General features: G+C 42.6%; 1 protein-coding gene across 3 annotated transcripts; it reads left to right on the forward strand.

Moving 5' to 3' along the window:
- Positions 1-11,179: 11,179 nt before the first annotated feature.
- On the forward strand, positions 11,180-100,813 carry ints13 (integrator complex subunit 13). 3 transcript variants are annotated; one of them, XM_073066044.1, is made up of 19 exons: positions 11,180-11,559; positions 13,583-13,669; positions 22,257-22,331; positions 27,894-28,096; positions 29,980-30,060; positions 30,761-30,851; positions 39,154-39,282; positions 42,297-42,381; positions 48,569-48,595; positions 49,308-49,331; positions 50,774-50,863; positions 58,184-58,273; positions 68,001-68,179; positions 68,925-69,095; positions 71,012-71,166; positions 91,856-92,086; positions 96,184-96,323; positions 99,631-99,766; positions 100,512-100,813. In XM_073066044.1, the coding sequence occupies exons 1-19, from the start codon at positions 11,335-11,337 to the stop codon at positions 100,549-100,551; spliced, it is 2,259 nt and encodes a 752-aa protein (XP_072922145.1). In that variant the 5' UTR covers positions 11,180-11,334; the 3' UTR covers positions 100,552-100,813. The 3 variants fall into 3 exon arrangements, with proteins under 3 accessions (XP_072922145.1, XP_072922147.1, XP_072922148.1); XM_073066046.1 differs by lacking the exon at positions 49,308-49,331; XM_073066047.1 differs by lacking the exon at positions 13,583-13,669.
- The last annotated feature ends 43,366 nt before the right edge of the window (positions 100,814-144,179 follow it).

Raw genomic sequence — 144,179 nt, forward strand, 5'->3', positions numbered from 1 at the left:
TGCTGCCCTTTCCTTAGCCCACCCCCAATCCCACATTTACCCTAAATCTTCAAATGTTTCTCAATTCAATTAAATCAAGGCTTGTCAGTATCACAACATTGCCTTGATATCCTTCTCTAACTAAGATTTAATGAGAGCAGCCTTGAACATTTCAATTGCTGTTTGCGGAAGACAGATGGGATTCTATTTGGCTTTCATGATGAACTGCTTCCTTATTTTACTCCCAAACAACTTAGCTTCTCTTCTCTAGCCGATCTTCCCCATTGAAACTTTTTTAAAAATCTATAAAACCTCCATAGATGTCAATCTTCTAAATGTTATTAAAAATGAACTTGTTTGGGAGTTGATATTCCAAATCAGTGCTACTTTTTCATCACATTAAGATTTACATTTATTATTGATTTCTTAACTTTTCAGTGAAAATCAATTAACACAGTGCTTTTTGCGACTTTGGGGGGCTTTATTTTTACTTAGATCATAACAGTTATAGGAGCAGAATTAGGCCATTTGGCCCATCATGTCTGCTCTGCCATTTCATCATGGCTGATCCAATTTTCCTCTCAGCCCCAATCTCCTGCCTTCTCCCTGTATTGCTTCATGCCTGACCAATCAAGAATCTATCAACCTCTGCCTTAAGTATACACAATGAATTGGCCTCCACAGCTGCCTGTGGCAATGAATTCCACAGATTCACCACTCTCTGGCTAAAGAAATTCCTCCTCCTTTCTGTTCTAAAAGGACACCCCTCTATTCTGAGGCTGTGTCCTCTGGTCTTAGATCTTCCCACCAAAGGGGTCACCTTCTCCACATTCACTCTATCAAGGCCTTTCACCATCTGATAGGTTTCAAGGACGTCATCCCTCATTCTTCTGCATTCTAGTGAATACGGGCACAGAGCCAGCAAATGCTCTTCGTATGACAAGCCATTCAATCCTGGAATCATTTTCGTGAACCTCCTTTGAACCGTCTCCAGTTTCAGCACATCTTTCTAAGATATGGGGCCCTAAACTGCTGACAATACTCCAAGTGAGACCTCACCAGTGCTTCTATTTCATCGAAATGGTTCAAGGATAACTACTCCAATCATCACCAAATAATACATTTGAAATATTTTCTTTAGTTTCATATCCAATTAAAGTTGAGTTTCTTAAGATTTCTGCATGTACTACATGGCAGTTTTAACCAAAAACTATAAACGACTATTTACAATGTTGTTTTAAGCAGAAGATTCAGGGCAAATTTGAGGCCCTCATTGGTGGGTGTCAACCATGGATATGGTACGGTACGTAGAGCAAGCTGTTCCCATGCAACAGGCTCCCCCTCTCCACGTAGCTGATGAATCCAAAGGAACGGCAGAGACAGATACAGGCATCACAGGAGCTGCCAGTCAGTGTTGAACTCAAAGTCGTACTGCCCAAAGGATTCCAGCTCTGGATTTCTCTTCCACAGCCTTTCCCATCAGTGGGTATAGCTGCAAGGCAGCGGAGGTTTGAGATCAGAGTTTTCCTTCTCCTAGATGAGCTGCCAACCATGATTGATGAGCCCCATCTGCCTTGTTCAGAATGAATAGAGCCCTGGGAAATATGAATCAAGAGTTAGAGATATGCATGTTGCCAAGTGTGCACTTATTGCCCATCCCTGTTTGCTTTTGAGGAGGTGTTGATGAGTCACCTGTTTGAATCACTGCAGTGTTTTGAAGCTTTTTATAGTTGGGTAGGAGTTAGGACATTGCCTGAGGCAGTGTTCCCACTCACCTTCAGCATGGATAAAGCAGCGGCTGATTGGCAGGAGGCAAAGAGTGGGAAGAAGGGGAGCCTTTTCTGATTGGTTGCTGGTGACCAGTTGTGTTCCACAGGGGTCTGTGTTGGGGCAGATTCTTTTAACCTTATATATCGATGATTTGAATGATGGAATTGATGGCTGTTGTAAAGTTTGCAGATGATATGAAGATAGCTGGAGGAGCAGGTAGTTTTGAGGAAGCAGAGAGGCTACAGAAGAATTTAGGCAGATTAGGAGAACGGGCAAAGAATTGGCAGATGGAATACAGTGACGGGAAGTGTATGGTCATGCACTTTGGTAGAAGAACTGTAAGGGTTGACTGTTTTCTAAATGAGAGAAACTGAGGCACAAAGGGACTTGGAAATTCCCTAAAGATTAATTTGCAGGTTGAATCTGAGTTGAGGAAGCCAAGTGCAATGTTATCGTTCATTTCAAGAGGACTAGAATATAAAAGCGAGGATGGAATGTTGAGACTTAATAAAGTCTTGGTGAGACCTCACTTGGAGTATTGTGAGCAGGTTTGGGCCCCTTATCTTAAACAAGGTGTGTTGAAACTGGAGAGAGTTCAAAGGAGGTTCACGAAAATGATTCCAGGATTGAATGGCTTGTCATATGAAGAACGTTTGATGGCTCTGGGCCTGTATTCACTAGTATTTGGAAGAATGAGGGGTGACCTAATTGAAACCCATTGGATGGTGAAAGGCTTCGATAGAGTGAATGCGGAGAGGATGTTTCCTATCACAAATAAGAGAAAATCTGCAGATGCTGGAAATTCAAGCAACACACACAAAATGCTGGAGGAACTCAGCAGGCCAGGCAGCATCTATGGAAAAGAGTAAAGAGTCGACATTCCAGGCCGAGACCCTTCAGTAGGACTGGAGAAAAACAGATGAAAAGTAAAGTTAAATGGTGCCGGGAGGGGAGGAAGAAACACAAGGTGATAGGTGAAACTGGTGGGGGTTGTGGTGAAGTAAAGAGTTGGGAAGTTGATTGGTGAAAGAGATACAGGGCTGGAGAAGGGGGAGTCTAATAGGAGAGGACAGAAGCCATGAAAGAAAGAAAATGGGGGAGGAGCACCAGAGGGAGGCAATGGGCAGGCAAGGAGATGTGAGACAGGGAAAAGGGGATGGGGAATGGTGAAGGAGAGTAGGAGGGAGGGGCATTACCGGAAGTTCAGAAGTCAATGTTCATACCATTAGGTTAGAAGCTACCCAGGCGGAATATAAGGTGTTGTTTCTCCAACCTGAGTGTGGCTTCATCACGACAGTGGAGGAGGCCATGGACAGACATAGCAGAATAGGAATGGGAAGTGGAATTAAAATGGATGGCCACTGGGAGATCCCATTTTTTCTGGTGGTTGGCGAAGTGGTCTCCCAATCTACATTGGGTCTCACCGACATAAAGGAGTCCACGCCACGAGCACTGGACACAGTATACCAGACTCAACCAGTTCCCCTCCACCACCACTCTTCTCCACCTAGTGGAACTTGTCCTCACTCTTAATAATTTCTCCTTTGCTTCCTCCCACTTCCTTCAAGCAGAAGGTATAGCCATAGACACTCGCATGGGTCCAGGCTATGCCTGCTTGTTTGTCGGCTATGTGGAACAGTCTACGTTCCAAGCCTACAATGGTGGCCATCCCGCACTTTTCCTACGCTACATCGACAACTGCATTGGTGCTGCTTCCTGCATCCATGCGGAACTCATTGACTTCATCCACTTCGCCACCAACTTCCACCCTGCCCTCAAATTTACCTGATCCATTTCTGACACCTCCCTCCCCTTTCTCGATCTCTCTGTCTCTGTCTCCAGAGACAGCTTATCCACTGATGTCTATTATAAACCCACAGACTCTCACAGTTACCCCGACTATACCTCTTCCCACCCTGTTATTTGTAAAAACGTCGCCTTCCCTTAATTGCCCTGTCTCCACCACATTTGATCTCAATATGAGGCTTTTAGGAATATTTAGGAATTCATAAATCAAGACAAAAATGGGAATCTGATCTGAATGTTAAAATTGATGGAAAAAATTGGTCAAGATTATGTTCTGATAGTATGAGAAATACAATAAATGTTCGACAGATTAATACAATATAATTTTTTACATCAATTATATATAACACCACAGAAAATAAATAGATTAAATTCAAATATGTCTGACCAATGTTTTCGACGTAAACAAGAAATTGGTACTTTTTTACATTCTACTTGGTCTTGTTCTAAAATTCAACCATTTTGGATTAATTTGAGATTTTTATTGGAACAAATTATTGGAGTACAACTTCCACATAGTCCATTGCTATTTTTATTAGGAGACATTGAAGGGACAATAACGAAATTTAAATTGAATAAGTATCAGAAAAAAATTTATAAAAATTGCTTTGGCAGTAGCCAAAAAAGTTATTGCAGTTACTTGGAAATCTGATTTAAATTTAACTATGGATCATTGGAATAATGAAATACATAGTTGTATTCCATTTGAAAAAATTACATATAATTTAAGAAATGAATATGAGATATTTTTGAAAATTTGGTCACCATACTTACGAAAGATAGGATTAGATACATAGGTCCTTTGAAGATAAAATTATAGTAATTGGGGAAAGTGAAAATAAATATCAAAATTATTTTGAACTCCATGGAACATGTGGGGATCCTCCGATATCCAGGCAATCTTTCTTCTCTTTTCTTTCTTTCTTTCTTTTTTTTTCTTTAGATAAGGATTAAGGGGGGAGGGTTAATATCACTTTTCTTACCATTTCATTATTACATTTATTCTTGTAATTTCTAAAATTCAATAAATAAATAATATTTTTTAAAAAATGAGGCTTTTCATTCCAGAACTTAAGGGAGGTTATGCTGCAACTGTACAGGGTACTGGTGAGGCCACACCTGGAGTACTGTGTGCAGTTCTGGTCTCCTTACTTGAAGAAGGATATACGGGCTTTGGAGGTGTTGCAGAGGAGGTTCACCGGGTTGATTCCAGAGATCAGGGTATTAGTCTATGAGAGAGATTGAGTTGCCTGGGACTGTACTCACTGGAATTCAGAAGAATGAGAGGAGATCTTACAGAAACATATAAAATTATGAAAGGGATAGATAAGATAGAGGCAGGAAAGTTGTTTCTACTGGTAGATGAGACTAGAACAAGGGGACATAGCCTCATGATTCAGTGGAGCAGATTTCGGACGGAGACGAGGAGGAACTGCTTTTCCCAGAGAGTGGTGAATCCGTGGAATTCTCTGCCCAATGAAGCAGTGGAGCCTACCTCGGTAAATATATTTAAGACAAGGTTAGACAGATCTTTGCTTAGTAGGGGAATTAAGGGTTATGGGGAAAAGGGAGGTAGGTGGAGGTGAGTCCATAGTCAGATCAGCCATGATCTTGTTGAATGGCGGAGCAGGCTCGACGGGCCAGATGGTCTACTCCTGCTCCTATTTCTCATGTTCTTATAACAGAGATATCCTTCTTCAAAGAAAGGAGCTCCTCTCCCTCCACCATTAATGCTGCCCTCATCTGCATCTCTTCCATTTCATGCACATCTGCTGTCACCTCATCCTCCCGCCACCCTACCAGGGATAGGGTCCATCTTGTTCTGTCATACCACCTCACCAGCCTCCGTGTCCAGCACATAATTCTCCATGGTTTCTGCCATCTCCAGCGGAATGTGACCCCAGCAGACTCACAGATGAAGTGTTGCCTCACCTGGAAGGACTGCTGGGACTCTGAATGGTAGTGAGGGAAGAGGTGTAGGGGCAGGTAGGGGCCTCCATGTCCAGCACATAATTCTCCATGGTTTCTGCCATCTCCAGCAGGATCCCATCACCAAGCACATCTTTCCCTAATCCCACCCCCCATTTTCTGCTTTTCACAGGGATCGCTCCCTACTTGACTCCCTTGTCCATTCATCCCTCCCCACTCCCTCCTGGCACTTATCCTTGCAAGCAGAACAAGTGCTTCACCTGCCCCTACACCTCTTCCCTCACTACCATTCAGGGTCCCAGCAGTCCTTCCAGGTGAGGCGACACTTCATCTGTGAGTCTGTTGGGGTCACATACCATGTCCAGTGCCCTTGGTGTGGCTTTCTGGATCAGTGAGACTTTGTCCACCAGAAAAAGCAGGATCACCCAGTGGCCACCCATTTTAATTCCAGACTAGCTGGAGGGTCTCAGCTCAAAACGTCGACTTTTCCACAGATGCTGCCTGGCCTGCTGAGTTCCTCCAGCATTTTGAGGATGTTTCCTATGGTGGGAGAGTTTAAGATCAGAGCACACAGCCTCTGAATAGAGGTGTGTCCTTTTCGAACAGAGAGGAGGAGAAATTTCTTTAGCTAGAGAGTGGTGAATCTGTGAAATTCTCTGCCACAGACAGCTGTGGAGGCCAAATCTTTATGTATATTTAAGGCAGAGATTGATAGATTCTTGACTGGTCAGGGAATGAAGGGACATGGGGAGAAGGCAGGAGATTGGGGTTGAGAGGAAAATTGGATCAGCCATGATGCAGACTCGATGGGCCAAATGGCCTAATTCTGCTCCTATGTTTTATGGTCTAGTGGTCTACATCCGACTGGATGACAAAGGTAATAGGCCTTGGAGCTGCAGTTGGAAAAGATTTGTTGGCTTCTGCAGTGCGTAATGTAGGTTGTAAACACTGCAGCCACCTGCACCAGTTGTGGGGCAAATTAATGTTTTGGATAATAAATAGGGCACCAGTCATCAGCTATTTTGTCATGGGTGGCAGGGGGCAGGAAGTTGGCAGTCTGCAGAAAGATTTGGACAGATTCAGAGAATGGTCAAAAAGTGGCAGATAGAATACAGTTCTTATATAGCTGGAACATTACCTCATGGGAAGTTGATTGGTGAAAGATACAGGGCTGGAGAAGGGGGAGTCTGAAAGAAGAGACAGAAGGCCATGGAAATAAGAAAAGGGGGAGGAGCACCAGAGGAAGGCGATGGGCAGGTAAGGAGATAAGGTGGGAGAGGGAAATGGAGATGGGGATTGGTGAAGGGGGAGAGCATTACCGGAAGTTTGAGAAATTGATGTTCATGCCATCAGGGCAGGTTGGAGGCTACCCAGGTGGAATATAAGGTGTTGCTCCTCCAACCTGAGTGCGGCCTCATCGTGACGGTAGAGGAGGCCGTGGATGGACATATCGGAATGGGAAGTGGAATTAAAATGGGAGGCCACTGGGAGATCCCGCTTGTGCTGGCGGATGGAGCGTAGCTGCTCGGTAAAGTGGCCTCCCAATCTAGGTCAGGTCTCACCGATACACAGGAGGCCACACCAGGAGCGCTGGACACAATGAGACTGTTTCACGGATGAACTGGAAGAAGTCGCCCAGGTCCAAACAAAACCTCTGGTGCCATCTTTAGATCTTATGATGAAAGAAAAGCCATTGGTGAAGCAGCAAAAAATGATTGCCTTTGTCATTGGCCACTGAATTACCTATATATCTAAACTAATTTTTGAGTTTAGAGCTGAGATTTCTGAACTGTGAATGAACCCGTGAACACCTCACTATTTTTGCTCTCCTTTTCCACTGCTTATTTATTTTTTATACTGTATGTTTATGTCTTCTTGCAATTTATGTATTGCACTGAATGCTGATGCAAAACAAGAAATTTCACAACATACTCTACGTCAGGGATAATACACCTCATGCTTATCTTGAGTAATAGGACTACGAACACAGTGGAAATACTTCAAACAAATTCCAATGAAATGGCACAAGTATTATAGTGATGGGCTCAGAGGACTAGAGATCCATAGTCGATCCTGACATAGAAACATAGAAATCTACAGCACATTACAGGCCATTCAGCTCACAATGTTGTGCCAACCATGTAACCTACTCCAGAAACTACCTAGAATTTCCCTACTGCATAGCTTTCTATCTTTCTAAGCTCCTTATACCTATCGAGGTCTCTTAATAGACCCTATTGTATCTGTCTTTACCACCATTGCTGGCAGTGTATGCCACACCCCCACCACTCTCTGTGTGAAAAACTTACTTCCGACATCCCCCATACCTACTTCCTAGCACTTTAAAAGTATGCCCCTCGTGTTAGGCATTTCAGCCCTGGGAAAAAGCCTCTGTCTTTCCACACAATCAATGCCTCTCATCATCTTATACACCTCTATCAGGTCACCTCTCATCCTCTGTGAAAAGGCCGAGTTCACTCAATCTATTCTCATAAGGTACACCCTCCAATCCAGGCAACGTCCTTGTAAATCTCCTCTGCACTCTCTCTATAGTATCCACATCCTTCCTGTAGTGACATGACCAGAACTGAGCACAGTACTCCAAGTGGGGTCCAACCAAGGTCTTGAATAGCTGCAACATTATCTCACGGTTCTTAAATTCAGTCCCACGGTTGATGAAGGCCAGCACACCATACGCCTTCTTAACAACACTGTCAACCTGCGCAGCAGCTTCAAGTGTCCTATGGAGGTGGACCCCAAGATTGAGCGCTGTCTTTGTGGAGTTTCCGTTTTCCCCTCTGATTCCTGGGTTTTCTCCAGGTGTTCCAGTTTCCTCTCACATACTAGAGAAGTGCACAGTAAAAAACCAAAGTACGTTGCCTATTGTGTGTAGACAACCAGAAAATTTGGGTGCAGTTGAGGAGAATGCAGGAAGGATAAAACAAATGGGATTAAGGCAGGGACAACATGAATGAGTGGTTGAAGTTCAGAGTGGGTCTGGTGGGCTAAAGGACCTGTTTCCATGTTTCCTCTCTTGACTAAATTCCTAGCTGATGACACAGTATACATGCCGATTTCTGGAAAATGAGATGCTAATTGTTAAAAATAACCCCCCTCCAGTCTTCCTATTTTTAAATAAGACAGTTCAATGGCTGAGTTAGAAAGATGAATATGGTGAAAGTGAGGTTTGTGATATTCCTGAGGAAATGAGTTGTTGTATGGGGATTTAGCTGCAAATGTTTTATCATGTATAAACTTTCAGTCCAGTAACAACCAGAGAAGCAGATCTGTATTGTTAGCTGCCATCTCAATTCTATACCAGTTATACATCAGAAATTTAAAAAAACCTGCTGATGCTGAAAATCTGAAAGTAAAACTAGAAAATGCTGAACATTCTCAAAAATCAAATAACTGCAAATCTAAAATAAAAAATAGAAAATTCTGGAATTACTCAGCAGGCCAGGCTGCGTCTATAGGAAGAGAAATAGAGTTGGACTGGACTATTAATGTCATAGTTCTAGTAAGAAGCTTTTGCCTGCCATTGAATATTTCCTTCCACAGACTCTCTGCTTGCTGCATGTAACACTGGACAACAAATTTTTTCAAAAGTGTTGCTTCCTCAGAATTTTTGTTTTGTTTATGATAGACTGCTTGAAGATGAACACAAATATAATTTCAGAATACTTGTATCGGTAGGAATTTGGAGAAACAACAAATGAACTTTTATTGAATATAATGTGTTTAATTGCATAATGGTGCTGAGGGCTTCTCGCTAAAGTGTCCAACAATAATTCACCAGCATTGATGGATTCCAGTTGAGATGGTATCTTTTCTCCATGACCGCAATGTCCTGGTGAGACCTTTCACCATGCTCGTCACTAACAGCACCAAGATTTGCAGGGAATGCAGAAAATGAATCTTTAGTGACATGTTGCATTTCATGGTTTTATATGCTTGAAGCATGCTTTCAACCAGCTGCATGTAGTTTGGTGCTCTGTAGATGCCGAGAAACATTTCAATAACTTCCTTGAATGCCTTCCATGTGATTTTCTCCGGTCCCACTAGAAATTCTTCAAATTGCCTGTCATTGATGACCTGTTTGATTTGTGGACCAACAAAAATGCTTTCCTTAATCTTGGCATCAGTTATTCTGGGAAGCATCTGTCTCAAATATCAAAATTCTTCATAGAAATTTTTGTTCCTGGTGATAGCAAATTCCATTCTTACAGTTGTAATGCCCAGGGCTGTCGGCTTGTGTTTGTCTAGGGGAAAATCCGTCCACCCGCCAAACCGTGTCTCCCGTTTGCATGGATGCTGTGAAATGCACACTGGTACAAACTCGCACACACAATATCAGACAGCACACAATGTACGTTTACAGAGTACACTTTATAAATCTTACTGGAACTAGGCAATTAATAGTGATACAATATAAAAAGAAAAGAAAAAGGCGCCAAAACTGATCAGAGTTCAATCAATTTGTGCACAACCGTTGGAGCTCAATTATCGAAGCCTTTGGTCCACCATTCGATCTCCTCTGACCTCCTCGACCCGCCGCCTGGGACCAACCTCAGTGGTCGACCAGAGCGCGTCCGGCTCATCCTTCCTCTTCGGTTCTCCTCCCGGAAATCCGCACACTCACTCCAGGTTCCCACACATACAGATAGAACAACATTGTTTCCATTGGTTAGTTCCTCCATTATCAAATAATTACAACCCAAACATTCCAACTAAATAGAGCCTTTCCTCATCAGTTACCCACAAAGAAGCCATTTCATTATAACGCTACAGAGAAGCCATTTTATATAAGCAGTTAACAGTTAACATTACAGTTAATAATCTGAGAACCCTACACAGACCCGAAGCCAATAATTATTACTAAAACCTGTCCTGCCATGCAGCAGCCACACCGCCTAAGCATATCCAAGCATGCCTGGACAAGATAGGAAACTTTTCAGCTTACAGTGTAGGCAACATTTTAATGGACTTGAATAATAAATTGAAATAATTAACATACGTTTATTAAAAATGGTGCAGGATAGGGAAATTTCATGCTGATTTTCGTGATCAGTAGCCCAAAATTCATAAGATATACCTAAAGGTATTCAGGAAGCAAAATCTTTGTTGTCCAGTGTAATTTGTGCAGAATATAGTGTTGCAGTTAGAGAGAAACTTGGGGTGTACGTAGACAAATGAAGTGCAGGTTCTCCACGAGGTAGATTGCGTTATCAAGGATTAATGTTTCAATGGGAAGCTCCTTTATCAGGACAGTACTAAGCAGACTGGGCAGCTTGTGTGAAAAAGGTAAATGGGTCATTGATCTGAACAGCAACTTGTCCTCCTAGAGATGCTGGCCACAATATTCATTATCAGTTAAATATTGCCACCTAGAGATACATTTCTGCACTGCCCTTACTGGAAAATAAAACTGTCAGATGTGCAGTTCAAACCATTTTCACGGTGCAGAAAGCAGAGGCGGAAAGTTATCGAGAAGTCTGGAGCACCGAAGGCATAGAGCCCGGACCCCTCGGTCCCCTCTCTGCACCGGGCGCGCCACCGGACCGGCCCGACGGACATGCGCCACACCGGTCCGGCGCCAGCGACGCTCATCCCCGGGCACGTGCGCGCGGCCGACCCCAAACTCGATTATGCTCGCTCCCGGCGCGCCATCTTGGAGTTCCCACCGGAAGTTCTCAACACTTCCGTCATGGCCGAGGATGACGGTTGCCCGGCGACCGCTGCGGTTGGGCCTAAGCGCCGACGCCTCGTCCGCTGAGGCGGCGGAGCAGGGCCTCCGCTGCGTTCTTTTGTACGCTTGCCGACCCGATTCGGGCCCCACGGGAAACCAGGATGAAGCTGTTCTCTGAGGCGCACAAGACGGTGTTCGTGGTAGATCACTGCCCGTACATGGCCGAGTCCTGTCGGCAGACGGTGGAGTTCGACATGTTCACCAAGAACCGGGCCCCGGGCATCATCCCGCTCGCACCTATCGCCAAGTCGCTGTGGACCTGTGCCGTGGAGTCGGCCATGGAGTACTGCCGCATCATGTACGACATCTTCCCGACCAGGAAACTGGTGAGAGACGCCACCCGCAACAGTACCGGACTAGAGCACAGCTAGGTAGGGGGTGAGGGAGCGCCATGGGGTGCAGTCAGGTTGAGGGAGTGCACAAAGAGGGGTCAAGGTGAGGGGACGCACAGAGAGGGAAACAGGGCAAGGGAACACGGGTCTGTCTAGGACGAGACAGGAGGGCGTGTTGGGGATGTAGGATGAGGCGGGAGGGCGTGTTGGGGATGTAGGATGAGGCTGGAGAGTGTTGGGGATGTAGGATGAGGCGGGAGGGTGGGCATGTTGGGGATGTAAGATGAGGTGGCAGGGTGTGTTGGGAGCGTGTGTAGAGTGAGTGGGGTCTAAGATGAGTGAGTACATCTTAGGAGTGTACTCTTAAGGTGAGGTGGAAGTGTGGGTTTTTTTAGGACAAGGTTAGAGTATATGTGTGTGTATATGTGGGGTCTAGGATGAGGTGGGATCATGGACTATTTGAAAGAGTGGGAGGGGAAATTAATCTCTGTCAAGTGTGAGGGATTGGTTGATGTTGTCTTGGAGTGTAGGCTTGGATGTTGGGAATGGGTGAGCAGTGCATCATTACAATTCGGGTGGTGAATGGAGGTCAGGAATGCAGCTGATGATCTGTGGAAATGGAGGATGTGCCGGGATCAGGGACGCAGTTGTGGCTGGCTGGAGGCCAGGGGAATTGTTGGGGAGCTGACTTGGGGTTAGTGAGTCAGTGGTCTGCATTGCAGGTGAATGGGACAGTGGTTTTGTTAGTAGTTAGAGAACAGTCATTGTAGCACACTTTTCAGACAGGGCAGGGGTGTTGTTTTACAGATACTGGAAAATAGCATTTTGGCAGAGTGTGGAAGAAAGGTCAAGATTTGGGTTATGGGATGGTGGAAAGAGTTCCAGGAATACTGATGAGGAATTATTTCAAAAGCATGAGCTCTGCGTTGTCAACTCATAAGTTGCTCATTTTTGACAGCAGTCATGTGCCCTGCTGAAGGACATGCAATGTTAGTAGTTAAATGGATAAGGAAAACTCTTCTGTGGCTGATAATGTGCTGAAGTATCATTTTACTGTAACATCTCAGTCAGTAGCTTGGCATTTGAAAGATAGCACAGGCTGGCTTTATTCTTCAGTTCTAAGTATATGTGTTGGGATGGTTTAAAAATTGTGGGAGATGAACTGAGCAATCAACTGCAAAAGTAGTTAACAGTGTTTGATATAAAATCATTGCTGATGGCTGAAATGTGAGGCATAATTTTGTACATTTTATTTCTTTTTCAGCAGCGTGTAGATCAGTTAAAGAACTACCAACAAATGGGTTCTCTGTTTTAATCAATAAAACTCTTGTAATTCTTGCAAATAGAGGTTAAAATATTTTCCTGCTCTTCCTGTGGCAATGCTCATGACTTAAAGATTTTCAATACTGGATTATTAATAAGGTGTGAGTTAATTTTGGTGTTTACAAGGTGAAATTGCTCTGCGTCATTGATATTGAAAGCTGTGCTCACTTACAAGTCTCCCTGGAGGCTCACAACACTACTTATAGGATACTTAAATTGTGCAGTAAATTTTTATTGTTTTAAATTTAACTAAATGGGTAGAGGGATAGGCTGGGATTGACTTTGGATCAAAAAAGATTTAATGAAAAAGAGTTAATTGCAAGGATGTTAACAACGTGCGGGCTGGGGGGGAGGTAGGAGGGGGTAACAGTTCGTTCACTTGAATGTTTGAGAAAAATAGCAAAGAATTGAGGGTTATTTAAAAATCAAATTTTGGTCTGTATGGTTGAATCAGTTTTTATCATTCAAAATGGGAATTGAATACAACAATTAAAGGAAAATTTACTGGTCTATGGGGAAGAAGGTGAGTGGGATGAGTTGATTGGGTAAAGGTACAATAGAACAATGGTAGTCTTTACACTACCGAAATATGCATTGGACTGTGGTGTGCTTCCTGGAGTGCTGACATTCCATTTTGAAGATATTACAATTCGTGCATAAAATATGTTCTATTTAATTTCCCTGTGTATCTCAGCCAGCAACATTAAGCAGCATGATGTCAGCATCTGGTGACCAAAGGCTGCTAACAGTTGCTCCAAAGCAATTAATGGGTGCAACCAGGGTAAGTAAAAATAAATGTCCATTAAGACTCTTTGATATGTACTGAATTGAAATGGAATAATTAACAATGGAAACATGAGAATTTAGAGCCTGGACAAAGGCTCAATATTTAGTTTCTAACTTGTAAACAGACAATTTCATAAAGGAAGGGTTATCGGAGTAAAGTTAGATTTGGGTGGGGATGTAAACCAGATTGAGATGTTTCAGTTACTTAATACACATGTCTAATTAATACAAAAATTGTAATTGCTGAATAAGGAAACATTGTTGCCTGTTGCAGTCCCTGACAAATCCAATTTTGGATCAAAATGTTAACCAACAGTAATTACAAAACAAATAGCCCATAATTTGAGGGTAATTTTGAGTATTGGTTATGTTATTGGATTAGTAATCCTGAGTCCTGGAATAATGATCTAAAATGAAAATTCAGATCCTATCATTTTAAATTTAGGTTTAGTTAATTCACTCAGCAATGAAAAAAATCATAGCAATATTCATGATTTTGAAATTAAACTATGGCAAAAATGTTTCACTATTGTATCTGCTGGGTAAGTGAACCCTTTTATTACATTCCCAATTATTTCATTAATAACTCTGGATACGTACAGACAAACCAGATCACCAGAGGATGCAACAGAAATAGCTTATGTGCTGTGAGTATGTTCTTTCGTGTTATCAAATATGCACCTGGGATCCATTGAAGTATCAGGTGAAAGTAGGATAAGGCAACTTTTTGCTACTTTCCTTTCCATCTGATTGGTCAGTACCGTTTCATGCTGAACAATCTTTTAGAAGATACAACAATGGTACTCTGAGTGGGGGCAGTTCACACCCTACCATCAAGAAAGACTTAATACCATCACTCTTAGTCAAAGGGTTGAGCTTTGAAATTCGTTGCTGCTATACTGATTTTGCAGCACCAGGTGAGAGACTCACCATGAGGTTCAAAACCTGTTTGATCTCATCTACTTTAATCTAGCTTTTGTAGCTGCTATTGACCTTGAAACACTGGGAGTGACCATGCAAAGCAGTTGACTTGTATCAAAGTTGGGAGAGCTGTTCCACAGAGCAGACAAGAAACTGGCTAATATGTTGTACTTATTAATCAATACTTTTTGGTCAATGGTTCAAGCTCTTCCATCATCACCTGTGTATATGGCCTGTACCACCGGCAGGTAGCATACAGCAAAGGTTGACTCAGTTGTGTAGAAATGGCCATGAGAATCTTAAAATCACATTGAGATTGCCCTTCATGTGCAATCCAGCTATGTTAACAGGAATACAAAACAGTCATGAGATACCGTGAGGCATCAGCAGCAGTAGCATTGCATTCCACCACATTTACCTTTGGCTGCAAGTTCTCTAACCTGGTATATGCCTTGCTCAAACATTGACAGCTAGAAATATAACCAGCAGTAGATCAGTGTCTAAGGTGTCAGTACATGCTAGAGGCTGCATTATGCAAACAGAAAGCCAAACTGTAATGTGCATTCTTTATGTGCTAAGTAGCAGAAGCAATGTTATTGGAATAGAGAAGCAAACCTACTCTCAAACAAACAGGTTAAAGCTGTAAAGGCCCATCCCTAAATTGGTGGTATATAGAACATGAAGGAGAAAAGGATGCCATGGATGTCCCCAGCCATAGAAGGTGACAGTAATCCCAGAAATGGGATTGGAAATATTTCCTCAACGGCTTCTAGCATTAAGGAAACCAGTCTACTTGACTCACTGTGCTCTGTAACAAAAAATTGTGTTGCAGTTAGTGAAGCTTTGGCAGGTTGCTCAGGTATAACCCTGGCACTGTCATACAAGTGATATGGTGGAACATCATAAAAGGCAGGATCTGTTCAGTCTGACAAGCTACCAGCCCTTCAGTCTATTTTTATTTACAGGCTCAGATTGTTTTACATTAGCTACTTGATTCAAGTGTTTTACCACCTTTGACCAAAAAAGAGAAAACAGCCAGCTGGGATGAGAGTACTGCTCATGGTGTCATGTGCAAATGCGGTGTTTTAAAAGTAGAATCAATGGGGAAAAACTCAACTAGATGGAGTCAGATTTGGTGCAAAACGAAGATGGAGGCTAGTCAGGTTAGCTGCAGGACATTGCTTTTTAAGTTCCTCAGTGCTGTCTTACACCCAACCAGCTGCATCTTTTGAGACCTGGGTTTAGGGGTATTTGATGATATTGTACTTTGTTGAATTCAGTGCAGCTCCTGATATGATAAAGCCGCTTGTGCCGGCACGTGGGATGGCATTCAAATTTATGCTGATAAATGACAATAATAGCATTCACATGAGTACCAGCCAGTAATCATTACTAATGAAAGAATCTAGCTCCTCACAGTGACATTTAGTGAGGTGTTAACAATCTGCTATCAATAACCTTGCGTAATCAGTAACAATTATCTAGTGCATTATGGCAAAACAAATGAACAAGTGACTCTTAGCAATCCTTTTCCAGGACATATGCGAAAGTACGATGATGTATGTTGTATGTACCTGAATGGAGTTTCAGCAACATTAATCAAGTTTGTTGCCATCCAAAACAAGTCCATTTGATTGGCACTGCATTCATTCTCTCCCCCCCCCCCCCCCCCAGTCCATAATTATCCACTCCCCATTAACAGCATACTTTGGCTGCAGTTCTGTCTTCGTGATGCACTTCAGCAACTTACTGAGGCTTTAACTCTCAAGCCTGTATCACCTATCATCCACATTGCTATGGGAAGCAGGTATATGGAAACATTAGTATTCTTAAGTTTTACACAATCCTGACTCAGAAGTATAATGTTGTTCCATCTTCAGTCACTGGGTGAAAATTCCCTATCTACTGCCTTTGGGGCCTACATTTGCTGCAGTTCAAGAACCTGACTCTTCACCAAAATAGAATTTAAAATGGTAATAACTGCTGGCCTTGCTGGTGTCACCTACATCTTGTAAGATGCTCTACAAAAAGAGTGTGCAAATGACAAGTTTTCATTATATAGTAACCTTTTTTTGGAAATGTTTATTCTTTTGGTCCTAAGATACACTTTTGGCTGTAGGACCAAGCACCAAAGTACTGGAGGAACTCACTGGGTCAGGTATCATCTGTGGAAGCAAAAGAGTAGTCCAATGTTTTGTGTCAAGATCCTGTGTTAGGACTCGACCCACAGCATATCCTCTGCTTGCCTCCAGGCCAGATCCCCAGATGAAAATAGTTGGTTGTATTGTGCAGTCTTCTTTAAAAATGGAACTTTGATATTGGTACACATAATTCATTCATTTTTAGAAGCCTTCATCCAATTCTTAACCTTAAGCTACGAGGACATATGGTTGGGGTTAGTAAGTGTGGGAATCCTATGTTTGTACCGGAAATGTGTGAGACTTGTTGGCTGCCCCCAGCACAGTCCTCACTGATTTGATTTAATGTATTTCACTGTATGTTTTGATATACATGTGACAAATAAAAATGATCTTTAAATCTTCACCGTATCTTTTTTACTTGAGATCAATTTTTTTTGTGTGGAGTATCTTGTACAACAGCAATTTAATGGTGATGACTGCAGTAAACAATTGTTGTATTATTACTTGATTATAGATCCAGTGTAAGTGTTCTGCAAAATTCAGACTTACCACCTCTGTTAATTCTTTGGCAGGATTTGCTAAAATGGCCATATCTTTACCTCTGGCCCCCCTCTCTGCTTTCCTTCTGTGATTCCCTTGTCCATTCATCCCTTCCCAGTTGAGCAGTGAATGGTATGCCGTGTTAAGCCAGTTCTGAGGATTATCAGTCCAGTAACATAACCACTACGTTGCATTTGTTAGAGATATTAAATATAGATGACAAATATTTGTTTGAATTTTGGGACAAATTACATTTTTGAAATTAAGCAGCCAAAAATAAAAGTGAACAAACTTCTCTAACAAGTATTTTACATATATTAATAACTAATGTGGAGGAGCTCATGAATGTTTCTACCAGTGTGCTCTATATACTTGCCAAAATGATATTTTAATGGTTTCTTCTGTAATTTGTTATGTAATATAAAATGCTTTGGATTGTTTCTGATGTTCCTATGGTTAAACATATTCACTTGTGTTTCAAAAATGCTATGCAATATATAAGATGAGTAAATGAGCAGAAGTAGTCATTCTTTGTTGCATAGATGATTTTGTAGATTTTTAGGCTGCAGTGTTGACATGTTTCAGTATTTTCCTCATTTCTTCAAAACTGTCATTACCCCACAGTTATTGCCAGAGTTCAGTGTACTCTCTATAACATTTCTGTTCCTATCTGAGATCTTTGAATTGTATAGCCTGGCAACTTATAAAACTCTTTTGGTTTTCCTGCTCGATTGTTTATTTTAGTTGTTTCCTTTAATTGGGTGTTAAATTATTAGTTGTGTATCATGTCAGCCTTTCACTGTAATAGATATTTTCAGTCTAACAGTTGATTTTCTACTTTTCCACTAAACTAGCATGCGCTGCAGTTATCCATAAGACAAAGGAGCAGAAGTCGGCCATTCGACCCATCGAGTCTGCTCCGCCATTTCATCATGAGCTGATCCAGTCTCCCCTTTAGTCCCAATCCCCTGCCTTCTCACCATAACCTTTGATGCCCTAACTACTCAGATACCTATTAATCTCTGCCTTAAATACACCCACTGACCCGGCCTCCACTGCCGCCTGTGGCAACAAATTCCACAGATTCACCACCCTCTAGCTAAAAAAATTTTTTCGCATCTCCGTTCTGAATGGGCGCCCCGCAATTCTCACGTCATGTCCTCTCGTACTAGACTCCCCCACCATGAGAAACAATTTTGCCACATCTACTCTGTCCGTGCCTTTCAACATTCGAAATGTTTCTATGAGGTTCCCCCTCATTCTTCTAAACTCCAAGGAGTACAGTCCAAGAGTGGTCAAACGTTCCTCATATGTTAACCCTTTCATTCCCGGAATCATTCTAGTGAATCTTCTCTGAACCCTCTCCAACGTCAGCACATCCTTTCTTAAATAAGGAGCCCAAAACTGAACACAGTATTCCAAGTAGGTCTTAACAATGCCTTATAGAGCCTCAACATCACATCACTGCTCCTATACTCTATTCCTCTAGAAATTAATGCCAACATTGCATTCGCCTTCTTCACCACCGACTCAACCTGGAGGTTAACTTTAAGGGTATCCTGCACGAGAACTCCCAAGTCCTGTTGCATCTCAGAACTTTGAATTCTCTCCCCATTTAAATAATAGTTTGCTCGTTTATTTCTTCTACCAAAGTGCGTGACCGTACACTTTCCGACATTGTAATTCATTTGCCACTTCTTTGCCCATTCCCCCAATCTATCCAAGTCTCTCTGCAGACTCTCTGTTTCCTCAGCACTACCGGCCCCTCCACCTATCTTTGTATCATCAGCAAATTTAGCCACAAAGCCATCTATTCCATAATCCAAATCGTTGATATACAACGTAAAAAGAAGGGGCCCCAACACGGACCCTTGCAGAACACCACTGGTAACCGGCAGCCAACCGGAGTGGGATCCCTTTATTCCCACTCTCGTGTTTCCTGCCAATCAACCAACACTCTATCCACGTATGTAACTTTCCTGTAATTCCATGGGCTCTTATCTTGTTTAGCAGCCTCATGTGCGGCACCTTGTCAAAGGCCTTCTGAAAATCCAAATACACAACATCCACTACATCTCCCTTGTCTAGCCTGCTTGTAATTTCCTCAAAAAATTGCACTAGGTTTGTCGGGCAGGATTTTCCTTGAAGGAAACCATGCTGAGTTCTGCCTATCTTGTCATATGCCTCCAGGTACTCCGTAACCTCATCCTTGACAATCGACTCCAACAACTTCCCAACCACCGATGTCAAGCTAACAGGTCTATAATTTCCTTTTTGCTTCCTTGCCCCCTTCTTAAATAGCAGAGCGACATTTGCAATCTTCCAGTCCTCCAGAACCAGGCCAGAATCTATCAACTTTTGAAAGATCATTGCTAATGCCTCCCGCAATCTCCACTGCTACTTCCTTCAGAACACGAGGGTGCATTCCATCTGGTTCAGGAGATTTATCTACCCTTAGACTATTCAGCTTCCTGAGTACTTACTCTGTTGTAATTGTGACTGCGCATATTTCTCTTCCCTGACACCTTGAATGTCCGGTATATTGCTGAAGTCTTCCTCAGTGAAGACTGATGCAAAATACTCGTTCAGTTCCTCCGCCATCTCCTTATCTCCCATTACAATTTCTCCAGCATCATTTTCTATCGGTCCTATATGTACCCTCACCTGTCTTTTACTCTTTATATACTTGAAAAAGCTTTTAGTATCCTCTTTGATATTATTTGCTAGCTTCCTTTCATAGTTCATCTTTTCTCTCTTAATGACCTTCTTAGTTTCCTTTTGTAAGCTTTTAAAAACTTCCCAATCCTCTGTCTTCCCACTAAGTTTTGCTTCCTTGTATGCCCTCTGCTTTGCTTTTACTTTGGCTTTGACTTAATCTTGTCCTTTTTCCATTCGAAAATTTCTTTTTCTTTGGAATATATCTGACTTGCACCTTCCTCACTTCTCACATAAACTCCAGCCACTGCTGCTCTGCCATCCTTCCCGCTAGTGTCCCTTTCCAGTCAACCTTGGCCAGTTCCTCTCTCATGCCACTGTAATTTCCTTTACTCCACTGAAATACCGACACATCAGATTTCGGCTTCTCTTTCTCAAATTTCACAGTGAACTCAATCATGTTGTGATCACTACCTCCTAAGGGTTCCTTCACTTCCATCTCTCTAATCACCTCTGGTTCATTACACAACACTCAATCCAGTACAGATGATCCCCTAGTGGGCTCAACAACAAGCTGTTCTAAAAAGCCATCTCGTAGACATTCTACAAATTCTCTCTCTTGAGTTCCAGTGCCGACCTGATTTTCCCAATCCACTCACATGTTAAAATCCCCTACAATTATCATAACACTGCCCTTCTGGCAAGCCTTTTCTATTTCCTGTTGTAATTTGTAGTCCACATCACTGCAGCTATTTGGAGGCCTGTAGATAACTGCCATCAGGGTCATTTTACCCCTGCGATTTCTTAGCTCAACCCATAAAGATTCTGTACCTTCCGATCCTATGTCAACTCTTTCTAACGATTTAATATCATTTCTTACCATTAAAGTCACACCACCCCCTCTACCTAACTGTCTGTCCTTCCTGACATCCTTACTGCTCACTACCTTAGATCTATTTCTGTTTTCCCTCTCCTCCGCTCCATCATTCCGGTTACCACCCCTCTGCCAAATTACAAATGTTTGTAGTTTAAACCCTCCCTAACAGCTCTATTAAACCTTCCCGCCAGGATATTGGTCCCTTTAGGATTCAAGTGTAACCTGTCCTTTTTGTACAGGTCACACCTGCCCCAAAAGAGGTCCCAATGATCCAGAAACTTGAATCCCTGCTCCTGCTCCAATCCCTCAGCCATGCATTTATCCTCCACCTCATTTCATTCCTACTCTCACTGTCGCGTGGCACAGGCAGTAATCCCGAGATTACTACCTTTGCAGTCCTTCTTAACTGCCTTCCTAACTCCCTATATTCTCCTTTCAGGACCTCTTCCCTTTTCCTACCTATGTCATTGGTACCTATATGTACCACGACCTCTGGCTCATCACCTTCCCACTTCAGGATATCTTGGACACGAGCAGAAACATCCCAGACCCTGGCACCAGGGAGGCAAATTACCATCCGGGCCTCCTGATCGCATCCACAGAAATGCCTATCTGACTCCCTAACTATCTACTGCCTTCCTCTTCTTTTCCTTACCCTTCTGAGTTACAGGGCCGGACTCTGTGCCGGAGGCATGGCCACATGTTGCTTCATCAGCTTACCTGCACATTTTAGGTGTTTTGTTCAAATTCCAATGTTAATGATTATTTCCATTTCATCTTCTTAGCAGATGTTTGGCCTTAATCTGACTATTTATGTCCCTGAATTTGAAACTTTTTATGTAATAAGCAAAAGCTGTTTTTTTTTGCCAGTACTTCATGGAACCCAGGTAAGTTACAGACCCCGAGGTAGCTTCTGGCCTATCATTATGATGACTCTTTGTTAAACGATCCAAAACTGACTGCACAGTAATGCACCTCTATGTAACACAACTTTTTCTTGACTTCAAATTTTGATGAATTGATAGCCAAGTCTGTTTTGGGGGAAGTTGTAATATCCTAATGAAGAGAACCATATTGAAATCCACAAGCTACAGTGTATAGTTGTGTAATCATAACGTCACTGCAGGAGTCAATTGTGAGCAACAGTAGGAACAACTTAGCAAAGAATGAATTTAGCAATGTACTTAATGCTTTCCACACAGTATTGTTTTCTGTGCCCAAGAGCATGGATCACTACTTGTTGGAAATAAGACAAGTTTGTTTAATCAGTACATGTAATTTGAATGAAACAAGTTGTATCATGTAGGCATATTTTACATTCCCAAAAATGTTGAAGTTGTACACATGCAACAACCATGTTCTGATGAAAGTTTACAGTATTAATTTATTTTGAAATTAATTCCAGATATTTGTACTTTGTTTAATTTTGGTTTTGATTTTTTTCTCAGGTGAATTTCATTGTAAGTGACTCAAGGGCACATACCCTGAACTCCTGGGGACAAGAAGATCAGAACTTGCAAGAGGTAAAGCAGAACTTTTAAATTTTGGAGTAAGGAGTAAATCCTCTCTGAAAATTGGCTTCAACCTTCTTAATTTTGTATTGTTAATCAATAACAGATTTTAAAGCACTAATCAAGCGAAGTTAACTTTTACCAATTTTCAACAGTAACTATTCTGGCTGCAGATTTAATCAGTTTTTCATTCTAAATTTTTATGTTAAGTATTTGAAATTAAGTTATACAGCTGCTACAGTTTAATTGCCTAGGCTTCTGGCTGTTTATCCAGTAACTCAGCCACTTTGGTGCTGTACGTTCCATGTACAGAACGCAAACATGGAAAGGTGGTGAACCTCTGGAATTCTTTACTCTGGAAAGTTGTGGAAATGAGATCATTGGGGATAGACAAAGAGGAATTGGATGGAACTTTGTGTCATCAGAGAACTGAGTGACATGGGGAACATTTCTTCTTTGGTGGCTCTCCATAGTATTAGTGACGAAACAAGTGGTTTGGAACTCTTACGTTTGTATTAGTAAAGGAGGACCAGGACATGTGAAGTTTTCTGTTTGATAGTAGGGTTTTGGAATCACAGAAAAGCAATTAAGTATTTCAATCTAGGGAAATTAAAGATGATTTCCTAGAAGGATAAACTCAAATGGGCTGATGGCATATAACCATATAACAATTACAGCACGGAAACAGGCCATCTCGGCCCTTCTAGTCCGTGCCGAACGCTTACACTCACCTAGTCCCACTGGCCCGCACTCAGCCTATAACCCTCTATTCCTTTCCTGTCCATATACCTATCCAATTTTACTTTAAATGACAATACCAAACCTGCTTCTGCCACTTCTACTGGAAGCCCATTCCACACAGCTACCACTCTCTGAGTAAAGGAATTCCCCCTCGTGTTACCCTTAAACTTTTGCCCCCTAACTCTCAAATCATGTCCTCTTGTTTGAATCTCCCCTACTCTCAATGGAAAAAGCCTATCCACGTCAACTCGATCTATCCCCCTCATTATTTTAAATACCTCAATCAAGTCCCCCCTCAACCTTCTACGCTCCAAAGAATAAAGACCTAACTTGTTCAGCCTTCCCCTGTAACTTAGGTGCTGAAACCCAGGTAACATTGTAGTAAATCTTCTCTGTACTCTCTCTACAGATATCTATTGATATCTTTCCTATAATTCAGTGACCAGAACTGTACACAATACTCCAAATTCGGCCTTATCAATGCCTTGTACAATTTTAACATTACATCCCAACTCCTATACTCAATGCTCTGATTTATAAAGGCCAGCATACCAAAAGCTTTCTTCACCACCCTATCCACATGAGATTCCACCTTCAGGGAACTATGCACCATTATTCCTAGATCACTCTGTTCTGGATGGCATGGAAGGGAGCAAGATGGGTTTAAGATTTCTTCTCATTTTTCATACAAAGCACTGTTAAAACCATTGTTACTTGTGTGGATTAAGGTAATAATTTTTTTAATGAGTTATATCTCACTATTGGTAACTGATATTTTCAAGAACTCTCAATGTTTGAATGTTGTGACCAAATAAAGAATAAAATTGCCTACCTGCTCCAAAATACGCCATTGTCTTTTATTACACCATGTTTTATTTTCTGACGCTACAGTTCAACCTTTCACACTAAATTTGTATTCTCAGTGAAAATGCGATTTCCATAAACTGAATGAGTGTTCTATTATTGTGAACTACACTCCTGATTGAGGCCATAGGCTCCCCAGTCAACTCTTGCTTCTTGGAAATGCCTGAACATATAATGTCAATATGTGTTGGCTAAAGCAAATAACAGACCGAAGCAGTACATTATAGCAAGATAGTGATGGAACTGGCTGTCAGGAAATAACATAGAATCATGGAATTAATTTCAGCATGGTGGGCCAATTGGCTCATCTAATCAATGCTGGTTGTTTATAGAGTAACCCCATCAGTTTCATTCCCTTGTTGTTTCCCCACAGCCCTACAAATTATGGTCCAAAAGCTGCCTCTCTAATTGCCTTTCAGAGACTGAGATTTAGCTTCAGCTCTGCCTACAAGCACAATTTAGATCCCAAGTGTTGAATTTTAAAAAAATCCGTCCTCCTGACATGATGTGAAATGTTTCCTCAGTCCTTAAATTGCCTGCCATTAGGAAGAGCTTCCCTTTGTTGCCTTATCTTATTGTATTATAATCTTGTATGCATTCACCAAATTATGTTTCAACCTGCTTTGTTCCAAGGAGGACAACCCTTATTAATCCCTAAATGTGGCAACCAGAAATAGATCCATTTGTCTATTTATGGCATATATTTATCAACGTTACTTCTGTGCAATAGTGTGTTGGGGCAAAGGCATCAACACGGTGATGCCAACCGGCTCAATAAACTGATTTGAAAGGCTGGCTCTGTTACAGGAGTTAAACTGGACATACTGGTAGAAAAAAGGACCCTCCAGAAAATCCTGGCTATTCTGCACAATGTTTCTCATCCTCTACATGCCTGTTGGGCTGAACGGAGGAGCACTTTCAGTAAGAGACTTACGGAAACTGCACTGTTCCCTCAGTCATTAGGCTCTATAATGAGCCAACCTATAGCCAGGGAAGTGATGACCCCCCCCCCCCCCCCATTAAGATTGTTATTAACCTCTGTTTAAGTTTTGTTTAGCTCTGTTTACCGTACTCTGTTATCACAGATACCCTGCGCAATACTACTGTCACTGCTTATCTGGACAGTGTGAATGTACAGTCATTACTGTATCATGTTAATGGTAATTCTTGCACTATCATCTTATTAAGTGTGAACCTGTAAAGCTTGTAATTTTTGACTTGTAAATCTTATACATTTTATTTTTAAGGTAACTTTTTTTATTTCTTAATATTTGTATACTTGTAATGCTACACTGTAATTTCCTTTGGGATCAATGAAGTATCTATCTATGTATCCGCTTTAGTACTCTGTACCTTCATTTATGATTCTGAGAATTTGACATACTTTACTGAATATTGTCTCAATGAAAAGAATTATGTACATGCACGTAGATCAGGGGTGTCAAACTCATTTTAGATCACGGGCCGGATTGAGCAAAATGCAGCTTCATGCAGGCCGGATCAGACGGACACGTGCGAACGCAGCTTTCGTTGCCTCCGTTTTTTCAGCCTGCTGTCATGTGTCTCAGTCTCTGCTATAACTACAAAGTGTTTCACTTTACAAATTCCGTTTCTTATGAAGAAGACTGCCGAATAAACACTAAAAACCCTGAAAACCTGGTACCTGAATAAACTCAGCATTAGCCATATCATACGCCATAGGCGCTTCGATTACTGGGGCCAGCTTTAATAGTAATTAGATATTATCTCGCAGGTCAAAGATAATTCCACCGCGGGCCGGATTTGGCCCGCGGGCCTTGAGTTTGACATATATGACGTAGATCATTTGCTTCTGCACACCTTTTTGAAATGTGCTATCTAGGCAATATTATTCTTTATGCCAAAATATATCCCCTCAAACTTCTCTGCATTAAATTTCATCTGCACTTGGCAATCCATTCAGCCAGATTATGTGTGCCCTCTTGCTGTCTGTTGGCCCCTCCTGTTTGGAAACTTAACCCTGCATATCCACATGAAAAGTTTTAATAAGATTAATAAACACCTTGGTCATGAAATTGATCCTGAGGTACTCGGTGTCTCCCATTTACTGTTAAGACCCTTTAATTCTGTGGTCCTTGATTTTGCTAAACTACATTTTGTGTGGGACTTTATCAAGTGCCTTTTGAATATCCATGCAGACAACATCCTCTGCACTTTCTTCATTTAAAAAACAATACAGTTAGTTAAGCCAGCATGATTTGCCAAACTGTGCTGACTCTCCTTTACCAACTCAAAATTCTCCTTGATTATTGTTACTAAAGCTTTGATGCACCAAGATTAAACTGACATGCCTGTAGTTACCTAGCATGTTCTTTTTTTGATCAAGGGTGTTTTATTTATCATTTCCCAATCTTCTTATGCCTTCCCATGTTTCAAGAGTTTTGAAGATTATGTATGGCAAGGCCTTTTGCAACTTCCGTCCATCTCTATAAGTATCTCATCTGGACCTGTATCATAAGTCTTTGTTTTGTGATCTTTCATCCTATCCATCTCTGCTGGTAGTCCTTCTGTTGACATCTTAGGAGCACTTTGTTACTGATTTAAATCAAATAATTGCATGTTTTGTATCCAGAGCTTTTCGTGCCTATGCATAGAGCTCTTTATTTATCCTTGGCTCCAGCCCTTCTCTCTCCCGGTTCCTAATGAAATATAAATAGAAGATTTTTATATTACTTTATGTCTGCTGCCATTTTCCGTCACGAACACCCTCCTTTCATCTTGCTTTGTTCTTTGTTTCTCCTTGTAGATTACTGTATTAAGCTTGGTTCTTGCAGAAGTATTCTGTTACCTAACATGAGTCATACATCCTTTGTCTTTTTTTGTCACTCATGGAGCTCTGGTTTTCCCATTGTGGGAATATTACCAAGCCTAAATCTGAAGCATCTGCTCTTTAATGATTGCCCGTTGTTCCTTCAGTGCTTCATTTACTAATTGTCTTCTGTAATTAAAAGCGCCAGTCTACTCATTTTTATCTTTCCCTTTTTTTGGAATCCTTGTATCCTGAGAGATAAAGTGCTCTGATTTTTTTTTCCCTTTTGGAGTTTTGTTGTTTTTATTGCATCATAATTCTACAAGGTTATATGTTTCTGCAGTGGCGAGGGAAGCAAAGTTAATGTGTAACTTAAAAAAGCTTAAGAACCTTAGTTTTCCTAATGGAGGAGTAAGAATGCAAGACCATGGAAGTTAAGTCTTCATTCTCCATTGACTAGAATTTTACAATTGTTTTGTGTCCACTTCAAACATAGAAATCCAAAAGGAGCTTGTCAGTGTGGATCATGAGCTGTTTTCACTGACAGAAGGGTCACCAACAAGGGACATAGTTATAAATTAAAGGGCCAATCGTCAGAAATAGGGGCACAAAGAACTGTCTTCAGAGAGAGTAGTGAATCTTCGAAATTCTTTATCCCAGTGATTATTGGAAACCAAATCACTTGAGGTAGAGATAGATAAGTTTTTGAAAAATTGAGGGCCATAGGAACTTCCACAGAAGAGGAGTCAAAGCCAGCATAGATCACCTATGTTCATATAGAAACATTGACTCAGCTTGAGAGGCCCTGCAGCCTATTCCTGCTCCTCTTGTGTTTATTTCTGAGCAGTGCATATTAAGGGAGTGTGTAAAAAGCAAATTGTTTTCACTGTTCAAAGCACATGGGAAATAGAAATGAAGGTGCTGAGGAAGTCCAATGGAGAACAAAAAAATACAGAAATTGAGAAAGTGTGAGGGAATGAGGTTAATTGTTTGCTTTGCAAAGTAGCTGACAGATGCTGTGTTTGAGTGTTCTCCTTCCACACTTCAGAATTCATTCCACATTTTTCTGAAATAACTATTCTTTGCTTGGTCAGCTCTGTATAAAATATGGAAACTCTAATCTAACAGTGTTTTGTCATTTATCAAAAATCAGACAATGATAGATTTCTTCTCCTTAACAGCTAATGGCAGCCCTTGCAGCTGTTGGGCCTCCCAATCCTCGCATGGACCCAGAATGCTGCAGTGTACTGCATGGCTTAGTTGAAGCAGTCGAGGTCCTATGTAAATGTACAGATTATCAGCATGAAGCTCGAACTACTTTAATGGAGAATGCAGACCGTGTCAGCAATCGTGGACGTATCATCTGCATAACTAATGCCAAAAGGTGTGTTGGTTAGCATCCAGTGATATGAGTTTCATCTCTGCACTATTTACACATTTGTTAGTCATTTAAAATGTTATTACAAAAACATGCAAAATATCTCCAACAAATGGATAACATGATAGAAATCCATTTGTGAGGTACTTCTGAGGGAAGGAAGTGTGTAATCAGTTATGTGGTCTTTATCTATAAAGTTACTTCCAACATTTGTTATTCAGCAATAGTTATTACAGTGTGCTGTGGTTAAGTTCTGATGGTAATCACCTTTATGTGAACATTTAGTTATTGAAAGCGATACAGATGTCAATTTGGGTATTATGACAAAAGTTGTATGGAAAGTGATGTGATCTGGTTATGAAACTCCTGCTATTCCACCCCAGTTTTTCTACTACGCTAGTAAAATTTTGCCAACAGGAATACCTAGCACCTAACATTGGATGACCTTACTCTGAATGTCTTGGCTCTGGCAGTGTTTCCACACCCTCAGCACCCTGCATCTGAACCTTTAAAAATGTGGATCTCTTTGCACCAAGAGCAAATCGTATAAACTCAGCATTGTCTCCCAGGTGCCAGCAGAGCCTTTGAGAGTGAGTGTATTCAAAAGCCAAAGTCTCAAACCCAGCAACAAACTCTCCATCTTGCAACCAGCAGTGGTTCTTGTATTCTTCAGAAATATGGGAGAATGGCAGAAGATAACTTGATGTCCTGGAGAGGTAGCATCAACTTTTTCTCCATAAAGTTCTCCATAAAACCATAAGTTATAAGAGCAGAATTAGGTCATTTGGCCATTGAGTCTGCTCAATGATTGGTTGGTTTATTATCCCTGTCAACCCCATTCTCCTGCCTTCTTGTGATTAGTTCTCCACATTGATTAATTTGCCTATCTGTCAATGTCAGTGATCTTTCCTAGCCAGCATCCCTTCTGATTGTGCCAGAGCTCCATTGGGTGAGCCTTATCATCCCAATATCAGAGTCCCAAAAAAGACAATATTGTAAGCTCTGTCAAAGTAAGATGGTCCCCATAGCAACCATGAAACTCAACATTTCAGCACAGTACAGGCTCTTGGCCCATGATACTGTGCCAACCATTGAACTTGCTCTTAAATCAATCTAACCCTTCCCGCCTAAATAGCCCTCCATTTTTCTAGCACTGTGTGCCATCTTAAGAGTTTCTTAAATGCCTGTAAAGTATCTGCCTCTAAAGTAACACACACAAAATGCTGGTGGAATGTAGCAGGCCAGGCAGCATCTATAGGGAGAGGCACTGTTGACATTTCGGGCCGAGACCCTTCGTCAGGTCTTTCCTTTCAGTTAGTCCTGAGGAAGGGTCTCATCCCGAAACGTCAACAGCGCTTCTCCCTATAGATGCTGCCTGGTCTGCTGCGTTCCACCAGTACTTTGTGTGTGTTGCTTTAATTTCCAGCATCTGCAGATTTCCTTGTGTTTGCCTGTAGAGTCATCATTTCAATGACTTTGTCAGTGTCTTCTTTATTTACCGAAATGGCCAGTATCTGACACAGCGAAATAGAGAAGGTCAATATAGGGAGGCACTGAACACTTGTCTCAATGACAAGAGCTCGAGGGGCCATACACAAACACCAGAGAAGGATTACAATATCCTATCTATCTACCCACTTACCTTGTCTAGTTCAATCTATTCAATCCACGGCTGGATTTTTGCATCCCACGTAGAACTCTTCAGCCACTTCCTAGTGCACAGATCTGGAGTGAATGTGCAGAGCTGTGATTTAATCAAGGCGTACCCAGGATGAAGATTTATCAAAACACAACTAATTATTTAGTTGGTTTATGTTTCCTCTTTTTACTATGTACTCCCTTAACAAGTTTGTCCTGACTCATTTATTTCCCTTAAATTTGTCTTATAGTGACAGCCACGTGCGAATGTTAGAAGACTGTGTTCAAGAGACGATCCATGAGCATAACAAATTAGCAGCTAGTTCTGATAAGTAAGCTTGTCTCATATTCAATACAAAGAAAAACTTTATTGTGATCTATCGGTTACATTAAAAATATAAATTTACAGTATTGTGTTTATTTTTAAGTATTAAATTCTGTGTGCAGCTTGTGAATTAGTGGTTGACTGTTGCCAGCTGAAGATGTATGCAACATTTAAGGTATATTATCAATGAGCTATGAAGTTTCATTGTATCAGTTTGCAGGAAAAGCTAGAAAATACTTTTATTTAAAGTAGCACTTTGAAAGTAATGTTGTTAATTTTAAATTTGAACAATAGTAATATCCAGTTGCAATCCATGATGTTTTTTCCCTGTTTTGAAACATTTGAATTTGATACTTGCTTAGTCAATTGGCCTACAAGAAAGGAGCTCTCTTCTGATCATTTTTCTAGGTATTCCCAGTCACACCAGAAGGTGGAGTACTGGCCTGTGTCACAGGTTTGTTGAAAGATTTCACTCTTGCACTCTGCAAGGAGGAAACAGCCCACTTATTTCAACGTTTTAAAATACTTTTCACTTGCTCATTTCTTGAAATGAAAAGTTGTTGATTTAAAAAAAATGTAACTTTTGCCAGTTTTTTTTATTTTGGTGAGAAGTGCAATGATCAATCCAGTTGACACCATCTAACCTTGAAGATATATCACACTTTAGACAGAAGTTGGTTTGCTCAATATCTTTTGTTTCCTTTCAGCTTGATGCAAATTCAGCATTGTGAACTGGTCTTAATTCATACCTACACAGTTGGTGAAGACAGCCTTGTTTCAGATCATCCAAAGAAAGATGTGAGTTAAGTTTTCTGTGCACATTAACACAGCTATGTATGTGTTTTAGTGCTATGAGACTAATGGGATGAGTTGTGTACATGGTCACTTCTGCATCTCTTAAGTATGGTGATGTGTTATCAAGTGTTTCACGCCTTTAGCTTTGTGTTTTAATGGAAACAATCCTGCCACATTCTCCAGACACATTAAAATAGAATTCTGTTAGAAAATGGGATTATCAGAATCAGGTACTTGAGTTCAGCACAGATATAGTGGGTGGAAGAGATACTTTCCATACTGTATGAGTCCACTTCAACATTCAGTAATTAGGGATGTATATTTGAATCAGTTGATAGAAGGGTGTAACAGGGAAATGAGAAAAAGATTTTCACTCAGTGATTAGTTTGGGCATCTAGAAGATTTGTCTGAAACACTGGGGTAGACAGTGACTCTTAAAATATACTTGAAAGAACCACAACTTACACTATTACAATCCAAATTAAGTTCACATTTCAAAATAAATTTGTTATCATAGCACATACAGTATATGTCAACATATACAACCCTGAAATTAATTTTTTGCAGGCATTATATCAAAGAACCATAATAAAATCAATGAATCTCCGCAGCCAGCAGGGCAGACAAACAATCAATGTGAAGAAGACACAAATCTCAAATACAAAAGAGAGAGAAAAAAATGAATAAACAAGTAATAAATATTGAGAACATGAGATGAAGAGTCCTAGAAAGTGAGTCAGTAGATTGTGGGAACAGTTCAGTGATGGGGCAAGTGAAGTTGAGTGAAGTTATCTCCACTGGTTCAGGATGGTTGAGGGATAATAACTCTTCCTGAACCTGGTAGTGAGAGTCCTGAGGCACCTGTACCTTCTAACTGATGTCAGCAGAGAGAAGAGAGCATGACCTAGATAGTGGGAGTCTCTAATGATGGAAGCTGCATTCCTGTGACAGTGCTCCATGTAGATGTACTCACTGGCTTTACCCATGATGGACTGGGCCATATCCACTACTTTTTGTATAATTTTCCATTCAAGGGCATTGGTGTTTCAATATACTCTCCACACATCTATAGAAGTTTGTCAAAGTATTAGATGTCATGGAGAATCTTCGCAAACTTCTAAGGAAGTAGAGGCACTGTTGTGCTTACTTTGTAATTGCACTTGTGTGTTGAGTCCAAGACAGGTCCTCTGAAATGATAACACCGAGAAATTTAAAGTTGCTAACTCTCTTCACTTTTGATCCCCTGATGGGGACCAGCTCATGGACATCCAGTTTCCATCTCCTGAAGTCAATAATAGCTCCTTGGTCCTGCTGATATTGAGTGATAAGTTCTTGTTGTGGCACCACTCAACCAGATTTCCAATCTCCCTTTTATATACTGATATACTGATTCATCACCATCTTTGATTTGGACAGTGGCAGTCATCAAACTTAAATGTGGCATTGGAGCTGTGCTTAGCTAGGTGTCATAAGTGTAAAGTGAGAAGAGCAGGGGGCTAAGCACACAGCCTTGTGGTGCACCTGTGCTGATGGAGATTGTGGAGGAGATTTTGCCAATCTGAACTGATTTGGTTCTGCTAGTGAAGAAATTGAGGATCCAATTGCACAGGGTGTATTGAGACCAAGGTTTTGAAGCTCAAAGCTTATTAGTTTTAAAGGGGATGATAGTGTTGTTTTGAGTGGAGTATAAATTGAGTATAAATTAGCTAATTTTTTGGCTCTATGGATGTTCTAGTCTCTGAATGCAGGTGGTTCTTTATTCAGTGATGCTAGATAGGTGGAACTTAATGCAGGTGGACAGGAATGTTTGCACAAACCACTCTTTGTGGTGTTACGTAACCCCGTAACCAGGTAACTTACCAGCAAAGATAGATGGATCAGCTGAGTCGGATGCTACTATTTTCAAACGTTTTATTCGAAAAGGGCACAAACGTATGGTTAATACAAAACATTCAGATCATATACATTGTCAAACTCAATCTAAAACACCGGTGTAACCATAATCAATCAGAAATAAGCTCTACAGTTGTCTAGGGGTTAATACAGAGTCCAATTGAAATATAAAGAGTCACTCAGAAGTTTGCAGGCTTTTCCCTTTTGGGAACCGCTGGGGTTTTCATGTTGTAGAGAGAAAGAGATGATTTGGAAAAGATAAACACTTGCCCGTCGTCTTGGCAGAGCAAATCCTTGGAATCAGGGGAGCAGACTTCCCCGTTGTTAGCTAAAAGCAGTCTTTCGTTGGTTCTAGCCACAGATTCAAAAGTTGGAATCTAACGCACGTGGCTTCCTTCAGAATGGCTTCCCGCTCCCACGGGAATCGATATCGTGCTTCCTTCGTCTCCTGGGTGCGTCTGAGGGTTCCCCCCCCCCCCCCCCAGACCCTCCTTTATACTTCTTCACGGGATCGCAGGTGTCAATCAGGTTGCAGGTGATGCGATCTCTCTCTCAACCAGCCCACTTTGCCCGAGGGCTTTTCACGTGGTCTCCATGAGACAATAGTCAAGGTCACCTTTATTCTGCTTCTTGGGAGAACGTGGTCTCTCTCTCTCTCTCCCATTTCCCTGGGTCTATTCAGCACGTCCCTTCCTCTTTTGGGGTCAGCTGACCCCCCTCTTGACTCGGGTTCTTGAGATTCTCACAAAGGAGGGGGCCGATGGCATAACACCTCCCCCCATAACGGGTTTTTAACCAGCGGTTAAAAACAGGTTGGTACCGGGTTTTGTTTTTGAATCTACATACTACACAAGCTTTTCTCTTCACAGAGTGCTATTGTCATACATTCAAGTCAGGATCTAAACAGGTAACAAGTACAGTGCCCCTTTTCTTTAATACCTTAACCTCACGTGCCATACTAACGCCTGGTAGCATCAAACTTCAGCTCAATAACCACCTTATTTATTTGCTTTCTTCAGCAACATAACTAAGGAGGTGTGATCTTAGCTTACATACATCTACAAAGGTTCATGCAAAATACTAATTTTTATGTTACTTTCAAACTTAACAGTCAAGCTTCCATGGGTGTTGTCTTTATTATTCACATACTTTGTCAAAATCCCTTAAAACCGGCTTCTGCTATTTAAAAATCGCGTCCCCATTAACCCTCGCCTCTTTTCCGGTTAATTCCCTCGTGGTGATCTTGGGCACCCTGGCGAAATAGGCTTTCGCCCGCTCCTTTCATAGAAGTTATTTTATCAGCGTGTTCCAAACTTAGACCACCTTCCGGATTTCCACCCAATTCCTTAATTTTAGGCAATTTGTCATTTTTCTCTTCAGGACCCGTCATGCTATTAGTTTCCAAGTTAAGATCTGCAAGCGATCCCGCTTTGTTCAGACAGCATTTCAAACTCTGCCTTTTCACACCACACTCTGGAATAACAATAGCGTGTGGGGCCCCTTTACCTTCCAACTCAACCTGTAATTGATTCACAGGCTTTGTGGTACCAAGCCATTGTCTCTGTAGCCTGGTTGCTGCTTCTGATATCAGTCCAGCCTTTAAATTTTCTTCATTCAATTTGGGAACTACACATTCCCCTTTTCCTTGAGCTCCGTGACTAGGTTCAACACCACGTGCATCCCCATCTTGGACACACTCAAACGGGACATTGGCCTCTTCCAGGCTTTCAACACCCGTACCTTTTTCAAATTCTAACGTCCCCCGATCCTTCCAGTTACTCTCTAGGCAGCCCCCCGTTGGGGAAGGCGCAACCCTGCGAGCTGAAACAACCTCCTCGGCCATTTCAGCTGACTTCTCCACAGCAAGGATACCCTTCTCCTCTAAGACTGCCCTCATTTCACTCTCGGGACCATCGAGAACACCTTTAGAACTCTCAACTTCTCCAAACAATTCTGCCAAACCAGACAGATCAACCACGTCCAACTCTGGACGTTTTAACAGCTTCATCCGTTTCTCATCTTTATTTCCTACCTCTAGGACCTTTCTCTTCACTAAGGGGAGGGCTATCTCCTCGCCCTTACCCCCTTTTACTTTACTACCTTCTGTTTTACCACCCTCTGAACCCTCGTGGTATAGGGTCGGTAAAAACATCTTGGCCAAGTCACTACTGGCGCGATTTAAACTGCTCTGGTTCTCAGCTGCTTTTCTCGACAGGCCACGAGTGACCGCGCATGCGCGATAGCTCGGGGACTCCATGGGCGGGGCCTCAACTATCAGGGCGGTTCCCATCTTCCCACCCGCGAGGTCATTACCCAAAAGGAGGTCCACGCCCTCCCCCGGTAACTCTGGCAGGACTCCTAGTTCCACAGGTCCCGACACCAACTCGCAATCGAGAAGGACCCTATGCAAAGGCACGACCTCGGTCCGGTTCCCGATACCTCTCAGGGCTACCTCCCCCGTGCGAGGGCCGAATTTTAACACATTACGGCTAATTAACGATAGTTCCGCCCCCGTGTCTCTCCAAATTCGTACGGGGATGGGGGGGGTCCCCTTCCCTCAAAGACACGGTTCCTTCGGAACTAAATGTCTCCCACCCCTCCGGTACTCCATCTACCTGGGGCTCTCTTGTCCATTTCCTGATTACCACTGCACGCCCGATAGGGATCGCTGCTCTCTCCCTCTCTGGCTCCTTTCTCGGAGCAAAGCAGTTTGATGCAATATAACCCACCTTCCCACAATTAAAGCAGGTTAAACCAGAGGGTCTCCAGGTTTCCTGTCTGTTATCCTCACTTTTGCTGCTAGCTCCCAGCGGGATCTCCGCCTCAGCCGGCGGGCTTTCCCTACCATTCCGACGGTCTCTCGGGTAACTTTTTGGCGAGGAAAACTTTGTCTTGTGGGTTAGGGCATATTCATCTGCGACCCTAGCCATCTCTGAGATGGACTGATTCGTCCTCTCATTTAAATACATTCGGATCTCTTCCGGAATGCAACCTTTAAATTCCACAATCAAAATTAACTCCCTGAGACGCCCATAGTTCTCGGCCACCTTGTCAGCGGTGCACCAACGGTCCAAGAGCACACCCTTCTCATGGGCTAGCTTGGTATATGTTTGATTCCACCCTTTCCTTAAATTTCGGAACCTCTGTCTATACGCCTCAGGTACTAACTCGTAACCTCGGAGAATGGCCTCCTTTACTTGATCATAATTCCCGTCCCTTTCTGGGGGCAGCGCGGCATATACCCGCTGTGCTTTCCCTCGTAACACACTTTGTAACAACGCCACCCACTGCTCTCTGGGCCACTTTTGATTCCTTGCCACCTTCTCAAAAATCAAGAAATAACTATCAACATCCGTCTCCTCGAACGGGGGGACCAACCTCAACGCCCGACTAACATCAAACCCTTCCTCTCTCTCTTCCCCTTGAGCTCTTCGCTCCTGCTTTTGCCTGTTCAGCTCCAATTCATGGCTCCTTTGTTTCTCTTTCTCTTCTGCTTCTAGCTGCTTTAGCTGGAGCTCACGATCCCGTTCTATCTCTAATTCCTTTAGTTTGAACACATGCTCTCTTTCCGCAGCCTTTTCCCTTTCAGCTCTCTCTGCATCCTTTTCCCTCGCAGCTCTCTCTGCAGCCTTTTCCCTCGCAGCTCTCTCTGCAGCCTTTTCCCTCGCAGCTCTCTCTGCAGCCTTCTCAGCTGCTTCTACTTCAAGCTGCTTTACTTTAAGCTCATGGTCCAGCCTTGCTTTCTCCAACTCTGCCTGATCTGTCCCACTCGCTAATCTCTTTTCGGGGATATTTTCCAAATCCTCAGCTGCAAACACCTTCTTCCCAACGTAATGCTGTTGTATGACCCTTTGCACTTCCTGCTTTTTCATTGCTGGCTTCACCGCTGTGAGGTCTAACGCCTGCGCCAAATTTACCAAGTCTGATTTTGTAGTCTTCCCTAGCGCCTCTACCGTCGGGTTTCTCATAAATTCACCCACATCCATCTTTGCTGGTTTTCCGTCTGGCTACCTGCGTAACCAGATTTAAGTTTGGACTTACAGCCCGATTCACTGACCCTCCCGTTTGGTTTCAAATCCCGGGACGAGAACCCCACTTGTTACGTAACCCCGTAACCAGGTAACTTACCAGCAAAGATAGATGGATCAGCTGAGTCGGATGCTACTATTTTCAAACGTTTTATTCGAAAAGGGCACAAACGTATGGTTAATACAAAACATTCAGATCATATACATCGTCAAACTCAATCTAAAACACCGGTGTAACCATAATCAATCAGAAATAAGCTCTACAGTTGTCTAGGGGTTAATACAGAGTCCAATTGAAATATAAAGAGTCACTCAGAAGTTTGCAGGCTTTTCCCTTTTGGGAACCGCTGGGGTTTTCACGTTGTAGAGAGAAAGAGATGATTTGGAAAAGATAAACACTTGCCCGTCGTCTTGGCAGAGCAAATCCTTGGAATCAGGGGAGCAGACTTCCCCGTTGTTAGCTAAAAGCAGTCTTTCGTTGGTTCTAGCCACAGATTCAAAAGTTGGAATCTAACGCACGTGGCTTCCTTCAGAATGGCTTCCCGCTCCCACGGGAATCGATATCGTGCTTCCTTCGTCTCCTGGGTGCGTCTGAGGGTTCCCCCCCCCCCCTCAGACCCTCCTTTATACTTCTTCATGGGATCGCAGGTGTCAATCAGGTTGCAGGTGATGCGATCTCTCTCTCAACCAGCCCACTTTGCCCGAGGGCTTTTCACGTGGTCTCCATGAGACAATAGTCAAGGTCACCTTTATTCTGCTTCTTGGGAGAACGTGGTCTCTCTCTCTCTCTCCCATTTCCCTGGGTCTATTCAGCACGTCCCTTCCTCTTTTGGGGTCAGCTGACCCCCCTCTTGACTCGGGTTCTTGAGATTCTCACAAAGGAGGGGGCCGATGGCATAACAGTGGCAAGACTTTTCTGGCTGTGACTGCCCATTTCAGGCCTACAGCATAGTGCAAACAAGCAACGTAGAAAAATAGAGGTAGGAGTAGATCTTTGCCCCTATTCCTACTTGTCCACCAATTTTCTGTCCATATCAGTAATATTACCCCTAATCTCCTGTATTTAAATTCACTAATCTCTTTTATCAAATAATTTCTGAAAATTCAGATATATTACACCACTGGCTCTCCCTTTCTATTAATAGAAGGTGACAGCAATGTATTAACAGAAAAGAGCAATGGTTAAAATGTAAGTTAACTTTAATTGCAAAGTCCTAAAGTCACAGTTTATCTCTGTAGATAAGCTAGGAGCATGCCGCTGGATAATAGGAAAAGGGTCTGTGCACTACAGATTTGTTATGCAGTGGTTGAGATCTAGAACTCACTGCTAGAGGAGTCATATAATCCAATACAATCACGATGCTTAAGAGATACTTATGCAGGCACTTGAATAGGCAAAGCATAGAACAGTACTGACTAAATGGGATTATAGTAAGTGGGCAAAAAGATCAGCATGATTGTAATGGAATGAAGTGACTTTTACTGTGTTGTATAAGCCTATGGCACTCTTGGCTGTGCAAATGCCAAATGGCAATGAAATGGGATTTATATAGCTTTTTTGTCTTATATTATGCAACATTCTTATTGCAAGTAGATGTGTTAAAGAAATCTATTAACATTTCTTGTATTTAATCAACAAGTACCAGCTTAAGTGTATATTCAAGATGGAAGCTGCTCTGATTGAGTTTACCTGGTTCTACATGAATGATTTCTGAAATATGTTTTGATCAGGAGCCCACCTTCAACTCATATGCCCTTTAGTCCTTACAAAAATGCATATATTTAGTCCTTACCATTAAGCAGTTCTGAAACTCTAATTCTAATTCTAAATTGGAGGCAATGCAAAATGACCCCTATCAGACTAACTATTAAGTATCTGGTTTTTCCCCTTCCTTTGACTTCATTGTGAGCTAAATGGATAACTAATCTGATATTTTAAAATCTTAGTCCGAATGGTGGAATTTTCTCCTTCTTTAACTCTTAAAACCCATCATTGTGACAGCCTATTATATTACCTCGTATGAGGTTATTTTTTGCCTGATTATGTCCCAGAATGTACATTGGGAATTAATTAAAGGTAATAAGTTCTCTACCCCAAGTGTTGTGTGAATTCAATGGAAATGTTTTGGATGTATCAAATCTGTAATTTGTAGCTACCTTAGTTGAATACAAGCAGCTTACAAAAACTAAGCATATGAAGAATTTTGACCTGAAACTCGACTGTCCATTTCCTTTTATTAATGCTAGCTGACCCACTAAGTTCCACTAGCTTCTTGTGTGTTGCTCCAGATTCCAGCATCTCTTTTATGAACATTATTAGAATATTACATGATTTTTGCCTTCCAAATGTCGTGATTGGTTAGTGTCCGATTTGATTGCTACAGGTCTCCTTGGTACTAACGAGTGAAGTGCACAGTGTTCGTGCCGGAAGACAATTACCTGCAAAGCTCATGACACTTGTCCAACAGCATTTTGACCTTGCCTCCACCACTATTACTAACATCCCTATGAAGGTGGGTCTAATACTTTAAATATGTTTTATTTTAAGTAGATCACAGCATCTAACTGTTTTTATTTATTTTCGGTTTGTGAAAATTTAACATTTTTCAAAGTAATTTTCGAATTATTTTCTCTCCACATCATATTTCTGTTTGCTAGCCCACATTCAATGTCAGTGAACAGGTTAGTAAATTTGATTCAAAATAGAACATTAGATCATGACACTGATCAAAAGGTTATATTGCATGCAACAAGTAATGGTGTGCAATATAATCATCTTTTTGTTGTTCTTGTAGAAACATTACTGTAAGACCCTGTGTATGAAACTGTCACTAAAACTGTTCCCTTACATCTGTATTGTTCTTTCCATTTTGTGTTTTTATGTATCTGCCCTGTATAGTATTTGTGTGGCATGCAATGATAATGCACCTTCTGCAATTTGTTTATTGTTGGTTGCCTTCCATATGCTGTTTAAAAGGAATTGCTTAAAAGCCATGTTTCAAAATAATTAAAACATACTAGACGAGAGATTTCACACTGGATTAACTTCTGCATAGTTTTGTGCAAACAATAAGATGGTCAGTGTGTTAGCATAGTTCTGAGTTAATGTGGAGGGGTCTTACTAGGTCAAGTAGTCTAAATTCTCCTACATATTTTTATGTAGTGTCAATTTTCCTGATTGAAGTAACTGGTTTTTAAGGTGTTAATGGGAAACTGAAAACAAAATTTTGTCACTATTGTTTTGTCATTAAAATATAGCGTTACTGAAAATATAAGACAATACTTAACATTAAAGTATTAAGATAAATAGTTATTGTAAATTGATAGTTTTTGAGTACATAATCAAAGTGTCAAATTTGCAAATAATATTAAATGATAAGGGAGCCGAAGAGCTGCAGAAGGATGATGGCATAATTTGCAAGTGTACAAAGTTATGGTAGAGGAAATGCAGACCAGATAAGTATAAAGAATCTTCACACTTACATGATTGATACTGAAGTAATTGTGAGAGAAGTACATGAGACCCAAGGCTGACAGCAGATAGTAGAATGGGCTGTGCCTTTGATTTATACAGTGTATAAAATTACTAATAAAGCTCTGCTATCCTGCCAGATCAGCAGTTTTGTTGGAACATTATATATCATGCTGATAAGAATACATAATGAGCACTGTGTACAATTTTAGTCACTGATAGTGCAAGTCTTTATGTATGGTGCAGAGAAATTCTAAGGCAAATTCCGAGTGCCAGGTAAGTTGGTTGGTTCTTGACTATTAAAGGAATTTGACTTCAGAACTTACAATACAATTTAAAAAATAAGTTTGTTTTGAATGCCTAGACACCTAGATATTAATTATTAGTTAACATTCAAACAAGAAGCTATTAAATTGTATAAAATCTCTGCAACTGGATCCTTTAAGGATGGAAATTGCTCTCTTTGCCTGGCCTGTATGTAACACTAGTCTCATTTATATATGTATAACTCTCAGATCACTCAGTTATATCGAACCTTTTGCTGCCAGGGAATGCAGCAGTTCAGTAATGTGTCTTCTTAGCATTTTTGTTCAAGGAAGCTGGAAAAGACATCAGCTTTACCAGGCAGCTTGGTGGGTTAATTAGGACCACTATTGAAATTGGCCATGATCTAAACATGAATACATGTAGGTAAAACTTCAACTCAGAACTGATGTCGGGGATTATGTATGGAAAGTGACAATATGCAGAACATCCTTTTGACTAAAGCAAAGGAGACATGATTTCTGGATGCATTTAAAAGAGATTTCCTTAATGAGCGATTTCTAGATTGCTAGAGAATATTGAGCTAGATGGGTTAAAATGGGCTTCTCCAATATCTCTTAGATGCCTGCGCCAATATAAAACTATAGTAAAAGAGATTGAGATCCATTTTAAGAGGAACAAAATTAGATGATTAATCTTTTTTCTGTAAGTAGAAATGTCAAATGCTAGAGGATATGCACTTATGGTGAGAGGAGAAAAAAAAATTAAAATTGATATAAAACATGGAAACCACAAAGCTATGCCAAAGATGTCCTTACTATAGAAATTACCTAGGGTCAGTCATAGCCCTCTGATTTTTCTGAGCTCCATGTACCTGTCCCAGGAGTCTCTTAAAAGACCCTATTGTATCCGCCTCCACCACCATCACTGGCAGCCCATTCCATGCACTCACCACTCTGCATAAAAAACAAATACCCCTGATATCTCCTCTGTACCTACTTCCAAGCACCTTAAAACTGTGCTCTCTTGTGTTAGCCATATTATGCAGGGCAATTTTTTTTTACCTAGTGGTAGATGCCTGGAATGGGCTGTGGTGGAAGCAGATAAATTGTGGTGTTTAAGAAGAGTTTAGAATATGCAGGAAATGGAGGGATATGGATCATGTGTGGGCAGTAGAGAGTTAGTTGAGTCTGACATCATGTTTGGCACAAACATCATGAACAAAAGGCCTGTTACTGGTCTATGAAAATTAGTTTTATACCCTAATTAGCTATATTGCCACTTACACAAAAGCTAGATCAGACCTATTGATGTGTTGCAGGGCTGGTAGACTGGGGAAATTAGAATTTCATTGTTTTTGATGATCTATTATATTCAAATATTAGATGGTTAGTGATCTTGGTGTTATAGGTGAGGAATGTATGATCTATACCAACTTATGTTCAGAAAAGAACAAAAAATGTAACCACTTGGACCTAATGGAATTAGATTGTTCTAAATGTATTCACCACAATGAACTGCAATTCACCAGGCAGTGGCAATTCCTCTGAACTCAGTTCTATAATAGTTACATTTTAAGATGAGCACAGAACACGTTTTTAAAACTTTTTTGATCTTAAAAGCAAAATTTTTAACAAGGTCAAAAGTGGACCATATCAATTGCCTAGAGGATGTTAAATAGTAATTCTACTACCCTGCTGAGCACATGGGTGTATACATATGGTAATACTTGTTCACTGACTGCAAACAAATCCATATTGAATTTACATGTTACATGTCTTTTATTTAAAGGAAGAACAACATGCAAATACTTCTGCAAATTATGATGTAGAACTTCTCCATCAAAAAGACGCTCATACTGAACTGCTAAGAAGTGGTAAGTCATGGTATTCACAGTTTAGCTAGAATCTGGCATAAAGTTTGTGTCCATTCTTCAGATTCTAAAAGCAACTTCCAGACAGTTTTCTACTAATGCTAGACTGAGTTCCTGCTCTCTTCTGTTTGTCTTTTTATTTCCAACCTTCATAAACTTGAATTCATCCACAATTGTTGTCACTATTCTAAATTTGGTTTTAAAATGTTTCTCCTTGCTCCGTGGGAGTATCTGGTTGCAGGTGAACACTACCATTTTGAAGCACTTTTCTTTTAGTTTGACAGTTCAGCCTTATAACAAGCTGCTCAAGGTAGAGTAAGCCAATTCTCATGTCCAGGGCAAAAGCAAAATACTGCAGACGGAGGAAATCTGAATAAAAAAGGGGAAAACACTAGGAAATCTGCAGATGTTGGAAATTCAAATAACACACACAAAATGCTGGTGGAACACAGCAGGCCAGGCAGCATCTATAGGGAGAAGTACTGTCGACGTTTCGGGCTGAGCAGGCCAGGCAGCATCTATAGGGAGAAGCACTGTCGACGTTTTGGGCTGAGTCCTGACGAAGGGTCTCGGCCCGAAACGTCGACAGTACTTCTCCCTATAGATGCTGCCTGGCCTGCTGTGTTCCACCAGCATTTTGTGTGTGTTGTTTAAAAAAGGAGAATCTTGGAATTAGTTGTCGAATCAGGCAGCCCCTATGGAATGAAAAATATACTCAGCATTTTCTCTTGATGAATTGACCCAATAAAAACAGTGTTGGTCAGACTGAACTTAGAGTATTGTGAGCAGATTTAGGCTCCTTATTCAAGAAAGGATGTGCTGGCCAGAGGAGGTTCACAAGAGTGATCCCGGGAATGAGAGCGTTAGCTTGTGAGGAGCTTTTGGTGACTATGGGCCTGGAGTTTGGAATAATAAGAGGGGGTCTCATTGAAACCTACCAAGTGTTGAAGAGCCCAGATAGAGTGGACATGGAGAGGATGTGGAGTCTAGTGTGGGAGTCTAGGAGCATATAAACACATCCCTTTAGAACAGAGATGAGGAAGAATTTCTCGAGCTAGAGGGTGGTGAACCTGGGGAATTCATTGCCACAGACAACTAAGAGGAGACTACTCATCTGCTCTATCACCTCCCAGCTTCTCACTTCACCCACCTTCCCCCTCACCTGGTTCCCTATCACCTACCAGGCTGGTACTAACTAATTAGGACTGGTAGGTACTAACTGGTACCTACTAATTAGGAGGTCAAGTCATTGCGTATATTTAAAACAGAGGTTGATAGGTTCTTGATTAGTAAGGGTTTCAAAAGTTATGGGGAGAAGGCAGGAGAAAGGAGTTGAGGGAGATATTAAATCAGCCATGATGGAATGGCAGAATGGGCTGAATGGCCTAATTCTGCTCCTACAGTATGTCTTATGGTCTTAGTTTGTAACTGTTCCCATCCATCTAACTTTCTCCAAGGCTGGAAAATATAATGCCCTGTGGTATGTGAATAAATTTAACACTTAGAATGACCACCTCCCAAGAATGAACTAATAACACTCAAAATGTTGGAGGAATTCAGCAGGTCAGGCAGCACCTATGGAGGAAAATAAAGCAGTTGATGTTTTGGGCCAAGAACCTTCTTCAGGACTGAAAGGGAAGAGGGTAGAAGCCTAAATAGGAAGTGGGAGGAGGGAAAGGTAAACAGCCTGGTAGGTGATAGGGAAACCAGGTGAGGGTGAAGTGAGAAGCTGGGAGGTGATAGAGGAGATTAGTAGGCCAGGCAGCATCTTTTGAGGGGAATATATAATCAATGTTATACATAATAAACATCTGATACAATGGGGTCAGGTTCAGATAGGAAGAAGAAAAAGATCAGGCTCAAAAAAGTCCTTACAAGTCTTGAATCATGTCCTTCAGCTTTCTTGCTTATTAGAGAATTGTGTACACTTTGCTGAATTATTAATACATCGAGGTTTTTCTGTTTGTATCAGGAATATCGTTTATCTGGGTGCAACAAATCGAGAGAAATGGAATGAAAGACAGTGCAAACATACTCATTTGTAAATACAGTATCAAGTGCAAAATAAAACGTGTAAAAATTGAAAAATTTGATCTTTGTTACTAAAGATGCTATGATCTTGGCCAACGGTCATACTATTACAATATATTAACTAGTATTACTGATTTTAAAGTGATTCAAATTCATTTGAATTCTTGGAGACACAAGAGACAGCAAGTGCTAGATTCTGGAGCAATACACAAGACACTGCAGCAACTAAGCTGGTCAGTCCGCATCAATGGAGGGCAAGTTGACAGTCAATGTTCCAGTCACCTGGACTCACCTGAATGAAGGCGGTCAACCTGAAATGTGGACTATCTCATTTCACTCCATAGGTGCTGCCTGACCCACTGAGTTCTTCCAAAATCTTCTGTGTTGCTCTGTTGAATCCACCATTTGTTCCAAATATCCTTCTCCTTTCACCACTTCATACAAGAACGTACTTAAAGCAGGAGTTGGCCTTTGGAACCCTCGTGTCTCCTCCACTGTATAATAAGATCGCAGCTGATTATTTCTTCTTGTCCTGCCTTAATTACACATTTGTGACTGGGTAGCCACTGTAAGTTGTAAAAAAACATTAATGAAAAATAGATGAAGTAGTGGGCCTTATCCCCTCACTCCTACTCTTCCAATCATTATGATCATGAATGATCCTTCGTGTAACCATCAGAATTCTGCACTCAGTCAATAGACTTTCGTTCTGTTTATATCAATAAATCTCACCAATTAAAGCCAGTCATTCAATTTATCTTTCAGTGATTTGTGTACAAGGCCACTATCAGCATTCAGTCTCTCACCATTTCTAAAATACTCTTGTATTCTTTTTACACTTTCCTGTATATTTCATCCTCATTGAGCCATTTAGCCTTCTATATATCCCTAAAGGCAATCTCCACCCTTCATGAAAGACTGACTATTACACCTGTATATTACTCTCTAGTCCCTTGTGCTTTAATTTTATTTTTATACCTTTTTGAATGATACCTTCTCAAAACCATTTCAGAAATCTGTGTATACATGTTCCAGTTGTTCACACTTTTCCCTCCCCTTCCCCCTGTTGAAAAGGATGCAAACAGTAAAGTTTGAGCTGTAATTGGATGGGGAATAAATAATGGCTGTAAGTGATAGAGGGTCTTCTCATTTGAGCGTAAGATATTCTCATGAAGCTTGGTGGGGTAGATGTTGATATTTTCACTAGAGGGAGAATCACAAACAAGGGAACATAACTACAAAATAAAGTATGACTATTTAAAATTGAGGTGTATGAAATTTCTTTTCTTAGAGGGTATTGAGTCTCTGGAGTTCTCAACCCTGAGAGTGGTGAAGACTGGATGATTAGATACAGTGCCTATAAAAAGTATTCAACCCCCTTGGAAGTTTCCATGTTTTATTGCTTTACAGCATAGAATCACAGTGGATTTAATTTGGCTGTTTTGACACTGATCAACAGAAAAAGACACTCTGTGTCAAAGTGAAAACAGATCTTTACAAAATGATTTAAGTTAATTACGAGTATACAACACCAAATAATTGATTACATAAGTATTCACCCCTTCAAGTCAGTATTTAGTAGATGTACCTTTAGCAGCAATTACAGCCTTGAGTCTGTGTGGATAGGTCTCTATCAGCTTTGCACATCTGGATGCTACAGTTTTTCCCTATTCTTTAGAAAACTGCTCAAGCTCTGTCCGATTACTTGGGGACTGTGAGTGAACAGCCCTTTTCAAGTCCAGCTACAAATTCTCAATTGAATTGAGGTCTGGACTCTCACTTGGCCACTCCAGGATATTAATGTTGTTTTTAAGTCATTCCTGTGTAGTCTTGGCTTTATGCTTGGGGGTCATTTTCTTTTAGGAAAGCAGATCTTCTCCCATGTTGCAGTTCTCTTGCAGACTGCATCAGGTTTTCCTCCAGGATTTCCCTGTATTTTGCTGCATTTATTTTACCCTCAACAGCATGATGCAGTCGCCACCATGCTTCATGGTAGGGATGGTGTGTCTTTGATAATGTACAGTGTTCAGCTTACGTCAAACATAGCATTTAGTCTGATAGCCAAAAAACTCAACTTTGTTGTTTCAGCAGACCATAGAACCTTCTTCCTGCTTACTTCAGAGTCTCCCATGTGCCTTCTGCCAAACTCTAGCTGAGATTTCACGTGAATTATTTTTTTCAACATTGGCTTTCTCTTTGCACTCTCCCATAAAGCTGTGACCGGTGAAGCACCCGGGCAACAGTTCCTGCATGAGCAGTCTCTCCCTTCTCAGCCACTGAAGCTTGTAACTTCTCCAGAGTTGTAATAGGTCTCTCAGTGGCCTCCCTCACTAGTCCCCTTCTTGCACGGTCACTCATTTTTTGGGGATGGCCTGCTCTAGGCAGATTTACAACTGTGCCATATTCTTTCCATTTCTTGATGATTGACTTAACTGTACTCCAAGGGATATTTAGTGACTTGGAAATGTTCTTGTATCCATCTCCTGACTTGTGCTTTTCAATAATCTTTTCACAGAGATGCTTGGAAAGTTCTTTTGTCTTCATGGTGTAGTTTTGCTAGGACATTGACTCACCAGCAGTTGGACCTTCCAGATACTCTTTTTTTTTAAAACTACAATCTATTGAATCACCTTGACTGCACACAGGTCTCTAAGAAAAGATCTCAATTTAACTAATTATGTGACTTCTAAAACCAATTGGCAGCACCAGTGATGACTTAGTGTGTCATATTGGGGGGGGGGAGGGGAAGAGGGTGGAATACTTATGCAATCAATTTTTGTGTTTTATATTTCAGTTAATTTAGATCATTTTGTAGAGATCTATTTTCACTTTAACACAAAAGAGGCTTTTTATGTTGATCCGTGTCAAAAAAGCCAAATGAAATCCACTGTAATTCAATGTTGTAAAACAATAAAACATGAAGCATTCCAAGGGAGTAATACTTTTTATAGACATTGTATATCTAAGGTGGAAATATTTGAAAGATTGAGGAACCCAGAGTTATGGAGAGCTGTTATAGAAGAGAAGTTGGGGTTAGTGTAGATCTGTTACAATCATATTGAATGGCCGAACAGGCTTGAAAGGCCTGTTAGTCTGATTCCACTCCTGTTGTGTTCTTGTTGGGACAAAGCAAGATTGGCAAATGGTGCTTGATGCTAAACGGGAGTACAGATGTGGAATCTTATGTGAGCCAAAAGCTTAGAGCCATTATTAACTATGTTTGTTGGTTCGCAGGAGGATATTGGAGATCCTTGAGTGATGTCCAGATGATTATTTTGTAGTTCCCTGACTGATTGATTCCTCGACGAATGATCTGATTTCCTTTTGCATTTCTTTATGTGGGATATTCTTTCCACATCTTTTTCTGATCAGAGGTCACATGCCCCTGACCAGAAACTAGAAGAACCCAACATTCAGCATCTGAAAACTGTACTGAGCACACCGTTCTGCTAATTAAATCTAAGATAAGGGTCTTTGAGGTCACTGGCTAGTCGTCTGATGAATACAGGCAGTGACTCAAGAACCGATTTATATCAGATATTTTGTGGTAGCAAAATTAAGGTAAAGAAAGAGCAGCCAAAGAATGTCATGGACAACAGAGCCAAAACACAGCTTTGAGATCTATGTATGCTATCTACAAAGAACATCAAAACTCTCACCTTGTTTGATAGAGAGAAATCTTTGTGGTAAAACAGTCAGTAGTAGTTGATCATTGGAGTGTAAAATTGCTTTGATCCCTGTAATGGTTTCATAACAATTTGTCTTTAATGCTGCCAGTATTTTTTTGCTGGGTTGATGGGACATGTATATCATCCTTCTTGCGCATGCCTATTCCTTTTTCAATTGTAGAAAGCCGGAGTGATGCTCATCTTGCAATCCCCTGGTATTAAGTCTGGCTTGCCTGAGTGCTGAAAAATTAGCATTGATCTTTTGATGAAAGCTGGGCCTTGCATTATGAAAATTAGCACCTTTTACGTCCTATGGTTATGTAATTAGAAGATTTTATACAGAAATAAGTTCAATGGAATTTGTACAGTGGATTCTGAAAATCATAATTTTTTTTGAAAGGAAAAGGACCAGTAACCAGTCCTGTCATTAACAACTTAAAGTGCTTAAGTTTATATTTCTATTAATACTAATATTTTGTTTTTATTTGCAGAAGGGAAGAACATGACACCAATATCGTGTACGTCAAATTTTATTATCTTTGAATTATGACTTACTGTATGATTTTAAATTCTGGTTGCATAAGCATTGGATACCCACCTTTTATGGCAGCACTCTCATCTAGACAAGCTGGATAGGGCTGCTAGAAAATGTTAAAACTGAGAAAAAGATTCTGTGACATGGTGTGAAAAGAGAAGGGGGTTGTCATAGAGATCAATTTTTTTTCATTATTCCCAGAGCCAAAGCAGGTTACCTGATTTTTTTATTTTACCGGCTTCTATTGAATTTGGTGTGAAGTACTTTTGTTTTAATTTCTCTTAAGTTGGGGCATGGTGTTGAACAGTGTTCATGTGTTAAGAAATGGTACCTAGTAAGTTTATCCATTTAAAAAATATAACTTATATTCAAATTTAATTGAATATGCACTTGTATAGTTAAATTTTAAAAACCAGTTAGGCAAAATATTTGACTGATATTGTGGAAAGTTATTTCAGGGATTGTCATCTTATAAAATTGAAATATCTGACTTTGACATGACAAACTCCTTTCATAACTTGGCACATGAATAACAGAAATTCTTTGTTCGTGTGAAAATATTATTATCACATGTTTAAGTTGAATTTGGTGTTCCAGTGTCTGACTGAAACAATTGGAGCATAAGTTTGGATTTCTGTTGCTTGAATTCCTCTTCATGTTAGAAAAAATCTTAATATCACTTCTTACATTTATAGGTGACCACATCAAAGGAAAGAAAGGTAACTGGTAGTGTAACATAGTGTTTCATTTAACACACTTAGATTTTTATTTAACAGGATTAGAATTTCTTCCAAAGAGGATATTGAAGTCTAGTTTGACATCAGATTTATATGAATGCTATTTATCAGTGCTGGTGCATCAATGAAATTGCACGTGAATCAAAATCTATGTTAAAATAAGCCTTAAATAATCGTTATTGTTTTAATTTTTCTTGGTTACCTTGTTTTACAAGAGATAACAAAGGCATGGAGGAAGTGCAGCAGAATTTTGAGTGACGATATCAAGAATGAGGGCCTCCTCATCAAGAGATGATGATCTTTTAAACAATTGGCTTTAAGGCCCAAGAAGGAATTTAATAGATGTCTGCAAAACAAGATGATATTGAAATAAACAAAATCAGGAGTAAATAACTGGAAGGAATATTAATAAATTAAATCAGGAATAAATCTATTTAATTTGGTTAGTTCAGTATTAACTAGAAGACATTAAAAGAAACGGAGAGTAGAAATGGTTTCTTTATGCAGCAGGTTGTTAAGATGTTGAGTTGCATTTCTAGTACCACATTCATCACATTGTGTAGTGTAAGTGGGGTAGGGAAAAAAAGAAAATGAAAAGAGTTTGTGGAAAGGGTAGCAGAATGGGTTTAAATAGGTAACCCTTTCAGAAAAGAAACATCTACATGACGATGCTTGACTGTTAAATGAATCTGCCACCACTGGAATGGTCATTTAATTTTGGTTGTCTACAGGATGAATTCAAGTTTATTGCTATGGGCATAACTAGCCATTTGTAACAGAGCACAGTATGTTACAAACATGACAAGCATAAATTGCACAAGTTTAAATGAAGATAAATTACCCATGTTTTAGACTGTTGTATTCTATAAAGGTTTGTAGTTGGATGCTCAGCTAATACTTGGGCTAAATTGTGTTAGAAATGCAAAAGACTGTTGCTTACTATTTGCTTGCTAATGATAGAAAGGAATTGTTAGTACTTCTCTCACTCCCGAAGTTGTGGCTAGGTTTGATCAACTCTTCTCAGGCTCTTTAGATGGAGTGCCAAGTATTAATATGGGATGAAAATCTAGGTATGTTCCCTTCAACCATTCCTCCTGGTCCTTAAGCATAGGAGTGTTGATTGGACTCAAATCCAAGTCTGTGGAATATATTTACCATTCTCTGGATTGAAGCTATTGTTATAATACACCAAGCCATGCCTGAAATCTGGTTCGACTGTATTAAAATATTTAATTTGGTTTGTATTGAATTTTAATGAAAATAATCTGTGCAAATAATGAACTTCAAGTTTTTAGGATCTGCTTTTTCCTACTTTTTGATACTTCATCTCTTCTGGAGCATTAAGATGGAGTTTTAATTTGCTCTAAATCTTTTGACATTTCCTTGTTCATACAATTTTTTTTCTATTTGGTTTTATATTGCAGTTGATCCACATCTGTCTAATAGCAATAGAGATGGCAGCGTCAAAGAAACTGTGACGTTAAAGTGGTGCACTCCACGAACCAATAACATTGGTAGGTATGAAATTTATACTAGCTGGAAAAAGTATTATCTTGTGGCGACCCACTTTCTGCGCAGGCAAACCGGCTCACAAATAGCGCGCAGGGGGAGACTTTGGTAATGCACCTCTGATGTCATTTCCGCCCGGAGAGGGCGGGCGCTAGGGATTAAATGCCAGCGCCGCGAAGTTTGAATAAACTAGTCTCCAAACGACTTACCGACTGCGTGTCGTTATTTCAGTGCTGTGTGTAGCACATCGTTACATTGGTGACCCCGACGGTCCAAATGGGATTTGGACCAAAGATGACCGACTCTTCATCTGTTCACGCAGTTTCGCTAAAACTGCCGACTTTCTGGACTCTGCGACCATGCATGTGGTTTAGCCAAGCAGAAGCCCAGTTCCAGATTCAGCAGATATCTTATGATTCCACGTGTTACTACCACGTGGTGAGCGCCCTTGACCAGGAGACGGCCGCCCAGGTTGCGGATTTCATACAGTACCCCCGGAAGAAGGCAAATATGAAGCATTCAAAGCGCTGCTCATTGGGATCTTTGGCCTCTCATGGCGTGAGCGAGGTGCCCGCCTGCTTCACCTGGACAGTTTGGGAGACAGACTGCCGTCAGCATTGATGAACGAGATGCTGTCCCTGGCTGACGGACACAAGCCCTGCCTCATGTTCGAACAAGCGTTCCTAGAGCAACTGCCCGAGGACATACATCTGCTGCTGGCCAACGCAGATTTCAGTGACCCCCCCGGAAGGTGGCGGCCTGGGCAGATGTGCTGTGGAAAGCCAAGAGGGAGAGCGTAGTGTCCGTCGGTCAGATTACCAGGCCACGCGCCCAACAGCAGACCAGACTGGGCCTGGCAGGGGGGCGCACACAACCCAGAGGCAGGAGTGAGGAGGCCAGTGAACAGTGGTGTTTCTACCACCAGCGGTGGGGCACAAAAGCCCGCCGTTGTCGCCCGCCCTGCAAAGGCCAGGGCCAGCTGCCTTGACTATGGCGGCTGGCCACCAGGACAGCCTCTTGTATGTCTGGGACAAAAAGTCGGGACGCCGCTTCTTGGTCGACACCGGAGCGGAGATCAGCGTCTTGCCCCCGACGGGGTACGACACTCGCAACAGGAAGCCAGGACCCACCCTGAGGGCCGCAAACGGCAGCACGATACGGACCTACGGCACCCGCACAGTGCAGCTGCAGTTCGGCGCCAGCTGGTTCACGTGGGACTTCACACTGGCCGCGGTGGCCCAACCACTCCTGGGGGCGGACTTCTTGCGAGCTCACAGCCTGCTGGTCGACTTGCAAGGGAAAAGACTGGTACATGCCGAGACTTTCCAGACGTTCTCCCTGGGTGAAGCCAAGTTGCCAGCCCCACACCTGGACTCCATCACGCTGTCGGACAACAAATTCACCAGAATCCTGGCAGACTTTCCATTGATTCTGGCACCGCAGTTCACGGCAGCCATGCCCAGACACGGGGTACAGCACCACATTCCAACCCAGGGTCCATCCCTCCACGCCCACGCACGAAGGCTCCCCCCGGAAAAGCTCCGCCTGGCAAAGGAGGAGTTCAAGAGGATGGAGGAATTGGGGATCGTACGGAGGTCCGACAGCCCATGGGCCTCCCCCCGCACATGGTGCCCAAAGCAGCCGGGGGTTGGAGACCATGCGGCGACTACCGCAGACTGAACAAGGCTACCACTCCAGACCGCTACCCCGTGCCGCACATACAGGACTTTGCAGCAAACCTGCTCGGGGCAAGAATCTTTTCCAAAGTAGACCTCGTCCGGGGATACCATCAAATCCCGGTGCACCCTGAAGACATCCCCAAAACAGCACTCATCACCCCATTCGGCCTGTTCGAGTTCCTCCGAATGCCGTTCGGCCTGAAGAATGCCGCGCAGACGTTCCAGCGGCTAATGGATGCGGTGGGACGCGACCTGGACTTTGCGTTCATCTATTTGGATGACATCCTTATAGCCAGCAGTAGTCGCCAGGAGCATCTGTCCCACCTCCGCCAGCTCTACTCCCGCCTGAGTGATTTCGGCCTTACGATCAACCCGGCCAAATGCCAGTTTGGTCTCGATACCATCGACTTCCTGGGCCACAGGATTACCAAAGACAGGGCAACACCTCTGCCTGCCAAGGTAGACACGATCCGCCACTTTGCCCGGCCCAACACAGTCAAGGCCTGCAAGAGTTCGTTGGTATGGTGAACTTCTACCACCGTTTCCTCTCGTCAGCAGCTCGTATCATTCGCCCTTTGTACACCCTGATGTCGGGTAAAGGCAAGGACATTACTTGGGACGAGGAGGCCACGGCCGCTTTCGTTAAAGCCAAGGAAGCCTTGGCAGATGCTGCGATGCTGGTGCACCCCAGAACTAACAGTGTCCCGAGGAGCGCAGTACCTCCTAACTATGGTAGACCGGTTCACGAGGTGGCCAGAGGCGGTCCCGCTCACCGACACATCTGCCGATTCCTGCGCCTGAGCACTGATAGCAACCTGGGTAGCACGCATCGGGGTACCGGCCCACATTACCTCTGACAGAGGCACCCAGTTCACCTCCAGCCTGTGGTTGGCTGTGGCCAGCCTGTTGGGAACGCAGCTGTACCACACTACTGCCTACCACCCACAGTCGAACGGACTGGTGGAACGCTTCCACCGTCACTTGAAGTCGGCTCTCATGGCCCGCCTGAGAGGACCTAACTGGGTGGACGAGCTTCCCTGGGTCCTGCTTGGAATTCGCACAGCGCCCAAAGAGGATCTGCACGCCTCGTCGGCCGAGTTGGTGTACGGTGCGCCCCTGGCCATCCTGGGAGAGTTCATACCAGCCCCAAGGGGGCAAGAGGAAGAACCCGCAGCAGTCCTGGACAAGCTACGCGAAAGGCTCGGCAACCTGGCCCCCGTACCAACTTCACAGCACGGACGGACCCCGACCCATATACCCAAAGACCTGCAGAACTGTAAGTTTGTGTTTGTACGAAGGGGAGACTTTGGTAATGCACCTCTGACATCATTTCTGCCCGGAGAGGGCGGGCGCTAGGGATTAAATGCCAACGCCACGAAGTCTGAATAAACTAGTCTCGAAACAACTTACCGACTGCGTGTCGTTATTTCAGCGCTGTGTGTAGCACATCGCTACAATCTAACATTTTATCAGAAAAATATTTCAAAGCATTTACTTTGTCTTTTTTTTTAAGATTCCAGGCCATTTATTGTCATTCTTCAGTACATAGATGTAAAGGAGAATTAAATGATTGTTGCTGCAGATCTGGTGAATGCATAAAAGATCACGATAAGCATAAAGAACACTTTAAAAAAACACAATAAATATAAATATAAAAGCAACCCTACAAAAATACATGTACAAGCAACTGTTGTATACATAGATTGATTGTATGTGCATAAAGTGACACTATGTGATGTGTAAAGGCGAGGAAGAGCTAATCTATGCTTCCCATACTTTAACCAGATTGCGAACCGACTTCTGCCTCACGTGAGAGAAGATGAAACAATGTGTGGGAATATCTAATTTCATGACATTTGTTGTTTAACTTCTGTATCTCAAGTCTCTGGTTTGCATGGAACACAGCTGCATGGTGATTTTGCTAAAATCATGGAGTATGTAGTGCAGAATAGTTCTTTCAGCCCATTGTGGCCAGGCCATCCAAGTTGCTACCTGAGATAATGAGCAAATGCAAAGGTGGAATGTTTGGAGTGTTTATCATTTCAGTTTAATGTCTCTGTGGTATTGGTAGTGCAAGTTAAACTTTCAGAATAAAGATAAAACTTACTAACATAATATTTCTCCCCCAAATCTCTCTATACATCCCCTCTGGCTTCAGCAGATGTTCAGGGGAGACTAGTCTGAGTTAATATCCTCCTGAGCATAATGCCTGTGGGGGCCTTGCTATAGATTTCTCAATTTTCATTTGTGCAATGCATTCATTGGGAGAAGAGACAGTAGTTTGGGCAGGAAGAACAATTAGTGATATGTGTGGCTGCAATGAGTTCTCAGTTCTGTGCTTTTGGCTACCATAGTTGGAAGCTAATAGCATCACAGTACCTTGATGCCAAGGTGAAGAGCACCTTGAAACAGATTAGTGAAGAGTTATTAATAGGTATTTAGAGATGGAATGAGGAAAAGTTTAAAAACTGCACCTCAGTTTATTGATTCATACCTCAATGTGCTGTGGGTTGCAGTAAGGTCCCTAGCAAAATACTGGAAAACCTAATGCTGTATTAAGAAAAGGCTTAGAGGTCAGCAGCAAATGTCTGATTCTCAGTAACTGAATCCAGTACAGAGAATAGTTTTGTTACTATAGTTGTAATTCTTTTAAATCTGATAGTGTATCTCTCTAAACAGTTTTCTTATCAGTTTGTCATATAAGAACATTAGAAATAGGAACAAGAATAGCTGCAAGGCCTGTCCACTCTGCCGTTCAAGAAGATCATGGCTGATCAAGTTTTGAACTCGGGTATACTTTTATGCCTAATTTCCCCACATCCTTTGACTTCTCTGTTCAAATATCTGCTTATTTTCAGTTTTAATTCAATTATCTTAACCTTAACAGCTTTCACAGCTCTTTCAGAAGAAATTCCTCCTTATCTGTATCTTGATAGGGTAACTCCTTACTCTGAAGCTGCTTCCTAGTTCTGGGTTCTTCCTTGAGGGGAAGTAACCTCTGACTTTGTTGAGCATTGGGAAGGTAGTTTTCCAAGAGTGTAATTCAGCTATATTGTCCTTGAATAAGGAGATCAAATATGATCACCCAAAACTCTGTACAAATATAGCAACACTAACTTGCTTCTGTGCAATAAAGGCAAATATTCCATCAGCTGTACTAACTGCTTCCTGTATCTGTATGGCAATTTTCTGTTTGTGCAGGAGAACACTCAAATCCATGAGCACATTAACATTTAAGTCTCTCTCCATTTCAATACTTCTCCATTTTTCTGATTGAAGTTGATAATCTTACCTTTCCCTATATTCTTTTCCAACTTCCAAAGTTTGCCTCTTGTTCACATACCACTTGTTTAACATGTCTGTATTGGTTATCAGGTAATTTCAATCCTCTTCATAGCTTGCATATCCAAGTATATTTCTGTCAGTTAATCAATCCTCTATCCATGGTAATACACTTGGTCACTTTATTAGATACACGTACACCTCGTTAATGAAAATATCTAATCAACCAATCAAGTGGTAGCAACTCAATGTATAAATGCATGCCTTTATGGTCAAGAGTTTCAAATATCAGAATGGAAAAGAGGTGTGACTGACCGTGGAATGATTGTTGGTGCCAGATGGGGGGATTTGAATATCTCCGAATCTGCCGATTTCTTGGAGTTTTCACGCACATGAGTCTCTTAGAGTTCACAGAGAATGGTGCAAAAACAAAAAAAAAAATCCAGTGAGTAGCAGTTCTGTGGACAAAACAGCCTTCTTAATGAGAGAAGTCAGAGGAAACATAGAAAACCTACAGCACAGTACAGGCCCTTCGGCCTACAAAGTTGTGCTGAACATGTCCCTACCTTAGAAATTACTAGGCTTACCTGTAGCCCTCTATTTTACTAAGCTCCATGTACCTATCTGAAAGTCTCTTAAAAGACCCTATCGTATCCGCCTCCACCACCACTGCCACCATTGTCATCACTTTGTACACCTCTATTAGGTCACCTGTCATTCTCCATTGCTCCAAGGAGAAAAGGCCGAGTTCACTCAACCTATTCTCATAAGGCATGCTCCCCAACCCAGGCAACATCCTTGTAAATCTCCTCTGCACCCTTTCTATAGCTTCCACATCCTTCATGTAGTGAGGCGTCCAGAACTGAGCACAGTACTCCAAGTGGGGTCTGACCAGGGTCCTATATATCTGCAACATTGCCTCTCAGTTGCTAAATTCAATTCCACGATTGATGAAGGTCAATACACTGTATGCCTTCTTAACTACAAAGTCAACCTGCGCAGCTGCTTGAAGCGTCTGATGGACTCGGACCCCAAGATCCCTCTGATCCTCCACACTGCCAAGAGTCTTACCATTTATACTATATTCTGCCATCATATTTGGCCTACCAAAATGAACCACCTCACTTTTCTGGGTTGAACTCCATCTGCCACTTCTCAGCCCAGGTTTGCATCCTATCAATGTCCCGCTGTAACCTCTGTCAGCCCTCCACACTATCCATAACCCTCCAACCTTTGTGTCATCAGCAAACTTACTAACCCATCCCTCCACTTCCTCATCCAGGTCATTTATAAAAATCACGAAGAGTAAGGGTCCCAGAACCGATCCCTGAGGCACCCCACTGGTGACTGAGCTCCATGCAGAATATGACCCATCTACAAGGTGATAGCAGCTTAAATAACCAAGCGTTACAACAGTGGTATACAGAAGAGCATCTTTGAATGCCCTACACATTGGACCTTGGAAGTAGCTAAGCTACAGTAAGAGAAGACACAAACATACATTCATTGGCCACTTTATTAGGTTCAGGAGGTATATTGCTACCAATGCCTTGACCTCTTAGCTTGTGTATTAACATTCTATGAAACCCTTTATCCAATGCCTTTTAGAAATCCAGACACTGCATCTACTGATTCCTGTTTTTCCTCACCTACTTATGATATTCTTGGAGAATTCTAGTAAATGCAAAACACGTGTTCCTGTTAAAAATGTTGATTCTGCTTGATTGAATTCCAATTTTTCAACAGTCCTGATACTACTGCCTAATAGTGTTCAACAATTTCCCATTGGCAGATGTTAGATATTGGCTTGTAATTTCCTGCCTTTCTTTCCCTAAGTCACTAGGAATTTGTGCCAAAATCTAGAGGATTTTGGAAGATCCAAGGGTGCCTTGTCATACCAATCTTCATAAACCAGTTTCAGCTACACTCACAATTCTATTTCAGTCTAATTCAATTTCCCTCTGTTTATTGGTTCAATTCTCATGAATCCTTGAGCAAATTTGCATTTTTAATGAATCCTTACGGATGTCACCTACTTTTCAGCACATCCTCTGATGTGTGGTAGTACCACTTGTGAAGCATCTGCTTGATAGTGACCTACAGTGACTTCCAATCGCATACTCTTCACATGTTCTTTAAACCATCAGTTCTCTTCCTTTTCCACAGACACTGCCTTACATGAGTTTCCAAGTTGTTTTTATTTCAAGTTTCAAGGTTCTGCAGTTTCTGAAGTTAACTTATGTCACTTGATCTGTAGTTACTGTTTCCTATTTTTAGCTGTTATGTACATGCAGCAATGATTTGCTCTCAGAGATTGCTCGGAACAATTTTTGTTTTAAGAAATGTAATGTGTATTTCTTTCAGAATTGCACTATTGCACAGGAGCTTACAGAATATCACCCGTGGATGTAAACAGTAGACCCTCTTCATGCCTGACAAACTTTTTACTAAATGGTGGGTAATTTTACCATATTAAGTAGTTGAAGCCCTTTTGTAATATTTCTTTCAACACACTTGGCATTACTTTATTGTTTGTTTATAGGTTTAATATATTTCTGTATATGTCATAATGAGAGCTTTTGGCTCTCTTTAATCAAAGTAGAGAGTACAGCAGAGGGGATGTTATGTTGAAGTTGTATAAGCCCTAATTTGGAGTCTTGTGTGCAGTTCTGGTCACCGACCGGGGGGGGGGGGGGGGGGAAATATCAATAAGATTGAAGGAGTGCAGGGTAAATTTTACACGGATGCTCCTCGGTCTTTACGACCAGGGTTCTAGGGAAAGGTTGAATGGTTAGGACTTTAATCCCTGGATGTAGGAGAATGAGGAGAATTTCAGCCCTGGGAAAAAGCCTCTGACTATCCACACGTGCAATGCCTCTCATCATCTTGTACACCTTTATCAGGTCACCTCTCATCCTCCATCACTCCAAGGAGAAAAGGCCGAGTTCACTCAACCTATTCTCATAAGGCATGCTCCCCAATCCAGGCAACATCCTTGCAAATCTCCTCTACACCCTTTCCATGGCTTCCACATCCCTCCTGTAGTGAGGCAACCAGAACTGAGCACAGTACTCCAAGTGGGGTCTGTCTAGGGTCCTATATAGCTGCAACATTACTTCTCGGCTCCTAAATTCAATTCCACGGTGATGGAGGCCAATACACGGTACACCTTCTTAACCACAGAGTCAACCTGTGCAGCTGCTTTGAGTGTCCTATGGACTCAGACCCCAAGATCCCTCTGATCCTTCACACTGCCAAGAGTCTTACCATTGATACTATATTCTGCCTTCATATTAAACCTACCAAAATGAACCACCTCACACTTATCTGGGTTGAACTCCATCTGCCACTTCTCAGCCCAGTTTTACATCCTATCAATGTCCCGCTGTAACCTCTGACGGCCCTCCACACTATCCGCAACACCTCCAGCCTTTGTGTCATCAGTAAACTTACTAACCCATCCCTTCACTTCCTCATCCAGATCATTTATAAAAATCACGAAGAGTAAGTGTTCCAGAACAGATCCCTGAAGCACACGACTGGTCACCGATCTCCATGCAGAATATGACTGGTCTACAACCACTCTTTGCCTTCTGTGGGCAAGCCAGTTCTGGATCCATAAAGCAATGTCCCCTTGGATGACATGCCTCCTTACTTTCTCAATAAGCATTGCATGGGGTACCTTATCAATTACCTTGCTGAAATCCATATACACTACAACACACACAAAATGCTGGTGGAACACAGCAGGCTAGGCAGCATCTATAAGGAGAAACGCTGTCGATGTTTCGGGCCGAGACCCTTCGTCAGGACTAACTGAAAGGAAAGATAGTAAGAGATTTGAAAGTAGTGGGGGGAGGGGGAAATGCGAAATGATAGGAGAAGACCGGAGGGGGTGGGATGAAGCTAAGAGCTGGAAAGGTGATTGGCGAAAGTGATACAGAGCTGGAGAAGGGAAAGGATCATGGGACGGGAGGCCTCAGGAGAAAGAAAGGGGGAGGGAATCACCAGAGGGAGATGGAGAGCAGGCAAGGAGTGATAGTGAGAGGGGCAGAGAGAGAAAAAAAGAGAAAAAAGGGGAAAATAATAAATAAGGGATGGGGTAAGAAGGGGAGGAGGGGCATTAACGGAATTTAGCAATAAAGAGATCCAGAGCAGGTAGAAGACCAGAGCGGAGTGTCCAAATTGCTAATTGCCGACGGGACATCAACCGTCTTGACTTCACCACACCCTGTTCCAATTCCAACCTCACTCCTTCCGAACGCTCTGCTCTCCGCTCCCTCCGCACCAATCCCAACCTCACTATAGAACCTGCTGATAAGGGGGGAGCTGTTGTTGTCTGTCGTACTGACCTCTACCTGGCCGAGGCACAGCGACAACTCTGATAACTCCTCTTATTTACCCCTTGATCATGATCCACCAGCATTTTGTGTGTGTTGTTGTTTGAATCTCCAGTATCTGCAGATTTCCTCGTGTTTGCTCCATATACACTACATTCAGATTCAAATTCAGTTTATTGTCATTTAGAAACCACAAATGCAATACAGTTAAAAAATGAGACAACGTTCCCCCAGAATGATATCACAAAAGCATATGACAAAACAGACTACACCAGAAAATCCACGTAACGTTTGGCAATCCCCAATCCAGAGTCTGGAGAGGCTGCTGCGTATTAATATCGCGCTACCATCTAGCGTGTTCCCCGGAAAGGAGGTCCAAATCCACCAGACAAAAACAAGACCAAAAACTAAAGCTACAAGACCTGCACAAAACCACATAATTACAACATATAGTTACAACAGTGCAAATAATAGCATTATTGATAAAAAAAAAACAGACTATGGGCACAGTAAAAATAGTCCAAGATGTTAAAGGACTGCAAGTTCAAAAGAAATCGCCACAGTTTCCACAAGTCCCCAGGGTCCCAACAGACTTGCCATACCACGCCGGCGGCAGAAGGGAGTACCCCCGCTATGGACTTCCAAGGCGCCGCCTGACTCAGCCTTGCAGATGCAGCACACAATGGAAGCTCCGTCGAAACCAGCCTCGCAGACGCAGCACACACCGAAAGCGACCTGAGTTAGTTGAAAGGACTCTGAGTCCGTCGAACCTCCAAGCCGACGACCATCCCCTCCGGCACAGCTTCTCCGAGCACCATCCTCTACCGAGCGTATTAAGACTACTGCTCTTCCTTCATCAATGTGTTTAGTCACATCCTCAAAAAATTCAGTCAGACTAGTAAGGCATGACCTGCCCTTTACAAAGCCATGCTGACTATTCCTAATCATATTATACCTCTCCAAATGTTCATAAATCCTGCCTCTCAGGATTTTCTCCATCAACCTACGAACTACTGAGGTAAGACTCACTGGTCTATAATTTCCTGGGCTATCTCTACTCCCTTTCTTGAATAAAGGAACAACATCTGCAACCCTCCAATCCTCAGGAACCTCTCCCATCCCCATTGTTGATTCAAAGATCATCGCCAGAGGCTCAGCAATCTCCTCCTTCGCCTCCCACAGTAGCCTGATGTACATTTCGTCCGGTCCCGGCGACTTATCCAACTTGATGTTTTCAAACAGCTCCAGCACATCCTCTTTCTTAATATCTGTATGCTGCAGCTTTTCAGTCTGCTGCAAGTCATCACTACAATCACTAAGATCCTTTTCCATAGTAAATATTGAAGTAAAGTATTCATTAAGTACCTCTGCTATTTCCTCCGGTTCCATACACACTTTCCTACTGTTACACTTGATAGGTCCTATTCTTTCACATCCTATCCTCTTGTTCTTCACATACTTGTAGAATGCCTTGGGGTTTTCCTTAATTCTGCCCACCAAGGCCCCTTCTTGCTCTCCTAATTTCCTTCTTAAGCTCCTTCCTAGTAGCCTTATAAGCTTCTAGATCTTTAACATTACCTAGCTCTCTGAACCTTTTGTAAGCTTTTCTTTTCTTCTTGACTAGATTTATTACAGCCTTTGTTCACCACGGTTCCTGTACCCTACCATAACTTCTCTGTCTCATTGGAATGTACTTATACAGAGCTCTACGCAAATATCCCCTGAATATTTGCCACATTTCTTACGTACTTTTCTCTGAGAATATCTGTTTCCAATTTAAGCCTCCAATTTCCTGCCTGATAGCCTCATAATTCCCTTTACTCCAATTAAACGCTTTTCTAACTTGTCTGTTCCTATCTCTCTCCAATGCTATTGTAAAGGAGATAAAATTATGATCACTGTCTCCAAAATGCTCTCCCACTGAAAGATCTGACTCCTGACCAGGTTCATTTCCCAATACCAATTCAAGTACAGCCTCTCCTCTTGTAGTCTTATCTACAAACCCCATTTCCAGAAAAGTTGGGATATTTTCTAAAATGCAATAAAAACAAAAATCTGTGATATGTTAATTCACGTGAACCTTTATTTAACTGACAAAAGTACAAAGAAAAGATTTTCATTAGTTTTACTGACCAACTTAATTGTATTTTGTAAATAGACACAAATTTAGAATTTTAGAATTCAGCCTTCGGTCTGAGCATGTCCCTTCTCTATCACCTGCCTATCCTCCCCCTCGCGCTGTCTACAAGCTTTCTCTATTTGTGAGCTAGCCTCCTCTTCCCCAGTCTCTTCAGTTTGGTTCCCACCCCCCAACAATTCTAGTAGCCTTAACAAACCTCCCCGCCAGGATATTGGTCCCCCTGGGATTCAAGTGCAACCCGTCCTTTTTGTACAAGTCACATCTGCCCCAAAAGAGGTCCCAATGATCCAGGATTCTGAAACCCTGCCCCCTGCTCCAATCCCTCACCACACATTTATCCTCACCTCATCCTATTCCTATTCTCACTGTCGTGTGGCACAGGCAGTAATCCCGAGATTGCTACCTTTGTGGTCCTGCTTCTCAACTTCCTTCATTAACTCCCTGTAGTCTTTTTTCAGGACCTCTTCCCTTTTCCTACCTATGTCATTGGTACCAATATGCACCACATCCTCTGGCTGTTCTTCCTCCCACCGCAGGGTATCTTGGACGCAATCCAAAACATCCCGGACCCTGGCACCTGGGAGGCAAACTACCATCCGAGTTTCTTTCCTGCGTCCACAGAATCGCCTGTCTGACCCCCTAACTACAGAGTCCCCTATCACTACTTCCTTCCTCTTCCCTTCCCTACCCTTCTGAGCCACAGGGCCAGACTCTGTGCCAGAGGCACGGCCACTGCCACTTCCCCTAGATAGGCTGTCCCCTCCAACAGTACTCAAACAGGAGTACTTATTGTCAAGGAGTACAGCCACAGGGGTACTCTCTTGTACCGGACTCTTCCCCTTCCCCCTCCTGACTGTGACCCACTTGTCTGTCTCTCATGGCCGTGGTGTGACCAGCTGTCTGTAACTCTTCTCTATCACCTCCTCACTCTCCCTGACCAGACGAAGGTCATCGAGCTGCATTTCCAGTTCCCTAACTCGGTCCTTCAAGGGCTGCAGCTCGACACACCTGGTGCAGATATGGCCGTCCGAGAGGCTGGGAGACTCCAGGACGTCCCACATCTGACACTGAGCACAGAAAACTGGCCTCACACACATACTTCCTACCTCGCCTCAGCCCGTTACCGCCTAAGTCCGTTGAGCCAAAGCCCTACCACTCTGCTGCCCGCTGGATATGATGACCTTTTTAAACCTTTCACGCTCTACTGGCTGACATCAAGCGCCTGCGCAGTCTCGTCTCTCTTTAACTCGAGTAGTAAAAAAAATTTCCCTTCACTCCGAAAAATCAGCAGTTCACTTGCAGCCTTCTTGCTCCGAATTTCAAAGTAAGCTGTAAAAAGGAGTCCTACTATGAAAATCAGTTCCACTCCTACTCTAATCTGTCATTCTGTGGTCTCCTGTATGTTACAGTAAGGCACAGTGCAAGCTGGAGGAACAGCACATCATCATCTGTTTGAGCATATTGTAGTATTCTGGATATGGTTCTGAATTCTACAACTCCAGATGACGACTTCTGTCTGTATTAGTCATCTGTCAGTAATACTAGCTCAGATTATGTGTTACAGGCAGTCCCCGGGTTACTTATGAGTTCTGTTCCTGAGTCCCTCTTTAAGTCAGACTTGTACGTAAGTCGAAACAAGTACATCCGGTATTATTTAGCGTCAGTTAGTCAAATGCTTGTCTTAGTGTGTGTATATATGTGTGTGTGTGTGTGTGTATGTATATATATATATATATATAACCTTTCTATGCATATAAAACTTAAGAAACGTATGTATTCCAATAATTAAACTACTGCGTTGCTTAGTAATAATTGTAGCTTTTATCGGGGCAGGGCCTTTCACATGCTCCATTATTCTCACTTTATCTTTTAAAATTGTTCCGATCATTGACCGACTGTAGCCTGAAGCTTTTCCAATGACCGATGACGTTTCACCTCTTTCCAAACGCTTTATTATTTCCACTTTATTTTCAATCGCGATCACTTCCCGTCAGTGGAACAGAAACACTGCGGGCGGCGGGTCCCGAGCTGTGCCGGCTCCCGAGGTCCGCTGGGTCCTAAGGACTACCGCACTGAATTCTCCGGGTCCTAAACTCCACAGCACTGAGACAAGTTAAATGGGACAAATGGGGGCTGTGCTGGGTTTGGGTATTTGGTCCTCCACAATATCCCGCATGAGAATTTAAACTGGAAGTGGCAGTGTTTTTTGTACAAGGTTGAGTTGCAAGCTCACCATCAGCCCGGCACGGATGGTACGGGAGTCACTGGATCGACATTAGCCCAGCATGGGAGCATTCTGTCACTAAATCGAACTCGGGAACCTCCGTTCGCTAGCCCGGCACTGATCTGACTGCACCACCAGGTGACTGGAACGGGGTGGGGGGGGGGAGGGTGCGGGGTCAGGGTGAATCTTACTAAGAAAAATTTAAGCCAAATACAAAGTTAAACATTCAACACAGTGTCAACGGCAATGACTTAAAATGGTGGACGGCGTTGTGATCCGACTTAAAATGGCAGATAGTGTCGCGATCTGACTTAAAATGGCAGACGACGTTCACCTTCCTGGGTTCGTAAGTACGAGTTGTCCTTAAGTTGGACGTTCGTAACTCGGGGACTTCCTGTATTTTGTTTCCTCTTTTACTTCTGGAAGTGCAAAACATTCTCAGTCTGATCTACTGGAATGTCTTCCTGCCATTTGCAACTCCCAGATTCTTTCATCTATGTTTTTCTACTATAACTGATCCCATTCATTTGCTGACCAAGTAATTTTGTTTACAGTTTATTCCTCTGGTCACCACAGTTTTTTCCCACCTGTGATATTTGATCTCCCCCCCCCCCCCCCCCACCACCCCCAAAGCTTAACAAGTTTCTTTTGTCTCTTCTCAGTTCTGACAAGGGTCCTCAATCTGACAGTTTAACTGTTTCTTTTCTCACAGGTCGGAATGGCATTTAATATCACTAACATATGTTTGAAATTTTTGTTTTGCAGCAGCAGCATAGTGCAATACATTTAAAAAAAACTATAAATTACAATAAGAAATGTACATATAAAATATAGTGAGGTAGAGTTCATGTGTTGGTTCATTATCCCTTTTAAATTCTTATGGCGAAGGGGAAAAGCTGTTTCTGAAATGTTGAGTGCGTGTCTGCAAGCTCCTATACTTCCACCCTGATGGTAACAATGAGAAGAAGGGTGATGGAGATCCTCAGTGATGGATGCCCCTTTTTGGGGCATCGCCTTTTGAAGATGTCCTTGATGCTGGGGAGGTTACTGCGCATAATGGAGCTGGCTGAGTTTGCATCATTCTGCAGCTTTTTCCAATCCTGTGCAGTGCGGCCTCCATCCAGATGGTGTTGCAACCAGTTAGAATGATCTCCACAATGTATCTGTAGAAGTTTGCTAGTCTTTAGTGACATATTAAAATCTTTTCAACTTGAAACTGAAACTGCTCACCCTCCAGTGTTGACCCCTTGATGAGGACTGGTGTCTGTTCCCTCAACTTCTACAATTAGTTCCTGCATCTTACTGGTATTGACTGCAGAGATATTGTTGCGACACCACTAAACTAACTGTTCTATCTCCTTCCTATACGTACCCTCCCCAGTCACCATCTGAGTTTCTTCCAGCAATAGCTGTGTCATTGTCAATTTTATAGTCTAACTTGCAGATTATTTCTGTATTTTCTGTTTTTATTTCTGATTTCACTCTTAGATGACTCGTCTACATTTTGAGATTATTTTCTTGATCAGGGTTAAATAATGAATACAGCCGGCCCTCCTTATCCGTGAATTCAACCAACCGCGAATCGAGAAAACCCGGAAGTGCTCTTCCAGCACTTGTTGTTCGAGCATGTGGAGACTTTTTTTCCTTGTCATTATTCCCTAAACAATGCAGTATAACAACTATTTTACATAACATTTACATTGTATTAGGTATTATAAGTAATCTAGAGATGATTTAAAGTATACGGGAGGATGTGCGTGGGTTATTGTGGATCGGGATCGAAAAAAATCAGAAGTTCTCTTACTAATTAAGTCAGAACAGGTACATCTGGTATTATTTAGCGTCAGTCAAACGTTTGTCTTAGTATATAGTTTATATTTTACCTTTCTATGCATATAAAACTCTCAGAATGTATGTTTCAACGCCGGGCTCAGGAACGGAAGTTCCCGAGTTCAGTCCAGTGACAGACCGCTATCGAGTGCGCTCTCCATCCATGGCGGGCTGATGTGGAGGATCAAAAACTCAAATCCCCAAAACCAATAATTAAACCACTGCGTTGCTTAGTAATAATTGTAGCTTTCATCGGGGCAGGGCCTTTCTCACTTTATCCTTTAAAATTGTTGTGATCATTGACTGACGTAGCCTAACGCTTTTCCAATGACCGATGGCATTTCACCTCTTTCCGATCGCTTTATTATTTCCACTTTATTTTCAATCATGATCATGAACAGAAACACAGCGGATTCAGAGTTCTACCTCTGGGTCCTAATGTCCACCGCACTGAGACAGGTTAAATAAGGTCTGGGGTTCCACTGGGTCCTAAGGTCCACCGCATTGAGACAGGTTGAATAAGGGACGAGCATCCGTGAATTTTGGTATCTGCGAGGGGTCCCAGAACCAGTCCCTCGCGGATAAGGAGGGCCGACTGTACATGTGAGTTTTGTAACAAATGGAATGTCTATATTTGTTCAATGGTTCCATTACATTCATATGCCGTAGCAGTTTACCACTATTATGGTGCTAAAGGATGGAATCTATTCACATTTAATTTAGGAAAAGTACGTGCACTTTCAGATAACAAGTGTCCGCAAGCATCTCTCTCCTATTTGTTGACTACAGTTTCTTCACTGTTATCAGTATCCAGAATAGGCTGTCCTAACTTCCAAAATTCTGCTTTCTTAGTATACTGTCCATTCAGTTATTACCTGCATCTAATTTGTGTAATTTTTGTATAACAGTTATTTATTTATCACTGTAGCTAATAAATTCTAGTGTTAATAATACTAAATAAGTTACTTCTTGGTCAGTCTAGATATCTTTAGCCTATTACATATTTTTAAATGCCTCTAATTTTAAATTGCTTCAGCTTTTAACTTCCTATATCATTTAAGTATTGAAATTAATTGAACATTAACATTTATTCCTCAGGCTTCATTTTTTTTGCTTCTGGAGTATATGTAAATGTTTGCTCCATTTGTTATAGACTCGTTCATTTGTACATTAAGAAGAAGCTAGAAAACTGGGAAAAATGGTGATATATACACAAAAAGTTAGAATTACACGCAAATGGTGGATCTTATTTCTAAAGAGCTGTGGTGTGTTTGCATGGCATTCCACACAGCACAGTGCAACCTCAGTGTTTGATCAGAAAGAATCTCAGTTAGAAAACCAGCTAAATCCACTTGATGAAAGTTGTTAACTGAGGTTACAGCCTGGTTTTAGCCTTGTATACATGGTACTGCTATGTTTGAAGTAGTTTTATTACAGCTTCAGCTACGTACACATGCTATTCACATCATGTTTTGCTTTAAACTTCAATTTTATTGTACTGCTTCTAGTTTGCTATATGTATTTCTTTTGACTTTTTAAAGTGTCCAAAGCTTGTAACAACAAATGAAGTATTTTTGAAATCTTGTCACAGTTGCAATGTAGTAGTATGGGAAGTTGACATTCATGTTTGTCTATTTTTTATGTCAGGTCGATCAGTATTGTTGGAGCAACCTCGAAAGTCGGGTTCCAAAGTGATCAGTCATATGCTTTGCAGCCATGGTGGTGAGATTTTCCTGCATGTTTTAAGCAGTGTCCGTTCTATTCTGGAGGACCCCCCATCAATTAGTGAAGGGTGTGGAGGAAGGGTTACTGATTACAGGATTACGGTTAGTCACCTTGCAAAAATACATTTATGATTTGCTTTTGGGACCTTTTGTCAGATGATTGTAACTTTGTGGGTTGCATGTCTGAAAGCTGATATAGCAATGTGCATTGAAAAATCAATACTTAGACAAATTTGTATCCATTCTTTCACTGAATGTGCTATGTTCAAAGAGCCTTTGAAACTTTAAAAAATGTTTGCATTTGGTTATCTACTTCTTGTAAACAAGCTGTACTATTGTCCAATTCATGCTAAGAATTGAATCCTGTAATGAACTTTCTTAAAATGCTATAATCAGCAATATTTGAAAATTATATTAATGGGAATATAAATGAAAATACTTATATTCACTTCATTTGGTTTAATGTTTTAGACCTTTGTTTATATATGGAACCTGATATTTACCTGAAGCTTTAAACTAAAATAATTTAAACTGTTTGTGATCTGTGTGAATGAATAAGAATGGAGGCTAGGAAGTTGACAATTTTCCTCTTTCAAAACTATTAAAGTTGCTTTTGTTAGCTACATATAGTCATTCGGTTAAACGGATTGGTTGGAGAATCCTTTGTGGCTCATGCATTTTGTTTGTATATAGAACAATGTTATTTAACATCTATATTCCCATTAATGCAAGTTTTGAATGTTTTTAGAATCTTACATAGACATAAGATTAACAAGTGTTTCTGCAATGAGTTACTAGGACCTATAGCACAAACTGTTGTTCACATTTTTTTCCCATTTTTTGCCAGGACTTTGGAGAGTTCATGAGGGAAAACAGATTAGCTCCTGTACATGAAACACGTTACATGCTGGATGGGAATATAGAAGTGCCGTTAGAGAAAGCTAAGTCCCAACTAGAGAGACATACTCGGTATTGGCCGATGATCATATCTCAAACTACTATCTTCAACATGCAAGCTGTAAGAAAATTTCATGTGATGTTTATTTCATAACAGTATCTTATGCAAGTTGTGGGTGCATGCATGAGTTCATCTCTTCAGTAATCGCTTGTTTTGTTTACAAGTGCCAAAGTTTGGAAGCAGCTCTATCTTTATACTTTTGGTTACTGTTAAACATTTTCGGCATTAATAAGAGACTCTTATTTTGGAAATGTAAAACCCAAACCTAAAAAAGAAAAAAATATACAACTATTGATCCTTCAGTAGTAGTTTTAAGGTGCACTACAATAATGTTAGACCATCTTCATTCTGTTGAAATTAAAGCCTTCAGTATTAATCAAGCTGAGAGTGTGCCTTGTTGTATTCTGCAAATTATTTTCTGGATATTGTTAGTTACTGGGTCAGTTCTATTGAATCAGAATCAGGTTTGTTATCACTGACATATGTCATGAAGTCTGTTGTTGTTGCAGCAGTACAGTGTGATACATAAAATATACTATAAATTATAAATATGAATATACATATATTCATATTATTATTATCTCAAATTAAATAAATAGTGCAAAAACAGTGAGGTAGTGTTTATGGGTTCATAATATGTTCAGAAATTTGATGGTGGAGGCAGAAAAGCTGTTGCTATAACATTGAATGTGTATCTTCAAGCGCCTGTATCTCCTCTTTGGCAACAATGAGAAGAGTGCTTGGCCTGGGTGGTAGGGGTCCTTATTGATGGATGACACCTTTTTGAGGCATCATTTGAAGATGTCCTTGATGGTGATGAGGCTTGTGCCCATGACGGAGCTGGCTGAGTCTACAACCCTCTGCAGGTTTTTCTGTTGTGGCTGTGATAATTATTATTTGGTAGATTGCCATAGTAGTTGGCACTGCAGCCTCACAGCTTCAGAAATCCAGGATCAATCCTGATCTTGGGTGCAGTTTGTGTGGAGTTGCACGTTCTCCCACAATTACCTGGGTCTTCCTCATGTGTTCTAGTTTTCTCCTATGTCTCAAAAGGTGTACAAATAGATTATAGTCTGCTCTAAATTATAAGCCGTCAAAGGGAAGTCAAGCATATCAAACTGAGTAAGTTGTGTGGAATTAAGGAGATGAGGAAGATGACTGAAGGTATATTTCTGCTTGGAGCATCCAAGGACCCAATGGGCCAGAAAGTCTCCTGTAATAAGTGGGAAGTTCTCAATCATAATCATATTTCTTTTAAAAGGTTTCTACCTTTGTGATTTCACCGCTGTACTAATAGGATAACTCCATAGCAAGTAACAACAAGCCAACAATGACACAGCTAATATGTGTTAAGTATCCTAAACCTTTGCAAAAAATATATTAAGGTGTGAACAGGAATATTTCAACTTAAGAAGAAAGGCATTTGCAAAGATGTCAGATATGCAATCTCAAAGGATGTTATGAGTTGAATATTATTTTGATGGGGTTGAAAGAATCCCTCTACCTCTTCAAAAGGTGCAATGAAATTTTAATCTTACCAGTTCCTCTGAAAGAAATAGAACAATAGAGCAGGATACTTAGTTCCATGGCAAAATGTCTGCTTAAATTTAATGCTCACGTTCTTGAGAAATGTTTTAAATTTGGTGAAGTGACTATACTAAACCCAGATAGCACAAGCACGGTTTGTAAACTCTACATTATTACGTTCCATCTCTGTGATACCTCAAAACAGAACAACATAGAAATCAGCCTTTGAGGTTTATTAAGGATGGAATCAAACCACAGTAGATCCCTTTCAGCATGATTCTTGATCTAATTTTGTTAAACAGTCTTTGCAAAGAAACGTGATCAATGATCCACAGTGTGTTCCAGGCTAGTATTTCAATAGGAAATGTCATTCAGTAGTGACCTTTTGGAATTTCTACAGCTGCTGTATGCCTAGTTGTTCAATTTACTCTTCATGTTTTGATGTTCAGGTTGTACCATTAGCTAGTCTAATCGTGAAAGAGAATCTGACAGATGATGATGTCCTCAACTGCCAAAAAACTATCTACAATTTAGTAGATATGGAAAGAAAAAATGATCATTTACCCATTTCAACAGTTGGCACCAGAGGCAAAGGCTCCAAGAGGTAAATGCTTCCATTAAAATTCCTTCCAGCTATTTACTGTCACACAAATATTGTCTGTATGTGGGTCTTCCTAAGTGACTTGACTGGATAGATGCAGAGTTGATATTGACTCTAGGTGTGTTGACTTGAACATGTGGTCACAGGTTTAAAATAGATGTCAGCTATCAGGACAGATAAGAAGGAATTCCTTTACCCAGAGGCTATTGAATGGAGGCTCGTTAACAAAATACATGATGGATCTGCAGATTTGTACATAATAAAGGGAATTGCACAATTCCCTTATTACCTACAATATAGGCTCGTGGGAAAGTGATGCTGTGGTAAGAAATCAGCCTTGATCAAAATGAATGGTATGCGGTGTTGAAAGAATGTGCTCCCTTTCCCTGTGTTCTCTGGTTCTTTTGTCTCAACACAACTCCAATGTGCATGTGTTCTCTAAGTGCTCTGACTTTTTGAGATAAACTTACCAGAATCCTGTACACTAGTGTTAGTTCCACGCCAACTAAATTCTCTGTTGGTCCTGTCATATAGGAGCGTAAGGGTTCTTCCAGTAAATTGAATTGTTATTATCTTAAGATCCCTGTAACATTTTCTCTTTTTCCAGACACTGAACAGACTATTTGTTTTCGAATCAGAATCAGGTTTAATATCACTAGCATATGTCGTGAAATTTGTTGTTTTGTGCCAGCAGTACATTGTAATACATAATTTTAAAAACCTATATAAATTCCAATAAGTATATATTTTTTAAAAATGCAGTGCAAAAAAAGAGGGAAAAACAAGTGAGGTAGTGTTCATGGGTTCAATGTCCATTCAGAAATCTGATGGCAGAGGGGAAGAAACTGTTTCTGAAATGAATGTGTGTCTTCAGGCTCCTGTACCACCACCTTGATGATAATAATCCAAAGAGGGCATGTCCTGGGTTAATGATGGATGCCACCTTCTTGTGGCATTGTCTTTTGAATGTGTCCTGAATGCTGGGGAAGCTAGTACCAATGATGGAGCTGGTAGAGTTTACAACTTCCTGCTTTTTTTTCAATCCTGTGCAGGGGCCCCTCCATTCCAGATAGTGATGCAACCAGTTAGAATGCTGTCCAGGGTACATCTGTAGAAAATTGTGAGCCTTTGACAATGTACCAAGTTTCCTCAAATTCCTAATGAAATATAATCACTGCCATGCCCTCGTGGTAATTACATCAAAATGCTGACCCAGGATAAATCTTCAGAGATGTTAACACCCAGAAACTTTAAACTGCTCACCCTTTCCAGTGCTGATCCCTTGATGAGGACTTGCCCTTGCTGAAGTCCACAATCAATTCCTTGGTCTTGTTGATGTTGAATACAGGCTTATTTTTGCAACACCACTCAATAAACAGCAGCCTTACAAAGGTGTTGGTACTATTCGGGTGATCCAGTGCTGAGGTGGAGAGCCAGTGGAATTGTATCCACTATGGGCCTATTATGGTGATAGGCAAATTGCAGTAGGTCCAGGTCCTTGCTTAGGCAGGAGTTGATACTGACCATGACCAGCCTCTCAAAGCACTTCATCACAGTAGATGTGAGTGCAACTAGGTAATAATCATTGAGACAGTTCACCCTCCCGTGGTGATTTTGCCCTTTTGAAGCAGGTGGGAACTTAGGAGTGCAGCAGTGAAAGATTGAAGTTGTCCTTGAACATTCTTACCAGTTGATTAGCACATGTATTCGGTGCGTGGTACACCATCAGGGCTAGGCATCTTGTGAGTATTCACCCTCTTGAAAGATATTCGCCTCTAAGACAGAGATCACAGGGTCACCAGATGCCCCAGGGATTTTCAAAGGTGTAGTTTTATTCTCCCTTTCAAAACATGCATAAAGGGTGTTGAGCTCATCTTGGAGTGAAGCATCACAGCCATTCATGTTGTTAGATTTTGCTTTGTAGGAAGTAATGGCCTGCAAGCCCTAGCACAGCTGGCATGCATCTGATTCAGTCTCTAACTTCAATCAGAGCTGTTTTCGTGCTCTTAAAATAGCCTTCCATGGGTCATTCACAGTCTTGAATGCCACAGATCTAGTCCTCAGTCTATATACTACTAAAACTCTCATGCTCTGTTTGTCTGTCTGTAACCTCCAATTAGCCCAAACAGTGCATTACAGCGGCACTTTTTTTGACTAAATCGACTTAAAATGCGCTAACTTACAGGATGCAGGCAAAGTTCAGGGTTATATATTCGTATAAAATTGCTCACTCGCCAAAATCAACAGCCCCACTTTCACCCGAGAGCCGATGTCAGCCATAATGGAAACCGCAATGCGACACCATAACGCATGCGCACCGCCAGCCTCAGAAGCGACTCACGATGCTCACAGCAGCGACACCAACCGGAGCACAAGGGCAGGGCAGCTCTATTTCGAGCGGTCATCATCATCATCATCATGTGCCATACTCTCCAGAGCCTCAGCAACCACTTTCTTCCACTGTGATCTGTCGGCAGTCAAACCTCTTGCATCTCTGGTGGTGAGGCTGGTCCTCTTCTTGATGTTGTCGATCCAGGTTGTCCTCTGTCTGCCTCTGGAGCGGCTTCCTTCTACTCTGCCTTCAAGCACAGTGTGTTCCAGTGTGTCATCAGTTCTTGAGATGTGTCCAAAATAACAAAGTTTCCTTTGGATAACGGTTTCCAGAAGTATTGGTTTTGTGCCATTCTTTTCTAGGATGAAATTGTTGGATCTCCTTTCAATGTATGACACCCTGAGAATCTGTCTATGTGTGCTCACCTCAAATGCTGTCAACTTCTTTTCATCAGCTGCTTTTAGGGTCCATGTTTCATAGCCATATAGGGTTACTGGCCAGACGAGACTTTTGAGGAGGCATATCTTGGTGTCAGTGCTCACAGATCTATCTTTCCAGATGTTCCAGAGTTTGGTAGTGCTTGTGCGTACCATTGCTCGCCTTCGCCTTATTTCCTTGCTGCACTCGTTCGTGATTTCGAGCGGTCACACTCTGCTAATCACCATCAGCATGTGCAGGATTGGGACAGATCAAACTGCGACCCATCAATAAGAGATAATTATATCTTATTGTAATGACACACTGTACTTTGAAATACGCATCAAACCCTTTGCCGCAGTCAAAGGACAGTGGTGACTATATCACGTCCATTTAGGAGAGCGCCAACCACATCATCAAGAATAATCAGCATCCTGGAGGCTTTGGTGTTTCTAGTTCGTATCTTCTGTCCAGCATTAAGGTAAAAAAAAAATGGTCAGCCTATTTATGCTGTGTGGAAGGAGAAGGGGGACATTATATGACGCCAAACGTCATTGGGAAGCAGCAAGGAGAGGGAGAGAACAAGAATCGGATGAGGCCAGGGCTGCACGACTCCAGGATCAAATAGTCAGGACAAAAAAGATGAGAGAAGAAGAGACAGAGGAGGAGAGGCATCCACATCTCCAAAATGACAACAGTAGGCACAGAAGGCGAGAACGAGAATCAGATGAGGCCAGGGCCAGGGCCAGGATCAGAGAGAGAACAAATGATAGAAGAGATGAAGAGACAAAGGATGAAAGGGCTGCGTGTCTTCAGAATGACAACGAAAGGCACAAGAGTGGCAGATCAACCAGAAATGTTACCATCAGAAGTGTCCTTCGTTAAACGAGGAGGAGTTATATTTCCCTTGCTACGCGTCTTTCTTCTTTAATAAACTGAGTTTTTCTTCTTCAATGTCCAAAGCAAAGTGATAGCAATAGCATTCAGGAAAATTTAATGTTCATTCTGGTCACATCAGACTGCACTACCTTTTTCTCAAAGGGTGCCCCAACGGGTCACCCGGTTGTCTAGTAGACTACAAATCTCTTGGTGTATCCATGGCTTTTGGTTTGGGTATGTCCGGTATGTTCTCAAAGGCACACACTCATCCACACAGGGCGTTAGATAAATCCCTGAATATTTTTCATTTCATCAACTTAAGACAGCGCTCTTCCACCTCCCTTGACCATACCTTCCTGGTCCTCAAGAAGGTGATGCGGCCTTTAGTCTCTACCTAATATATGTCAGAAGTAGAAGCACAGCCAAGTGATCAGATTTTCCAAAGTGTGGGTGTGGGGTGGCATGGCATGGTAAGCATTCGTAATGGTGGTATAACTGGTCAAATCTGTCGAGTTCTCTGGTTCTACAGGTGATGTATTGGTGATGGTTGTTCAGAGACTTCTTCAAGCTGATTGAAATCCCCCGCAATGACAGGGAAGGCATCTGGGTGTGTTGTTTGTGCCTGCTGATCACAGAGCTCAATTCTCCAGTGCCTACCTGATGTTGGCCTGAGCTGGAATGTACAGCACTACCAGGATGATGACAGAAATCTCCTGCAGCAGATAAAATGGACATTTGATTGCTAGATGTTCCAGTTCGAGTGAGCAGAATTAAGACAGAACTGCCACGTCTGTGTACCACAATGAGTTACTCGTAAAATATACTGCACCTCCTTTATGTTTAAAAGATTGAACTCTCCTGTCTTTGCTGAGAATGTTGAAGCCATGAGGCTACCATGCTGTATGTGAAATGAATCAAATTTCCATGAAGCAAAGTATATAACAGTCCCTGATGCCCCTCTGGTGTGTCAGTCTTGCTCTAAGGTCTTCAGTTTTATTTTTCAGAGATTGTATATTTGCCAGCAGTATAGTCAGGAAAGGGAGTCCATTCTAGAGACTATGTTTGCCAGCAGGATAGCCTGGAGTGGGAATCCAAGACCTCCGCATTTCAATTGTACCAGGAGCAAAATAGACCAGCTAGTTGAATGGTGTTGCAGCAGCAACTTTGCACTCAATGTCCTTAAGACCAAAGAGCTGATCGTAGTGGGATCAGAAGTAGAGAGTTAGCAATTTCAAGTTCCTAGGTGTTAATATCTCTGAGGACCTAACCTGGTCCCAACATATTGACGTAACTATAAAGAAGGCAAGAGAGCAGCAATATTTCATTAGGGGTTTAAAGAGTTTTGGTATGTTACCTAAAATACTCACAAATTTTTACAGATGTACCATAAGAAGCACTCTAACTGGCTGCTTCGCCATCTGTTATGGGGGGGAGGGGCTGCTACGGCACAGAATCAAAGAAAGCTGCAGAGAGTTGTAAAATTGGCCAGTTCCATCATGGGCGCTAGCCTCCGTTGTATCCATAGAAACTAGGTGCAGGAGTAGGCCATTCGGCCCTTCGAGCCTGCACCGCCATTCAGTATGATCATGGCTGATCATCCAACTCAGAACCCTGTACCTGCTTTCTCTCCATAAGATCCCTTTAGCCACAAGGGCCATATCTAACTTCCTCTTAAATATAGCCAATGAACCGGCCTCAACTGTTTCCTGTGGCAGAGAATTCCACAGATTCACCACTCTCTGTGTGAAGAAGTTTTTCCTCATCTCGGTCCTAAAAGGTTTCCCCTTTATCCTTAAACTGTGACCCCTCTGGACTTCCCCAACATCGGAAACAATCTTCCTGCATCTAGCCTGTCCAATCCCTTTAGAATTTTATACGTTTCAAGGGGTGGTGCCTCAAAGAGGCAGCTTCCATCACTAAGGGCCCCCACTACCCAGAACATGACCGCTTCTCATTACCACCAGGAAGAAGGTACAGAAGCCTGAAGACATACACTCAGCATTTAAAGAACAGTTTCTTCTCTGCTGTCTGATTTCTGAATGGACATTGAACCTATGAACATTTCCTCACTATTTTTTTATTTCTGTTTTTGCACTGCTTATTTAATTTAACTATTTAATATATATTTACTGTAATTTAGCTTTTTTTCTACATTATCATGTATTGCATTGTGCTGCTGCTGCCAAGTTAACAAATTTCACAATGTATGTTAGTAATAAAGCTGATTCTGCTTCTGAGACTGGCGTGCCTTCTGTGCTTGTGTTTCCTTAAAGGGGATCTGCACCTGTGACCCAGTCTGCAGTTGCGATCTGCTGTTAGAGTATTGATAGATTCTTTAAAGTATTTTAAAATGATGCTGCTTACTGGATGATCCATAGCTATGACTGTGGATTTCAGTTGTAGTAGTCCTAAATGGGAATATTTGATGGAGTGCACTGCATGCAGAGAGTCACCATGTGTCTCTGCCACCTTGGCATCTGCTAGCGTCAATTTTAATTGCTGTATATATTTATTTGTATTTGGAATTTGCTGTGGTGTGTTGGCATGACATGCAACAAAAAACAACTTTCAACCATTGTAGAATAATTATATAAAATTAAGCTTGGAGGTTAAAGTGCAGATATGGAATAAAATGTGCATAAACTCATAAAGACCATTGTGTATTTCCAAAATAAACAGCAGTATTAAAGTGGGCTAGTGTTTACAGTTCAGTGATGGGGTAGTAGATGATCAAGTTAACTGCCTAATGGTGTGAACTTTTTGTTTTAATAGCCCTATAGTGTTTTCTAGAAGGGAGCTTTTGCTGGGTGGATAGTGTCCATAATGCTTTAGCTTGCCTGCTTCTTTGTCCTGGACACATACAAGTCCTGCAGTGATGATAGGCTACAGCTAGTGACCTTTTCAGCTGATCTGACAGTTTGTTGTAGTTTTCGTACGCTGCGAGAGGATGCTGCACCAAACTAGGCAGTATTAGTTGATGTGAGGATGCTCTCTATGATGGCCATGTAGAATTGCATCAGTATATTCTGGGGAAGATGGAATTTTACCAACTGCTGCAGGAAGTACATCCTCTGCCGTGCCTTTTTGTTATTGCACGAGATAAGGTTCTCTCATGAGAGAGAAATCATGATGCCCAGGAACCTGAATGCTGGAGCAGTTGTTGATAATAGTGGATGAAAAGGAGACCAACTTCAAGAGAAATAAATATATACATCTCCATGGTTTTGAGGGCATTTATCTCAAAGTTGTTGAGATTGCACAGGGCACTAGCCTGTATAATTCCTGGTGGTACTAGATAGATAGATAGATACTTTATTCATCCCCATGGGGAAATTCAACTTTTTTTCCAATGTCCCATACACTTGTTGTAGCAAAACTAATTACATACAATACTTAACTCAGTAAAAAATATGATATGCATCTAAATCACTATCTCAAAAAGCATTAATAATAGCTTTTAAAAAGTTCTTAAGTCCTGGCGGTTGAATTGTAAAGCCTAATGGCATTGGGGAGTATTGACCTCTTCATCCTGTCTGAGGAGCATTGCATCGATAGTAACCTGTCGCTGAAACTGCTTCTCTGTCTAGGATTCTACTACTAGGATTCATCTGCTCTAGTCTAATAACAGTAGTGTCCTCCACACTCCTGGTTGTTGGTGTACAGAGAAAGTAAGAGAGGGGAGTGAGTGTTAACTGAGTCAAATGTGGAGATGTTCTTACCTAGTCTCATATACTGCCTCCTGTCACAAAATAAGTTTGTGATCCAGCTACAGATGGAACCATGAGCTTGAAAGCTGCACTTCCCATCAGTTGATGCTGCATGTATTAAATGACAAAAGAGTTGGTGGGAGTAAATAAAAACAGGAAAGGCTTAGTAGGCTGTAATTATTTAAATACCTTACACCATCATCCCATTTCCCATTTCATTTCTCCTCTGATTCTCCTGCCTTCTACTCTCATCTTTCCATCTTACTTAAAAAAAATTTAACTATATCCAATTTCATTGCTTTTTGAAACACTCGTTCTGTTTCTCTCCCAGTGCTTGCAGAGCTTACAAGTTTTTTTCTGAACTTTCTGTAGTTGTGGAAGTAACAGAAGTACGGGAGTTTTCAGTGTGTTCCTGCCCTCCCCCCATCCATGGCAATTAACCCTTTTTGTGCTAATACCATTTTGTTCCACACTTTTGATACATGTTTCAGTGATTTCAGTTCCTTTTTGCTTATCTACCATCCATCTGAGAGGCAAATTGTCTTCATTTCAAGTCCGTCAGTATTTGTGCCAATTTAATGTTCAGAGGTTCAAAGGTTCAATTTAATGTCAGAGAAATGTATACAATATACATCCTGAAATGCTTTTTCTTCACAACCATCTACGAAAACAGAGAAATGTCCCAAAGAATGAACGACAGTTTAATGTTAGAACCCCAAAGTCCTCCAGCAACCCTTCCTCCCATATGTAAGCGGCAGCAAGCAACAATCCCCCACTCCCCCACTCCCCCCACCGGTAAAAGAAAAGCACCAGCACCCACCACTGAGCACACAAGAGTGAGCAAAACAATAGCAAAGACACAGACTTGCAGTTACCCCAAAGACTTTGCGTTTCACCCAATATAGGAAATACCACTCTGTGTGTGTGTGGGTGTCTCTCTGTCTCTCTCCCCCCCCCTCCCTCCCCCCATCCTCTCTCTCTCCCTCCTCCCCCCTCCCTAATATGGGGGAAGGAGGTGTCTCTCTTTTCCCAGCAAGTGGGAAGACATAACAAACAACTCACTGGTTTACGATGTTAAAAGTCCATTATGTCGCTTTTTCTGAGCTCTGTGCCTAAAAATTGCAAAGATCTCTGGTCTCCACACACGTACAATAGTTGTAAATATCCCAACTCCCCCGACAACGCACGGGTCTCCTGCCGTGACACTGACTTTTGATCCGCCCATCTCCAGAGCCCCGAGATCCTAGTCTTCCAAATCTGAGCCCTCGGCATGCAGAACAACGGCCGGTTGTGAAACTCTGAGAGCAAGTCCCATTCCCGCAAAGAACCGAAGTCAGCGTGTAACTCCAGGTCAGGGTCTTCAAAAGAACCCTGAAAGTGGAAAATAAAGATATTGAAGATGGAAATAGAGCTGTTTCCAAAGATGCAAGCAAAGGAGTCGCTGTTTAGGGCCATAATGTTGATGGCATTATGACAGGAAATATGGTAACAACCTATTTTTGAGTCAAACTAAAATTTAAAATGGATACTCTTGACTCTTCTGATGAATATCAGGAAGGAGTTGGAGAGCTTAGTAATATGGTATCATGTCAATGACAGTAAAGCAAAACAGCTGGTCAATGACTTCAGGATCAAGTTCTACATCAATGGCGTTAAGGTTGAAAGGTTCACGTTCCAAGAAATGAGCATACTAATAGCCTGTCCAACTATGTTGATGTCATGGTTTAAAAAGAATAGCTCACCAATGACTAGTTTCTCAAGAGGCTAAAGAAATTTGGCATGTCCCCGTTGTCCTTTACTAATTTTCATAGAAAGCATCCTGTATGGATGCATCACGGCTTTGTATGGCAACCGCTCTGCACGTACCATAGAACATTACAGCACAGAAACAGGCCTTTTGGCCCTTCTTGGCTATGCTGAACCATTTTTCTGCCTAGACCCACTGACCTGCACCTGGACCATATCCCTCCATACACCTCTCATCCATGTACCTGTCCAAGTTTTTCTTAAATGTTTAAAGTGAGCCCGCATTTATCACTTCATCTGGCAGCTCATTCCACACTCCCACCACTCTCTGTGTGAAGCCCCCCCCAATGTTCCCTTTAAACTTTTCCCCCTTCACCCTTAACCAATGTCCTCTGGTTTTTATCTCCCTTAGCCTCAGTGGAAAAAGCCTGCTTGCATTCACTCTATCTATACCCATCATAATTTTATATACCTCTATCAAGTCTCCCCTCATTCTTCTACGCTCCAGGGAATTCAACCTTTCTCTGTAACTCAGTTTCTCAAGTCCCCGCAACATCCTTGTAAACCACCTCTGCGCTCTTTCAATCTTATTAATATCCTTCCTGTAATTCAGTGACCAAAACTGTACTCAATACTCCAAATTCGGCCTCACCAATGCCTTATACAACCTTAGCATAACATTCCAACTCTTATACTGAATTCTTTGATTTATAAAGGCCAATGTACCAGAAGCTCTCTTTACTACCCTATCTACCTGTGACGCCACTTTTAGAGAATTTTGTATCTGTATTCCTAGATCCCTCTGTTCTACTGCACTCCTCAGTGCCCTACCATTTACCTTGTATGTTCTACCTTGGTTTTTCCTTCCAAAGTGGAATACCTCACATTTATCTGTATTAAACTCCATCTGCCATTTTTCAGCCCATTTTTCCGGCTGGTCCAGATCCCTCTGCAAGCTTTGAAAACCTTCTTCACTGTCCACTACACCTCCAATCTTTGTATCATCAGCAAATTTGCCACAGGGATCAGTGCTGGGTCCATTGTTATTTGTCATCTATATCAATTATCTGGATGATAATGTGGTAAATTGGATCAGCAAATTTGCTATCCCTTACTATCATTTTGCTCTTAATATACCTGTAGAAGCTCTTTGGATTATCCTTCACCTTGACTGCCAAAGCTACCTATGTCTTCTTTTAGCCCTCCTGATTTCTTTCTTAAGTATTTTTTTGCACTTTTTATACTCCTCAAGTACCTTATTTGCTCCCTGTTTGTTATACATGTCATACATCTTTCTCTTTTTTTTTTATTTTTAAATTTTTTTATTAGTTTTTCAAAACATTTTACAAATTAAAAACCCCAAATCCCAATGAGGAACATTAATACAGTGCAAAATTAAGCATACAATAACAATATGCTACAGAGGAAGAGAATTTAACAAAAAAGCACCTAAATTAAAGACAAGTAAGCTTAGTATCCTCCCCAAGCCCCACAACACAAGAAAAAAAACAACTCCAGACCGACCACAACACAATATAGAGAGTATAAGTCAGGACAGTCAAACTCCCAGACTGTGAATACACTTAGCAACAGAGGATAATAATGCCTACTACCAGGAAAAAAAAGGGAGCTGAAAGCAAGGGACAGAAAAGAAGAAAAAAAAACAAACCCTAGTCAAGAGGAAGGTTATGAAAGTACTCAATAAAAGGTCCCCAGACCTTATGGAACTTTAGATCCGAATTAAGAACTGATTAATGAATTTTTTCGAGGTCCAAGCAGGCCATAATGTCGTTAAGCCATTGCGCATGAGTGGGCGGGGCAACATCTCTCCGTCTAAGGAGGATCAAGCATCTAGCCAGGAGAGAGGCAAAGGATAGTAATCGGCATTTGGTCGGACCCAGACATAAATCTGTCTCTCCCCAAAAACCGAACAGAGCAATTAAGGGGTTTGGTTCTAGGTGCTGATTCAGAATACATGATAACGTAGTGAAGACATCTTTCCAGAATTTCTCCAAACTAGGACAGAACCAGTACATATGGATGAGAGAGGCCACGCCCCTCTTGCATTTATCACAGAGCGGACTAATGCCAGGGTAGAATCAAGATAGTTTAGATTTAGACATATGGGCTCAATGAACAATCTTAAACTGTAAAAGGCAATGGCGAGCACAAAGAGAGGTTGAGTTAACCGATTTGAGAACTGAGTCCCAGCTCTCGTCGGATAAGGAGATATTTAAACCCTGCTCCCAGGCCATTTAAATTTTATCCACAGGAGCCCGTCGTAAGACTGCTAGTTTATCTCGGATAATTGATATTAAACCTTTACCTAGTGGATTAATGGAAAGAAATAGGTCCATAGCATTTTTCGCAGGCATTTCAGGAAAGTTAGGAATTAAAGGAGCAATAAAGTGTCGGATTTGGAGATATCTGAAAAAATGAGTGTTAGGCAGGTTGAACTTAGCAGAGAGCTACTGAAAAGAAGCAAAGCGATTATCAATGAAAAGATCTTCAAAATGTCTAATGCCCTTCCTATACCAAACATGGAATGCTGAATCGTACGTAGTAGGTAAAAAAAAGGTGATTATGTGCGACAGGGCTGGAAACGGAAAACCCCTGGAAACCATAGCATTTCCTGAACTGAGCCCATATACGCAAAGTGTGTCTAACAAGAGGATTAGCTATTGATCTGGGCAGACTACTAGGGAGTGCAGAGCCAAGAAGTGCAGAGATAGATAATTCTTTAGTGGAGCTCAACTCCATTGCCACCCAGTTAGGGCACTCGGGTTGGCCGTGGAAGAAAGACCAAAAGGTAGCACAACGTATATTAGCTGCCCAATAATATAAACGAAAGTTAGGTAAAGCCATGCCACCCTCTTTTTTAGATTTTTGGAGATGGATTTTATTAATTCTAGAGCGCTTATTCTGCCACAGATATGACAAAATAATAGAGTCTAAGGAATCAAAAAAAGATTTAGGAATAAAAATTGGGATAGATTGAAATAAGTATAAAAATTTGGGGAGAACATACATTTTAACAACATTAATACGACCTACCAAAGACATAGATAGAGGTGACCATTGTACTAGACTCTGTTTTATAGCATATGAAAGTTTGGCAAAGTTTTCATGAAAGAGATCTTTAAACTTCCTTGTGACTGTAATTCCAAGATAAGTAAATTGATTATGGACTACTTTAAAAGGGAGATCACGAAATGTTAGTTCTTGTGCTTCTTTATTAATTGGGAAAAGTTCACTCTTATGTAAATTAAGTTTATAGCCAGAGATCTGGCTAAACTGGTCAAGAAGTGAAAACATTAGAGGTAAGGATGTAGACGGATTTGAGAGAAAGAGTAATAAGTCATCAGCTTAGAGAGAAACTTTATGTTCAACACCCCCTCTCCAAATCCCGGTCAATTCAGGACAGTTTCAAAATGCTATCGCCAGAGGTTCTATAGCCAAATCAAAGAGAAAGGGACTTAAGGGGCATCCCTGACGGGTGCCACGTTTGAGATTAAATACTTGGGATTTCTGAAAATTAGTTAGAACAGAAGCAGTAGGACACAGGTACAGCAATTGGATCCAAGAGATGAAACTTTGGCCGAGGTCAAATTTTTCTAAGACTGCAAAAAGGTATTTCCACTCTATACGATCAAATGCTTTCTCCGCATCGGGGGAAATAACACATTCAGGAATTCCAGTTGGAGCTGAGTATAAGATATTAAATAAACGCTGAATGTTAAAAAAAGGGAGACGGTTTTTAATAAAGCCTATTTGGTCATCAGAGATAATGGAGGGAATAACGGTTTCTAATCTGTGAGCCAAAATTTTAGCTAAGATCTTTACATCAACATTGAGCAGAGAGATCAGCCTATACGAGGAACACTCTGTTGGGTCTTTGCCCTTTTTTAAAAGAAGAATAATAGATGCCTCATTGAAAGAGGGTGGCAATTTGCCGTAATTAAACGAGTCAGATAATACTGGAAGTAACTGAGGAGAAAGAAGTGAAGAGAATGATTTATAAAATTCTACAGGGAACCCATCAGGTCCAGGAGATTTCCCTGAGGACAGTGCAGAAATTGCAAAAGATATTTCTTCTGATGATATAGGCGCATTGAGTTTGGCTTTGAAATCAGATGAAAGTGAGGGGATATTCAGATTCTGTAAAAATTGATCAACAGAGATATTGTCATTCAGAGATTCAGAGGAATAAAGCTGAGAATAAAAATTTTTAAATGTGTCATTAATTTCTAAATGATCCGATGTAAAGTCTCCGTTCTCCTTCCGGATCTTTGTAATATGTTGTTTGGCTTTGGAACGCCTCAGCTGATTGGCTAGGAATTTACCAGACTTATCCCCATGAATGTAAAAGCGACTCTTGCTTTCGAGAAGTTGGCGTTCGACAGGTTGAGTGGACAGAAGGTTAAATTTAGTTTGGAGTTCAACGCGCTTCTTGTATAATTCAGGGTTCTTAGTTTGGGCATAAATTTGATCCAAATCTTTAATCTGGTTAATGAGGTCTAATCGATCTGCACGGGATCTTCTGTTGAGATTTGCTGTGTAAGAGATTATTTGACCACTCAGATATGCTTTCATGGCATCCCAGACAATCTGGGATGGCACTTCAGGTGATGTATTAGTGTTAAAATAAAAGGTTATCTGATCCTTAATAAATTTTGCAAAATCATCATCCGATAATAAAGTTGAATCAAACCGCCAGTGTTTATTCCTGTGAGGGAGACCAGGAAAGTTCAAAGAGAGGGTAATTGGGGCATGGTCAGAAATCAGTATACTCTGATAGTCACAAGAGTGGGCAAATGGAATAAGTTGGTTATCGAGTAAGAAATAGTCAATTCTAGTGAAGGTATGGTGAACATGTGAGAAAAAAAAATAATCTCTCTCCGTAGGATGGAGGAAACGCCATATATCAGAGATACCAAAATTAGAGAGAAACGATTGGATAGCTAAGGCAGATTTAGTAGGTAATCTGGTAACAGAGGACGATCGATCCAGTTTAGGATCCAACCAACAGTTGAAGTCACCACCCAGTATAAGAGAGTATGAGTTTAAGTCTGGTAGTGAGGAAAAAAGCCATTCAAAAAAGTTAACATCATCAAAGTTGGGGGCATACAGGTTTGCTAGTGCAACTTTAGTGTTATATAGTTTACCAGAAACAATAATAAAATGGCCATTTGTATCAGATATTTTATTATGGAGTTCAAAAGGAATATTTGAGTTAATAAGAATGGAGACTCCCTTAGCTTTAGCGGCAAAGAATGAATGAAAATGCTGACCCGCCCACTTTGACAGAAGCCGGGAGTTATCAAAACAACGAATATGAGTTTCTTGAAGGAAAGCAATGTCAGCTTTGAGTTGTTTGATATGTAAGAATACCTTCCTCCTTTTAACAGGGTGATTCAATCCCTTTACATTCCAGCTCACGAATTTAAGTGCACTAGCCATTATGAATTACTAATGCATAAAAGGAAGCAGGCATATAAAAAGTCAAGCAGTACAACAGCAGTCTGGGAGCAGAGATGTAAACATAGATTCGTAAAATCAAAACATATACATGTCCTGAGCAATAAAGAGAAACAATAAATACAGTGAGTGATGTTGGAACTGAAAAATCCACCCCACCCACACAACCCAAAACTAGACGGCTACCAAAAAAAGCAGCTAGCTCTACCAAAAAAATTAACCCAAATACAACTTCCAGATCTGTGTCATTAACAGCAGTTCCGTATAAATACTATAGCAAATAGTAACTAGTTTATGCACTAGAAAACATAACTACAGATTAGAACACCTTCTGCAGAAATATAAAACTTAATACAGAGAAAATCAGAAGAAAACCAACTAACTTACCCGCGAAAAATTATAGAAGAATAAAGTAAGAGAAGGGGAAAAAAAGGGTAAGAAAAAGGAGAGGAAGGGGAAAATGATAAATTCAAGATGAGTATTTATCAACCATTTACAGAGAGGAGAGAAAAAAATTCAGAGATTAGAAAAAGGGTGAAGAAAAGAATAAATAAATAAATAAATTTTTAAAAAAAGGAAAAATAAATCAGCAATTAAACTGTGAACCAACAAACAGGGAGGCCTTCACTAAAGACTTCGAACCTCCAAAACAAGTTAGAGTCAGTTGTAGAACTCTGTAGATAAAGTTTTACAAGAATAAAAATAGATTACACACACACCAAATCCCGGGAGAGATTGTCAACAGCCCTTAGAGTTTCAATGAATAATGTCTGAGTGATTCAAGTAAAGTCTGAGTCCAGAAAAAGTAATTTTACTACGAGGAGTACTTATCCACCATTTTAGGAGGTCCGATCGGATTCTGAAGATGACTGGATAGCCGGAAGACTTGCCACAAATGCTTCAGCTTCCTTCACTGATTTGAACCACTTGTATTTTCCAGTATTAAGCTTGATTCGGCAGGAGTACGAAGAGAGGGTTTAAAACCACGATCAAAAAGCACTTTCATTGCGCCTTTAAACTCAGCGCGCATCTTTAAGGTCTGGGGTGCAAAATCTTCCACAAAGCGAATGGTTGTATCCTGGAAAGTAAAAGACCCCCTGCGACGTGCCTCTACAATCAGACTGTGTTTTACCTGGTATTGATGGAAGCACAAGATTACTGGTCGCGGGCGGGAGTCCAGAATTCTGGGGGGAACGTAGACTCTGTGCCTGTTCGAGCTCAGGCGGGTTCGGAAGCAAATCTTTCCCAAATATCTCACAGAGAAACTTGGCGAAAAACTTCACGGTTGGTCCCTGTTCGGTGGCCTTTGGCAATCCAAGAATTCTAAGATTACAGCGTCTGCTGCGATTTTCGAGATCCACCATTTTGGAAAGGAGTTTGTTACATTTTGCCTCTAAGCTGGAACAGAGAGTCTCCAAGTATCGAACACGACTTTCTAAATCTTCGGAAGTCGAATTGATGCGAGATAGGTGTTCGGCATGTTTGTCCACTTTATTGTTGATCCGATCCAGTTTGTCTTCCAACTGTTTGAAAGCGGTTTTAAATTCCTTTAAAATTTCGTCTCGGAGCTTTCCGAGCGCAGCCAGGGTCTCATCTGAGAGAGCCGTAGCTTCCTTTCTCCCGGATTTAGAACTCTTGCTAGACATTGTAAGTTAGATATGTTCACAGGCAAGTAAGAGATACCGAAAAAAATTCCTAACTAAGGTTTAAAAAATGGAGACATTTAGTGCAAAGATAGCGACAGTAACTGAACAAAAGTTTGGAGCAGCTAAACAATTGCCATCTTACCAGAAGTCTCTCTCTCTTCTTCTTTATCAGAGTTCCAATATCCCGAGAGAACCAAGGTTCCTTATTCTTATTCACTTTGCCTTTAATCCTGACAGGAACATACAAACTCTTCACTCTCAAAATTTCTCCTTTGAAGGCCTCCCACTTACCAACGACATCCTTGCCAGAGAACAACCTGTCCCAATCCACGCTTTTTAATCCTTCCTCATTTCTTCAAATTTGGCCTTTTTCCAGTTTAGAACCTCAACCCAAGGACCAGATCTATCTTTAACCATGATCGTTGAAACTAATGGTGTTATGATCACTGGAGCCAAAGTGTTCCCCTACATACACTTCCGTCACCAGTCCTAACTCGTTTCCTAATAGGAGACCTAATATTGCATCCTCTCTAGTCGGTACCTCTATGTATTGATTTAGAAAACTTTCCCAAACACATTTTACAAACTCTAACCCGTCTAGATCTTTAACTGTATGGGAGTCCCAATCAATACGTGGAAAATTAAAATCCCCTACTATCACAACTTTATGTTTTCTGCAATTGTCTGCTATCGCTCTGCAGATTTGCTCCTCCAATTCTCGCTGACTATTGGGTGGTCTATAATACAACCCCATTAATGTGGTCATACCTTTCCTGTTTCTCAGCTCCACCCATATGTCCTCAGTAGACAAGCCCTCTAATTCGTCCTGCCTGAGCACTGCTGTAACATTTTCCCTGACTAGCAATGCCCCCCCCCCCCAACCCTTCATCCCTCTGCCTCTATCACATCTGAAACATCGGAACCCCGGAACATTAAGCTGCCAGTCCTGCCCCTCCTGTAGCCAAGTTTCACTAATGGCTACAATGTCATAATTCCAAGTGTCAATTCACGCCATCAGCTTGTCAGCCTTCCCCACAATACTCCTTGCATTGAAATAGACACACCTCAGAAGATTATTACTACCACACACAACCCTTCTATTTGTGACTTTGCATGAAACTTTAACATCATTTATTTTCAGCCCCGCTCCACTATCTACTCTGGCACAGTGGTTCCCATCCCCCTGCAAGTCTAGTTTAAACCCCCCCCCCCCCCCCCCCCGTCCTCAAAGCACTAACTAGCCTCCCTGCAAGGATATTGGTCCCCCTGTAGTTCAGGTGTAACCCGTAGGTCCCAATGATCCCGAAATCTGAAGCCCTGCCCCCTACAACAGTTCCTCAGCCACATGCTCATCCTCCAGAGCATCCTATTCTTACCCTCACTAGCACGTGGCACAGGTAGCAATCCTGAGATTACCACCCTCAAGGTCCTGCTTTTTAACTTCCTACCAAGCTCTCTATACTCACTCTTCAGGACCTCACTCTTTCTTCCTACATCATTGGTACCGATGTGTACCATGACATCTGGCTGCTCACCCTCCCATTTCAGAATGCGGTGCTGGCGATCAGAGACTTCGCTGACTCTGGCACCCGGGAGGCAACAAACCATCCAGGAGTCCCTGTCGCAACCACAGAACCTCCTGTCTGTACCTCTAACTATCGAGTCTCCTATCACTACCGCTCTTCTCTTCTTCCCCCCTCCCTTCTGCACTGCAGAACCAAACTCAGTGCCAGAGATCCGGCTTCCGCAGCTTGTCCCAGGTAAGTCATCCCCCCAACAGTATCCAAATCGGTATACTTGTTGAGGGGAATGGCCACAGGGGAGCCCTGCTCTGCCTGCCCTTTCCTCTTCCCTCGCCAGACGGTAACCCAATTACCTGTGCACTGCTCCTTTGGCATAACTGCCTCCCTGTAGCTACTATCTATAAACTCCTCATTCTCCCGAATGATCCGGAGGTCATCCAGCTCCTGCTCCAGTTCCCTAACGCGGTTTGTTAGGAGCTACAATTGGATGCATTTCTTGCAGGTGTCGTTGTCAGGGAGACCAGAGGTCTCCCTGACTTCCCACATCCTGCAAGAGGAGCATACCAACATCCTGCCTGGCATTCTCTCTACTCTAAACAAACAAAATAAAACTTACCGGAACCTACCCTCGTCTCTGCCTGTTCACGCTGAAGCCTGTTGAGCCAAAGCCATCTCACTTTGACTCGGTCCTCTCCGACGATGGCCGCTGTATATGGCGGTCTTTTTTTTTAAACCTTTGGTGCGCTACGTCACATGCCTGCGCAGTCTAGCCTCTTTTCCCCGATCAGTTTAAAAAAAAGGCTTCTCTCCAAGATGCCTTTACTACTTCACTCTCCGCCTCTTGCTTCAATTTAAACTGCAAAACAAAACTACAGAGAGTTGTGGACACAGCTTAGCTAAGCAGGAAAGCCAGTCTCCCCTCTATGCACTCTGTCTGTCTATATTACTTGCTGCATCAACAAACAGCCAGGATAATCAAAATCTCCACCTGCATGGGACATTCTCTCTCCTCTATTCTTCCATTGAGTTAAAGATACAAAAGCCAGAAAATGCATATCACCAGGCTCAAGGACAGCTTCTACCCTGTTATAATATTACTACCGTAGATTCCGGACTACAGAGCGCACCTGATTAAAAGCCGCTGGCTCTAATTTTAGAAAGAAAATCAATTTTTTACTTGTACAGGCCGCACCGGATTTTCGGCCGCAGGTGTCCCACGTTGTAATATGAGATATTTACACAAAAAGATATTACACGTGAGGATTTTTTAACTTTTAATTAAATCCATATGGTAACATAAACAAATACATATTGCAAATGCTTTTTTTCGAACCGTGCCTGTAACGCGGCTACTTTTAAATATACGTTGCGTATACTTTTTTACTGAACAACATTCCAATATCTCCTAACGACTGGTAAAAAATATATATACTGCAGCCTACCAGGAAAAGTTATTGATCGCCTTTAACTTAAAAGCAGCGTTTTCGCTCCGCCGCTCGCCCCCCCGCCTTCCCGTTTATCGCAAACCGGCATTTTTCCCACAAGACGCGGCGAAACCGGGTGTGACGTCATAGCATCCCGCGATGTAGTACAGAAAACAAATATAGTTAAAACTCTTCTAACTTTAACTAGAAAATGAATTACTAAGCGAAAATATTATAAACTAAATAACTGCCATAAAGGCAGCACAATGCTTTTCTTCGAGTGTTTTCCATGTTGATGAGGGTGAGTACAAATGACTGATTTACAATAATTTAATTGTGAAAGTGCGCTTGATTTATCGTACAATTTCATTGGACCTCTGTGAACTACTCATCAATTTTATTGGTCTACTGTTACGAGGCAAAATGTTTTTGGCGGCATGAAAAAAAATCATACATTAGCTGCTCCGTATTAAAGGCCGCAGAGTTCAAAGCTGTTCAAAATGTGGGGAAAAAAGTAGCGGCTTAAAATCCGGAATCTACGGTAAATAGTTCCATACTATGATACATTGGACATTTGACCTCATAATCTACCTTGTTATGATCTTGCAATTATTGTTTGCCTGCATTACACTTTATTCTGTATTGCTATTGTTTTACCTTGTTGTACAAATGTACTATGTAGTGATCTCATCTTAGGAACAGTATCCAAGACAAGCTCTTCACTGTATCTCAGTACATCAGACAATAATAGCCAAATTCCAATTCCATTGAAACTGATTCTTTCATCAGACAAAAGTTGGTGAAGAGAGATAGGTTTCATAAATTGAAACGATATTTTTCCAATATCTCCATTCTAATCAGGACTCAGAGTGTTAACATAGGTGACATAAAAAACAGTTCATGTTAAAGCCAGTGTACCCAAAGTATTGTTGAGGTAGAAATAGTTTTGCGTCTCTGAACATTTGCCACCATTTCTGGAAAGCAGTGGTTCAAGGCAATACAGTGGTGCTAGAATTTTATCTATTTCTGCATAAGTATGACCTAAAATGTGATCAGATCTTCACATAAAGTTCTAAAACTAGATGGAGCACACAATTAAGTAAATACCAGAAGAAAAATCATAGTTATTTATTTATTTATTGAGAAGAATGATCCAATGTTGCATGCTCTTGTTGGAAAAAGTATGTGAACCTTTGCTTTCAGTAATTGGTGTGGACCCCCACCCCCACCGCCCCTTGTGCAGCAATAACTTCAATCAAACGTTTCCAGTACTGTTGATCAGTCCTGCACATCGGCTTAGAGGAATTTTAGGCCATTCCTCCTTATAAAACAGCTTCAGCTCTGAGATGTGGTGGGCTTCCAAACTGCTTGCTTCATTTTCTTCTAGAACATTGCTATAGAATTAAGGTCAGGACTTTGACTTGGCCATTCCAAAACACAAATGTTCTTCTTTTTCAACCATTCAATTGTTGATTTACTCTTGCCTTTTGGATCATTGTCTTGTTGCATTGTCATGTATTCTGAACCCTTTCTCTTACAGGGATGAACAATACAGGGTAATGTGGAATGAGTTAGAAACCCTTGTAAGGGCGCACTTAAATAACTCTGAGAAACATCAGCGTGTACTGGAATGCTTGCTGGCCTGTCGGAGCAAGCCTCCGGAAGAGGAGGAGCGCAAAAAGACTCGGAGGAAAAGAGAAGATAAAGAAGATAAATCTGAAAAATCAGCAAAGGAATACGAGTCTGACAAATCCTGGCAAGATTCTGAACGGTGAGTGCATTATCTAAATGAAGAGGCTATGGAAGTCAATAGAATGCTCTACTAAGAGGAGAAACAAATAATTTCTTGGTGCCCTATACAGTGAACGTAGGGCACTGAGAAGTGTGATAAAACAAAGGGATCTGGAAATGCAGGTACATAAGTAATTCATAAAGAAAGCTTTTTTGGCACATTGGCCTTCATAAATCAAGGTATTGAGTGCAGGAGCTGGGACGTTATGTTGACGTTGGTGAGGCGTAACTTAGAGTATTGTGTGCAATTTTGGTCACCTACCTACAGGGAAGATGTTCATAAGTTTGAAAGAGTACAGAGAAAATTTACAAGGGTGTTGCTGGGCCTGGAGGACCTGCATAATAAAGAAAGATGGAGTAGATTAGGACTGTATTCCTTAGAACGTAGAGGACTGAGAGAAGATTTTGGAGGTATACAAAACTAAGGTGTGTAGATAGAGTAAATGCAAACAGACTTTCTCCACTGAGGTTGGGTGGGATGACAGCCAGAGGTCATGGGTTAAGGGTGAAAGGTGAAAAGTTTAAAGGGAACATGAGGGGAAATTTCTTCACTCAGTGTACCATGAGAGTATGGAACGATCTGCCAACACAAGTGGTGCTTGCGAGCTCGATTAAACGTTTGAGAAGTTTGTATAGGTACATGGATGGTAGGGTTATCGAAGGCTAGGATCCTGGTGCAAATCAATAGGAGTAGGGAATTTAAATGGTGTGTAACACTTACCCAACAGGCTGGTATATGTCTAGGGGAAAAGGAGATCCAGCCACTCACCATCTCCACCTCCCGTATACGCAGGTGCTGTGTGAATTAAGTTTATGCCGCACGTACACACACAATATCAAACTCACACCAGATACCATTATGGTATACACTTTAAAGATTTTACTAAAACTAAAAGAGTACTATGCAATACAGTATATATGAAGGAAAAGAAAATAAAGTAAAAGGCACCAACTTATCAAAGTTCAGTCAGTTTAGTGCACATCGTTGGAGCTCAACCATCGAACCATTTGACCCCTCGTCACTTTCCTCCGACCTCCACGTCCTTGCACCTGGGACCACCCCCGGTGGTCGACCGAGCAGTGCAGCGCACGTCCACCTTCCTGGGCATCTCCTTCCCGCCTCCCCGAAAAGACCGCAAAACCCTCAAGCTCCCAGCCTCACAAGACAAAATAACATTCCCCATTGGTTAACAAATGAATACAATCCCCATATCAGCAAGTCCAAAGCTAAACAACTGTGAGAGAAAACACTTATCAAACATAAAAGCATTCCTACTCTAGCAAACCAAAGAAGCCATTTGGATTAACATACACAGTACATTGTACAGGTGTCTGGTGTCCACATGGACTAGATGGGCCAAATGGCCTGCTTCTGTGCTCTACTTCTCATTGACTCTAAATTTGGGATTACTTTTATTTTAAAATACTCCTGTTCAATCTCTTTTTTAAATAAAATGATTTGTTTTACATAACTTCCATTATATTGTAGACAAAAATATCTTTGAGTAGGTTATTTCATCCTGTTTAACCTTTCCAGTCATGTTGCCCAAAGGGGACTAGTTGGCAATTTAAAGTAAAAGCAGACAATTCTGGGAAAATTCAGCTGATCAGGGACTGTGTGTGAAGAGAAAAGATACGTTAATGTTTCAGACTGATGATTTTTCTTATTAAACTGGGAAGGGTTAGAAATAAAGCTAATATGTTTTTGGGAGATAGGGGGAATGAGAGCTCGGGGCAGAGTAAACAAATTGGGTCGAGACCAAAATGTTTGAACAGTTGCAAATTGTGATTTCAAAATCAATCACTTCTAAGTGTCAGTACATTCAATGAAAGTTCTTAGTAATGTAATAACATTCCAATATGACTATTCAGAAATCCCGAAGCTCAACAAACGGAACACCCAGGTTCATAGGAAAATAGGTTATACTGTATTGGCATATTTTTAAAAAGGAATTAATAGTGTGTCATATTAATAATATATATTATAATATTATATAGAATATATTAATATGAAATATATTAAATAATATTCAATAGCCCAGAAAATCTGCCAGTTCAAAGTCTCGAGTGTGTGGATATCACAGAATTTCCTTTTAAGTATTTTGGTGTTTTTATTCATTTCAGATAACACTTTTAGACTAGATTTTTACTCTTACCACTTTTAGAGTAGATTTATGTTCATTTAAGGTTGTATTTGTTAGAAAGAAAGATGCCTTTTGTTTTGCATTTTTCTTACTTTTCAATGATAATTTTTCATGTTTTTTGCATGTTTTACTACCTGCCCCTATTCCTTGCAGAAAACAAGGTCTTGATGTATGTGCAACACACACAAAATGCTGGTGGAACGCATCAGGCCAGGCAGCATTTATAGGAAGAAGTACAGTCGACGTTTCAGGCCAAGACCCTTTATCAGGACTCCTGACGAAGGGTCTCGGCCCAAAACATTGACTGTACTTCTTCCTGTAGATGCTGCCTGGCCTGCTGCGTTTCACCAGCATTTTCTGTGTGTTACTTGAATTTCCAGCATCTGTAGATTTCCTCGTGTTTGCGTTCTTGATGTATGTCCTGTCAGTATGCCAAATATATAGAGCACACATACCTATAATGCACCTTGCTCCAGTAAAAGATGCCTGGACAAGAACTGCAGAATGACTAGCCCCTGCAATAGAAACATAGAAAACCAACAGCACAATACAGGCCCGTTACCTGATCAATAGAGCATTGTTAAGATATGGTCATTCACAAGGAGATTAATACGTTCTAACTAAAGAATGTATAAGTAATCCAATATTTAAAGTAGATTAAATTACAGTAATATCATTGCTTCTGCTGTAAGCCATTTGTTTCAGTGTTTCTGTTCACCTGTAAGGGTACAGCACTCTAAGGTACCTTGAGCTACATTAGAATATATCTGGAGTTGGAACAGAGGCTGTGCGACTACCTCTTCTTCAGAAACTAACAAAGCAGTGTTCACACTCCGTTCCTACTTCCCTGAAGACTAATAGGAATTAACCACATAACGTGGAGCACGAGGGAAAATATTTCTGAGAATTTGAAATGATGAGAAAGAACTTGTACTTGCTGCATTTTTTTAAACTATCTGCTCCTTCATTCTTCGTATATAGTTCAAAAATAAACTTTATTCATGATAAATAAAAACAAAAGAAGAAACGGTTGTATATCTTCATGGTCAATGCATTCACTAGTCTTAATTTATATTTTAAAACCATAACACCATACCCTTTATGCAGCCCCAAGGTGATAAACTGCTTTGTGTTTGAGGGGCATCCCCATACAACTCAGTCCCTTCATGTGCAGAAGCGAAAGGAGCCTAGACTGTGGTCCTTTCCCACACAGCCTTTGCATTGGCTGCACTGAGCTTCAGTGCATCTCTCAGCACACACTCTGTAGCCTGGAAAGTGCCTGTTGGCAGCATTCTCTTACAGATATCTTGCTGTGCCCCATTTTGGCCCCATCGCTCTTATTTGTTCCCGTATGCTTGGGATCAGGACAAGTATATAGCCTCTGTTAAAGTAATGCCTAGTATTAGGTCAAGCTTGCTACTCTGAGAAACATTTTAGGTCACCATTACCTAAGTAGCAGATTAATAATCGAGAAACTAAGATTAAACTCCAATTGATGGTTTTGAAATGATAATTTGTAAAAATGTGTCAAAAAAGAGGTCTGAGAAAGTTGATGTTTTGTTGTAAACACAAAGAATATATGGATAGCATTTGGGAAAAATACTATGCCTGCATGTGTCAGCACTCTAATACCATGTGGTTATAGTCTTTCAGGAGTGAGGAGCATTAAATAAATTTTGGCCAAATCTTAAAAACATATTGTCATCTGCCAGCTTCTGTTCAATCCTTAGCAATGTCATTATTAGGGTTTGACCTATTTCTCCTCCATTGTAACATACAGGTTCTCTGATTCTACACCCGTTTAGTGTACATTTACCGCAATTTCACATTGACAGGAGTGAATTGTGTTAACATTCACAGTGAAATGTGAACGGTAACACAATTTAATCTTATCTGTACACTAATTAATGAAAGTTTGAATTTATTTGTAAAGACAAAAGGGAGCACTGGAACGAGAAAAAGATGAAGTGGCTGAAGCTGAGATAATCAAAGACTCTCCTGACTCCCCTGAACCACTGAACAAAAAACCACGGGTTAGCGTAGGAGAAACACAGCCTGTAGAGAAGGTTAAAGGTGAGTTGACTTCGTATTTAAAGCAGCAGGTACTTAATATGTCATTTAAGTGTGACATCACAGTGGATTCCAGTTGATTGGACCATCTTTGGGGCAACTATTAAGGAACAGAAACTAATGAAGAAAATAACCAAGATTCCCTTTGTTTATTTGGGACACCATGATGCTCAATTGGGATAGGAGACAGATACTGAACAGTTTCTAACTGGCGTCAGTCACTTGCACTTATGTGATCGTTAGACACTACACTGTACTTGATACGAAAAGTTTTTAAATAGTGTAAGTTTGTGTTCAAAAAGCAGTGATTTTTGTCACTGGTAGTTGCTAAGAAATAAGCAATAAGACAACTCGGAACTGTTTTACTCACCACGATTTCAAGCATTCAGGTTTGGAGGTGCGAGAGATGGCAGGAGTGAAATTGAAATGATTTCATTACTTCAAGTTAGGAACTATGAATAATTTAAAGATATAATCAGTTTGAATATTACAATGAAAATTAAGATTTGGAGGATGCATTTGTTGAAAACATTGTATGAAGGCATTCCATTATCTGCACTAGGTGCCTGCATTGATTTTGGTCATTTACAGTCAATCAAAAGCTCATGGCAGCATACAATTCCTCTGTCCATAACTATTAAGAACTAATACATAGTTTTACAGTATTATAGTGTATTGTTCTGTATTTCATTTAAATACATAATTTGTTGACTCAATTAAAATTGATTTGTTTCTTATCCTTTTTAACTATTTCCATGAAACTTTGGCTAATTGGGGCAGCTACTTAATTGGGCCAAGATGTACTGGTCCTGATTTGTCCCAATTAACCAGAATCCACTGTATATAAAAATGCATTATAAAGTTATAGGTAGATAGATACTTTATTGATCCCAAAGGAAATTACAGTGTCACAGTAGCATTACAAATGCCCAGATATGCAAAATTACAAATATTAGAAGAGAAATAAGAAAGAATGAAAAATGTTACTTCAGACAGCAGTGGGTCATCACTTCCCCAGCTATAGGTTGACTCATTACAGAGCCTAATGGCTGAGAGCAAGAATGACCTCATATAGCGCTCTTTGGAGCAGTGCAGTTGTCTTAGTCTATTACTGTAAGTGCTCCTCTCTTCAGCCAAGGTGGCATGCAGAGAGTGAGAAACATTGTCCAGAATTGCCAGGATTTTCCATAGGGTCCTTTGTTCTACCACAGCCTCCAGTGTGTCCAGTTTGACTCCTATAACAGAGCCAGCCTTTCACATCAGTTTATTGAGACTGTTGGCATCACCCATGTTGATGCCATTGCCCCAGCACATCACCACCTAGAAGATTGTATTGGAGACAACAGACTGGTAGAACATGTGAAGGAGAGGTCTACATACTCCAAAGGACCCCTCAGGAAGTAGACGTAACTCTGGCCCTTTCTGTACACAGCCTCTGGGTTGGTGCTCCACTCAAGTCTGTCATCCAGGTGTACCCCCAGGTACTTGTAGATCCTCAGCATATCCATGTCCTCACCATCAATAGTAACAGGGAGCAGTGCAAGCTTAGACTTCCTGAAGTGTATCACCATCTCCTTTGTCTTACTGATGTTGAGCTGCAGATGATTCCCTGTGGGGCCCCAGTGCTGCTTATAGCCATGCATTGCTATACACTGCTCAGAAGCTGCACAAACTGTGGTCCATTATCCAGGACTTATGGAAGTGCCATTCTGCACTGAACAGAGCTTTGAGGGCTGTATGGTATTGAAGGCACTTGAGAAATCAAAAAAACATGACCCTCACAGTGCCAAATGGGAGTAGGCTCTGTCCAGCAGGTAGATGACAGCTTCATCGACTCCAGTGTAGGGAAACTGCAGGGGATCGAGAACTGATCTGACCAGGGGTCGGAAGTGAGCCAGGACCAGCCTCTCTAGGGTCTTCATGATGTGTGAGGACTTTTGGTTGTGGCCCTTCTTGGGTACTGGGACCACACATGATGTTTTCCACAGTCGAGACCCTTTCCAGGCTGAGACTCGGATTGAAAATGCTCTGGAGAACTCCACACAGCTGCTCAGCACACTCCTTCAGGACCCTGTGGTTTGCACTGTCTGGTCCCAATGTTCTGCAGTGTCTGAGTTTCCCCAGAGTCCTTCTCACCTGCTCAGTAGTGAAGGTGAGTCCATGACGACTGGGAAGTTGGTGGAAGATGGGGGCTGGGGAGTGTGGATGAAGATCAGGACGATGGCAAGTAGTATGTGGCGGTGTGGATGGTAGGTGCAGAGCAAGGAGGGGATGTAGACAGTGGTAGCCTATGTTGTTCATCCTTGTGTGAAACTGGAGGGAGGAGAGGAGGCATTGCTGCTTAGGGAGTATTGGGCACCTTGGCACCTGGACTGGTGTGCTGAGGAGGGCAGTTGTCAAACCTGTTGAAGAATCAGTTTTAACTCATTCATGGCTGCATTCTGAGGCTCAACAGCTAGGCTGATTGTAGCCAGTGATGTTCTTTCTTCATGCCTGTCCACATCTCCCGTGTGCTTTTCTGCTCAAGCTTGTTCTCCAGCTCTGTCCTATATTCTTCTTTAGCCACCTTGATCTTCTCCTTTAGCTCCCTCTGCATATTTCATTTCCTCCTTGTCTCCTGATCTAAGAGAAGAGCCTTTAGTTCACTGGAGACCCATGGTTTGCTGTTAGGGAAGCAGCGAACAGTCCTTGATAGTATTAAAGTGTCCACACAGAAGTTGATGTAGCCAGTGATGCAATCAGTAAGTCTGTTAATGTCCTCCCCATATGGTTCACAAAGCAAAGCATGTAAAGGTTTAGTTTACATGGAGCTTCAGGAAAACACTGTAAAGACATTTTAGAGGAAGGGGATGTTTAAAATGGATCATATTTTTAGTCGTCAATTTCCTTTACAAATATGTACAGGAATATATAATCCAGAAAACATTGAAACTGATATTACAGAACTGCAAAATAGGAAGTTGGGTGTTAAGCAGGAAGTGCACAGATGCAAGAGCAGTGTATTAACTACATAGTTTCTGGTATTGTGATGTATTGAACAGAAATTGGGATGATGACCAATTCATACAAGTGAATGGGTTACTGGCTCTCTTGCTCTTGTCTCTGTCTCTAATGTCATCTTTTGAGGGCAGAACAGTGGTGCAGTTGGAAGAGCAAAATACAACCCTCTCCTGATGGGAATATGCTGAAACTTAAAATTCTGAAATTACAGACAGATAAAAATCCACTGTGTTTGAGGGATGAGAGGGCTCATTTGTGTGCATTTGTCCTGCTTTAAATCTGTTCTCCTTTCTGTCACAACAATCTCCAGGTCCAGTCTCTTTGCTCACTCTCTGGACAAATAGGATCAATACAGCAAATTCAAGAAAGCATCAGGAATTTGCTGGCCGTTTGAGTTCCATTAACAACAAAGCTGAATTGTACCAACATCTCAAGGAGGAAAACGGGTCAGTAGCATGTTCTATATTGGTTTAGAAATTTTGAGTTGCTCTTTGTATAGTTAAAAAATAAGCTAAATAAGTTCTCAAAGACTTTTAAAGTTTTTTTATATTAGTGTAACAAACTATATAGAGTCAACTCCAATAATTTACACCACTGTTCAAAAATGCAGTGGTTTGGCAACTGATTTACTGGATTTCCCATTCCCACACTCCCTTAGATCGCTGTTTGTCCCTATACCCTTATTGCCTTTAAACTTGCCGGGGCTCCCTATTCCCACACTCCCTATAACCTCGCTGGGATCCCATTCCTGTGCTCTGTTTCATTACCATACTCCATTTAAATACCAGCTTCTTGGGAAAGATAGATAGATAGATACTTTATTCATCCCCATGGGGAAATTCAACTTTTTTCCAATGTCCCATACACTTGTTGTAGCAAAACTAATTACATACAATACTTAACTCAGTAAAAAATATGATATGCATCTAAATCACTATCTCAAAAAGCATTAATAATAGCTTTTAAAAAAAAGTTCTTAAGTATATTAGTATGTAAAACTTTAAAACTGATGAATTAGAAATTTGTAGTTTGTCATTAGGAATATAGCAATATATGGGAATCTGTTGGTCTGGCATTACCAAATCCCAAGTGTGCCAGATTATTAACTATTATAAAATATTGTATGCTGTAATATGAGCTCATTTCTTTGTGACGTGGTGTCATTGTATTTTGCTCCTTTGTGTCTCATAGAATGGATACACACGAAAATGGTAAAGCCAGCAGGCAGTAAGGAGAAGCTTCAACCAAGCTGCTTCAAAAGTGCCTAGTCAGTTGGCATGCTATTTTTGTAATTTACAAACCTGAAGTATTTAAAGAAAATTGAGCATGACCTCCCAAAATGCACCTGTTGAGAGACTTGTGACAAACTGTATGAAATTTTCAAGCTGGATCAAGAAGTTTACTTTGTTGTCATTTTTTACTATGAAATTTGTCAACATTTTTAGACTTATTACATTGATTAAAAAATAAACATTATGCTTCTACACATTTAATTTTTCTGTTTGTTAGAATTGTTCTTGAGCATATTCTACAGCCACACACTATATCTCATAAGGTAGTTTGCCGTTGTACTACATTTAACTTCCCACTTTGTTACTGAAAGTAGTTCCCCAAATTTATCTTTGGTTTTGGGATTAGCTGATGTACTTTCTGTCCATTTAGATGCTTTCTGATGATTCACAGCTTGTGAATAGTTTGGCTCCTTTAAAGGGTATTAATCTTGATGGAGCACTGGGGTCATGTGAAGGACAGTTGTTTAGCAGTCCTACAACCCATTGTCATCTTGTTTTGGCAATTCCTCAGGATGAAGAAGTAATTTGAGTCTGGTTTTGTGGGTTCTGGAGTGGCTGATGAGGTCAGTCTGGGAACTGCAGGCTCTTCCACAGTGGAACAGGAGATGGCTTTTGGAATGATTGAGTGAGTGGTTTACAAAGTGGTGAGCTCCTTCTGCTTATGCAGGACCGAAGTGTGCTCCCAGTGTGTGGCACTGAGGTTCTCAGTATCAACCTGAATAGAAACATAGAAAATAGGTGCAGGAGTAGGCCATTCAGCCCTTCGAGCCTGCACCGCCATTCAGTATGATCATGGCTGATCATCCAACTCAGAACCCTGTAGACAATAGACAATAGGTGCAGAAGTAGACCATTCGGCCCTTCGAGCTTGCACCACCATTCTGAGATCATGGCTGATCATCTACTATCAATACCCGGTTCCTGTCTTGTCCCCATATCCCTTGATTCCCCTATCCATAAGATACCTATCTAGCTCCTTCTTGAAAGCATCCAGAGAATTGGCCTCCACTGCCTTCCGAGGCAGTGCATTCCAGACTCCCACAACTCTCTGGGAGAAGAAGTTTTTCCTTAACTCTGTCCTAAATGACCTACCCCTTATTCTCAAACCATGCCCTCTGGTACTGAACTCTCCCAGCATCTGGAACATCTGTACCTGCTTTCTCTCCATACCCCCTGATCCCTTTAGCCACAAGGGCCATATCTAACTTCCTCTTAAATATAGCCAATGAACCGGCCTCAACTGTTTCCTGTGGCAGAGAATTCCACAGATTCACCATTCTCTGTGTGAAGAAGTTTTTCCTCATCTCGGTCCTAAAAGGCTTCCCCTTTATCCTTAAACTGTGACCCCCTCGTTCTGGACTTCCCCAACATCGGAAACAATCTTCCTGCATCTAGCCTGTCCAATCCCTTTAGAATTTTATACGTTTCAATAAGATCCCCCCTCAATCTTCTAAATTCCAGTGAGTATAAGCCTAGTCGATCCAGTCTTTCTTCATATGAAAGTCCTGCCATCCCAGGAATCAATCTGGTGAACCTTCTCTGTACTCCCTCTATGGCAAGAATGTCTTTCCTCAGATTAGGGGACCAAAACTGCACACAATATTCTAGGTGCGGTCTCACCAAGGCCTTGTACAACTGCAGTAGAACCTCCCTGCTCCTGTACTCAAATCCTTTTGCTATGAATGCCAACATACCATTTGCCTTTTTCACCGCCTGCTGTACCTGCATGCCCACCTTCAATGACTGGTGTACAATGACACCCAGGTCTCGGTGCATCTCCCCATTTCCTAATCGGCCACCGTTCAGATAATAATCTGTTTTCCTGTTCTTGCAACCAAAATGGATAACCTCACATTTATCCACATTAAATTGCATCTGCCATGAATTTGCCCACTCACCTAACCTGTCCAAGTCACCCTGCATCCTCTTAGCATCCTCCTCACAGCTAACACCGCCACCCAGCTTCGTGTCATCCGCAAACTTGGAGATGCTGCATTTAATTCCCTCGTCTAAATCATTAATATATATCGTAAACAACTGGGGTCCCAGCACTGAGCCTTGCGGTACCCCACTAGTCACTGCCTGCCATTCTGAAAAGGTCCCGTTTACTCCCACTCTTTGCTTCCTGTCTGCCAACCAATTCTCTATCCACATCAATACCATACCCCCAATACCATGTGCTTTAAGTTTGCACACTAATCTCCTGTGTGGAACCTTGTCAAAAGCCTTTTGAAAATCTAAATATACCACATCCACTGGTTCTCCCCTATCCACTCTACCAGTTACATCTTCAAAAAATTCTATAAGATTCGTCAGACATGATTTTCCTTTCATAAATGCATGCTGACTTTGTCCGATGATTTTACCTCTTTCCAAATGTGCTGTTATCACATCTTTGATAACCGACTCTAGCATTTTCCCCACCACCAATGTCAGACTAACCGGTCTATAATTCCCCGGTTTCTCTCTCTCTCCTTTTTTAAAAAGTGGGAATTCATTAGCCATCCTCCAATCCTCAGGAACTAATCCAGAATCTAAGGAGTTTTGAAAAATTATCACTAATGCATCCACTATTTCTTGGGCTACTTCCTTAAGCACTCTGGGATGCAGACCATCTGGCCCTGGGGATTTATCTGCCTTTAATCCCTTCAATTTACCTTACACCACTTCCCTACTAACATGTATTTCCTTCAGTTCCTCCATCTCACTAGACCCTCGGTCCCTTCCTATTTCCGGAAGATTATTTATGTCCTCCTTAGTGAAGACAGAACCAAAGTAGTTATTCAATTTGTCTGCCATGTCTTTGTTCCCTATGATCAATTCACCTGTTTCTGACTGTAAAGGACCTACATTTGTCTTGACCAATCTTTTTCTTTTCACGTATCTATAAAAGCTTTTACAGTCAGTTTTTATGTTCCCTGCCAGCTTTCTCTCATAATCTTTTTTCTCTTTCCTAATTAAGCCCTTTGTCTCTGCTGGTCTCTGAATTTCTCCCAGTCCTCAGGTGTGCCGCTTTTTTTTGCTAATTTATATGTTTCTTCTTTGGACTTGATACTATCCCTAATTTCCCTTGTCAGCCACGGATGCACTACCTTCCCTGGTTTATTCTTTTGCCAAACTGGGATGAACAATTGTTGTAGTTCATCCATGCGATCTTTAAATGTTTGCAATTGCATATCCACCGTCAACCCTTTAAGTATCATTTGCCAGTCTATCTTAGCTAATTCACGTCTCATACCTTCAAAGTTACCCTTCTTTAAGTTCAGAACCTTTGTTGCTGAATTAACTATGTCACTCTCCATCTTAATGAAGAATTCCACCATATTATGGTCACTCTTACCCAAGGGGCCTTGCACGACAAGATTGCTAACTAACCCTTCCTCATTGCTCAATATCCAATCTAGAATGGCCTCGCTGTCCACTACACCGCCAATCTTGGCGTCATCCTCAAATTTGCTGATTCAGTTAACCACATTATCATCCAGGTCATTGATATTGATGACAAACAACAATGGACCTAGCACTGATCCATTAATCACAGGCCTCCAGTCAGAGAGGCAACCATCTACTACCACTCTCTGGCTTCTCCCACAAAGCCAATGTCTAATCCAATTTACTACCTCAGTTTGAATGCTGAGTAACTGAACCTTCTTGACCAGCCTCCCATATGGGACCTTGTCAAATGTTTTACTAAAGTCCATGTAGACAACATCCACTACCTTGCTGTCATCAACTTTCCTGGTAACTTCCTCGAAAAACTATAAGATTGGTTGGACATAAACTACCATGCACAAGGTCATGCTGACTATTTAACCAGTCCATATCTATCCAAATATTATGTCTGGTCCTGTAGAATACCTTTCAATAACTTTCCCACTACTGATGTCAACCTTACTGGCTTATAACTTCCTGGTTTCTACTTAGAGCCTTTTTCAAACAGTGGAATAAGATTGTCTATCCTCCAATCCTCTGGTACCTCTCGTGCCACTAAGGATGATTTAAATATCTCTGCTAGGGCCCAGGCAATTTCTGCATAACTCCTGCAGGGTGTGAGGGAGCACCTTGTCAGGACCTGGGGATTTATCCACCTTGATTGGCCTCAGGACAGCAAACACCTCCTCTGTAATCTATACAGGGTCCATGAATTTGATGCCACTTTGCCTCACTTCTATAGAGTCTCCTGAGTAAATAAAGATGCAAAAACTATTTAAGATCTCTTCCATCTATTTTTTGCTCCACATATGGATTACCATTCTCATCTTCCAGAGGACCAATTTTGTCCCTTTTGCTCTTAGCCTATCTGTGGAATCCCTTAGGACTCACTTTCACCTTTTCTGCTAGAGCTACCTCATGCCTTCTTTTAGCCCTCCTGATTCCTTTCTGAAGCGTTCTCTTGTATTTCCTATACTCCATAAGCACCTCATTTGTTCCTACTTGCTTATACCTGCTATACACCTCCCTTTTTTTTCTTAAACAGGGCCTTAATATCTCTTGAGAACCAAGGTTCCCTACACTTGTGATCTTTACCTTTTATTCTGACACATACAAGCTTTGTACTCTCAAAATTTACTTTTAAAGTCCTCCCATGTACCTTTGCCAGAAAACAGCCTGTCCCAATCCACACTTGCCAGATCCTTTCTGATACCATCAAAATTGGCTTTTCTCCAATTTAGAATCTCGACATTTCTTTGTGCTAATCACTAGATCACTAGATGCAAAGTGTTCCCCTACGCAAATTTCTGTCACCTGCCATGTCTCATTCCCTAATAGCAGTTTAGGTATCACACTCTGTCATTGGGACTTCTGTGTACTGATTAAGGAAACTTGTCTGAACTCATTTGATAAGCTCTATTCCATCTAGTCCTTTTATAGTATGGGAGTCCCAGTCAATATATATGAAGTTAAAATCACCTACTATAGCAACTTTGTTACTTGCAACAGACTGTTGGATGGCCTGTAATACAGCCCTATTAACATGGTGATGCCTTTCTTATTTCTCAGTTCCACCCAGAACACCTCACGACAAGTTCTTCAGTCTGTCCTGTGTGTGGAAAGTAGATGCTGTGCTTTTCTTCTTTGTGTGTTAAGTGTACTTGGTGAATACAGTAGAGGGCATTTCATCCACAGTTGTGATGACAGGAATGTCAGGAATGAATATGGTTCACTTCATTAGACTTACTCAAATGTATTTGATAACAATTTGAAAGCTTTTGTTTGTATATATTCTTTAAGAAAACTCCTTTGCCACCTGAATACATATATTCGTACATACATATACACACATACACCCTCCCTCGCCCTTCCTGCTTTTGCCCTCTCTTTCCCCCCCCCCCCCCCCCACCACCTTTAAAAGCACAAGAGATTCTGCAAACATTGCAAATCCAGAGCAACACACAAAATGCTGGAGGAACTCAGCAGGTTAGGTAGCATCAATGGGGTGGGGGGGGGGGGGGGGGGGGAGAATATACAGTCAATGCTTGTGGCCAAGATCCTGATACTTGCTCAAAGAATTTGAGGAAAAGTTTAAGATTCTTTACCCGGACCTAAGCAGAGTGCACAAAGCCATTTAACATTTTAAATGCTTTACTGCAGAAAAAACATAAAATTGTTATTCCTTTATTCAATAGGCAATAGGGATAATTGTAGGGATTATAAACCAGCAAGTTTTACATCAGTAGAAGGTAAACTATTGAAGAGGGTTCTTAGAGACAGTATTTATAAGCATTTAGAGAAACATAAGCTGATTAAGGATAGTCGATATAGCTTTGAGGAGCGGGGCAGGTCATGTCCCAAGAACCTGATGAAGGAACTTGGCTTCTTGGAGTGAGACTCCCGAGGAAGTGACAAAACAAATTGAAGATAGAGCAATGGATGTGGTTCATGTGGACTTTAGTAAGATGTTTGACAATGTTCCCTATGGTAGGCTCATGCAGGAAGTCGGGAGGCATGGGATCCAGGGAAATATCTGTGGATTCAGAATTGGCTTTCCATAGAAGGCCGGGGGTGGTAGCAGATGGAGTGTTTTCTGCTGAAGGTTGGTGACCAGTGGTGTTCTGCAGGGATCTGTTCTGGGACCTCTGCTTGTTTTATAATTGACTTGGATGAGATATTGGAAGGGTGGGTTAGTAAGTTTGCAGATGACAGGGAGGTTGGTGGTGTTGTGGATAGTGTAGAAGTTGACTTAGGTTGCAACAGGACATTGACAGGATGCAGAGCTGGGCTGAGAAGTGGCAGATGGAGTTCAACCCAGAGATGTGTGAAGTGATTCATTTTGGAAGGTCAAACCTGAATGCCAAATACAGAGTTAATGGCAGGATTCTTGGCTGTGCGGGGGAACAGTGGGATCTTGGGGTCCACGTCCATTGATCCCTGCAAGTGGATAGGGTGTTAAAAAGGTGTATTGTGTGTTGGCCTTCATTAGTCAGGGGACAGAGTTCAACACCCATGAAGTAATGTTGCCGCTTCAGGGAACTCTGGTTAGACCGTATTGTCTTATGTGAAAAGGTTGAGTGAGCTAGGTGTTTTCTCTTTGGAGCAAAGGAGGATGAGAGGTAACTTGATAGAGATGTATAAGATGATAGGAGGCATAGTCAGAGTGGACAGCCAATGCCTTTTTTCCCAGGACTGCAATGTCTAACAGAAGAGGGCATAATTTTGTGGAGTAATGTATAGGAGAGATATCAGTCAGGTTTTCCACACAGTGGTGGATGTGGAACAATCCTCACTGATTTGATGCAACTGATGCATTTCACTATATGTTTTGACAAACGTGCCAAATCTTTAATCTTTAATTTCACTACAAATGGGAAGGGAAATCAAGAAATTTGCCGTATAAAATACACTAATGTTTGTGTCACTGAATTAACATCAGAGGTGAGATTTGAAATGAGTTGTGCAAAGAATCAAAATCAGATTTATTATCACTGACATGTTGTGAAATTTGTTGTTTTGTGGCAGCAGTACAGTGCAATACATAAAATATACTATAAATTATAATAAATATATATTTAAAATAAGTGGGGTAAAGTGCACTGGAGCAAAAAGTACAGAGGTATTGTCCAAGCAGAAATCTGATGGTGGAGGGGAAGAAGCTGTTTCTAAATGCTGAGTGTGTGTAACTCCTTCCTAATGGTAGTAGTGAGAAGAGGGCATGTCCTGGGTGATGGAGTTTGTGATGAGTAGGAATTGCAAAAGCAGTTGTGGTGGTGCATGGTACTCGGGCCGATGTGATCAGCAACCACTTCTTAATGACTTACATAATTTAAGTAGGTAGCGTACAATTGTACATGTGCTCCTTCAAGTCAGCAATACCCTTGGTGGTTTGTGGGCCTGTCACTGTTTGATCTTCAGCACATGCCATTTTCTTTGACCTCTAAGGGCTGTGTTTGCAGACTTGAAGAGAAATAAATAAACTGAGAGTCCAAATTCAGAGGGCACAGATGGAAGTTAAGGGAGAGATTTTAAGGAAACCTCAGAAGTAATTTCTTTACACAGAGGGTAGTGAGTATTGGGTACAATTGCGACAATTAATGGGTCATCAAGGATATCTTCCAAAGGTGTCTCAAGAAGACAGCATCCAGCATTAAAGATCTTTACCATCTGGGACATGCTCTTTTCACATTAGTACCATCAGGGAGAAGGTACACACTCAGCTTCTTCCCTTCTGTTATGAGATTTCTGAACAGTCCATGAAGCCAGGAACACTCCCTCACTATTCCTCTTTTGCGCTATTTGTTTTTATTCAAACAGTGTAATTTTTTATGCACTGTACTGCTGCCACAAAACAAATTTCATGGCATGTGTCAGTGATAATAAACGGATTCTGATTCTGGATGGAGCTTGGAGGGTTATGAGCCTAACATGGGCAACTGGGACTAGCTAGGATGCTGTGGTTGTTGTCGACCGTTTCTGCCAAAGGGCCTCTTTCCGTGCTGTAGTATGGCTTTGACTCAATGAGAAATTTGCTTCTGCCTTTTATGTACGTAACATCATCAATGAATAAAGCTGTTCCTGAAGCTGGGTGACGCCAGAGAGAAATAAACAAAATGGAGGGGTCAACCAATTAACAAATGTTCTCAGAAAAGAAGAAAGGAAGGAGGTTCAGGAGCAAATTTTGACAGCCAAATCCAGGCTTGGGAGAAATGTTGCAAGATTCTGTCATATATCATTGTTGATGATGATACCGAATATAAACAGTGGCCTCTCCTTATTAGTGTAGTTTGAATCCCTACATGTAGTTTACCAAGAGAATTGCTGAGCCCAGAGAAATACAGAAATTAAAACAAAATTAAGGAACTTGTGGATTTGTTGAATAATCACTTTTGCCTCAAGCCAAGTTAGTTTGATTTAGAGGTGAGCAAAGCTAATGAAGCCGTGCCTGAGTATACAAGTGAGGTGAGGAAGTTGCACATGCCCACAGGTGGTGAGCGAGTGGGTAGTGTGTGGAATCATTGATCACATTCAGAGGTGCTTCACGTTAGAATAACACTGAGAGCGCACAGAAAAATTGTCCAAGCAGTCGACATGGCAGGACTTGCAAATGAGGTGGGCTGCTACTTGCAAACACAAAATGCTGAAGAAACTCAGCCAGTGTCACATGGTTCATAAGCTTACATTGCCAGATATTGCTGGAATGTGTGAAACTGGACAAATCATATCAAAGGAAGATATAATCACAATGTTTAATGAAACTTAACGAAGCAGACCCACTGCTATCATTGAAGTGAATGGGCTGTGACATTTGCACTTGGCTCTGGGTCCAGTACTACTCTGATAACCCAGAACAAATATGCAGCTGGAGGCCCTCCATCGATCAGGGGCAACCATGGATGTTGCATCCTAGCTGTATGTGCAAGCCGGGGCAGTACGATATGAAGAGTGAGCTGTTCCCGTGAAGCAGACTTCCCCCCACCCACCCTCCATGCAGCTGATGAATCCAGAGGCACGACAGAAACCGATGCAGTTTGCACCAGCAGCATCATAGAAGTTGCCAGTCAGTGTTGAACTCAACGTTGGAGTGCCTTAGGAGCTCCAGCTCTGTATTTTTCCTTGGGTTTTACCCCTGATGGGTATAGCCACAAGACAGCCGAGTTCTCCTTCTCCAAGATGAGCTGCCATCCATGGCTGACTCGCCCCATCTACCCAGAGCGACTGGTTTTAAGGCGCCAGTATGCCTTGTCCCCTTCTTTCTGTAGAAACAGTTCCACCGAGTTTAGTAGCTAAGCCACACGTGAAGGCCAGGAGCTGGACTGGGTTTTCAGAGTCTAGTTGACACTCACACCATTGAGAGCACTTAATAAGCAGTGAGAGCTTACCTCCACTACCACTGCACCACCACCACCCCCCCCCCCCCCGCCCCCCACAGCCTACCCCGGCTTTGACAGCCTTAAGGAACCAAATATGCAGCTGGCTGGGCAGCAAACACTAAACTGAATTTAAATTCCACCGTTAAAGTGGAGAGCAAGATGATTGGCATGCCATTCCTACCAATAGTTTCATCACATTAATGCAGTACAAAGGAAAATAAATTAACAGGATGTGGAATAAAGTACTGTATGCAGAGAAAGTGCAGGCAGACAATAAGGTGCAAGACCTCGACAGTGCAGAGACCAAGGTTAAGAATCCATCTTAATCTGCAAGAGATCTGTTTAATAGTCTGATAACAACTGGATAGAAGTTGTCCTTGAACCTGGTGGGTATATGCTTTCAGAGTTTTGCATCTTCTGCCTGATGGGAGGGGGGTAAAAGTGAGATTGTCTCGAATAGATGGCGTTTTTGATTACACTGGCTGCTTTGTTGAAGCACTGACGTATAGATAGGGTTCTGCCCATAATGCCTCACGAGACGTTCTCCAGTCTGTTCTGAGCACTGCTGTGACATTTTCCCTGGTTAGTAATGGTACCCCTCCTCTATTAAACCTTCCCCCACCCCCACCAGCTCTGTCATGTCTAAAACAATGGAACCTGGAATATTGAGCTACGAGTCCTGCCCCTCCAAGTCTCACTAATCCCCTCAATATCATAATTTGATGTGTTGATCCATGCCCTGAGCTCACCTGCCTTTCCTATTATACTCCTTGCATTGAAACATACACAGCTCAGAATCATCAACCTTTTGATTCCTGACTTGGTCTGAGGTCTTAACAAAGTCTGTTGATCACACACAATATCGTCTGATTGCAAAAGCATCAGAATCCAACAAAAATCAATAGATGCTGGAAATCCAAGCAACACACACAAAATGCTGGAGGAACTCAACCGGCCAGTCAGCATCTACGGAAAAGAGTGAACAGTCAAAGTTTCGGGCTGAGACCCTTCACTAGTACTGGAGAGAAAAGCCTAACTAAAAAACACCAAAAGAATCCGAACAGTGATGATCAGAACTGTGCAAAATACACCAAGTGTGGCCTAACCAGTGTTTGTGAACTTGCAACTTGACATCTGAGTTCTTGTATTTTAGGCCTGAACGGTTACGTCAGTGAGAGTGCCTGGAATAGATGGGGTCTTTGATTACACTGGCCGCTTAGCTGAGGCACCAAGAGTATAGATTGGATCCATTGAAGGGAAACTGGTGTTTGTGATGAGCTGAACTGTGTCCACAATTGCTGGCAGTGCCATGAGGTCATGCAGAGCAGTTGCCCTACCAGGCTGTGATGCATCCTAATCAGATACCTTCCTTGGGACTTTGATAAAAAGGGTCAGTAGGGATATGCCAAATTTCTTTCGCTTCGTGAGGAAGTGGGCATGCTGGCGAGCTTTCTAGAAGACTGCGCCACGGTCAGTAGTACATGATGGCAGGACGCAATGGAAGCAGGGAAAGGGATGGGTCAAGATGAGAAAGTGTGTGAAAATCATGTACAAGCTGCTGATCTGAAATGGTGTTGCAAGAGTGCGGCATCAATGGAAAAGGACATAGAACACCACAGGCCTTAGCTTGCTCCACCTGTCCTCATAACCTCACCCTCTCATCCAAGCAGCACCCTGGTAAATCTGCTCTGCACCCTCTCCAAAGAAGGATATGACTGCACTGGGAAGGGTGCAGAGTTTCGCTGGAACATTCCTGAGGGCGGAACATTTCTGCTGTGAGGAGAAGCTGAGGGGAGACCTGAGCAAGGTGTATAAAATTTTCAGTGGGAGAGATAGTGAGAAGCCTAGCAGAGGTACCTGGAACCAGAGGTTAAGATAAAGGCCAGGGATTTTAAGAAGAATTCTTTTCCATCGGGAGGGTGGTCAAGGCAGCCTCTTTTGCAACACTTCAATGGTGAGCACTTGTGCTGAGAACACAGGCTGAGTGCTGGAATATGGATTTGATAAAGAACACACACAGTCAGTGGGGCAAGGAGCCATTGTTTAAACCGTATCCGACGGTGACGGTTTGAAACCCGTGCAGGAGAGCATTCAAAATGGAAAAGCAGCTGCACCGAGACAGTTTCATTATCTTGACTTCGGAAATCCAGGTTCAGGAGTTTCACAACTGGGGTCTTCCTTGGTTGCAGTGCATGACCACGACTGTGACTTCTTTGCCTTGTCACGCCCTTCGCTCTCCACGAAGCGTTGCAGAACTGCTCTCCTGGCCGTTGGATCTCACTGTTGGTCTCATCCACCCAGTCTGCTGGAGCTGACTTTGCATGCAAGGCCAGGCATGTCCCTATCTCACTGGGGTGTGAAGCCCCCCCTCCCAGCTACCCTCATCTGCTATGCACCTCCAGGCTACATGACTCAATGAAAGGACTTGTTTGTGATTAGAGGGAAGTGTCTGATTTTTCAGATAGGGCAGACTCTGAAAGCTTTCAGTCTGAGCTCAGGAATCCAATATTTGTGGCTGTTGATGTAGCTGTATCAGTATGTGATTGAATGTGCCCCGATGTTCCATGTGAGTGCTTTAGTATACTTGGTTTGTTAGGTAAGACCTGAACAATTTTGGTTGCTGCTAAATTTTATTTGTAGTCTTTAGCCAGAGGGTGGTAAATCTGTGGAATTCATTGCCACAGATCGCTTTGGAGGCTAAGTCATTGGGTATATTGAGATTATAAGACCATAAAACATGGGAACAGAATTAAGCCATTCAGCCCATCAAGTCTGCGCTGCCATTCCACAGTGGCTGATTTATTTAAAGCAAAAGTAGATAGGTTCTTGATTAGCAAGGGTACCCAGGGTTATAGGGAAAAGGCAGGAGTATGGGGTTGAGCAGGATAATAAACCAGCCATGATTGAATGGGCTGACTGGTCTAATTCTGCTGGTCTTACAGTAACTTCTTCATTGCTGCCACTAAATTACAAAGTTTATTTCCTATACGGATCAGTGCTTGGTATCATGTTGGTTTTCTGTGTTTCCTAAAGTAAGCCTTCCACAATCTGTTAAAGCTAGTTTGGTTGACCAAACCATAGAATAGAGAGGCAAGTCCTTCTGTCTTAGTGTGTCATGAGTTAGCAGTGTGGAGCAGACTACAAGTTACCCAAGCAACACACAAAATGATGGGGGATCTCAGCAGGCCAGGCAAAATCTCTGGAAAAGAGTACAGTTGACGTTTCAGGCTGGGACCCTTCAGCAGGACTGATTTTCTCTTGTTTGTACAAGTAATCACTTCATGCTAGGATAGCATGGGGGGAAAGTTAACATTAGTGTAGGAAAAATGAAACATTGAAGTGCGACGAGGTGTGTTCTCGGAAGTGTGAAGTTTTATTATTGGTACCTGATTCGAAAATATCTTTAGTATTTTGCACACTGGTTGCACTCCCTGTTGGTGCAGTCTGTTATTGATTCTATTATGGTTATTGGATTATCGAGAATGCCCACAGGAAAATTAATCTCAGGGTTGCATGTATATGGTAACCTACAGTATATGTAGTTTGATACTAAATTTACTTCGAACTTTAGCAACGTTAGTCTAAATTCATCAGTAAACTTGGTCAGTTTAAGTTGTTCAACATGTATACCTCTCTTCTTAGCCTTGTGGAAGAACAGAGGGGTCTTGGGGTCCACATCCATGAATCCGTCCAATTTGGTATGCAAGTCAATAAGGTTGTTAAGAAGGCATATGGTGCTTTGGCCTTCATCAGTCAGGGGACTGAGCTCAAAAGCCGTGAGGTAACAGTGCACTCTATAAAACTCACTTAGAGTATTGTACTCATCACCTTATCACAGCAAGAATGTGGGAGTTTGAAAGAGATTTGCCATGAAATTTACACAAGAAATTCTGCAGATGCTGGAAATCCAGAGAAACATACAAAATGCTGGAGGGACTCGTCAGGCCAGGCAGCATTAATGGAGAGGGATAAACAGGCAACATTCTGGGCTGAGACACTTCATTAGCACTTTGTCTTGATGGTTTACCAGGATGCTGCCAGGAATATGTCTTATGAGGATAGGTTGAGTGAACTCGGGCTTTTCTCCTTGGAGTGAAAGAGGATGAGAGGTGACCTGATAGAGGTGTACAAAATGATTCGAGGCATAGATTGAGTCGATAGCCAGAAACTTTTTTCTCAGGCTGGAAATGACTATTATGGGGGAGCATAATTTTAAGGTGATTGGAGGAAAGTATAGAGGAGATGTCAGAGGTAAGGTTTTTACACAGAGAGTGATGGGTGTGTGGAAGGCACTGCCAGGGGTATGGTAGAGGCAGATACATTAGGGGCATTTAAGAGACTCGTCGACAGGCACATGATGATAGAAAACTTGAAGGCTATGTAGGAGGAAGAGATTAGATTGACCTTAGAGGAGGTTATAAGTTTGGCACAACGTTGTGAGCCAAAGGGGCTGCACTGTGCTATAACGTAATAACGACCTAGAGTCATAGAACAGTACAGCACAGAGGCCCTTCAGCCCATCTAGTCTGTGCTGAACCATTTAAACTGCCTACTCCCATTGACTTGCACCAGGACCATACCCCTCCATACCCCTACCATCCATGTACCTACCCAAACTTCCCTTAAGTGTTGAGATCGAGCTTGTGTGCACCACTTGCACTGGCAGCTCATTTCCCACTCTCACGACCCTCTGAGTGAAGAAGTTTCCCCTCGTGTTCCCCTTAAAATTTCTACCTTTCACCTGTAATCCATGACCTCTGGTTGTAATCCCACCTAACCTCAGTGGGAAAAAAACCTGTATATCTCCATCAAAACTTCTACATTCCAAAGAATAAAGTCCTAACATTTCAATCTTTCCTTGAACTTCAGGTCCTCCAGACTCGGCAACATCCTTGCAAATTGTTTCTGTATTCTGTCAACCTCTTTCCTGTGGGCAGGTGACTACTCCAATGAGGCCCTCTCTTCCAGGGAAGGTAGCATCTGTACAGAAGGGACAGTTCACACCTGAACTGGAGAGGGACTAATATCCTAGTGGTAAGGTTTGTTAAATGCTGCACAGCGGGGCATGGGAAACAAAGTGCCAGACTTCAGGCAAAGTTAGGAATCAAAAAGCTGAGCACGGTGCAACTAGTGTCCCGAGTTGCCTAAATTTCAATGCAAGAAGTATCGCAGGAAAGGCGGATAATAGTGCTGAAGATGAGGTAGCTGGTTTATAAACAGACAATGTGTAGTGGGGAGAGGCTGATGATGGGGCAAAATTGCAGTCAACAGGATAAGTTGCAATGTAATAGGCTGACAAAATCGAAAAGGGTGAATACAGGGATGAAGGTGTTATATTGGAAAGCCAGCAGTATACAGAATAAGGTAGTGGAACGTAGCACAGTTACAGATTGGCAGGTATGATGTAGGCATTACTGAATCATGGCTGAAAGAAGATTATAACTGGGAGCTTAATGTCCAAGGATACACATGGTATTGAAAGGACAGGCAGGAAGACAGAGGGGGCCACGTTTCTCTGTTAGTAAAAAAATGGAATCAAATCATTAGAAAGAGGTGATGTAGGGTCGGAAAGGGTTGAATCATTGTGGATAAAGCTAAGGAACTGCAAAGGTAAAAAGATCTTGGTGGGAGTTGTATTCAGATCCCCAAATGTGGCATACAAATTACAATGGAGATAGAAAATGCATGCCAAAGTTACAATAGTCATGGGAGATGTCAATACACAGGTAGATTGGGAAATCAGGTTGGTGCTGGATTCCAGGAGGGGGAATTTCTACAATGCCTATGAGATGGCTTTTTAGAGCAGCTCATGGTTGAACCCACTAGGGGATCAGCTATTCTGGATTGGGTGCTGAGCAATGAAACAGAATTGATTAGAGAGCTGAAGGTAAAAGAACCCTTCGGGGATTCATCCTGAAATTTGAGAAGGAGAAGTTAAAGACAGATGTATCAGTATTACAGTGAATTACAGAGGCAAGTTAGAGGAGGTGGCCAAAACTGATTGGAAAAGAACACTGGCAGGGATGACAGCAGAGCAGCAATGCAGAAAGTTTGAAGTTAATAACATCTCCTTCTACATTAGGCCACAAACTTATCAATCACCCATCTGTGGACACTTTCTGGAGGTCCAATATCCGTATACTCCATGACCGCTGGACCAAGTGTGTAAATGTAGTAGGGGACTATGTTGAAAAGTAAATGTGCTGGGTTTTCTAAAATTGACTCCTTCTATCTTAGGCCACAAACTTTTCAATCACCCCTTGTACAAGCTTTGTACTTTCAAAATTTCACTTTTAAAGTACTCCCACTTACCAAGTTCAGAATTCAGAATTCAAAATCGGGTTTATTATCACCGGCATGTGACGTGAAATTTGTTAACTTAGTAGCAGCAGTTCAATGCAATACATAATCTAGAAGAAATAAAACAAAATAAAATAATACTAATAATAAATAAACAGCTAAATCAATTACAGTGTATGTATATTGAATAGATTAAAAATTGTGCAAAAACAGAAATACTATATATTAAAAAAGTGAGATAGTGTCCAAGGGTTCAATGTCCATTTAGGAATCAGATGGCAGAGGGGAAGTAGCTCTTCCTGAATCGTTGAGTGCACCTCTGCCAGAAAGCAGCCTCTCCCAATCCACACTCAGCAGATCCTTTCAGATGAATCTCAACCTGTGGACCAGACCGATCTTCAGGCATATTTACTTTGAGACTAATGGCATTGTGACCACCAGATGCAAAGTGTTCCTCTGCACAAACTTCTTTGCAAACAAAAGTTTAAACAACACACAGGCACTTCATAGTTCTACACATAGTCAAAGTAAATTTACTATTGAAGTGTGTACTGTATATGTCTCCCTGAGTTTCACTTTCCTGCAGGCATTTACAGGAAAATAAATACTATAAAATGTATGAAAAACTATACAAAAAAGACTGACAAACAACCTGTGTGTGAAAGAAGACCAATAATACAAATTAAAAATAAATAAAAGTGACTCTGAGAACGTGAGTTGTGGTGTACTTGAAAGTGAGTCTGTAGGTTGTGGAATTAGTTCAGAGTATTGAGTGAGGTTATCCATGCTGGTTGGTTGTAGGTTAATAACTTTTCCCCTGAACCTGATAGTGTGACACCTATTTCCTGGCCAGTGAAAGTCCTCGATAATGGATGCTGCTTTCTTGTGGCAGTGCTGTAGTGAATGCGCTCAGTGGTGGGGAGGACTTTCTCTGTGACGGACTGGGCTGTATCCACCATTTTCTGGAGAGTAGTGTTTCCATATCAGGCCCTGATGCAATCAGTTAGGATACTCTCCACTGTACAGCTATAGAAATTTGTCAAAGGTTTAGGTGACATGCCAGATCTACACACTACTTCTCCCATTGCCTCACTTACCTGTGTCTCTAGCGGATTAATCCCTGCTGTTTTGTATCCTTTAACTTGAACTGCATCCAGGCTAATACATTGCACCCCTCCTCACTCCACCAATTAACTCAGACCATAAACTCTCAGCACTCCTTTATACTGCCATCTCCCTCTCCTCTTTCAATCCTGATGTAGGGTTTCAACCCAATTTGTTTACCCCTCCCACCCATGCAGATAGATAGATAGATAGATAGATAGATAGATACTTTATTCATCCCCATGGGGAAATTCAACTTTTTTTCCAATGTCCCATACACTTGTTGTAGCAAAACTAATTACATACAATACTTAACTCAGTAAAAAAATATGATATGCATCTAAATCACCGTCTCAAAAAGCATTAATAATAGCTTTTAAAAAGTTCTTAAGTCCTGGCGGTAGAATTGTAAAGCCTAATGGCATTGGGGAGTATTGACCTCTTCATCCTGTCTGAGGAGCATTGCATCGATAGTAACCTGTCACTGAAACTGCTTCTCTGTCTCTGGATGGTGCTATGTAGAGGATGTTCAGAGTTATCCATAATTGACCGTAGCCTACTCAGCGCCCTTCGCTCAGCTACCGATGTTAAACTCTCCAGTACTTTGCCCACGACAGAGCCCGCCTTCCTTACCAGCTTATTAAGACGTGAGGCGTCCCTCTTCTTAATGCTTCCTCCCCAACACGCCACCACAAAGAAGAGGGCGCTCTCCACAACTGACCTATAGAACATCTTCAGCATCTCACTACAGACATTGAATGACGCCAACCTTCTTAGGAAGTACATTCGACTCTGTTTGACCTGCTCAGTTCTCCCCCAGCGGGTTGTGCATTGCTCCAGATTCTAGCATCTGTGTCTCTGTCTCTATAGGCATCCTCTTGTGAGACACATCATTTAGAGTTATTGAGTTATGAAGCACTACAGCACGGAAACAGTCCCCTTGGCCTGTCTAGTCCTTACTGAACTATTATTGTGCTTAGTCCCATCATCTGTGCCTGGACCATAGTCCATACCCCTCCCATCCACGTACCTATCCAACCCTCTCCCTAGTCCCATCAACCCACACCCGGACCATAGTCCATACCCCTCCCATCCACGTACCTATCCAAACTTCTCCCTGGTCCCATCAACCCACACCTGGACCATAGAACCCATACCCCTCTCATCCACGTACCTATCCAACCCTCTCCCTAGTCCCATCAACCCACACCCGGACCATAGTCCATACCCCTCCCATCCACGTACCTATCCAAACTTCTCCCTGGTCCCATCAACCCACACCTGGACCATAGACCCCATACCCCTCTCATCCACGTACCTATCCAACCCTCTCCCTAGTCCCATCAACCCACACCTGGACCATAGTCCATACCCCTCCCATCCACGTACCTATCCAACCCTCTCCCTAGTCCCATCAACCCACACCTGGACCATAGTCCATACCCCTCCCATCCACATACCTATCCAAACTTCTCCCTGGTCCCAACAACCCACACCTGGACCATAGACCCCATATCCCTCTCATCCACGTACCTATCCAACCCTCTCCCTAGTCCCATCAACCCACACCCAGACCATAGTCCATACCCCTCCCATCCACGTACCTATCCAACCCTCTCCTTAGTCCCATCAACCCACACCCGGACCATAGTCCATACCCCTCCCATCCACGTACCTATCCAAACTTCTCCCTGGTCCCAACAACCCACACCTGGACCATAGACCCCATACCCCTCTCATCCACGTACCTATCCAACCCTCTCCCTAGTCCCATCAACCCACACCCAGACCATAGTCCATACCCCTCCCATCCACGTACCTATCCAAACTTCTCCCTGGTCCCATCAACCCACACCTGGACCATAGACCCCATACCCCTCTCATCCACGTACCTATCCAACCCTCTCCCTAGTCCCATCAACCCACACCCGGACCATAGTCCATACCCCTCCCATCCACGTACCTATCCAAACTTCTCCCTGGTCCCATCAATCCACACCCGGACCATAGTCCATACCCCTCTCATCCACGTACCTATCCAACCCTCTCCCTAGTCCCATCAACCCACACCTGGACCATAGTCCATACCCCTCCCATCCACGTACCTATCCAACCCTCTCCCTAGTCCCATCAACCCACACCCGGACCATAGTCCATACCCCTCCCATCCACGTACCTATCCAAACTTCTCCCTGGTCCCAACAACCCACACCTGGACCATAGACCCCATACCCCTCTCATCCACGTACCTATCTAAATTTCTCTTAAAGTCTGAAATTAAATTTGCTGGCAGTTCATTGTACACTAAAATCACCCTCTGAATGAAGAAATTCCCCTTAAATATTTCACCTTTCACCTTCAGCCTATAACCTCTTGTTCTCATCTCACCCAACATTATTTGGTGCAATTATTCTTCTTGTGATCCAGGGAGACAATATTGCTGAGCCCCTCTTTACTCCTCTACCAGTTACAGAGCTCTTGCATTTGGTGTGTGTTATTTCCTTTTCTTAAAACCGTATTCATTAGGGCAAAGTTTACTAAGATGTTGCTATAAAGGTATACAAAATCATGAGGGGGATAGATAGATTTAATACTTCCCTGAGGTTGGGTGAGACTAGAACTAGAGGTTTAGGGTGAAAGGTGGTATATAAGAGGAACTTCATTCACAGGGTGGTGCAAGTGGGGAACAAGCTGCCAGCAGAAGTGCTGGATGTAGATAACAACATTTAAGGGAAGTTTGATAGGTTGTAATGCAGGTGAACACTGTAGTTCTCCATGACTATAAATTGTACTGGTGTAGAGGGATTCAACTGCTCCCGTATAAAGTAAGTCCTGGATGTATACTGATGTGCTTTAGGCCTGGGAGATGCTGACAGAACTCAACTATGCTGGGATTCCCTGTCATTGAGTTAGGCCTCGGGCATGATAAAAATCCACATTCATCTGAATAAGGATTCCTGATTTGACGCTCAGAGGGAAAGAAATCAAGGGTTTTTTTGTGTTTATTTTCAATATTTTGAATAACTTTGCCAAGCGTTCTAATATGTTTGAAAATATTTATAGCTCTTATTATTTTGAATCAAGGTGACTGTGATAATGATTCAATGTTTGAATATCTGAGCCATTTGGAAAGCAGCTTTGTTGCCAACATTATTTCCTTTTGAAATCTGTCGGGATCTTCCGAAGATAGAGCCTGACTGGCAAGACTGAGTAATGGGCCACACCCACTTTGACCCAGTCATCGTGAATCCTAAGTAGCTGGTTGACAGATCCTTAGTGATGAGTTTTAGAATCTTCCTAGTTGCTGATATCGGATTAACTGGCTTGACGTTCCCAGGCTTCTTTCCCCCTTTAATGAGAGGTTGACTGAGCTAGGGCCTTTCCCTTTGGAGCAAAGGAGGATGAGAGGCAACTTGACAGAGCTGTGTAAGATTATAAGGACCACAAACAGAGCCTTTTTCCCAAGCCAACAATAGCTAAAACCAGAGGACATCCTTTTAAGGTAAGTGGAGGATAGTTTAAGGCAGATGTTGGAGGTAGACTTTTGCACAGGGAGCTGTAGAGCACACTGCTGGGCTGGTGGGAGAGGCAGATACATTAGGGACATTTAAGAGACTCTTAGACAGGCACATGGATGACAGAGAAATGGAAGGTTATGGGTTTTGTGAGCGGGAAGGGTTAGATAGATCTTGAAATAGGTTGAAAGATCAGTACAACCTTGTGGGCTGAAGGGCCTGTACACTGTTGTACTGTTCTATGTTCTTAATTTAAGCAATTCTAGAAAATATAGCTCATGTATTTGGTGTTTCTGCAACCACCCTGTCTTCTCATAAAACTTCAATGCCTTGAATTATCATTCAATTGAGACTATTCAATATACTGTACGTAATTGATTTACTTGTTTCTTTATTTATTACTATGTTTTATTTTTATAATTACTATTTTTCTGTCTCTGCTAGATTATGTATTGCATTGAACTGCTGCTGCTAAGTTAACAAATTTCACGTCACATGCCGGTGATAATAAACCTGATTCTGATTCTGACCTGATCTTACTCCGGAGTGAATTGTGCTTGTTTCACACCTGCCTGGAAGCTCAGCAGGGCTCTTCCCATCATGGACGTGGGATGTAGATCTTAAACCAAGTTGCCCCAGGGAGGAGTATCCATAGCTGGGCACACTTGGGATAATGCGATCTCTGCAGTGTCTGACTGGGTCGTCACACAAGTTGGTGCATTAAGTACCTTTGCCCTTGGTGCACCCCAGACACTTCCAACAATCACCTCCAACTTTCGGCCTATTTCTGACCTGCTAACCCTCCCCATTCCCGCAGACAATGGCAGCCTAATCCAGTCCCGGTGACCTCCCCAGCTGCAAAGGTTATCCCTAATGTTCACTTCCGCTGCGTGTTGGCATCTGAGAGAATCTGGCATGGGCCCAACATATAGATGCAATCGTGAAGGGGGCACTCCAGCAGGTATACTCCGTTAGAAGCTTGAGGAGATTTGGTATGTCCCTAAAGACACAATGGCAGATTTCTACAGGTTGACTGTGGAGATCACCAGCTCAGATAGAGACTCCAGTGCACAGGAGGTGGCAGAGGGTCGTAGGCACAGCCAGACCATCACGGGACAAAGCTCACCATCAGCAAGGTCATCTTCAAAAGGTGGCATCCATCATCAGATCCCCTCACCACGTGCCCTCTTCTCATTGCTACCATCAGGGAGGAGGTACCCACCCTCATTAATTCAGGGACAGCTCCTTTCCCACAGGTTTCTGAACAGTCCACAAGCACTACCTCACAATTCCTCTTTTCCTGCTTATTTTACTTTTTATTGTAACTTGTAGAGGTTTTTAATGTGCTGCTCTGTTCTGCAGCCACACAACAACAAATTTCACAACTTACATTAGCAGTAATAAATCTGATTCTAATTCTGCCCCACGTAATGGTTGTTCCCCCACTTGCTCAATGCTCTGATCCAGCATCTGGGAGTAGTAATGAAATGCACACGTTTGACCCCTGAGTACTTGTGTGGAGCATTTGTTACCTGCGGCGTGGGCCAGGGCACTGTGAAAGCAAAGGCTGACGTTTTTGGCTTCCAGCTCTTCCAAACCAGTCGGACGGGATCTGTTCCCATCGTGAGGCTTCACTCTAAGCTTTAAACACAAATAAAGCTCGTGGCCGAGTTCCATCAACCAAATCTGGGTCACCTGTCAGGTAATTGAATTAGGACGCATACAACTGTCAGGTCTGGTGGAGTTATTGCCACATAAACGCACTGACAGTTTCTCCAACACTTGTTGTGCTGTTAAAATGAGGTCACTTTTAATTCCCAACCTTTCTGGAATGGAAGACTGTGCGTGTGGAGAGCGGTGTGGGAGGAACGGGGCTTGTGTTTGTTCTGCCGAGCACAGCGGGCACGTTATGTTGGTGCCGGATTATGAGGTCTGCCCCCACGCATCCTTAGCTTGCGTTGCTGTTACCGGACATTTCGCTGTATGCTTTGATGTACGCATGACTCATAAAATCCCATTATTTTGTGAGATTTCCGGTACGGAAAAGGGTCTCAATCCAAAACATCAACTGTCCGTCGATGCTGCTAACCTTCTCCAGCATACAGTGTGCGGCTCCGGATTCCAGCATCTGCACTCTCTTCTATCTGCATTACTCCTTCTGTGAAGCTCTAATGTTTCCCGTTGCTCCATCTCCTTTTCCTGCCTCTGTTGGTGCCACACTTACTTTGGCTGTGTCCTATTTACAAATTCGTAGAAACAGATTCAGAGAGCTCTGTAATTGCCAATTTATTCTTGATCTCTTTTCTCCTTGTCAGCATTTTTTGATCATTCCTTGCTGGCCTCCTGATTCTCAGGCTTGCCATTTATAGAAAAGTATGGTGCAGGCCCTTCGGCCCACAATGTTGTACTGTCTTTTTCCTGCTCTAAGATCAATCTGATCATGAGATCACAAGACAAAGGAGCAGAAGTAGGCCATTCGGCCCATCGAGTCTAATCCACCACTCCACCATGAGCTAAACTATTCTATCTTGTTCCAATTTCTGGCTTTTTCCCCATATCCCTTGATACCCTGACTAATTAGATACCTATTAATCTCCTCCTTAAACACCCTTAATGATTGGGCCTCCGCAGCTGTATGTGGCAACGAATTCCATAAATCTACGTCACTCTGGCTAAAAAAATTTCTCCTCATCTCTGTTTTAAATGGGTACCCTCTAGTTCTAAGACCGTGGCCTCTTGTCCTGGACTCACCCACCAAGGGAAACAGCCTTTCCACATCTACTCTGTTCAGCCCTCTCAACATTCCAAATGTTTCTATGAGATCCCCTCTCATTCTTCTATATCTCTAATGAATGCAATCCAAGAGCCGACAAACGCTCCTCATATGTTAGCCCCTGCATTCCAGGAATCATCCTCGTAAATCTTCTCTGAACTCTCTCCAATATCAGTACATCCCTTCTAATATAGGGGGCCCAAAACTGCACACAGTATTCCAAATGAGGTCTCACCAGTGCCCCATAGAACCTCATCAACACCTCCTTACTCTTATACACTATTCCTCTTGAAATGAATGCCAACATAGCATTCGCTTTCCTTACTGCCGATCCAACCTGGTGGTTAACCTTTAGGGTCCACGAGGACCCCCAAGTCCCTTTGCACTTCCGATTTTTGAATTTTTTTCCCCATCTAAATAATAATCTGCCTGATTATTTCTTCTTCCAAAATGTACAACCGTACATTTCTCAACATTGTATCTCATCTGCCATTTCTTTGCCCACTCTCCTAAACTGACCAAGTCTCTCCTTTCCATTTCTTCAACACTTCCTGGTCCTCCACCTATCTTGGTGTCATCCGCAAACTTAGCCACAAACCCATTTAATCAATCATCTAAATCAATGATATACAGTGTAAAAAGAAGTGGCCCCAACACCAACCCCTGCGGAACACTACTAGTAACCAGCAACCAACCAGAATAGGATCCCTTCATTCCCACCCTTTGCTTTTTGCCTATCAGCTAATGCTCCACCCATTCCAATATCTTTCCTGTAATTCCATGGGCTCTCATCTTATTAAGCAGCCTCTTATCCGACACCTTATTGAAGGCCTTTTGAAAATCCAAATATACAGCATCCACAGCCTCTCTTATTGTCAATCTTATTTGAGATTACCTCAAAAAATTGCAATAGGTTGGTGAGGCAGGATCTTCCCTTCATGAAACCATGCTGGCTTGGACCTATCTTGTCATGCACCTCGAGGTATTTCATAACCTCGTCCTCGAGGATCGACTCCAATAACTTTCCAACTACTGATGTCAGACTAATAGATCTGTAATTTTCTTTTTGCTGCCTCCCTCCTTTCTTAAACAGCGGAACTACATTTGCAACCTTCCAGTCCTCAAGAACCATGCCGGAGTCTATCGATTCCTGGAAGATCATTTCCAATGCCTCCACAATCTCCAAAGCCACCTCCTTCAGAACCCATGGGTGCACCTCATCCGGTCCAGGAGACTTATCTATCCTTTGTCCATTTAGCTTCCCAAGCACTTTCTCTCTAGTAATCTTGACTGTACCTAATTCTATTCCCTAAGACCTCTGGCTATCAGGTATGTTGCTAGTGTCTTCCACTGTGAAGACTGATGCAAAATACTCATTTAGTTCCTCTGCCACCTCTTTGTTACCCATTATAATTTATCCAGCATCATTTTCAACCGGTCCTATATCTACCCGTGTCACTCTTTTACTCCTCATATATTTTAAAATATTCTTAGTATTCCTTTTTATGTTAATTGCCAACTTCCTTTCATAATTCATCTTTTCTTTCCTAATGACTTTCTTAGTTCCCTTCTGTAAGTTTTTAAAGGTCATCCAGTCCTCAGTTTTCCCACTAATTTTTGCTTCCTTGTACACCATCTCTTTTGCTTTTATTTTAGCCTTAACCTCTCTCGTTAGCCACATTTGTGTCATTTTCCATTCATGATTTTCTCTTTTCTTGGAATATATTTTTCCTGCCCTTTCCTTATTTCTTGTAGGAATTTCATCGAATTCTGCTCTACCGTCCCTCCATCTAGCTTACTTTTCCAATCAACTTGGGCCAGTTCCTCTCTCATACCACTGTAATTTCCTTTGTTCCACTGAAATATCGATACACCTGATACCAGCTTCTCCTTTTCAAATTTGAAACTGAACTCAATCATATTATGATCACTACTTCCAAGGGGTCCCATTACCTCTAGCTCGCTGATCGCCTCAGGCTCATTACACAGCACCAAATCCAAAACAGCTGATCCCCTGGTGGGCTTATGGACAAGCTGCTCCAAAAAGCCATCCTGTAGGCATTCTACAAACTCCCTCTCCTGAGATCCAGTACCTTCCTGACTTTCCCAATACACTTTCATATTAAAATCCCCCATAATTATCTTGACATTATCCTTCTGACACGCTTTTTGTATTTCCAGCTATAACTTGTATTCCACATCCCGGCTGCTGTTTGGAGGCCTGTATATAATTGCTATTAGTGTCTTTTTACCCTTCCCATTTCTTAACTCGACCCATAAGGATTCCACCTCTTCTGTTCCTATGTCCCTTCTTTCTAGTGATTTGATATCGTTGCTTACCATCAGGGCCATGCCACCCCCTTTACCTACCTTCCTATCTTTCCTATACAGTGTGTATCCTCAGACATTCAGCTCTCAATCATATCCATCATTTAGCCATGACTCAGTGATGGCCACAATGTCATATCTTTTAACCTGTAGCTGTACAAGGTCATCCACTTTATTTTTAATGCTGCATGCATTTAAGTACAGTACATTTAGATCAGTATGTTACTGATTTTGCTATATTTCTATCGCGCAGCAAATTACCCTGTCTATTCACCTGCCTGTCCTTCTTGCCATCTTTGCTGCACAGTATCTTTGACTTATTTCTATTTCCCTCTTCCTCGACCCTAATACCCTGGTTTCCTTCCCCTTGCCAACTTAGTTTAAACCCTCCCTAACAGCTAATATAAACAACTCCGCCAGGATATTAGTATCCTTTGAGTTCAGGTGTAACCCATTGTTCTTGTATAAGTCATACCTCCCCAAAATAGATCCCAGTGATCTAAGAATTTGCAGCCCTGCCCCCCGCGCCAGTTACTTAGCCACACATTCATCTGCTTAATTCTGCTATTCTTACCTTCATTAGCGCGTGGCTCAGGCTGCAATCCTGAGATTATTACACTGGAGGTCTGGCTTTTCAATTTTCTTCCTAGCTCCCAGTAATCTTCCTTCAGGACCTCCTCTCTTTCTCTGTCTATATCATTGGTACCAACATGTACCAAGACTTCTGGCTACTCGCCCTCTCTCCTCAGAATACTCTGGACCCGATGTGAGACATCCTGTACCCTGGCACCAGGGATGCAACACACCATCCGGGTATCCTTGTCTGTCACGCAGAATCTCTTGTCTGTTCCCCTCACTATGGAATCCCCTATAACTACTGCATTTCTCCTTGCTCTCTCGATCACGGCATTGGGCAGAGTGCCAGAGCCCCGTTCGTTGTGGTCTTCCTCTGTCAGGTCAACCTCTCCAACGGTATCTAAAACGATATATCGATTTCTGAGGGGGACTGTCACAGAGGTGCTGTTTACTATCTCTCTATAGGTATTATCAATAACCTCCTCACTTTCCCTAATTAGCTGAAGGTCATCAAGTTGCAGCTCCAGATCCCGAACACGGTCCTTAAGAAGCCTCACCTCAATGCACCTGGTGCAGATGTAATCCTTGGGGAGGCTGGGAGTCTCCCAGGGTCCCCACGTCTGGCACTCCAAGCACAACACTAATCCTAGATGCATACCTCTAATGCAACGGTTATTACTAAATAAATAAACCTGTAACCTACCCCTTTATTTGTAACCTCCCCCTTTACTCAATGGTCGCAGGAAGCCTCTTCCCGTTTCCGCCTAAGCCCGTTGAGCCAAAGCCCTATCACTCTGCACCCTCTCACTCCGCTGCCCGCTGGATATGGCGGTGTTCTTGTTAAGCCTTCTGCGCTCTGAGGTCTCGCGCCTGGGCAGTCATGCCTCTGTTATCCCAGGTAGTTACAAAAAAATCTGAATTTTCTCCTGAAAAACGGCGACTGCTTTCTGTGAATGGAAAAATCCTTCCTTCCTCCGTGGCTCTCTATTTTCTACCATCCATGTGCCTATCTAAGAATCTCTTAACTGCCCCGATGTACCTGCCTCTGTCACCACTCCTGGACTGATGTTCCACGCACCCTCCATTCTATCATTTTACTCTGCAGGTATCCGGCGTCCAGTAATCCTCAATTTACATGTGTGGCAACAGGCAATGAAATGTTCCCAGCTGATAATCATAGAACATTACAGCACAATAAAGGCCATTCAGCCCACAATGTGGTGCTGACCTTATAACCTACTCTAAAATCACTCTAATCTTCCTTCCTGCATAGCCCTCCATTTTCCATCATCCAGGTGCCTATGTAAGAGTTTCTTAAATCCCCATGGCAAGACAATCCACACACCAGCTACTCTCTGTGGAAGGAACTTACCTCGGACATCCGCCCTATACTTTCTTCCAATCAGTTTAAAATTATGCCCCTCGTTTTTGCAATTTCTGCCCTGGGAAAAGGTCTCTGACTCCCCACTCAGCTCTTGGCAGCATTATAACTCTCTTTTAATTAGATGCTGTCATTAGTGTTTAGCCATGGACAGATTATATTTCCTGTCAGTAATCAAGGTTGGTTCTCTTGTTGACACTGATTAAGACATCAGCAGGAGAACTTTATCACTGCTCTTTCAACAGTACTGAGGGATCTTTTGTACAGCACAATCTACTGACATAAGGAATCGGTTTAATATCCCAGTGATGATAAGAGTGTGGCTTTCTCGTAGTAACGTCATCTAGTATCTGTTTTAATTATATGCTCAAGCCTGTAAACTCGGCCTTTAAACTGTAACCATCTGTCTCTGTGAACAGCCATGTTGAGCCTTGATGGCTTTATCACGCAAAGCATATTCATGTGCCACCAATATAAACCATTTCTGATACATTTATTCCTGTGGTACTGGAGGTGTCCTTTGAGGAGAGATCGAGTCGAACGAGCTTGTCATCTGTCACTTGACAGAGGTGATCTAACCTACATTTATAGAACCCTAATAAAGTGTGACATGCTGGGAGATAAAGATTAGCTTTATTTTACACACGTACATCGAAAAATACAGTGAAATGTGTCATTTGTGTCAAATCAAGTCTGTGAGGATTGTGCTGGGGAGCCTGCAAATGTCTCCTGGCTTCCAATGCCAACATCGCTTGCCCGCAACTCACCTACCCTTACTATATGTCTTTGGAATGTGGGAATAAACCGGAACACCCGGAGGAAACACAACGGTCACAGGACGAACATACCAACTCCTTACAGGCAGAGGCGGGAATTGAACCGCAATCAGTGATCATTGGCGCTGTAACATGATGCGGTAAACACTACTCTGCTGAGCCATTCCTAAGAGGCATTTTCTGTCTGGAGAGTCTATCTGATGTGAGGATGTGGAGCTGATTGTTTAGAGATGAAATGTGGAATATATAGGTCTTCATCGGACTACAGCAAGGTTCTGTTCCAGTGACCTGTCCAGAACAGCAGCCGTGGGTCATGTTTCCACCCAACAGGAGATGCCAACAGTGGCTGGAAAACCCACCCCTCATGTATGTAAGGTAACCTGGGGAGGACCTGTAGCTTGAAGGCTGAGGCAGTGGGTGTTGTGCAGCAGGAAAACATGAAGCTGGGGCAGGGAAGTGCACTTGAAAAATTCCAGCCCAGATGCATAGAATCCAAAACACAGGCAATTCTGCAGGTGCTGGAAATGCAGAACAAGACACACAGAATGCTGGAGGAACTCCGCCAGTCGGACAGCGTCTATGGAGAGTCATCATCGAGCTGAGACCCTTCATCGGGGCGAGCAAGGAAGGGGGCCGAAACCAGATTCAGAGGGTGAGAGGAGAGGAAGGAGTATATGCCAGCAATGATAGGCAAGGCCTGGTGAGGGGAAGTGGAAGGAGGGAAAACACAGGAGCTGTTGTGGGTATGCCTGTTTGAAGGGGCTGTAGACTGCACATCTGCAAAGGAAGGGACTGGTGTTGAGCCTCATGAACATAACCTCTCTTCTCTCATCTTCTATCAGGCCAAAGATTCAAAACTGTGTCAGTGTGTGCCACCAAGTGCAAGGACAGTTTCTACCCTGTTGTTAAAAGATTAGTAAATTGTTTCCTAGTGTGAGAAGCTGCACTCTTGACCTCACCATCTATCTTGGTGCTATGTTGCACCTTATAGTCTACCTGCACTCCACTTTCTCTGTAGCTGTTACACTTTGATTTGCATTGTTATTTTCATTTGTCCTATGTATATTTAAACACCCAGTGAAATGTGTCATTTACGTCCATGGCCAATACAGTCTGAGGACGTAACGGGAGCAGCTAGCAAATGTCGCCATGCCCCCAGTGCGAGCTCACGGCTTGATAACCCTAGCCCATACATCCTTAGACTGGGGCAGGAAACCCACGCGGTCACAGGGAAAATGCTCAAACTCCTTACAGGCAGCAGTGGGAATTGAGCCCAGCTGGTGACTGCTGATGCTCTAACAGCGTTGCTGTGCTAACCGGCCACCCCATTCAGAATCAGGTTTATTATCACCGGCATGTGACGTGAAATTTGTTAACTTAGCAGCAGCAGTTCAATGCAATACAAAATACAGAAGAAAAAAATTAATAATAAATAAATAAATAAATAAATCTTATTCTGTATATTTATACAGTATATACATATTGAATAAATTAAAAATTGTGCAAAAATCAGAAATACTATATATTTTTTGAAAAAGTGAGGTAATGTCCAGGGGTTCAATGTCCATTTAGGAATTGGATGGCAGAAGGGAAGAAGCTGTTCCTGAATCTCTGACTGTGTGCCTTCTGGCTTCTGTACCTCCTACCTGATGGTAACAGTGAGAAAAGGGCATGCCCTGGGTGCTGGAGGTCCTTAATAATGGACACTGCCCTTCTGAAACTCTGCTCCTTGAAGATGCCCTGGGTACTGAATCATCCCTCTTGTGCTTCTTGATTTTGTCACTCTAGATTCAGTGCCATGCAACCCTGCCACTTTGATCTGGCCCACGCCTTCATTAACCAGGTCCAACACTTAGCTTTATTGGATCTTGCTCCTCCTTACACAAGTCATCGGGTTTGTGGGGGTGTGGCAAGATTTACTCGGGCTGTGCCTTCGGTTAGTGGGGGGGGTGTGCCCCCTTGGGCTTTAGGATTAAATTTGAGGTTAGGGCCGGTGGATGTATATGTGGGGCTGGGAGAGGTAAGGTTGTGGAGTTTAATGCGGTGAGGTATGAGGTGCTATGCCAGATAGGGTAGTGTGGTGGAGCCACTTTAATCTGGCCCATGCCTTTCATTATCATGGTCCGACACCACTTGGCTAACAAACCGTCTGTGTACTGGGACACATCATCAGTAATGCATCCCAGGGTCATTCGGTGTTTTGGGTCCTCTACTAAAATGCAAATGATTAGATTTGTATTAACAATATGCAAGACAAGCTTTTCACAGTATCTCGGTATAGGGGACACAAATAAACCAATTCGAAACTCCCTGTTGTATTTGCTTTTGCAAAGCATTGATGTACACAGAGTGCCCACTGATCTCTATAGAATCAACAAGGGTAAAATTGAGGCAACTTAACCTCAAGGAATTGGAATCCACTCATTACAGCACTTGTGGCGAGTATCTACCCCCGATATTTAAGCCGATCTTCTTTAAATATGATTCACGCTTCTGTGTGTCTTGTCTAAAGATATGATTACCTAAGTTAATGCAAGAACTACTATTATTGGCTGTTTACTCCTCTCCATAGATGTTGCCTGACCTGCTGAGTTCCTCCACCGTTTTGTGTGCGTTGCTCTGGATTTCCAGCATCAGCAGAGACTCCTGGGTTGGAGAACTTTTATTTCCTTAATAAAAAGATTATTGAATTCTACAAAGTGGGATTTATTTTTACTCCCAGACCCTCAATGGTTTGGTTAATTTGATCCCTTTTTGATTTCCAGGAGAGGACTCATTCAAGCCTCCTCCCCATTTAACCTTTGTCCACATGAACAATATCATCTACTGGATACATCTTTAATGATTACATATATTCAGTGGCCACTTTACCTGTGTACCTGCTCATTAATGTAAATATCTAATCAGCCAATCACATGACAGCAAGTCAATGCATAAGAGCATGCAGAGACAGTCAAGAAGTTCACTGATTGTTCAGACCAAATGTCAGAATGGGAAAGAAATGTGATCTAAGTGACTTTGACTGTGGAATGGTTGTTGGTGCTAGATCTCAGAAGCTTAAAGTTCAAGATTATTGTCATCTGATTGTACATTTATACAACCAAATGGCACAACCTTCCTCCAGACCACAGTGCCCCCACAAAATATATATAATACAAAATATTACCATATATAAGGCAATAAAATATAGATAAATGCAAATGCAGTAAAGCACAGCACAGGAAAACAGTTCACTGTACAGTAAACAGCTCGCTGTCCTAGTGATGAGACCACAGTGGTGACAAGGTATTCATTAGCGTCACAGCCTCGGGGAAGAAGCTGTTACACCATCAGGAAGTCCTAGTCCTGATGCTCCTGTACCTCCTTCCAGATGGTGGTGGGTCAAAGAGATGGTAGGGATCCTCAACAATGCTTCCGGCCCTTTCTGCATAATGATCCCAGTAAATGTCACAAATTGGGGGGTAGGTGGAGGGAGACCCCAAAGATTCTCTTGGCAGTGTTTACTATCTCTGTAGGGTCTTGCAGCTCAATAACTTACAGTTTCCCTGCCAATGATGGAGCCAGACAGGACACTCACTAGTGTTAAGGTAGAACATTATTAGAATGGGGCCAGGAGTGTTGAATGTCTCAAACTTCTCAGAAAGTGCAGACACTACTGTGGCTTTTTCACTAGTGAGGAGATGTTGTGGGTTCAGGATGGATCATCCATAGTGTGCACATCAAGGAGATTTGTGCCTTCTCTCTCTCTCCACGGCAAAGGAGAGTACCTCCCTGAACTACACAGTCATCTACTTTGTCTTGTCCAATTCAGACTCATGCTAATGTTCTCACACCATTTGCTCAGCTCCTGGGATTTTCACACACAGCAGTCTCTAGAACTTGCAGAGAACGGTGCGAGAAACAAAAACACATCTATTGTGTGGCAGTTCTGTGGGTGAAAACCCTTTGTTAATGAGAGGGGTCAGAGGAGAATGGCCAGACTCGTTCAAGCCTACAGGAAGTCTACAGTAACACAAATAGCCACGTGTTACAAATGGAGTGTAGAAGACACAACACATCGAACCTTGAAGTGGACGACCTACAGCAGCAGAAGACCACGGACAGACACTCAGTGGCCACTTTACTAGGGGCAGGAGGAACGAATAAAGTGTCCACCGAGCGTGTATCCCAGCTCCATATACGCCGAGCGTGTATCCCAGCTCCATATACGCCGAGCGTGTATCCCAGCTTCATATACACCGAGCGTGTATCCCAGCTCCATGTACGCCGAGCGTGTATCCCAGCTTCATATACACCGAGCGTGTATCCCAGCTCCATGTACGCCGAGCGTGTATCCCAGCTCCATATACACCGAGCGTGTATCCCAGCTCCATGTACGCCGAGCGTGTATCCCAGCTTCATATACACCGAGCGTGTATCCCAGCTCCATGTACGCCGAGCGTGTATCCCAGCTCCATATACACCGAGCGTGTATCCCAGCTCCATGTACGCCGAGCGTGTATCCCAGCTCCATATACGCCGAGCGTGTATCCCAACTCCATATACGCCGAGCGTGTATCCCAGCTCCATATACGCCGAGCGTGTATCCCAGCTCCATATATGCCGAGCGTGTATCCCAGCTCCATGTACGTCGAGCGTGTATCCCAGCACCATATACGCCGAGCGTGTATCCCAGCTCCATATACGCCGAGCGTGTATCCCAACTCCATATACGCCGAGCGTGTATCCCAACTCCATATACACCGAGCGTGTATCCCAGCTCCATATACTCTGAGCGTGTATCCCAGCTCCATATACACCGAGCGTGTATCCCAACTCCATATACGCCGAGCGTGTATCCCAGCACCATGTACGCCGAGCATGTATCCAAGCTCCATGTACACCGAGCGTGTATCCCAACTCCATGTACACCGAGCGTGTATCCCAACTCCATATACACCGAGCGTGTATCCCAACTCCATATACGCCGAGCGTGTATCCCAGATCCATATACGCCGAGCGTGTATCCCAGCTCCATGTACACCGAGCGTGTATCCCAGCTCCATATACACTGAGCGTGTATCCCAACTCCATATACGCCGAGCGTGTATCCCAGATCCATATACGCCGAGAGTGTATCCCAGATCCATATACGCCGAGCGTGTATCCCAGCTCCATATACTCTGAGCGTGTATCCCAGCTCCATATACACCGAGCGTGTATCCCAACTCCATATACGCCGAGCGTGTATCCCAGCACCAAGCGTGTATCCCAGCTCCATGTACGCCGAGCGTGTATCCCAGCTCCATGTACGCCGAGCGTGTATCCCAGCACCATATACGCCGAGCGTGTATCCCAGCTCCATATACACCGAGCGTGTATCCCAACTCCATATATGCCGAGCGTGTATCCCAGCTCCATATACGCCGAGCGTGTATCCCAGCACCATATACGCCGAGCGTGTATCCCAGCTCCATGTACGTCGAGCGTGTATCCCAGCTCCATGTACGTCGAGCATGTATCCCAGCACCATATATGCCGAGCATGTATCCCAGCTCCATATACGCCGAGCGTGTATCCCAGCTCCATATATGCCGAGCGTGTATCCCAGCTCCATGTACGTCGAGCGTGTATCCCAGCACCATATATGCCGAGCGTGTATCCCAGCTCCATATACGCCGAGCGTGTATCCCAACTCCATATACGCCGAGCGTGTATCCCAGCACCAAGCATGTATCCCAGCTCCATGTACGCCGAGCGTGTATCCCAGCTCCATGTACGTCAAACGTGTATCCCAGCACCATATATGCCGAGCGTGTATCCCAGCTCCATATACGCCGAGCGTGTATCCCAGCTCCATGTACGCCGAGCGTGTATCCCAGCTCCATGTACACCGAGCGTGTATCCCAACTCCATATACGCCGAGCGTGTATCCCAGCTCCATGTACACCGAGCGTGTATCCCAGCTCCATATACACTGAGCATGTATCCCAACTCCATATATGCCGAGCGTGTATCCCAGCTCCATGTACGTCGAGCGTGTATCCCAGCACCATATACGCCGAGCGTGTATCCCAGCTCCATGTACGCTGAGCGTGTATCCCAGCTCCATGTACACCGAGCGTGTATCCCAGCTCCATATACGCCGAGCGTGTATCCCAGCTCCATGTACGCCGAGCGTGTATCCCAGCTCCATATACACCGAGCGTGTATCCCAACTCCATATACGCCGAGCGTGTATCCCAGATCCATATACGCCGAGCGTGTATCCCAGCTCCATATACTCTGAGCGTGTATCCCAGCTCCATGTACACCGAGCGTGTATCCCAACTCCATATACGCCGAGCGTGTATCCCAGCTCCATGTACACCGAGCGTGTATCCCAACTCCATATACACTGAGCGTGTATCCCAACTCCATATACGCCGAGCATGTATCCCAGATCCATATACGCCGAGCGTGTATCCCAGATCCATATACGCCGAGCGTGTATCCCAGCTCCATGTACACCGAGCGTGTATCCCAACTCCATGTACACCGAGCGTGTATCCTAACTCCATATACACTGAACGTGTATCCCAACTCCATATACACTGAACGTGTATCCCAGATCCATATACACCGAGCGTGTATCTCAGCTCCATATACACTGAGCGTGTATCCCAACTCCATATACACCGAGCGTGTATCCCAGATCCATATACGCCGAGCGTGTATCCCAGCTCCATATACTCTGAGCGTGTATCCCAGCTCCATGTACACCGAGCGTGTATCCCAACTCCATATACGCCGAGCGTGTATCCCAGATCCATATACACCGAGCGTGTATCCCAACTCCATATACGCCGAGCGTGTATCCCAGCACCAAGCGTGTATCCCAGCTCCATGTACGCCGAGCGTGTATCCCAGCTCCATGTACGCCGAGCGTGTATCCCAGCACCATATACACCGAGCGTGTATCCCAACTCCATGTACGCCGAGCGTGTATCCCAGCTCCATATACGCCGAGCGTGTATCCCAGCTCCATATACACCGAGCGTGTATCCCAACTCCATATATGCCGAGCGTGTATCCCAGCTCCATATACGCCGAGCGTGTATCCCAGCTCCATGTACGTCAAGCGTGTATCCCAGCTCCATGTATGTCGAGCGTGTATCCCAGCACCATATATGCCGAGCGTGTATCCCAGCTCCATATACGCCGAGCGTGTATCCCAGCTCCATATATGCCGAGCGTGTATCCCAGCTCCATGTACGTCGAGCGTGTATCCCAGCACCATATACGCCGAGCGTGTATCCCAGCTCCATATACGCCGAGCGTGTATCCCAACTCCATATACGCCGAGCGTGTATCCCAACTCCATATACACCGAGCGTGTATCCCAGCTCCATATACTCTGAGCGTGTATCCCAGCTCCATATACACCGAGCGTGTATCCCAACTCCATATACGCCGAGCGTGTATCTCAGCACCATGTACGCCGAGCATGTATCCAAGCTCCATGTACACCGAGCGTGTATCCCAACTCCATGTACACCGAGCGTGTATCCCAACTCCATATACACCGAGCGTGTATCCCAACTCCATATACGCCGAGCGTGTATCCCAGATCCATATACGCCGAGCGTGTATCCCAGCTCCATGTACACCGAGCGTGTATCCCAGCTCCATATACACTGAGCGTGTATCCCAACTCCATATACGCCGAGCGTGTATCCCAGATCCATATACGCCGAGCGTGTATCCCAGATCCATATACGCCGAGCGTGTATCCCAGCTCCATATACTCTGAGCGTGTATCCCAGCTCCATATACACCGAGCGTGTATCCCAACTCCATATACGCCGAGCGTGTATCCCAGCACCAAGCGTGTATCCCAGCTCCATGTACGCCGAGCGTGTATCCCAGCTCCATGTACGCCGAGCGTGTATCCCAGCACCATATACGCCGAGCGTGTATCCCAGCTCCATATACACCGAGCGTGTATCCCAACTCCATATATGCCGAGCGTGTATCCCAGCTCCATATACGCCGAGCGTGTATCCCAGCACCATATACGCCGAGCGTGTATCCCAGCTCCATGTACGTCGAGCGTGTATCCCAGCTCCATGTACGTCGAGCATGTATCCCAGCACCATATATGCCGAGCATGTATCCCAGCTCCATATACGCCGAGCGTGTATCCCAGCTCCATATATGCCGAGCGTGTATCCCAGCTCCATGTACGTCGAGCGTGTATCCCAGCACCATATATGCCGAGCGTGTATCCCAGCTCCATATACGCCGAGCGTGTATCCCAACTCCATATACGCCGAGCGTGTATCCCAGCACCAAGCATGTATCCCAGCTCCATGTACGCCGAGCGTGTATCCCAGCTCCATGTACGTCAAGCGTGTATCCCAGCACCATATATGCCGAGCGTGTATCCCAGCTCCATATACGCCGAGCGTGTATCCCAGCTCCATGTACGCCGAGCGTGTATCCCAGCTCCATGTACACCGAGCGTGTATCCCAACTCCATATACGCCGAGCGTGTATCCCAGCTCCATGTACACCGAGCGTGTATCCCAGCTCCATATACACTGAGCATGTATCCCAACTCCATATATGCCGAGCGTGTATCCCAGCTCCATGTACGTCGAGCGTGTATCCCAGCACCATATACGCCGAGCGTGTATCCCAGCTCCATATACGCCGAGCGTGTATCCCAACTCCATATACGCCGAGCGTGTATCCCAACTCCATATACGCCGAGCGTGTATCCCAGCTCCATATACTCTGAGCGTGTATCCCAGCTCCATGTACACCGAGCGTGTATCCCAACTCCATATACGCCGAGCGTGTATCCCAGCACCATGTACGCCGAGCATGTATCCAAGCTCCATATACACCGAGCGTGTATCCCAACTCCATGTACACCGAGCGTGTATCCCAACTCCATATACACCGAGCGTGTATCCCAACTCCATATACGCCGAGCGTGTATCCCAGATCCATATACGCCGAGCGTGTATCCCAGCTCCATGTACACCGAGCGTGTATCCCAGCTCCATATACACTGAGCGTGTATCCCAACTCCATATACGCCGAGCGTGTATCCCAGATCCATATACGCCGAGCGTGTATCCCAGATCCATATACGCCGAGCATGTATCCCAGCTCCATATACTCTGAGCGTGTATCCCAGCTCCATATACACCGAGCGTGTATCCCAACTCCATATACGCCGAGCGTGTATCCCAGCACCAAGCGTGTATCCCAGCTCCATGTACGCCGAGCGTGTATCCCAGCTCCATGTACGCCGAGCGTGTATCCCAGCACCATATACGCCGAGCGTGTATCCCAGCTCCATATACACCGAGCGTGTATCCCAACTCCATATATGCCGAGCGTGTATCCCAGCTCCATATACGCCGAGCGTGTATCCCAGCACCAAGCATGTATCCCAGCTCCATGTACGCCGAGCGTGTATCCCAGCTCCATGTACGTCAAGCGTGTATCCCAACACCATATATGCCGAGCGTGTATCCCAGCTCCATATACGCCGAGCGTGTATCCCAGCTCCATGTACGCCGAGCGTGTATCCCAGCTCCATGTACGCCGAGCGTGTATCCCAGCTCCTAACTCAAGACCTAACTTGTTCAACCTTTCCCTGTAACTTCGGTGCTGAAACCCAGGTAACATTCTAGTAAATTTCCTCTGTACTCTCTTTATTTTGTTGACATCTTTCCTATAATTTGGTGACCAGAACTGTACACAATACTCCAAATTTGGCCTCACCAATGCCTTGTACAATTTTAACATTACATCCCAACTCCTATACTCAATGCTCTGATTTATAAAGGCCAGCATACCAAGAGCTTTCTTTATAGAAATAAAAAGCAATAGGTCATCAGCATAAAGCGAAACTTTATGAACAAACCCTCTCCTTAGAATACCAGTAATATCATTAGATTCTCGAAAAGCAATGGCTAAGGGTTCTAAAGCCAAATCAAAGAGCAAAGGCTCAGGGGACAACCTTGTCTAGTTCCACATTGTCTAGTTCCACATTGAAGTTTAAAAGGTTTAGAACACTGAAAATTTGTAAGGACTTCTAAACTCCAGCAAGTACAGGTTCAGAGCCATCAAAAACCCTCATATGTTAACCCTTTAATTCCCAGGATCATTCTCATGAGCCTCCTCTGGGCCCTCTCCAATTCCAGTGCATCTATCTTAGATATGGCTATATTTCTCAAATGTTACCCATGGGCACCAGCTCACTAATCCTCTTTTGCAGTTATTTATTATTGAAACCTATGACATTTTTTCATGTATTGGACTGTACTAATGCCATAAACCAACAAGTTTTATAGCTTATATCAGTGATAAAAATCTGATCATTATTCTAAAAGGTGACCACCTCTGCCAAACAAGAAGTCCTCTTACATTACTGCACGTGCTTAGATTTCCGGAATAGGATGTGACTTGGTGAGATTTCTACCAGCTGAGCCAGGCTTAACAATGACCACACAACTGTGGAATGTATCATCGGAACTCCTGATTCTGTGGTTCATGTAAAAAGGCGTCTTAATTGCAGTGTTTGTAGCAATGTGAGTGATAATCAAAGGCTGAAGTTTCAGATTCATTGCATATTTGTGCAGAAGCTACATCAATGCCCTTGCTCACTGTTAAATTCTGCTTTGCGTTGTTTTTAAGGCTCCATCCAATGCAAAAGTGGATTACTAGGAGGTAATCTTTGTATTTTCTCTCCATTTAGAAAATAATCAGCCCTTTCATCTCTTCTATCAAAGTGCATGACCATAAACTTCCCAACACTGTATTCCATCTGCCATTTCTTTGCCCGTTCTCCTAATCTGTCCAAAATCCTTCTGTAGCTGCTCTACTTCCTCAAAACTGCCTGCCCCTCCTCCTGTCTTCAAAACATCTGCAAACTTTGCAACAAAGCCATCAATTCCATCATCCAAATCATCAACATATAACGTAAAAAGAATCAGTCCCAACACAGACCCCTGTGGAACACCACTAGTCAACGGCAGCCATTCAAAAAAGTCTCCCTTTATTCCCACTCTGCCTCCTGCCAATCAGCCACTGCTCTATCCATGCTAGAATCTTTCCTGTAACACCATGAGCTGATAACTTGTTAAGCAGCCTCATGTGAGGCACCTTGTCAAAGCCCTTATGAAAATCAAAATACACAGCATCACCTGATTCTCCTTTGTCTATCCTGCTTGTTATTTCTTCAAAGAATTCCAACAGATTTGTCAGGCAAGACTTTCCCTTGAGGAAACCACACTGACTACAGCCTATTTTATCATGTGCCTCCAAGTACCCCGACACCTCATCATTACTAACCAACTCCAGCCACTGAGGTCACACTAACTGGCCTATACTTTCCTTTCTTCTGCCTCCTCCCTTCTTGAAGAGCGGAATGACATTTGCAAATTTCCAGTCTTCCAAAACCATTCCAGAATCTACTGATTCTTGAAAGATCATTTCTAATTCCTCCGCGATCTCTTCAGCCACCTCTTTCAGAACACTGGGTGTACACCATCTGGTCCAGGTGACTGATCAGCCTTCAGACCTTTCCCAAAAACCATCTCACTATATATGGCAACCTCACACACTTCATGCCCCCTGACACTTGGAAATTCCAAAATACTGATAGTGTCTTCCACAGTGAAGACAGATGCAAAATACTTATCCACTTTGTCCACTATTTCGTTGTCCCCAATTACTAGCTCTCCAGCATTGTTTTCCAATGGTCCAATATCTACTCTCGCTTTTCTTTTATACTGTATGGATCTGAAGAAATTTTTAGTATCCTCTTTAACATTATTGGCTAGCTTACTTTTGTATTCCTTCTTTACCTTCTTAATGACTTTTTAGTTGCATTCTGTTGGTTTTTAAAAGCTTCCCAATCCTCTAGTTTCCCACTAATCTTTTCTCTATTAAATGCCCTCTCTTTGGCTCTTATGTTGGCTTTGACTTCTCTTGTTTGCCACAGTTGCTTCATCTTTCCTTTAGAATACTTCTTCCTGTGTCTTCTGAATCACTTCCAGAAATTCCAGCCATTGCTGCTCTACCATCATCCCTGCCACTGTTCTTTTCCAATCAATTCTGGCCAACTCCTCTCTCATGCCTCTGTAATTCCCTTTACTCCACTGTAATACTGATACATCTGACTTTACCTTCTTCTCAAATTTCAGGGTGAGTTCCATAATATTATGCTCACTTTTCCCTAGGGGTCCTTTTGCTTAGGCTTTCTAATCAGTTCTGGTTCATTGCACAATACCCAATCCAGAATCGCTGATCCCCTAGTGGGCTTGACAACGAGTTGCTCTACAAAGCCATTGCATAAGCACTCCAAAAATCACCCCTCCTGTAATCCAGCACCACCTGATTTTCCCAACTTACCTGCATATCAAAGTTCCCCCTGACTATTGTAACATTGCATTCTTAGCATGTATTTTCTATCTCCTATTGTAATTTGTAGACCACATCCTTAGTACTGTTTGGGGTCTGCATACAACTCCCGTCAGGGTCTTTTTACCTTACCTTACCTTAGCTCTATCCACAATGATTCAACACCTTCCAATCCTATGTCACCTCTTATTAATGATTTGACTTCATACTTTACCAACAGAGACATGCCACCCCCTCTGCCTTCCTGCCAGTCCTTTCAATACAATGTGTATCCTTGGGCATTGAGCTCCCAGCTATAATCTTCTTTCAGCCTTGACGCAGTGATGCCAACAACATCATACCTGCCAATCTGTAACTGCGCTGCAAGGTCATCTACCTTATTCCGTATACTGTGTGCATTCCAATACAACATCTTTAGTACTGTATTCATCCTTTTCAATTTTATCGCACCATGCTCAACCATTAGATTTCTGACTTCGTCTGAGGTCTTACCAACATCTGCCTTCACAACCTCTCCACTAACTGTTCTGGCACGCTGGTTCCCATCCCCCTGCAACTCTAGTTTAAACCCCACCATGCAGCATTAACAAACTTTCCATGAGGATATTAGACCCCTCCAGTTCAGGTGCAAACTGTCCCTTCTTACAGGTCCCACCTTCCCTGGAGTTGAGACCAATAATCAAAAAATTTTATGCTGTCCCTCCTACACCAACTCCTTAGCCATGTGTTAAACTGTATAATCTTCCTGGTTCTGGTCTCTCTGGAATGTGGCACAGGTAGCAATCCTGAAGATCACAACCCTGGAGGTCCTGCCCTTTAACTTAGCATTCAACTCCCTGCCCTCCCTCTGCAGAACCTCATCACTTGTCCTACCCGTATCTACATGGACCATGACATCTGGCTGTTCGCCCTCACACTTAAGAATGCTGAGGACTTGATCCAAGGTATCCCGGTTCCTGGCACCCGAGAGGCAACATATCATCTGGGAATCTTGATCTCGCCCACAGTACCTCCTGTCCATTCCCCTAACTAACAAATCCCCTATTGTCACAGTGTGCTTCTTCTCCCCCTTCCCTTATGAGTCACAGAGACAGACTCAGTGCCAGAGACCCGACCACTGTGACTTCTCTCTGTCATTCCCCCTCCAACAATATCCAAAGTGATATACCTGGTGTTGAGAGTAATGGCCACAGGGGTACTCTGCACTGGCTCCTTAACCCATTTCCCCTTCCTTACTGTCACCCAGTCTCCTGTGTCCTGCACCCTGGGTGTAATTATCTCTCTATGTCCTGCCTATCACCCCTCCAGCCCCCCAAATGGTCCAGAGTTCATCCAGTTCCAGCTACGACTCCTTAAGGTGGATTATTGGAAGTGGCAGCTGGATGCACTTCTCTCAGGAGGAGTTGTCAGGGACACTGGAGGTCTTCCTGCTTTCCCACGTCCCACAAGAGGACCATTCCACTATCCTGCCTGGCATTTCTACCTACCTGAGCAAATATAAAGAAGAGAAAGAAAAAACTTGAACTTTCCTTTCCCTGTGTGTAGCCTCACTTTGCTGCAGCCTCGAAGAGCTAAAGCCTTAAGATCACCATTCTGTCTATGTCCACGCAGACAATGGCCACTGCACTTGCCCCACCTTCCTTTAATTTGCTCTTACTGTTTAATCCCAAAAGCCGATTGGCTGCTGGTCAAAGCTCTATTAAGCTCGATCTCTCAATGTGTTACCCTGGTTACAGTGGTCCTTCACATCTCCATGTAATCTTACTAAACTGGCATTTGTAGTTTCTTCCTGTACTCTTGTCATTCCTGTTGCTTCTTGTCATTTCTGCTGCCCTCATCACACTGATGTCTGCCAACTTGTTCCTTATCTGCTCCTTACGATCCCCTACCTGGAGAGCCTTTACTGTAATCTCTGCTACTTCCTCCGGCAGCTGCACCACATCTAACAGCTCCTAACTGTGCTTGGCCCCTACCCTTGGACCTCCTGACGTGATTCCCACACATCGCCCTGTCTCTCCTCCCTGCTTGGGGCTGCTGTCGCTCTGTGGGCTATGTTAGCTGCTCTGTAGGGCGCACGTGTTCACTGTCCCTGTCTTGTCTATGTTATTTCTCCTTTCCCTGAGTCTATGATAGCACCTGCCTTATTCAGAGTGTCTGTCCCAGGATAGTACCTTCATTGTTTGAGCACACCCAGAAATTAACAGGAAGCTGCACTCCCTCAGTCTCAAGTACCTTTGGGCTAACTTCTCTCCACCCTACACACGCAAAATGCTGGTGGAACACAGCAGGCCAAGCAACATCTATCGAGTATATTCTCCCTATAGATGCTGCCTGGCCTGCTGCATTCCACCAGCATTTTGTGTGTGTTGCTTGAATTTCCAGCATCTGCAGATTTCCTCGTGTTTGCTTCTCTCCACCCTCATTATTTCACCTCCTGTACTATGGAAATCGCCTCTCCATTCGTGGGCAAGGATAGATCAGTTATCGATACAAATGACCCCATGCCCGCTCACATTTCACATTGCTGGCCCCCTGATAGACCTCGTGTACATCCATGGGTGACCACCACAGGCAATAGGGGCTGCTGTCAGCCATTTGTCTGACCTCACCAGCTCAGAAAGAGCTGCTGTGAACTCTGCCTGCTTTGGTGACTGATGCCCACACCTTCCTCTCTTCAGAACACTGCCTCCAACCATGGCCTGAGAAGCCACTGCTGTAACAAATCATCTCCTTTACCCTCCCACGTCTATTCCAGCAGTTCCTTGCTACGTGCCCCAGTTACATGCACACAAAGCAAGTGATCTGTGGTCTACATCCACTGCAGCTACTGTACGAATTCACTTCCCCCTCCGCTGGTCTATATCACCGGCCCATGATACTAACGCGGAGTAGGTCGATCCCACCACTATCCCCAAATCTAAAACTTCCGGGTGGGCTGAGCTCAGGCCTTCCTTCAGCATTTCCAGGAAGACTGGATCATCTCTCTCTCAATTGTCCAATCCTGAATACTCTTCATACGCTTGATATTTACATTCTGCATAATCCATGGCTGGCTCATCGGCTCTCTGAACCACTGATGTTATCACTCACCAGTTAATCTCCCCTAC

Source organism: Hemitrygon akajei, chromosome 14 (genome assembly GCF_048418815.1).
Source record: "Hemitrygon akajei chromosome 14, sHemAka1.3, whole genome shotgun sequence".
Lineage (NCBI taxonomy): Eukaryota > Metazoa > Chordata > Chondrichthyes > Myliobatiformes > Dasyatidae > Hemitrygon > Hemitrygon akajei.

Excerpts from the sequence above, each read along its gene's own strand:
- ints13 (XM_073066044.1), top strand. The coding sequence starts at position 11,335 with ATGAAGCTGTTCTCTGAGGCGCACAAGACGGTGTTCGTGGTAGATCAC. Across the intron at positions 39,283-42,296 it reads TTACTAACATCCCTATGAAG|GAAGAACAACATGCAAATAC; the intron begins GTGGGTCTAATA and ends TTTTATTTAAAG. Across the intron at positions 96,324-99,630 it reads GCCTGTAGAGAAGGTTAAAG|GTCCAGTCTCTTTGCTCACT; the intron begins GTGAGTTGACTT and ends AACAATCTCCAG.